This window comes from Cibotium barometz, chromosome 25 (genome assembly GCF_041138505.1).
Source record: "Cibotium barometz isolate CiBa-2024 chromosome 25, ASM4113850v1, whole genome shotgun sequence".
In the NCBI taxonomy this organism is placed as follows: domain Eukaryota; kingdom Viridiplantae; phylum Streptophyta; class Polypodiopsida; order Cyatheales; family Cibotiaceae; genus Cibotium; species Cibotium barometz.
In genome coordinates, this window is record NC_141070.1 from 14862201 (window position 1) to 15006379 (window position 144179).

The following is a 144179-nucleotide window of genomic DNA, read 5'->3' on the forward strand; positions in this document are numbered from 1 at the left end:
CATTGAGATGGCTCATCTCAATGCTATTGAGGCAGTGTGTATGATCGAGGACAATTTTCCTAGAACAATGCCACTAGCCAATTGCATCTTGTGGTGCATTTGGTTGATGAAGTGGCATTGTGTGGTGTTATTCATGTTTGATGGATGTTTTATCTTGAAAGGTTAATGAAAACCTTAAAGGACTTTATGAGACAAAGAGCAAGACCAGAATCAAGCATGGCAAAGGGATGGTTGACTCAAGAGTCTCTTGTGTATATCTCAAAACATCTATCTCGCATAGATCCTTCCATGCCACGATTGTGGAGCAATGAGGAGGATGACCGACTAATCACTAATGTGCCTCAGGGAAAAGGAAGGCAACAAAGACTGGATGAAGAATTATGCCACAAGGTGAATACATTCAGCATTCTAAATATTCCCATCATGGAGAAGTGGATTGGGAGATATAAAGATGCAATCAATAGATGAAAGGATGAGAGAAGAGCTTTCAGAAGAGCAAATAGACGCTTGTCATTCCCGCCTATCTTGGAACCTCTACCAAATGTGATCAATATAGAATGGCTTTGTATGGCAATATCGATGGCATCATAAAATGGAGAGATGATCACAAGAGAAGAGCATGAGTACGCAAGAGGATGTGACCCTCAAGTAAGTACATTCTTCATGTATATACCTTGTTTAATGCACTATACTAAATGTCATGCTTTTGTTTAATGTTAGTACAAACTATATAATGCAATATGGTCAGAGAGAGAAGGCACTTTCGCACGGAGCATGTGGATTCTAAAATAAACACATTTGATTGTGGTGTGATGGCAACTTTTGAGCAAGAAAGTCAAGCCAGTAGACATGATACCAATGTCATAGAGGACAATCTTGAGTATTGTGGAACTATTCAAGATATTCTTGAGGTTGGATTTAGAGCATTTAGCCTATTCATCTTTGATGTCAAATGGTTCAAGGTGATATATAGAGGTGCTCAAGCAACCGTGAATGGGTTCTTTCAAATTGATTCCACCAAGTTTTGGAATGATGAGAAAGATACCTTCGTACTACCTCAACACCAACAGGTTAGTAACCCAACTAATCCCAAATTAAATCTTGATGTAGTATAATAAAAGTGTAACCCCTTTGCTTTGTGATATTTGGTTGTGGTTCACGTTGATCGAATTGATTCAGAGTGGTGATATGTTATACAAGTTTCCCCTCGCTCAAAACCTAAATCTCTGGAGATGAGGTGTAAGTACTACCACAAATCGGCTCATTGGAAGAAGATGATGAAGAAAACATTTTGGATGGGGCCAATGAAGAGCATGAGGAACATCAATCGGAAGAAGATGACAAGTCACCTATCAATCATGACAATGCTTCATTGAATCATGATAGTGATATTGATATTGATATAGAACCCTATCTTTTCATTGAGCTTCCATTAGATATAGACATTGATGAAGCACACATATGGATTTATTACAAGATGGGATAGATTCATGATCTTGACATTGTTTCGCTTCTCAAAAGTTTTCAACTATTTTTTTTTTTTGCTCGAAACATGGCTCCAAGGGTTTTAATGGATGTTTTTTTGAAACTATATATCATTTTTTGTGTGTATGTGACATGTATTTTCAGAATTTAGCATCTAACAACTCTATGGAATTTCATGCAGTGAAAATAGCAACGTAATTTCACTGTTCTACAGTGAAATCACAGTATAGCAGCAAAATTTTGCTGCTAAAGACATTGCTCCGTAGGGAAAGTTTGTTGCGGAGCAATGAACGGAATCCCTGACATCCCAACCAAAAAAACACTGTTGAAACGTTGTTAGAAAATGCTGTTGTGCTCTCGACATGTTGTAGTGCTCTGGCCCACAAAATATTCAGATGTGCATTACAAAATAGATTATAATTAATGCAATGATAAGAAATGTTAATGAATTACAAATACTAATAAGCCACAAAGAGTTGGATGTATCCACTGGTCCAATCAAATAAGTATCAAAACAAACCTTCATCTATTAGGTTTATATATCTTTTGTATTTTGGGCCACAACTGATTATTTAATGTGTAACTAAATGTGTAACTAAAAGTTTCTAACCAATGGTGAGGACAACAAGGAAAGATGGATGCGCACAAGGGCCAGAGTTGTTGAAGTAGCAATGTGCACATGAGTTCTTTCTTGTATTTGTTTTCTAGGGCAAGCAACTGAAGAGCATGAACAACGCTTTGTGTTTAAAATGTCAACAACTGGGCCTACTTCTAGAGTAAGTTTCGTCAATTGGATGTGTCATACAAGAAATGGAGATTTGAAGAGGGCATGGGTTTGTTTTTATCATGTGTGTAGAGTGTTGGACTACTATGGCCACTCACGTGTACAATCCCAAGTGAGGAAAACTAATACTTGCCACACAAGGTCTACTAAAGGAAACCAATAACGTTTGAAGATATAATGTGCAGGAGCTTATGGGTCATGACATTGACAAACGTGCAAGATGGAGGGGGATGACACGGATGCTCAAGTACTATTTTGGAGAATGTTGTAGAGAAGTAGGGATTCCCCACACTCAATTTATTTGGGTTCATCTCACAAACAAGGCAAGTGTTAATCGGAGAGCTATTCGAATAGTGTACAACAATGGTCCCGGTCAAGAAGATGGAGGGGAGAGAAAGGTCATGCTTATTTCATTGGGAGAAGAGCCTACATATACACACAACCCAATATGTAGTCAAGGGGTTTCAGGATGAGCACGAAATGTAAGATTTCCACATTAGAAGTATCACCTAGATGCCATTTGTTTTTACATGGAGAATAAATGCAATTAATTAAGGATTTCATTGATATAATGACGTAAATAATAACATGTTAATAACTCTTGTTAGTAACTCTCACACATTATGTTAATGACTAAGCAATACAACCAAGTGCCGGACAACTTAACACGTAAGATTTTAAAAATAATATGCGACACCAGTGGTGCCCAAGCAATATGACTAGGTCTCACATAGTAGAAACATGCAAAAACTAACAAATGACACTATTCAAATGAATAGTATGCCTAAGTTCCAATTTAATCTAACGTCTCTTATTAATGGCTAGATGAAAGGAAATTATATGGCCAAATAATACTACTAGATTCCCAAACATTTCCTAAGGGAGAGGAGAGGGGACGATGTCACTATCAAAACAACACTATCTAGCCACCAATATATGAACATCTGCCATACTTATCTAAAGACACTCGCTTGCCATGCAATACGACGGAGTGCCTAGAGATAAGAACCATAATAATATGGCCCAAAACTCACACATTTATGGCTAGTGAGTGACACACACTTGCGAAATGCACGATAATGTCCCTAAACTTACTATAGTTTACCTTAGCTTACTATAGTCGAAACTCGGACCAAAGTAGAAAAATTACATAAGCTTGCTGCATACACAACAATGTGCTGAATCCTACAATGGTCACGCACACATGCACACACGCTACAAGCCTCACATGAATGTTACAAGGCTATTGCTCTCTCTACTCCTAGTGTGCTCTACTATGCCGCTCTGCTCTAGGTGGAATGAATCCTACTCGGCGTATATTAAAAAAATATAGCCCGTAGTAGGGCTTTTGATTATCCATATTGGGCCCATTGGGCTTCTTCAAAACCCTTGTGATCCCACTAGGTAAATTCAAAAGCTCGGCTTCTGTCAGGCTTCTTCAAAACCTTGGTGAAATTTTGTAGGTTTACCCCATGCTAGCCGACTCTTTGTATAAGAGTGATCATAAAGAACATGTTAACATGTTATTCTTGCTTGATATTAACACAAAAATTTTGCATAATTACGTAAATAGAAAATCCGTGGCAATGATCGACACATTGATACATTTGTTTTACATTGGTAGGTGGACAAGAATTCATTAGATGTAATGCCACAAAGCAATCTACTGGAGTCCAATCATGCGAGCTAGCTGGCTACTGCTAGCGATGAATTCAAGGACACAATAAGTTTCCACAATCTAGAAATGACTGGTCTTTCTAATGTACTATTGAAAAGAACAAAAAAGCATGCATTCTAGGAGGGAAAGCACTCGGATAGAATTTCAAAGGTCATTGGGTGGAGAGTGAGCAAAAATGTTATAGCTCCCAATCTAACTGCTACAAGCAAACTGGTCAAAGAAATAGTTACAAGAACCCCAATGTATCATGTTCCCAATGTCATAGGTGACAACAAGACTGTGCAAAGAAGACGGTGTCCAATAATACATGATGATAATAGTTCCCATTGGCCACAATACATGGTAGAGAATCAACCACAAATTGTTTGCAGATGCCAGTTACAATTCCTCAGCAAGTAGATAAAGATGGAAAATCCACCTGTGGACCTCACAAAAATCATCTGAAGGGTTAGGGAGGTTGAGATTCATGATAGGATATGGGCAATCCGCCGCACAGGTGTTAATAGTAGGGTGGCATGCCAAGCATGGTTAGGCGGTCAAGCACGTAAATGCAAAAAACCCCATCAAGAAGTCAAGAATAGGAGTTCAAGCACCGAGATTCTTTGGCTTTTGGGAATAGAGTGGTGGACAAAGAAGGTAGTTCATGTGGTTCTATATAATACAAGCAAGGACCACACTTGCAGAATTTGTTCAATAATCATAAATGGTCAAGTAAGGCCACTGTCCATTTGACCAGTTCAAAAGGAAACAAATCTAACATCAATAGAGGTAGCCATGTGGAGAGCTATGCAATCTTATAAGCTAAAATAGAATGCTCTCTCTCACAAAAAAACATGAAGTTGTGAGGTATTTTTGTTTGATAACCTAAAATGTATGATATACTATTGTTCATGCCTAACAATTTGCACTTGTAAGATCCTCTGTGCAGTAAGGACACATTGCTCATGGAGATAGACATTGCTACCACTAGCATGATCCAACAAGCCACTAGGACTAGCACCACACACACGCTCATGTGCGGTGAGCCTACTCTCCTAAAGGTTGCACTGGTGGTAGGCATCAAACTTGTGTACAATCCACTTAAGCTCTAGAGGCACCTTAGCATCAAGAACTGTTTGCGTCTACTCTACAATATCCTCAACTCCTCGTGAGTTATAATCGAGTGGTGTGCCAGTCCTAACATCAACACAAGTAGCACCAGGGTGGAGGTCATCAATATGTATCTCATGTTTTGTAAGAGGGTCATGATGCAAAACGCACTACTCTTAAGTGATGCAAGAGAAATGGAAAAAATCTATGCAACCAAGAACATAACTGCCATTGGCATCCATGTCATCTAAGCACAAAAATTGCAACAAGCCTCGCTTAAAAATGGTGGTGCATTAACAAGAAGATGTTGTCACTTAAGAACCTCTATAATAGGCCGTGTATATAAAGGTATTTCAATTGACATGTTCGAGGGTCTATGGAACTCTCTAACATGTAGAATGAACTGCTCTATTGTGTACTATACAATATGCTCCATAAGGTTTTCATATTCAATGCATTTGGGAAGAGCTGGTTTGAATACAAGATCACTCATCTCATTGTCTTCTAGATAGGGAGATAACTTTGGAGATATCGTTTGAACTACTTTCAATGATCACGATGCCATTACCCTTAAAAACTGATCGTGCATTACATTTTTGCATGCTCTTTGAGATCTTCTTTTGGACCTTTGGTTTTGGTTAATTAGCCTTTTAGAGGTTATTGGTAGCCTTTCGGGCTTGCACCTCTAGCTCTTAGGCTATTGGCTTAAAGGTCATAGCTTGAGCTTGCTGCTTCTTCACTGCTTTGGTGGATATATCCTTGGCAACTTCCTCAACTTGGCTTAGAGCCTTGTGATGACATTAAGTCCACCTTGTACACTCTGTGGCCAGTCTCACATCCACTATCACCAAGTGCCTTAATGCTAGTGTGATGAGTGGAACAAAAGCAGGCTGTCTATGGATAGGGAATGTTGGAGGTCCCCTAGTGTGCTCCTGCATCATGCACCCCCTACCGCCACTATAACGAGGCCGAGCATCTATGTAATTGACTTCGTACCCCAACACTAACTTTGCGTAAAACATTTTTGCAAATTACAAATGGGATCTGATGGTGGTGAGGCATTGCCAAACTAGCAACATATCAGCTATATACATGTGCTACCATGCCATGGTGTGTACACTTGAATATGTATAGGGTTTTTGATCTAGACAAAACTCCATCACGATACCCAAAAGCCTCTAGCATTTCCTCTCTAATCCCAAGGGTCCTAGAAATTTGTTGGTATGTCATGCCATGTGAGACACTCCATGTCTGTTATCTCTCTAGCCAACTTGAAATACGTCAAGGCTCCTACAAAAAGTGATGCAAGCATGGACTCTAGATAAGCAACAATGTGCATCTTGAAATTTGTCAAAGCTATTACACTGTGATGCAAGCATGGACTAAGACCAATTTAGGAATTTTGGTACTTATTCAAGTGTCATTTTTTCATAAGGAATGAAAAACTCTACCATATTTGCATAAAAAATGGACAAATGATGCTTTTTTAAGCTATAACATGTGTGCTTTTGTTTTTTCTCACTGCTAGGTCTCATTGCTTTAAAAATCAAGGAAAAAAGAGAGGAAAGAATATCTTGATTTTTTGTCATAAAGTTTCAATATTTTTAGTTTTTATAACTAAAATTATAAAATATGATAAATTTTCTTCAAAGGAAGCTTAAATTTTATTTGACATTTTTGAGTTCTAATCATTAAAAATACACTAAAGGCCAAATTTTTGTGACCAATGATGCCCGCATCTGATGAAAATAAAGGACGTGCTAGAAATATTTTAGTAAAATGTGTAGAAATAAAATTTGGCTTCATGTCATAAGTAGATTTTTAAGTGGTGTCGAACTATCCATTAGGTGGTGAAAATCTTTCTAATTGGTGGAAATGGCAATCTTGCTCGATGACATTTCTTTTTGAGTTAATAAAATAGGTATATTAAGAGACTACACTAGAGACTCAAAAAAGGTTGAGCCTACACTAGAGTCTCAAACCTAAGTTTGAGCCTTTAGGCCCCTTTGGATCTAGAGAGGATTAAAAAAAACTTAAGTTTGAGCCTACACTAGAGGCTCAAATTTATGTTTGAGCCTACATTACACTACAAGCTCAAACTTAAGTTTCAGCCTAAGGCATGCAACAACCTGCTAATAAAGTTCTTGGGGGGTTCACTATATGTAAACTCTCTATATCACGTGTGTTCAAGGCCTAAATTAAAAACCGCTTATATGTAAATTTTTCATGAAGAAAATACACCCTTTTTCTATTTAATCTATAAATATCCCCTTTAAATGTTACCCTTCTATATGTAAAAAATGTGTAAAAAAGGGATTAAAAAACCCCTTTTGTTAAACCCATGTGCTAAGCTTACACATTTATGAGTAACCCCCTCGAGATAAAGTGATGCATCAAATGTTTGATCTACATCTTGGAAACTAAGCCTAGCACCTGTCTCTATTGGTGTAGCATAGGCTTACAATCTTCAAGACCAAACCATGTAAGCAGTCTCTATATTTACTTTGACTACAGCGGCATAATGCCATATGCTGCATAAACTGTATGCCCCAAATAATAATACAATTAGCTCAAATCTGTCATCTCAAATGACACATATAATTCAGCCTTGAAGGTTGAAATCTTCTCTTCATCATTAGGGCTTGTGAGCAACATGTAATCAACATATAAAATGATGACCAAAAAGTAATCTTTACTCCTACTCTTAGTTGGACTATTAGAAAAAACATTTGCAACCAAATATGTGTTTATCTTCTCATACCATGCTCTAGGAGCCTAATTAAGGCCATAAAAAGGCTTTTCTTACTTTAGATTCCTACCCCTTCTCAAAAATACCATGAGGCTAAGATACACAAAACTTCTCATGCAAGTCACCATTCAAGAAGGTAGTCATGATATCCAATTAATGTGCATTCGAGGTACATTCTAACCATGATGTACAATCAAGGTACATTCTAACCATGATATTCTAACCATGATGTGCTGCCAATAATGCAATAATACACCTGATTGCTGTAAAGGTCTCATTATAATCTATGTCCTTCTCTTGAGGATAACCCTTTACAATAAGCCTTACCTTATAACGATCTCTACCATCAGCTTTATGCTTAATCTTAGAAATCCACTTCATACTAATTGCCTTTTTACCATAAGGAAAATTTGCTAAATACCGTGTCATTTTTTAGGATTGAGTCGTAATCTTGCATGGCCTACATCATCCAATGATCATTTTTCCTATGCTTCCTTTAAAAAAAAGGTTCCTCTTCATTGCATATATTGGCCAATGAGCATGATCCACAAAAGGATAAGATGCATGATGAGAACGTACACGTGTTCTACTAGGTAAAGGAGTAGCTAATTTTATATCCCACAAAGGTGTGCTTGGAGTAGTCATGAGTAAAATTCACTAAGTAGAAATATCCCTCAATCGTCAATGGTGACATGATGTCCTCATGGAACCACATACATCACTATGTATAAGCTATAATCATCCCTAACTCATCCATCTTTCAAGAATGATGCCTATTGCATCTTGCCCAAAATGCACCCCTCACATACATGTTTAATAAGGGTCTCAAACTTTTGCAACTCTGACACCATCTCTTACCTTTTAAGGCACAACAAAAACTACCAAAATTCAAGTGACCAAAGCAAGTATGTCATAGCTATGTGTCACTCATAGCACGTGGAAGTAGCTGAACAAGCATTATGTGCCGATCTCCCATACATGTCCAACTTGTGCCCTCTCTTTTCCTCACTCTTCTTCACCCATACATCTCAATGTTATGCCTACCTCTAGTAAGAGACCAAGTGATTCCATCTTTGAATACCTTCTCTACAACACTACAAATGATGAAGGTGAGTGGATCGGGCATCCATTTATGGGTTTATATGCAACCAAGTGCCACAGGCCCACATCGAGTTCTTAACCGCCGTGGTGTTTTTGGAACACCATTGGAAGGAAAGGATTCTTCATTTCAAGAAGGATAAGAATGGAGAAATCAAGGGAATAATACAACATGTCTACATGGCTGTAGACATGTATCTTCCTCCTTCCATGGAGAGGAATAGGCTCCCTTGCAACTGTAAGTATGTGGTTGTATTTTTTTTTGGAATGGCTTGTTTTGTTTTACTAATTATGGTATGTGGGTTGTAGACATTTTATCGTCAAGCTATATTGAAGAACAACCTTTGAGAAGCCTCACTGGTGTGTTTAGTGCTTTTCATAGTACAATAGGTGAGCTTATGTTTCCAAGTGAGAATCATAGAGCCCTCTTCAACAAAAATATATTCTTTTACACAGACTCTTACAAAGTCCCTTCTCGGCCTACATAATATGGTAGCCTTGAGGGATCCCTATGGACTCTTTACATAGTGTAGAGTGGCCAGTTCCAGATAGGTGGGGTGTTAATGCTTTCAAAAACAAGATGTATTCTCACATACACTCCTCCTTAAAATTCTCTAAGGCTTCTAACTCTGTGGGACTTGGATGGTTTGCCCCAATCCATCTATTTGTATTTATGTTCTCTAAGCTTTCTCCACAACCCACCCCAACAATGTTCATTTGCAATAAGAAATTGAAAATTGAACAAATTAACAATGTCTTGGGAATTGGATGGAATATTGTGGAGGGATTTCACAAAGGGGACATCTACTCGTGTAAAATGGTGTCTTCAAGTGTGACCTTTCGATACTTGAAAACTCGTCAGAGCTTATCCATTTGTTTTTTCTATGAACGATGGATGAAGAAGAATGGGGAGTCGATTCCCTTGCAATCAAGAGAGTGACGAATGCTAGAAATGGAGAGATGACGTGGTGAAAGAGAGAGGAACTTCAAAACAAAGTGTTAGAAAATGAGAGAGATCCTATATATCCACACCCTCACTTGATCTGTTATGGCCGAAGATCTCCTCCTTGAAATTGAGGCACCTCAATTTGGTGAAGCATCCTCGTCAAAGGCATTGGTGCCATACTCTGGAGAGACAAGTGCCTCAGCCCAACAGAGGGTAGAGAAGAGGTGGGGGAGGGTCCTATAGAGGGTACCCTAGATGTACTAGATGTGGGCAAGGGAAAGGAGGCTACACATGAGATGTCAGAGCTTGAGCTTAGTAAGCTCAAGTCTGTGGTGATTAAAGGGGAGGAATTCCTCTTTTTACATGACCTAGAAAAGGTCTCCAAGATCAACCAAGCCGAGTGCCCCTCCTTGTTGGTTGTGAATGATGAATTTCCCATCGACAACATGGGCTTGGAGGCTTTGCAACAAAGGCTTGTTCTGGTGCAGGGTGGTGCGCATGAGTCAGTGATGATCCGGAAATCAGTAATTACAGAGGGTTGATCAAAGCCTTGTGGAGACTGAGGAGGAGTTTAGAAAAGCTCAGGAATAAGATTGATGTTACCTCTTTGTTCTTCATGCAGGCTTTGAAAACGTGCATAGTATCTCCCACACCAGATGCATTAGCTAAGAAATTCCTAGGACATAACGAAACCACCATTAAATCTATCAGGAAAAAACTTTAAAAACCACCATTAAATCTATCAGGAAAAAACTTTAAATTAACACATACATAAAAAATACAAACAAAAAATTCCATGGAAACATACCTTGTTGCCATGACCCTCCGTTTCCTTGCGCACCGCCTTGCACTAAAATATTTTGAATATTAGAAAGCTTTCGTTTACGCTCATGTGCATCAATTGGTGTGTGCTTCAACCTCCTTATTTTTCTTTGTAACCTATATAATTTATCTCTTTGATTATTTATGAGTGTTTCTTGTTCCTTATTTTTCATGTCTAGGTCATGTGAATGTTTTTTCAAATCTTCAATACTTGATTGAAGCCTTGAATTAACTGAGTGTAAGTATTGGTTATGAAGACCAGCACTAACAGAAAGTCTTTTACAATAACCTAAGAGCCCATTTTTCCTATCACCTACATATCGAACAAAACTAGTCAAATCACAAAATGGTGGACTATACAAGGTCAAAGGATCATAGGGGAAGAGATTTCCATCCACCCAAAGATCAACATTCTTCTTCCCCTCATTTCTTAATGTGGACATGGTTGAATTAGGTAATGGTTGCCTTATATATGGACGTCTTTTGCTAGTGCATAATCTTCATCTATACAAATGTGAATGTCTACTTTACGCTTTCTACCATTCGTAATATCATCTAAAGGCATGTCTAATTCAAGATGATAGAAAAATAAGATTAATAGAAGATTAGAAAAGAGATTTATATTAGATAATAATATTCTAACATTTGGAATGATCCTAGAGAAATATATATTAAGAATATATCTCTCTAAAAAAGCCATTTTTGATATTCCAAAAATAAAGATTCCAGTCATCATGATTAGGAGAGATGATAAGAATGAAAGGGGTGGGGTGGCATTAAATAACATTAAAAAACTACATTAAATGAGATAAGGATTTGAAAATAATATTAAAAAATAAACGTTTCAATATATATATATATATTTGGGAGGAAAGTTTTAAATGAAAATACACTAAAATGTTAAAAGTATAAAAATTTATTATTTTAGTGGCCTCAAAAAATTCCCTTCTATTTTGGGATATAAAATATTTTAATGCATCTTGTAATTATTAGATAGCATAGCAGTTAGGAAGGTATGACTAGAGTGAAGATTTTGAGGAAGTTATGAAGATATGACAAGATTATTATGAGGTGGTTATGACTAAGAAATGATATAAAAATTTTACTTTTTGGATTTATATGTATAAGGAAAGTTTTTTTGATGGAAAAACTCAAAAAAAAAAATCAAATTTTGGGCTCCCCTTATGGGTGTGGTGATGCAACTTACATTCTATTTTTGGTATAAAATATTAGAATGTACCTTGCAATCATTAGATATCATAGAAGTTATAAAGATATGACAAGATTGTTATGAGGTAGTTATGACTAAGAAATGATATAAAAATTTTACTTTTTGGGTTTATATATGTATAAGGAAAGTTTTTTGATGGAAAAACTCAAAAAAATAAAAAATTTTAAAAAGTCAATTTTTGGGCCCCCCTTATGGCCGAAAAGTGAAACCTTGGGAATGGTGATGCAACTTGCATCTAAAAGTAATGGGTTAAAATATTCTAAAACTATAGACTATAAAAGTACTAAAATCAGAATTTCTTACAAGGCCCATTTCATAGTCCAAATTTCCCCTAATGAGATGATAAGGGGGTGAGAGGCAAGAGAACCTGCTCTCATATACCAATTGTTGGATTGGAGATCAATGTAGTAATGTACACATCAATGCATCAAGGAGAGATTGACATGGAAGCATAGCACTCAAAGTAGATTAATGAGAATGCAAGTGAAATGACATGATAAGGTCACTTACACACACTTATATATGCTCAAAGGAAAAAACCTCCTGAAGAGAGAAAAAGTGCCTTGGCCCATTATTAGCCTACGTCTATACATTAGCTATACACCTACATCCATATAGCATAATTACCATATAAATGGCTACATCCATACAACATAATTACCATATAAATGGCTACAGTTATCTTATATGATCCATCAATTAAGCTGGCATTTGTGCTTTATACATGTGATGCATGAATGGGCCTCGATCAAGGTTCGGGATGTCCATGCGTCACGAACCTAGATTGAGGTGTGATGTGGATAGTCTATGCATGAATGGGCCATACATGGACCTACATCGAGGTTTGGGATGGTATCACCGTATCATTGAGGTGGCATGTCCATGTGTCACCAAACCTATTGAGGTGTGATGTGGATAGTCGAGGTGGCATGCCCGCATATCCCTGGACCTTGGTCAGGGCCCCCTGACCCCTTAGGTCCAGTGCAATCGTCCCCTATTGGACAGTTGCACTAGCATACCGACTCCTCGATGAAGGTAGAACATGGATGCGACAGATAGCAGGATGCAGGCTCGAGAAGAGGCCTTTCAAGAAGTTATGAGATGGATGGTGAGAGGTAGAGAGAGCAATGTTGATGGAGGTGTGATGACTGGCCAGGATGGAAGGTCATCAAGGAGGGGGGAGATGTTTGAGGCGATGGAGTGGGCATGAGGGAGAGGAGGTCGTGGTGTGAGGTGGAAGGAGCAAGAGATGGAGGGTCGTGAGGTGGTCTTGCTGACAAGGTAGCACAACAGCTGTGGAAGGTGGAAAGTGGATAAGGCTCCACACGTTTGGTGTGAGGTGAAGAGTGATGTTTGAAGTGGTGGAGACAAAGCTGGTCAGCTGCATAACTCGTGCTGTCAGGGCATCAAGTGGAAGAGAACTGCTTGCATTCAAGGCTTCCCACGACCTTGTTTTGCAGGACAGAGAGGCGTGGATGAAGAATCTAATTGATAGCCAACAAGATGCTAAGCATACTCAACATAATTTACAAGCAATTAAGCAAATTAATCTTATCTTAATTCAAAATTCAGCTATTAAATAATTTTTTTTGGGAACAATAAAATGTTTAAATTAACTATTCAAAGTCGAGCAAACATCGTATAACACCCTAACACCCGACTATCCAGCTCTGTCATGTATCACCCCCACATCCATATTACTCTACTTCTTTTTTATCTCATTTAAAATTTTTACAAAGAAAATCCCATCTTTCATCTTCACATAAAAAACTGGACTGATCCCATGAGATCTTATATCCCAACAATAAGCAGGGCTCCATCATGGCCTCAGTAGTACGACCCCGGGGAGATTGTTTTTCCAGCAGTCCTCCATGTTTTGACCACACCTTCACAATAGATCTTGTGCCAACAGGGTTCTCAATAAAAGCCACAAAAGTATGATCCACTTACTTTTCCTTGCGGTACCATCTTTGAGTTTTGGGCCCAAATCTAGGAGGCCTTTTCTTCTCAATCCAGCACCTCACTTGCATCATCCAGCGAATCCACATTAGGGAAAAACCCCTAGTATGCATGAAGCTCTGCCAAGATAATGGGGACATAATCATGGAATATTCCTCTGTAAAATTTGAATCAACAAATCCAACTCCACAGACCAGATTTTATTTACATTACAAATAGACGAACACATGCAAATACATTTATACATCAACTCAGAATCCTTCAATCCTATACAAGTAGTCTTAAGGAACACAATTTCATTTCTACTGTTCCAAATTTCCCATAAAATTCAAGCTCTGACAATGTTAAAAACCAATCCACTGAATTCATCGCTGATTGCCTATTTCCCAAGTAGCCAGTCCTCCCAAAAGGTTTGCATATTTAAGCCTTTCTATATCCACCTAGTGATTTTACCCCAGGTGTTCCTTAAGGCAGAGAAGTCCTAGAACAAATTCTTACCACTTTCCATAGAAGACTTACATCTAGGGCAAACACCACTAGCCATGTTTTTTTTATGTAGTTTATACCCAATGGGTAGTGCCCACATACAAACCTTCCACAAAAAGACCTGAAATTTCTTGGGCACCTGACAGTTCCATATCAATTGCCATCTCTTTTTCTAGCTAGCAACACTCCACTTTACATTCCATATTTTGTTACAATACATAACATTAGCAGATTCTCCCTTCCTCATAAGTGCATAGATATCTTTAGTTTTACCATCCTTCAATTTGACCCCATTTATCCAAGCCCAGTCCTGAATCCAGACTGAGATATATGTGGATGTGGAGCATAACTCACTCTGCAGCAACTCCAGCACCTACATCATCAAGTCTTTCTCTTTTCTGGTTAGCTTTTTCTGGTTAGCTGAAACTCCAAAGATAATAGATTTAAGTCTTTCCATCCAGTAGCATCACTGTCCCAACAATCAGATAGATGTCTAATGCCTTTGTTATTAAGGCTCAGCCACTTCAGTATCCAAAGCAGCAAAGGGGGGGTCAAACTTGTGAGTCCACCATAACCCAAGTGAGAGCATGGATGGAGTTCCCAGTTACCCTCCCTCCACCATCCCAAACCATAAGGCTCAGACATTAGGAATTTTTTGGACCCAAAGAGGGCCTCTTGGATTAACTTTTGATTAGGAATGGACCAATAGGAAGAGGGCTAGGTGCACACTTTTTTGACTTCTTTGACCCTAGGGGGCCTAGGCTTTGGTTTGCTAATGGGGCCTAATTACTACTCTTGTCCCCCTACCTCCTGGGCCCAAACTTAGAGGTCCCTCCACCTAGAATCGCATAGATTAAAAACCCTAAAAATTGAAAATTTTTATTTTTTTTCCCAAAAGTGTGTTTTCCCTCTCAAACTTCCCCCCAATATACTCTAGGTTTGGAAATCTCATTTTGAACCTCTTTCTTCCTCTTCAAAAGCTCTCCATTGCTGTAGAAACTCCATACCTCTCAAGCTCTCCCTCCTTGTCAAGCTCCCTCAGTCTCAAGCTCCCTCTCCCTCTTTCTTCCTTTTCTAAGCTCTCCATTGCTGCAGAAACTCCATCCCTCTCAAGCTCTCCCTCCTTCTCAAGCTCCCTCCCTCTCAATCTCCCTCTCTCCCTCTCTCTCTCTCTCTCTCTCAAGCTCCCTCCCTCTTCATTGCTCCAGAAACTCTATCCCTCTTTAGTTTACTCTAGGTTCAGGAAGCCTATTCTCAAGCTCTAACCCTCTTTTAAGCTTTCCATTGCTACACTGAAAACCCTGAACTTTCTCTCCTCTCCACTCCTCTGTTGTAAAACAAGCTTTTCTTTTCCCTTCTTCTCTTTTCTTACCACCATGGCCTCTTCCAGTAATGTGAGAAGACCTAGGGAGAAGGTGGAAGAGCTTGTGCTGCATAAAACAAGAGATGAGAATGGAGTTTGGGCTCCAACAAGATTCAGGGTTGGGGCTTGGGTCTACATGCAGCCAAGCTCTAAGGGACCACATCGAGTGCGTCACTCTTTTCTTACCTACATCATTTCTCCATAAGAAATCCCTCATAGGATATCAATTCTGATATGAAAGAGTACTTTCAAAGCTTCCCACTTCTTCAATTTCTCCACAAACCTATTTATAGCCCACATGACCAACTGTTTATTAGTAAGTCCCACCCCAAAGGGTACCCCAAGAATTCTAACAATGTGACCCTTTTGTACTACCTCACAATGTCCCCATCTGTGAAGATCAAAATCATTATCCCCTGTCAAGATTATGATCCTAGATTTTAGAATATTGCATTTAGAACCTGAGGCATTAGCAAACTCCTGAACAATCTCCAAGTCCATTCTCACATTACTTTTCTTAGCTTTTAAGAATAATAGAGAATCATCAGCAAAGCATTGAATGATCAGTTGCTCACTATGTTTGAGTTTTAGGCAAGTAATCTTCCCTTCCTTACAGGCCAGTTCTACCGATATAATTAGAGGATGAGAAGCAATAGCAAACAGTAAGGGGGCTAATGGGCACCCTTGTCTGACTGACCTGTTGATTTCAAAGCCCCCTACTATTCTTCCATTTAGGAGTACTCTAGAGTATCCACCCAAGGAGAGAGTATAGATACAAGTGGCCATTCTGGTACCAAACCCCATTCTTTCCATCACTCTTACAATAAATGACCACTGTATCCTATCATAGGCTTTCTCAAGGTCTAATTGCATCATAATACGTTTTTGTTGAGTTTTAATGGCCATGTCTCTACCCAATATAGTAGCAAAGATGTTATCATATATGGACATGCATTTAATAAAACCATGTTGTTTTTTTGAGATTATCTCTTGCAACACAGGAGTGATTCTGAGAGCAATCACCTTGGCTAAAATTTTATACATCATAGTCAGTAGAGTGATAGGCCTCCAATGGCCAAACCTGTTGCTTTGCAAGCAGACTGTTTAGGAGTGAGTTTTACTAATCCTTCTTCAAAGGCCTTGTCCCAGAGACCCATTCTTACAAATGTCAACCACCACCTCTTTTAATGAGGGCCAAAAGGTTATAAAAAACTCAATTGAAAGACCATCCCACCCACGAGCCTTCTCCCTACCTAGATTTACTAAAGCACACCAACACTCATCCATCTCAATATCTCTTTCTAACCAATTACCTTTATCAAAATCCATTTTCTGATTAAGACGACCAAGCAACCTGTTTTCAGCTTGGAACCTCCTCAAGGAAGAATCTTCTTTCAGACTCAATGTAGATCCCAAGAACTTGACCCATTTCAGAGCAAGTGATTTGGAGTCATGTATAGGAGTGCCATCCTCATCCAGAATGCACCCCCCATCACTCTGTCACCTTTATTCTTGGACAATTTAAAGAACTTATTGTCAGGCTTCTTTTTATTGCTGAAAAGAATCTTTCTAGTCCAATACTCATGTTCTCTAAAGCATTTGTCTTCCTTCATTTTGATATTAGCTTGACACTTAAGATAGAGCTCAGTGTCACCAAAATCCAGCCCAACAGTCTATCTCTTCAACAGTAGATCCTCTAGTAAAGCAAAGCATATTTTTTTCTTGCCTCTCCTTTCCTCAGCTCTTTGTTTACCCATAGCCCTAATGACACCTTGCATCTCATTGGCAAATTGTTTCCAAGAACCCTAAGCTCCCTTTCTCCTTTTTAAGTTATTGATGTGGCTACTTCCGTATATTCCACAAAAAGAGGGTCTTTCAAAAATAAATTATTCACTCTCAATTTCCTAGTGGGGAAATGAGATAGGTCCAAATCAGACCCATCAGGATGAGACCAACCCCACTGTAAAGGGAGATGGTCAGATAAAGTAGAGTAGCAGTCCATATTCACCCTCAATGTGTGAGGCACCCAAGAAGCCTGTTGACTAAAAAAAACTCTGTCAATTCTTGATGAGGAGGAAAGATATTGAAGACTAAAGTATGTATGCCCTGGTTTATCTCTCCAGTCCCCAAGGTACCAACAATCCTTAAGTCCCAAACCCCTTCTAAGGTCTTCCCACTTCCTTTTTCTTTCCCTAATAAAATAGTGCTACCACCACATCAATCAACCGCTCTTTCTACCATATTAAAGTCTCCTAAAATAACAAGGCACTGGAACATTCACCCCAGCAATCCAATCCCACATGCAACTCCTAACCTTGTGATTGTGAGCCCCATAAACATTGACGATCCATATTCTCTCACCATTTATAATAATCTCTAATATCAAAATTCTTCCCTCTGGATGATAAGCTATAATGATAGGGCTAAGATATCTCTTAACTATAGTCATAATCGCACTAAAGCCTGAATTAATGCTACCATAAAAAATATCCCATTCCCTAAAGCAATTAATCCTTGAAATTCTGCCAAATAGATTATGTTCCTAAACAGCTAAAACAGATAGGTCCCAAGACTTCACTAGATCCCAAAAAATGGTATTTTTCTTTTTTCCTTTGATCCCTTTCACGTTCCATGTGCATCCTTTGAACTCTTTAAGATTCATCATGTTAATGGAGTTTCCAGAACCATTTCCACTTCCTCACAATCCTTCTGACTATTCTGAGCCAAATTAATCTCCTTTCTGGCTTCATTGAGAACTTTATCAGAACATTGTTCTATCAGCAAAAGGAGTTATCTCTCTCAAGTAGTGGACTATAAGGGTTAGAGAAGATAATAGAGTTATGGTTCTCCCCCATCCCATTCCTCCTAGTCTCATAACTTCTACTGCTCTAAGCTTTCCTAGCTTCAGCTTTACTCTTCCTAACATTGACTCTAGTCTTAACTTTATCCCAACCTCCTTCTTTCTCCTTCTCCCCAATATCAAGCATCACTTCCTTTCCCTTGGATGCTATTAAAGATTTTTGACAATGGTGCTGGATGCTTCCTGCCACACCATCTTTCTCTCTCGTAGTTGGAAGCCTCTAACAGACACTCTCTCTCAATTCAAAATCACCATATCTCTCTCTCTCTTCATTGAAGATCAAAATCTTTCTCTCTCTTTTTCCTTCCATTTCCCTTTCTTTTTGTGTTATTAATGGTTTTTTTAACTTTTAATTAATCCTAATACCATAGTGAATTCCACTAGCCTACTCTAGACTAGTAATAATAATAACCTAATGTAATCAAGTTACCAATTTACTAACTAATCGATCCTAATACTAATTATAACTTAAACTAAAGCTCTACGATTAAACTCTAACCTAACCTAACCTAGACTAATGCTAACCTAATGCACTTTATTGAATTAGTTAATATAGTCCTATAATTAGGTTAATGCTAACTAATGCGAAGGTAAGCTAACTAATAAAGAACTACTACTAATTGACACTAGACTAAAAACACTAATTAGTACTAGAAAATTTAATACAATTAGCTTAATAATGCACTAACTTCAACAATTAATCAAACATTAATGCACTACCTAACTAATAGACTAACTTACTCTCAAACACACATAATTAATCACAAACATACACTAATTAATACTAAAACAATAAAGAAAAAACCATAACAAAAATACCAAATCTAACAAATATCCTTTCGAATGCTTGTTTTCCCCCAAAGCATGCTGACACATGGGTCTTTCACCTTGTGGCAGCCTAACATAGGAATCTAATCAAGAACTAAGGCAAAGAAACTGTGCTCCCGTGATAGAGATGCCAATGGAAGCCCAAATACACCACATTCACTAGCGTAAGACTAACCAAGTGGAGTGCACTTAACTTTCTCTTGTGTGGGGAACTTGGATGCTTACCCGCTACGCCCTCTTGTAAAAGAGGCAACAACCGTGTTATAGCAAGCTAGCACTTGAGAAGACCTTCTCAAGCTAGCACTTGAGAAGACCTACTCCCATTGTCACCATGTAAGTTGTCTATGTTGAGCTTAGGACTCTGATGGCTTAAATAGCTCCAAGGTAGCTTCAAGGTAGCTTCAATACAATAGCCCTCTCCTCTCACACACCCTTTCACTCTCACTAGCATCATCAATGGAAAGGAATGTGGGAGAGAAGAAGAGACATACACAATCTCACACCCACGCACACAAGCATAGCACTACCAAACAAGAGGTAAGAGAGCGTACAACTAGAGACAAAGAGCACCAAGAGGAAACAAATTAGTTCTCAATCTAGCCCAAGGGAGTTTCCTTTTCTCATTAGAAAAGTTCACCTATATACAAGTCATGTATTAGTCTTGGGCATCCAAACTATATACAAGTCATGTATTAGTCTTGGGCATCCAAACTTCACGGAGTTTTGGGTGTCCAAGTAGACCTTAGTCTAATTTTTGTTTAATGTAGATACAAGAATGTGGGTGCATGGGATGCTGACTTCACATAAGGCCTAGCCATCCCATAGGTTACAACTTGAGTGAAATTTATACAAGATCACACCATAGTATAGTTAATCCTATCTTACTTAGTCAAGCATGTACACATGGGGTATACCACCTTGAGTCCATAGCATCCATGATCTTGATTCCTTAGGCTTGTTTTGGTTTCATTCATTTTTTGTTTCTTGATGTGGGATCTTGCACTCCCTTCACTTAGTGTTGATGTGGCCCAAGAGTGTGGAAGTGATGTTGGGTGCCCATGAGAGATATATATATATATATATATATATATATATATATATATATAGAGAGAGAGAGAGAGAGAGAGAGAGAGAGAGAGAGAGAGAGAGAGAGAGAGAGAGAGAGAGAGAGAGAGAGAGAGAGAGAGATGACTAAGATTAGGGCTGGTTTTTGTTTATATCTTAATTCAACCAAAAAACAAGATGATTGTACTTGGATTTTATTATTACGATTCTATGAAAGAAACAAAAACATGCCCAAGGAGAATCACTCTCTATAAATGATACATCATATGTTCTGTTTTCACTCAGTAGACCTATTTCTACCAAATCATTGAATGCATTAAGTTTTTTTATGTAAAGTGTATCCTTGCATTCATGATGCAAGGGTTTTTTCATAACTTCGCACTCAATAAGTGTACATGGTATTAGAAAAGAAAAATAGAAAAATTATCTTTTGAAAAAGGTTTATTTTTGCAAGAAATTTGATACATTTGTTGAAAAGTCTAGGTTTAATATAGAATAGTCAAACTCAGCATATTACTTACAAGTTACATTTGGATGTGTGTGTATATATAGTTAGCCCCTTGAGGACTCAAATGTGGGTTTAAGCTAGAATAGTCAAACTAAACACACCACTCACAAGTTACATATGGATGTGTGTGCAAAGAGTTAGCTCTTGAGGAGTTGAATGAAATTTAATTCTTTAAGTAGTTTCAAATGATTGAACAATTAATTATTTTTGAATATCTTCATGTACCATGTTCTAATTTATCACTCTTCAAGCAACTTTCATTTCATTTGATGAATATATTCATGTACCATGTTCTAATCTCACTTTTCACTCTTCAAACAACTTTCATTTCTTTTTATGAATATCTTCATATACCATGTTCTAGTCTTACTTATCACTCTTCAAGTAACTTTCATTTCATTTGATGAAGTAGAACTACTTTCATTTGATGATGTTCATTGGATGAAGTGGAACTAATGGATCTTGTAAATGAGAGGGAAGGCTTTTCGAGAAACTTGACATTGACTTAACAAACAACAAAGATAGGTAATTTTCCATGGCATGCCTACTGGAAAGACTTTTGGGTGATATTGACTTAACAAATGACAAAGATAGGTAATTTGGGTGGTTACTACTTTCTAGAAGAAGTTGTTTATGCCATCATGTCCATATTCATTTTGCCATATGAAGTTTTTTAAAAGAAACTTGAAGGAGAAAGTCAAAGACATGTATTTTTGACATTGCATGCCTATTTGGGCGGTGATTTTTTTTTCTAGAAGATGTTGTGTATGCCATCATGTTTGTATCACGTCCATATTCATTACCATCATATGAAGTTTCTCAAAAGAAAATTGAAGGACAAAGAAAAAGTCAAGTTTTGATAGAGATCTTGAATTGAGTGAGCTATGGCAAGCTCCACCATTATCCTACTACATGGTTGAAATTCAAAATAGGACAAATTCATTGACAGCTAACATTTTCTTTTTTAATATAAAATTGCAATAATTTCAAATTATAATATTTATCCATTTGTATCATCTAGAATTCTAATTCTAAACTAGATTAAGGGGGGCATTTCAAATTATACTAGAGAAGAAAGCATAGTATTGTTATTCTTTTCTAAAGCTCTTCATCACACACACGTTGGGAGATTGTAGTTTTGTCATCGTTTATGTTTTGAAAATTCATACTCTTTTATTAATATATACCTTTGCACCACATTCAAGATGAACAATGTACTGTTTGATACATCACAACACAGCTTTGATTAGCCTACTACATAATGCATTACCTATTGGGTACCATCGATGGTAGATAGGGCCATGTGAATAATGCATTACCGCCATGTGTACCATTAATGGATTACCTACAATTGCGTATCATTGATGGTGAGATAAAAGATTGATTAATCATTTAATCTTTTTATAATTTAGCCACATGAAGTTAAAGATAAGTAAAAACGCCACAAACCAACATGCGTTGAAAGTTATAAAAGGGTAGAAGTTGGTGAACGCAATACGACTTTTTCTTTGTTGAAGCATCACACACACGTACCCATTTTTGTGGGTGTCTTTTGACATTTTCATTTAGGTACACTATATAAGGAGGAGCTGTGTAGCGCAGGTTATTCAGCGTCGTTCGCTTCTTTCCAAAACAGCGGCTAGTTGACTTTATCATGGATCGCATCACGCTCCCAGCAATTGTTGGGCTCTCACTCCTGCTTCTGCTTGGGGTAGCTTCCGCATTTGACCCCTCCGCTGAGGTGTACATTTTGTGCAACACGGAGACCTATCCCAATGGCAGTGTGTTCAGCACAGACCTGAGCACAGTGCTGGCGGCTCTAAAACGAGAGTCCTCCTCTGCGAGATACTATCGCAGCAGCTATGGCAACGGGGTGGACAAGGTGTACGGGTTCTACCAGTGTAGAGGGGACGTGTCGCCGGACGTCTGCTCGCAGTGTGTTGGCGACGCTGTCCAAACAGCCCTTAACAGCTGCCCGAACGCGATTGGCTCGAGGGTTCAGCTGGACGGCTGCTTTCTGAGGTACGAGAACTATTCTTTCTTCACAGAAGACTCGAGCATAGTGGTGGAGCTGTGCAACACGCAGAAGGACAACAGCTCCGCTTTCCAGAGCGACATCAAGCAGCTGTTGAGCAAAGTGACCACTTCCGCTCCCAACAGCGACGGCTATGCCAGCGCAAGCGCGAGTGCAAACGTATCAGGCGGTCGCATCTACGCCCTGGCCCAGTGCCTGGGCTACCTGTCGGAGGCCGAGTGCCACGACTGCCTCTCCGCGCACCCTAACTCTTGGCAAGACTGCGGCGACGCCGTAGGTGCTCAAGTCCACTCCGTCAGTTGCTACTACCGCTTCGAGATCTACTCCTTTTACAGCACTGGTTGAAACGTTGGGAGTGTGTGCATGCTCGTCCTGTTTGAATAAATCTAATAACACTCGCAGGACCATACCTGCACCACTTGTTTACTTAAAAGAATGAAGGTTTGAAGAAATATAATAACAGCGGCAGGACCATACCTGCACCACTTGTTTACTTAAAAGAAGTGAAGGTTTGAAGAAATATAATAACCTACATCTGCACCACTTGTTTTAATAGGGGCCAAAATTTTGTTTTCATATTAATTAATAAGTTTGCCGTTTTAACCTTAGGTTTTGAAAATGAAAGGAATTATTAAAACCTTAGCATGGGAAGGCATGGCAGGTGTGCAGGTAAATTTTTTTTTCACATAATGCTTCAAGAAGATTCGTGATGCCAGTTTCTCTCAATGCTTCGATGAAGCCTTTAATGAATTAATCAAGCCCATGCCAGTTTCTCTCAATGCTTCGATGAAGCCTTTAATGAATTAATCAAGCCCTATCGGGCTTGATTAATTAACTAATGTCAATAGTCTGAATATGTCAATTACCACATCTACATCTACAACACTTTACGTTCTATGCAAAATGCAATGAAAAAAAATCCATGCAAGGAGTGTTTTCTGTCTTTAAATTTATTTAGTTTGTAATTGTTGCATTGGAGGAGAGGGCACTAAAAGACATTTTTAGGCTTGCACCTCGTGTGGTGGTGGGTAGGGATTGAACCCAAGACTTATGTCTTCTTGGGGGTCTCCCTTAATCAACCTACCACAACACATATCAACCCACCACCACACATATGGGTCCATGCAAGGAGACTTGTTATAGCCCTCTTTTTAAATCCACATAATATTCTTGTATTTATGTTTGTTATTGAACTTTAAAGTTACTATAGAAATAAATTGATACTTTTCCTTTCAGTGATGACAGATTCTCTCTCTCTCCCTCTCTCTCTATTACCCCCCCAATAGAAGACCACAATCGAGGAGTTATAATCTAGCTGAAAGGATCTAATGAAAAGACCCAATATAAATGCCATAAAACTTTAGATTCTGAGATTGCTGAAGTGCTAGCCCATGACTAGTATAATACGGTTTCAATGGACCCCAAAATGGCTTCCAAGTCTAGAAGGAGAAGATAAAACAAGGCTATAAGAGGAAGGGAGAGTCAAGAAGAAGTCTAAGCCTTTAAGCTTAGTACAACTACTAATATAGAAGAAGATTATAAATAAGTCCCTTCTTTATTGAAGAAGTATAAAGTGGATAAAACAAGGCTATAAAAGGAAGGGAGAGTCAAGAAGAAGTCTAAGCCTTTAAGCTCGGTATAACTACTAATATAGGAGAAGATTATAAATAAGTCCCTTCTTTTTTGAAGAAGTATAAAGTGGAAAAAAAAAGGTATGTGCTGTTAAAACCCTAAGATCTCTCTAGATAATTGTTATGCATAAACATGCATAAATCAGGCATAAACTCAACCACCCAACCACCCCCGAGCCCAAGGGATGTACACATGAATAATAATGAAATACATCATACAAGACCGTATCAGGTAAAGTGGGAAAAATCCCATTCCCACATTGAAAAATTTAATGCATTTAATCTAGAATCTACCTTCTTCAACCTAGTATAAAAAATTTAAAAATGGTTTGCTTTATCAAGTGATTCTAGATCGAACCTAGCTTGATCTTAGAAATAGAAAGGTTTCAAGATTTTTCAGATCCACCACTTGTATATTTTACAATTGAAGAGGATTTTTAGATCCACCACTTGGCCATTCTATAGTCCATAAGAACCCAAGATCAGATTCTACCATTTGGTCAACCTAGACCCCCAATTAAAAACAATGGTATAAGAGATTGTATATTGAGAGTCCCCTTAGAGTAGGATGCACTCTTCAATTTAAGACTTCATTGTAATGAACAAGACTAAATGAACAAGAATTTTAAAAATTGACATGGTGAAGGTATCCTTATATACACAACCACTACAAATTAACATTGTTAAGGATAGAAAGAGTCTCCTTGGAGTAGGATGCACTTTGTCAAAATTACGATTATAAATTTTCATTTTGATGAAGCTAATTCTACTAAAGAAATAATAAAACTTTTGCATTAACAACCAAAAGGTAAAAGGATAAAAGGAGTCCCCTTAAAGTAGGATGGACATTGTGGATGCATAAGAGGAGTCTCCTTAGACTAGGATGCACTCCATCTATGAATTTATTTATTGTGTTAAAAATTGTTCAATGCATTGCAAAGATACACAATTGAACAGTCTGCTCCCAAAGTTGGCCAAATTACAAAGATCCTCTATATTTTGTTATAATAGAGACCATATTCAAAGACCATTTACATTCAATTATAAAAGGAAGTAACAAAATGTGCTAGTATCATGGGGGTGTAATTTTGATTTTAAGGGGTTCTAGCTCCACCACATGGTAGAGCTAGAATTTTGAGCTAGCTCTACCATGTGGAGCTACAACACATTGAGGAGGATTTAAAGATTTTTAGATCCACCACTTGGCCATTCTACAGTCCATAAGAAACCAAGATATAACATTTGATTGATCTAGACCCCCAATTACAAACATTGATACAAGAGATTGTATATTGCGAGTCCCCTTAGAGTAGGATGCACTCTCCAATTTTAAAGCTTCATTGTAATGAACAAGACAAAATGAACAAGATTTTATAAATTGAGGTGGTATTATACTTATATATACAATCGCTACAGATTAACATTATTAAAGATAGAAAGAGTCTCCTTGAGTAGGATGCACTTTGTCAAAATTACGGTTAAAAGATTTCATTTTGATGAAGCTTATTCTACTAAAGAGTCCCCTTAAAGTATGATGCACTTTGTCAATAGATAAAAGGAGTCTCCTTAGAGTAGGATGCACTCCATCTACGACTCCATTATAATAAAACATTGTAAATGAAAATGAATTTATTTTTTTGTGTTAAAATATGTTCAATGCCTTGCAAAAAGCACACAATTGAACAGCACGCTCGCGAAAATGGCCAGATTACAAAGACCCTTTATATTTTATTATAATAGAGACCATTTACAAAGACCATTTACATTCAATTACAAAAGGGAGTAACAAAATGTACTAGTGTCATGGGGGTGTATTGGTTGAATGAGGTATTGAGCTTCTTTTTAAGCATGTTCATTTTGTGTACTCACAAGATTACACACTTAGATTGTTCTCTCAATTATTATCTTGATTATCATCTTGATTGTTGAACACATTGTAGTAGCTATCATCGAGTTTCAATGTATTCTTGTTGTTGTACAAAACATGGAGACCCTAAAAGAAATGAACTTTTTTGAAGAAAACTCGTGTAGTTATTTGTCTAAAATGGACAATGTAGCGAGATATTTGCCTTGTTGCTCATATTGAGGTGTTTAACATGGCTAGCAGTCCAACATCAATCACTTTATCTCTTCACTTTAGATCTAGCACTTGTTTATTATAGAGCTGAAAAGGATTTCTTGATCCATGACTTATCCATTCTAGATCCTGTTCCACCACTTGGACATTATAGAGCTAGACTTCAGTGGATGCAAGCTCCACCAAATGGTAGATCTAGACTCAAAATTCTAGTCGTATTGTATGACTTCCAAAGGTTTAGGTCTACCACACATGGATACTAGCTCCACCATGTGGTAAGGCCAAAATTCCATGAAGAGACCATGGCTGCTACCTCCACCACATGGTGGAGCTAGAGCTCAATAAGATACCACATGGTGGAGCTAGCTAGCTCCATGAAATTATACAGCTAGACTTCAATGGATGGTAGCTCCACCACATGGTAGATATAGACATAGAATGCTAGCTCTACCACGTGGAGCAAGAACGCATTGAAAGAACCAAGATCTACCATTTGTTCAATCTAGACCCCCAAGTAAAAACATTGATACAAGAGATTGTATATTGAGAGTCCCCTTAGAGTAGGATGCACTCTCCAATTTTAAGACTGCATTGTAATGAACAAGACTAAATAATTTGAAACAAGAATTTATAATTTGACATGGTGAAAGTTTCCTTATATACACAACTACTACAAATTAACATTACTAAAGATAGAAAGAGTCTCCTTACAGTAGGATGACCTTTGTCAAAATGATAGTTAAAAGTCTTCACCTACTCTTACTAAAAAAATAATAATTTGCAAAGTTTGACCAAAAGATAAAAGGATAAAAGGAGTCCCCTTAGAGAACGATGCACTCCATTTACGACTCAATTATAATAAGACATTGTAAATGAACATGAATTTATTGCTTGTGCTAGAATTTGTTCAATGCTTTGCAAAAGCAAACATTTGAACAGCATGCTCCATAAGAGGCCTGATTACAATATCATATTTCAATATATGGTTTTTTATTATATTAAAAAAAGGCCAAATTACTTGCATCCTCTACATTTGATTATATTAGGGACAAACAAAATGAGCTTCATGGTGGTGTATTACTTTCATGATGCCTCCTCTTGTTGCTTTGCTTGATTTTCACTCTCTGCTTGCCTCTCTGCCTCAGCTTCAGCCTCCTCTCGTTGCTTTCTTTGAATTTCAAGTTGTTCCTGCCTCTCTCTGCCTCAGCATCAGCCTCCTGCTATTGCTTCCACACCTCTGCCTTTTTCCTATTCTCTACTTCCAATTTCTCTTCTTCAAGCCATTTCTTCATCACATCATCTGAGAATTGGTTAGGTTTTTCTTCAAAGGCATTATCCCATGTATACTCCTGTCGATCTTCATTCTGTAGCCATAAAAATAACCAATTTCTTAAATCTTCTATCAAAAAACTATACCTTTCCTTGGAAGGTTGATGGTATAATTCTGGGACTATTAAACCAGGTTCCTCGCTCATTCTTAAACACCTTATAGTAGCTATCATCAATTATCAATGTATTTTTCTTGTTGTACAAAGGATGGAGACCCCAAAAGGTCTCAAGCTTTTTAAAGAAAACTTGTCTATTCTGCACAACCCATGTGGATTTTGGACAATGCTCTTGTGAGAAAACACCTGCAAACTTGGGCTTTTGTTGTGGAAATACTTTGTCAATTATTCCAGAGAGCTTAGTTCTCCTACATGCGCTCCAAATAAAAACATAAAAGAATTGAATACACCAATCTAAGAACTCATGTGCATCCTTGTGACATAGGACATAATGATATTGGTGAATTGGGTATTTTACCAACTCATTGCTATAAGGAGGATCCTTCTCATCATATTGGGTTTCGACAACATGGCACAACAAACCATTAAGGTTTAGAATAATAGCCCTCCTATCATCCTCTTTGTGTAGGGGTACGCATATTGGGTGGTCTGACAGAATACCATGTCAGTATGATAACCCCCTCAGAGGCACAAAGCGCAACCTTGCATCAATTTCCTGTAAACGATCAAGACGGCGTTGAACCAATTGTCTTCGTATCCTCTGGATTTTCTTGGACATGTGACGTACTAATGCTCTTTGATGAAGAAGTCGCCTCTGCCAATTAGAATCAATCACATGACCTAGAAAAAAATGAGCATGCTTAATGATAAAGGTGGGCATGTGGGGGAAGGCATGTTACAACTACTTTTATGCAAAGATAGATTTTAAACAATTACAAAACAAATGTGACTATGCACGCTAACATTAAACTATATACTGTTCTAAAATGTTGACTTTAGTTGCATTACAAAATGACCCAAGATGCAGACTCTTTCCATTTGATTCTAAAAAGACGCGACAAAATGTGCTAGCAGGTATCAGAATGTGGTGAAATTAGAATGCATTGATCTAGATCAACCACGTGGTAGAGCTAGAATGCACTGTTCTAGCTCAACCATGTGGTAGGGCTAGAATATTTTTAAATCTAGTTCTACCATGTGATAGAGCTATATCAAAGTATTCTAGCTCGATCCCATGGCAAAATTAGAAATAATATTTGAAGTCCAGCTCTAGCACATGGTAGAGCTGTATCAAAATATTTTAGATATACCCCATGGTAGAACTAGAATGGTTTGAAGTCCAACTCAACCATGTGGTGACATGGAAGAGCTAGAATGCATTGATCTAGCTCTACCATATGGTAGAGCTAGAACGCTTTCAAGTCTAGCTCTACCATGTCGTGGAGCTAGAATGCTTTGAAGTCTAGCTCTACCATGAGGTGGAGCTAGAAGGCATTGATCTAGCTCTACCATAGTCCATATATGTAGGAATTAAAATCATAAGACAAAGATCAAGCTTCCATACATTTTCAAATTAGGAGGCCCCTTATAGTAGAGTGCACTCCAACATTTATAAAATTATTTGAAGAGTAATACATTTGCCACTACTTTAAAAACATGACAAAATTTCTTGTCAATTCATGATTACAAAAAGATAAAATTCCTCCAAAAAAATACAATCCTTGGTGACAAATGGCTTCTTTAAGTGAATACTCCTTGGAACAATATCCTTGCAATAAATCTGCAAGAAACCATCATAAATTAAGTTTCTTCATTGTGAATATACAATTGTTGTATAAAATCATGTATTTAGTTATAATTATCATTTATGTTGGGTAGTACCTTAGTTATTTCTATCCCGTTGGAGAAGATTGTACTCATTTAACACCTTGTTTATGAAAGCCCTTGCATTGGCTGCCTTCAACTGCGTTGTGGTGAACCCAATTTTCTAGCTAGAGAAATCACTTGTGGTCCCCTCATGCTAGCAATACTGACTCCTTCTTTTGCCATAATTTCTATTATCTCTTCTCTTTTGTTTTCATATTGTCTCGCTAATACCGCTTGATTGTCGACATACTTTTGTATAATCTCTGATAGTGGTAGCCTATTAGTGTAGATTGTCTTCTGTGACCAATTTAAATTGCGTTTTCTCCAAAAATCTACCACACCTCTGTATTCATTTTCATTGGATACTAGAGGTTGTCCGTAGTGGTTAGAGCCAATGATCTCATGCACATCTTCACTCTCATCAAGCTGCAATAAGTAAGGGAGCAGCTCATCAATGAGAATATTATCGACTATCTTTTCTTCATCAAACTTTGCAGGATATATACAATTATTATCAAGAGAAGCACATCCCTTGTATGGAGAGTCATCAATAAGAACCGTTCTATGAGCATCACAATCAAAACATGAAGCGATTTTTGACAATGGCTTGAACATTGCCTGAACTGTTGGATTATCAGGTCTAGCTATTTTACCACTTTTATCCTTCTCACAAGCCTCTTGAGCCCAAACTACAAAAAAAAGGCAATATCTCTCCTGCTCTGTCTTGTAATATTCTCAATATTTGAAGAACATTACTCTCTGTCGCTATTGACCAGATCCCAACATTAATATTTTTTAATAAAATCTTCAAGAATTGGATACATCCTGGCCTTCGTACAATATATCGTTTTGAATCCATTTGAATAGTTTCATGTATTGAAGATGGTTGTTGTTGACAACGTTTCAGTAGTAGACCATTCAGGTCCAGCACAATTGTCAATATTGATTTCTTGGAGATAGCAGTGTCGGTACTTCTTGGTACTTCTTCTTCGGGCTAGAAACTCTCACCCATTGCTTCATTTGTTGGAGATTTAGGTACCCCAATTTCATTGTCAGCATTTGTCTTTAAACCTTCTAGATGGACATCACTGAATGTGTGGGAGAAGCTCTCATCCACAGTTTGATTGTGGCATTCCGTAGCTACTTCACTTGGTGCTACTATCTCAATTTCGGGATCTAAAAGAAAAAAAAGTAACATTGACTCAACAATCTTTCAAACTAAAAGAATTTACAATTGTAACACTCACTCTTAACACATGTTTATTGGTGTAATCTAAAAGGAAATCATGTTTGGATACCAATTATCAATTCTACTTGCTCACTCTAGAATTAGAGGGTTTAAAATGGATTTCCAAATACACCCATTATTCTAGCTCTACCGTTTGGTAGAGCCAGTTTACAAGGGAGCTCTTGTTGGAAGTAGGCCTTGAGGAGATCCACCCTTGAGCTCCAAGAGTAGGTGGAGGTGAGAAACACAAAACCACTCAACTATATGGTAAAGCTAAAATTTTAGATGTTTTAGATTTTCCATATGGTAGAGCTGAAATTTATAAGTCTTGCTTTACCACGTGGTTGAGTTGGGGATCAAGATAGCTTCTTTATGGGTGGAGCCAGTAGACTTCCATAGGTTCTAGGTCTAGACTTCAATGGGTTCTAGCTCATCGCACGTGACAAGAACCAAGGAGCTAGAATTGCATTTGAACTAGCTGTACCATGTGGTGGAGCTAGAAATGCATTGGCCTAGCTCTACCATATGGTAGAGCTAGACTTAGATGGATGATTTGCAAAAACTATCTTTGGGGGGGTGCATTGGCCTAGCTCCACCACTTTGAACTTTAATGGATTCTTGGTCCACCACTTTGAAGAGGTAGCTAGCTCCACCAAATTGTAGATCTATTGAAATCTATCTCTACCATGTGGTGGAGCTAGAATTGCATTTGAGGTCTAGCTCTACCATGTGGTGGAGCTAGAATTGCATTTGAGGTCTAAAGCTTTAAGGTCTAGATCTACCATGTGGTAGACTCAAGAATGCATCGATCTAGCTGTGTTCCATACACATCAATAAAACCAATTACTCCAAGGAGAGACCTACTTCACATGAAAAGAACCAAGGAGCTAGAATTGCATTTGATCTAGCTCTACCACGTGGTAGAGCTGTATTCTACCTAGACCACATCGTAGAGCTAGAATGCTTTGAGGTTGAGCTTTGGTGGAGCTAGAATGCATTCTTCTAGCTCTACCATGTGGTAGAGCTAGACTTCAATGAATGTAATCGGCTGAGGTTGAATGTGACATTGGTAGAGCTGTATTCTACCTAAACCACATTGTAAAGATAGAATGCTTTGAGGTCTAGCTTTACCATGTGGTGGAGCTAGAATCGCATTTCAGGTCTAGCTCTACCATGCGGTGGAGCTAGAATCATAGAGGTAGAAAGCTTTGAGGTCTAGCTCTACCATGTGGTAGAGCAAGAATGCATCGATCTAGCTGTGTTCCATACACATCAACAAAACCAATTACTCCAAGAAGAGACCTACTTCACATGACAAGAACCCAGGAGCTAGAATTGCATTTGATCTAGCTCTACCACGAGGTAGAGTTGTATTCTACCTAGACCACATCGTAGAACTGAGTGCTTTGAGGTCCAGCTCTACCATGTGGTGGAGCTAGAATTGCATTTGAGGTCTAGCTCTACCATGTGGTAGAGCTGTATTCTATCTAGACTACATCGTAGAGCTAGAATGCTTTGAGGTCTAGCTCTACCATGTGGTAGAGCAAGAATGCATCGATCTAGCTGTGTTCCATACACATCAACAAAACCAATTACTCCAAGAAGAGACCTACTTCACATGACAAGAACCCAGGAGCTAGAATTGCATTTGATCTAGCTCTACCACGAGGTAGAGTTGTATTCTACCTAGACCACATCGTAGAACTGAGTGCTTTGAGGTCCAGCTCTACCATGTGGTGGAGCTAGAATTGCATTTGAGGTCTAGCTCTACCATGTGGTAGAGCTGTATTCTATCTAGACTACATCGTAGAGCTAGAATGCTTTGAGGTCCAGCTCTACCATGTGGTGGAGCTAGAATGCATTCTTCTAGCTCTACCATGTGGTAGAGCTAGACTTCAATGAATGTAACCGGCTGAGGTTGAATGTAACTGTGGTAGAGCTAGACCTCAAAGCTTTCTACCTCTACGATTCTAGCTCCACCACATGGTAGAGCTAGACCTCAAATGCAATTCTAGCTCCACCACATGGTAAAGCTAGACCTCAAAGCATTCTATCTTAATTACTCCATCTTAGAGCTCTCAATACATTTATTAGTCTTGCTCTACCACATGGTAGAGCTAGATAAATGCATTCTAGCTGGACTTCAAAGTATTCTAGTGTTGGTTTTTTAATGGATATTATCTCTACCAGGTGGCAGAGCAAGATTAATAAATGTATTGACCAGAATGCTTTGAAATCTAGCTCTACCATGTGGTGGAGCTAGAATGCATTCTTCTAGCTCTACCATGTGGTAGAGCTAGACTTCAATGAATGTAACTGGCTGAGGTTGAATGTAACTGTGGTAGAGCTGTATTCTACCTAAACCACATTGTAGCGATAGAATGCTTTGAGGTCTAGCTCTACCATGTGGTGGAGCTAGAATTGCATGTAACTGACTGAGGTTGAATGTAACTATGGTAGAGCTATATTCTACCTAAACCACATTGTAGAGATAGAATCCTTTGAGGTCTAGCTCTACCATGTGGTGGAGCTAGAGTCGTAGAGGTAGAAAGCTTTGAGGTCTAGCTCTACCATGTGGTAGAGCAAGAATGTATCGATCTAGCTGTGTTCCATACACATCAACAAAACCAATTACTCCAAGAAGAGACCTACTTCACATGACAAGAACCAAGGAGCTAGAATTGAATTTGATCTAGCTCTACCACACCTGGTAGAGCTGTATTCTACCTAGACCACATCGTAGAACTAAATGCTTTGAGGTCCAGCTCTACCATGTGGTGGAGCTAGAATTGCACTTGAGGTCTAGCTCTACCATGTGGTAGAGCTATATTCTATCTAGACTACATCGTAGAGCTAGAATGCTTTGAGGTCTAGCTCTACCATGTGGTGAATCTAGAATGCATTCTTCTAGCTCTACCATCATGTGGTAGAGCTAGACTTCAATGAATGTAACCGGCTGAGGTTGAATGTAACTGTGGTAGAGCTAGACCTCAAAGCTTTCTACCTCTACGAGTCTAGCTCCACCACATGGTAGAGCTAAACCTCAAATGCAATTCTAGCCCCACCACATGGTAAAGCTAGACCTCAAAGCATTCTATCTCAATTACTCCATCTTGAAGCTCTCAATACATTAATTAGTCTTGCTCTACCACATGGTACAGCTAGATAAATGCATTCTATCTGGACTTCAAAGTATTCTAGTGCTGGTTTTTCAATCGATATTATCTCTACCAGGTGGCAGAGCAAGATTAATAAATGTATTGACCAAAATGCTTTGAAATCTAGCTCTACCATGTGGTGGAGCTAGAATGCATTCTTCTAGCTCTACCATGTGGTAGAGCTAGACTTCAATGAATGTAACCGGCTGAGGTTGAATGTAACTGTGGTAGAGCTATATTCTACCTAAACCACATTGTAGAGATAGAATGCTTTGAGGTCTAGCTCTACCATGTGGTGGTGGAGCTAGAATTGCATCTAAGCGGCTGAGGTTGAATGTAACTGTGGTAGAGCTGTATTCTACCTAAACCACATTGTAGAGATAGAATGCTTTGAGGTCTAGCTCTACCATGTGGTGGAGCTAGAGTCATAGAGGTAAAAAGCTTTGAGGTCTAGCTCTACCATGTGGTAGAGCAAGAATGCATCGATCTAGCTGTGTTCCATACACATCAACAAAACCAATTACTCCAAGAAGAGACCTACTTCACATGACAATAACCAAGCAGCTAGAATTACATTTGATCTAGCTCTACCACGTGGTAGAGCTGTATTCTACCTAGACCACATCCTAGAGCTAGAATGCTTTGAGGTCCAGCTCTACCATGTGGTGGAGCTAGAATTGCATTCTTCTGGCTCTACCATGTGGTAGAGCTAGACTTCAACGAATGTAATCGGCTGAGGTTGAATGTAACTGTGGTAGAGCTGTATTCTACCTAAACCACATTGTAGAGATAGAATGCTTTGAGGTCTAGCTCTACCATGTGGTGGAGCTAGAATTGCATTTGAGGTCTAGCTCTACCATGTGGTGGAGCTAGAGTCGTAGAGGTAGAAAGCTTTGAGGTCTAGCTCTACCATGTGGTAGAGCAAGAATGCATCGATCTAGCTGTGTTCCATACCCATCAACAAAATCAATTACTCCAAGAAGAGACCTACTTCACATGACAAGATCCAAGGAGCTAGAATTGCATTTGATCTAGCTCTACCACGAGGTAGAGTTGTATTCTACCTAGGCCACACCGTAGAGCTAGAATGCTTTGAGGTCTAGCTCTACCATGTGGTGGATCTAGAATTGCATTTGAGGTCTAGCAACCATGTGGTAGAGCTAGAATGCATTGATCTAGCTGTGTACCATGCAAATCAACAAAACCAATTACTCTAAGAAGAGACCATGACGAGTACCAAGGAGCTAGAATTGCATTTGATCTAGCTCTACCATGCGGTAGAGCTGTATTCAACCTAGACTAAATTTTAGAGCAAGAATGCTTTAAGGTCTAGCTCTACCATGTGGTGGGGCTAGAATTAATTTGAGGTCTAGCTCTTTCATGTGGTGAAGCTAGAATGCATCGATCTAGTTGTGTACCATGCGGATCAACAAAATCAATTACTCCAAGAAGAGATCTACTTAACATGACAAGAACCAAGAAGCTAGAATTGCATTTGATCTAGCTCTACCACCACGTGGTAGAGCTGTATCCAACCTAGACCACATCGTAGAGCTAGACTGCTTTGAGGTCTAGCTCTACCATGTGGTGGAGCTAGAATTGCATTTGAGGTCTAGCCTTATGATGTGGTCTAAACAAGTGTGTTGAATGGTGCTGGGACCCAACCTTGACGCGCTGGGAGAAGTGATTGTGATGCCCAAATCTGTGCACAGAGAGATGTGGACATAGAGCAACTTCCCTAGCACAGGTCCGTGTGGTCCGTTCTCTGATAGGGTCTCGGTTCCTCAACTTCTAACTGTCCGAATCCGGGTTCTCGAAAAAGATGCACGAGCGTGCCAAATGGCAGAAATTTCCAACTGTGGCCCAAATAGCGCCGAAGAGGCATGAAATTCGAATCATGCATGGACAAATGTGTGGCAACCAACCCAGGTCTTTCTTGTTGTGTTCAGATGCGATTCGGACTCATTTTGGATCCGAAACTCTATTATGGCGATTTTGCACTATCTTCACCGAGACCCAACTTTGACGCGCTGGGAGAAGTGATTGCAATGCCCAAATCCGTGCACGGAGTGATGTGGACATAGAGCAACTTCCCTAGCACAACTCTGTGTAGTCCGTTCTCTCGAGGTTCTCTCATGGGGTCCCAGATCCATTTTGCATCTTTCTATGCAAAGAAATTAATTTTAATAATTAATATCGGTGATATCCATGCATATTCATAGGTGAATATGTACATGGAGTAAATTAAATTTTTTCTATAGAATGCACAAACAGGGGGAATTACTCTTTTGGAATAACATAAAAACAAACTGTCTTTTCCACAAAATATGAAGAATTTTGCCATAACCTCCTTTGTATGGCTGACCAGTCCTCATTTATATCATTCTAATTCTAACTTAAACTAACCCCAATTAGATGTATAGTACTCTAATCTACACAATTTTTAATTTCCAAGAGAATAAACAAAAAAAAAGTTTAATTAATTTTTTTGTTAATCATTCTAGGATAAAGAAAGGCTGGAATGTAAAGAAGAGAAGGAGGTGGCCTATTCATCAAGGCATAGCATTAGAATTTACTTTAATCAACTATAAAACAAGAAAATTAAGAAAACCATAGATTTAAAATTTAAAAAAAAGAAAAATTTGGCTTACAAGGAGTTGTAAGCTTTCCTTTGTCTTGAGGGATTGAGGGTTCTACTCTTGTTTTAAGCAAGAGTGGCCACCAATTACTTTGGACATAGAGCAACTTCCCTAGCACAAGTCCGTGTGGTCTGTTCTCTCTGATGGGGTCCCCGATCCTCAACTTCTAACTGTCCGAATCTGGGTTCTCAAAATAGATGCATGAGCGTGCCAAATGGCGAAAATTTTCAACCGTGGCCCAAACGACGTCGAAGAGGCATGAAATTCGAATCATGCATGGAAAAATGTGTGGCAAGCAACTCGGATCTTTCTTGTTGTGTTCAGATGTGATTCGGACTCATTTCGGATCCGAAACTTTGTTATGGCGATTTTGCACTATCTTTGCTGGGACCCAACTTTGACGCGCTGGGAGAACTAATTGTGATGCCCAAATCCATGCACGGAGTGATGTGGACATAGAGTAACTTCCCTAGCACAAGTTCACGTGGTCCGTTCTCTCATGGGGTCCCAGATCCTCAACTTTTAACTGTCCGAAATCCGGGTTCTCCAAAAAGATGCACAAGCCTGCCAAATGGCGGGAATTTCCAACCGTGGCCCAAATGGCACCGAAGAGGCATGAAATTCGGATCATGCATGGACAAATGTGTGGCAAGCAACCCGGATCTTTCTTGTTGGGTTCAGATGTGATGCGGACTCATTTCGGATCCGAAACTCTGTCATGGCAATTTTGCACTATCTTCGTCGGGACCCAACTTTGACGCGCTGGGAGAAGTGATTGCGATGCCCAAATCCCTGCACGGAGTGATGTGGACATAGAGAAACTTCCCTAGCACAAGTCCGTGTGGTCCGTTCTCTGATGGGATCCTGGATCCTCAACTTCTAACTGTCCGAATCTAGGTTCTCGACGAAAAAGATGCAGGGGCATGGTAAATGGCGAAAATTTCCAACAATGGTCCAAACGGCACTGAAGAGGCATGAAATTCTAATCATGCATGGACAAATGTGTGGCAAGCAACCCGGATCTTTCTTGTTGTGTTCAGATGCGATTCGGACTCATTTCGGATCCGAAACTCTGTTATGGCGATTTTACACTATCTTCACCCCGGGACCCAACTTTGACGCGCTGGGAGAAGTGATTGCGATGCCCAAATCCGTGCACAGAGTGATGTGGACATAGAGCAAATTCCCTAGCACAAGTTCGTGTGGTCTGTTCTCTCATGGGGTCCCAGATCCATTTTGCATCTTTCTATGCAAAGAAATTAATTTTAATAATTAATATCAGTGATATCCATGCATATTCATAGGTGAATATGTACATGGAGTAAATTAAATTTTTTCTATAGAATGCACAAACAGGGGGAATAACTCTTTTGGAATAACATAAAAACAAACTTTCTTTTCCACAAAAATATAAAAAATTTTGCCATAACCTCCTTTGTATGGCTGACCATTTCTCATTTTTATCATTCTAATTCTAACTTAAATTAACCCTAATTAGATATATAGTACTCTAATCTACACACTTTTTAATTTCCAAGAGAATAAACAAAAAAAAGTTTAATTATTTTTTTTGGTAATCATTCTAGTATAAAGAAAGGCTGGAATGTAAAGAAGAGAAGGAGGTGGCATATTCATCAAGTCATAGCATTAGAATTTACTTTAATCAACTATAAAACAAGAAAATCAAGAAACCCATAGATTTAAAATTAAAAAAAAAGAAGAATTTAGCTTACATGGAGTTGTAAGCTTTCCTTTGTCTTGAGGGATTGAGGGTTCTACTCTTGTTTTAAGCAAGAGTGGCCACCAATTACTTTGGACATAGAGCAACTTCCCTAGCACAAGTCCGTGTGGTCCGTTCTCTGATGGTGTCCTGGATCCTCAACTTCTAACTTTCCAAATCCGGGTTCTCAAAATAGATGCATGAGCATGCTAAATGGCAAAAATTTCCAACCGTGGCCCAAACGGCACCGAAGAGGCATGAAATTCGAATCATGCATGGACAAATGTGTGGCAAGCAACCCGGATCTTTCTTGTTGTGTTCAGATGCGATTCGGACTCATTTCGGATCCGAAACTCTGTTATGGCGATTTTGCACTATCTTTGCCAGGACCCAACTTTGACGCGCTCGGAGAACTGATTGCGATGCCCAAATCCATGCACGGAGTGATGTGGACATAGAGCAACTTCCCTAGCACAAGTCCGTGTGGTCCGTTCTCTGATGGGATCCCAGATCCTCAACTTCTAACTATCCGAATTTGGGTTCTCCAAAAAGATGCATGAGCCTGCCAAATGGCAAAAATTTCCAACCGTGGCCCAAACGGCGCTGAAGAGGCATGAAATTCGAATCATGCATGGAAAAATGTGTGGCAAGCGACCCGGATCTTTCTTGTTGTATTCAGATGCGATTCGGACTCATTTCGGATCCAAAACTCTAGCATGGTAAATGGCAAAAATTTCCAACAGTGGCCCAAACGGCACTGAAGAGGCATGAAATTCAAATCATGCATGGACAAATGTGTGGCAAGCAACTTGGATCTTTGTTGTTGTGTTCAGATGCAATTCGGACTCATTTCGGATCCGAAACTCTGTTATGGCGATTTTGCACTATTTTCGCTGGGAGCCAACTTTGACGCGCTGGGAGAGGTGATTGCGATCTCCAAATGCGTGCACGGAGTGATGTGGACATAGAGCAACTTCCCTAGCACAAGTCCATGTGGTCCGTTCTCTGATGGGGTCGCAGATCCTCAACTTCTAAAACTATCCGAATCCGGGTTCTCGAAAAAGATGCACGAGCGTGCCAAATGGTGGAAATTTCCAACCGTGGCCCAAACGGCACCGAAGAGGCATGAAAATGGAATCATGCATGGAAAAATGTGTGGCAAGAAACCCGGATCTAGTAGTGTACCATGCAGATCAACAAAACCAATTACTCTAAGAAGAGACCTACTTCACATATGACGAGAACCAAGGAGCTACAATTGCATCAGATCTAGCTCTACCATGTGGTGGACCTAGAATGCATCGATCTAGCTGTGTACCATGCAGATCAACAAAATCAATTACTCCAAGATGAGATCTACTTCACATGACAAGAACCAAGAAGCTAGAGTTGCATTTGATCTAGCTCTACCACGTGGTAGAGCTGTATCCAACCTAGACCACATCGTAGAGCTAGACTGCTTTGAGGTCTAGCTCTACCATGTGGTGGAGCTAGAATTGCATTTGAGGTCTAGCTCTACCATAAGCTAGAGCTAGAATGAATTGATCAAGCTGTGTACCATGCAAATCAACAAAACCAATTACTGCAAGAAGAGACCATGACGAGAACCAAGGAGATAAACAAGTGTGTTGAATGGCGCTAGGACCCAACTTTGACGCGCTGGGAGAAGTGATTGCGATGCCCAAATCGGTGCAGAGAGTGTTGTGGACATAGAGCAACTTCCCTAGCATAAGTCCATGTGGTCCGTTCTCTGATGGGGTCTCGGATCCATAACTTCTATAACTGTCCGAATCCGGGTTCTCGAAAAAGATGCACGAGCGTGCCAAATGGCGAAAATTTCCAACCGTGGCCCAAACGATGCTGAAAAGGCATGAAAATCAAATCATGAATGGACAAATGTGTGGCAACCAACCCGGATCATTCTTGTTGTGTTCAGATGCGATTCGGACTCATTTCGGATCCAAAACTCTGTTATGGCAATTTTGCACTATCTTCGTCGGGACCCAACTTGGAGAACTAATTGCGATGCCCAAATCCGTGCACGGAGTGATGTGGACATAGAGCAACTTCCCTAGCACAAGTCCGTGTGGTCCATTCTCTAATGGGGTCCCGGATCCTCAACTTCTAACTGTCTGAATCCGGGTTCTCGAAAAAGATGCACGAGCGTGCCAAATGGCGAAAATTTCCAACCGTGGCCCAAACGGTGCCGAAGAGGCATGAAAATCGAATCATGCATGGAAAAATGTGTGGCAAGCAACCCGGATCTTTCTTGTTGTATTTAGATGCGATTCCGACTCATTTCGCATCATCCGAAACTCTGTTATGGCGATTTTGCACTATCTTGGCCGGGACCTAACTTTGACGCGCTGGGAGAAGTGATTGCGATGCCCAAATCCATGCACGGAGTGATGTGGACATAGAGCAACTTCCCTAGCACAAGTCCGTGTGGTCAGCTCTTTGATAGAGTCCCGGATCCTCAACTTCTAACTATCCGAATCCGGGTGCTTGAAGAAGATTCACGGGCATGGTAAATGGCAGAAATTTTCAACAGTGGCTCAAACGACGCCGAAGAGGCATGAAATTCGAATCATGCATGGACAAATTTGTGGCAAGCAACCCGAATCTTTCTTGTTGTGTTCAAATGCGATTCGGACTCATTTCGGTTCGAAACTCTGTTATAGCGATTTTGCACTATCTTCGCCAGGACCCAACTTTGACGCGTTGGGAGAAGTGATTGCGATGCCCAAATGCATGCACGGAGTGATGTGGACATAGAGCAACTTCCCTAGCACAAGACCGTGTGGTCCGTTCTCTGATAGGGTCCCGGATCCTCAACTTCTAACTGTCCGAATCCGGGTTCTCGAAAAAGATGCATGAGCGTGCCAAATAGCGGAAATTTTCAACCGTGGCCCAAACGGCGCCGAAGAGACATGAAAATTGAATCTTGCATGGAAAAATGTGTGGCAACCAACCCGGATCTTTCTTGTTGTGTTCAGATGCGATTCGGACTCATGTCGGTTTCGAAACTCTATTATGGCGATTTTACAGTATCTTCGTCGGGACCCAACTTTGACGCGCTGGGAGAAGTGATTGCGATGCCCAACTCCGTGCACGGAGTGATGTGGCCATAAAGCAACTTCACTAGCACAAGTCCGTGTGGTCCGTTCTCTGATGGGGTCCCGGATCCTCAACTTCTAACTGTCCAAATCTGGGTTCTCGAAAAAGATGCACGAGCATGCCAAATGGCAGAAATTTCCAACAGGGGCCCAAACGGCGCCGAAGAGGCATGAAATTCGAATCATGCATGGAGAAATGTGTGGCAAGCAACCCCGATCTTTCTCGTTATGTAGATGCGATTCGGACTCATTTCGGATCCGAAACTCTATTATGGCGATTTTGCACTATCTTCGCCGAGACCCAACTTTGACACGCTGGGAGAAGTGATTGCGATCTCCAAATGCATGCACAGAGTGATGTGGACATAGAGCAACTTCCCTAGCATAAGTCCGTGTGGTCCACTCTCTGATGAGGTCCCGGATCCTCAACTTCTAATTGTCCGAATCCGGGTTCTCGAAAAAGATGTACGAGCGTGCCAAATGGCAGAAATTTCCAACAGGGACCCAAACAGCGCCGAAGAGGCATGAAATTCGAATCATGCATGGACAAATGTGTGGCAAAAAACCCGGATCTTTCTCGTTGTGTTCAGATGCGATTGGGACTCATTTCGGATATCCGAAACTCTGTTATGGCGATTTTGCACTATCTTCACCGTCGAGACCCAACTTTGACGCGCTGGGAGAAGTGATTGCGATCTCCAAATGCATGCACGGAGTGATGTGGACATAGAGCAACTTCCCTAGCACATGTCCGTGTTGTCCGTTCTCTGCTGAGGTCTTGGATTCTCAACTTCTAACTGTCCCAATCCGGGTTCTCGAAAAAGATGCACGAGCGTGCCAAATGGCAGAAATTTCCAACTGTGGCCCAAACGGTGCCGAAGAGGCATGAAAATTAAATCATGCATGGACAAATGTGTGGCAAGCAACCCGGATCTTTCTTGTTGTGTTCAGATGCGATTTGGACTCATTTCGGATCCGAAACTCTGTTATGGCGATTTTGCACTATCTTTGCCGGGACCCAACTTTGACGCACTGGGAGAACTGATTGCGATGCCCAAATCCATGCACGGAATGATGTGGACTTAGAGGACCTTCCCTACCACAACTCCGTGTGGTCCGTTCTCTCATGGGGTCCCAGATCCTCAACTTCTAACTGTCCGAACTCGGGTTCTCCAAAAAGATGCACGAGCGTGCCAAATGGCGGAAATTTCGAAACGGAGCCGAAGAGGCATGAAATTCGAATCATGCATGGAAAAATGTGTGGCAAGCAACCCGGATCTTTCGTGTTGTGTTCAGATGCGATTCGCTCATTTCGGATCCAAAACTCTATCATGGCGATTTTGCACTCATTTCGGATCCGAAACTCTATCATGGCGATTTTGCACTATCTTTGTCGGGACCCAACTTTGACGCGCTGGGAGAAGTGATTGCGATGCCCAAATCCGTGCACGGAGTGATGTGGACATAGAGCAACTTCCCTAGCATAAGTCCATGTGGTCCGTTCTCTGATGGGGTCCCCGATCCTCAACTTCTAACTGTCTGAATCCGGGTTCTCGAAAAAGATGCAGGAGCATGGTAAATGGCGGAAATTTCCAACAGTGGCCCAAACGGCGCCGAAGAGGGATGAAATTCGAATCATGCATGGACAAATGTGTGGCAAAGCAACCCGGATCTTTCTTGTTATGTTCGGATGGATTCGGACTCATTTCAGATCCAAAACTCTGTTATGGCGATTTTGTACTATCTTCACCGGGACCCAACTTTGACGCGCTGGGAGAAGTGATTGCGATCTCCAACAAATGCGTGCACGGAGTGATGTGGACATAGAGCAACTTCCCTAGCACAAGTTCATGTGGTCCGTTCTCTGATGGGGTCCCGGATCCTCAACTTCTAACTGTCCGAATCCGGGTTCTCGAAAAAGATGCACGAGCATGTGAAACGGCAAAAATTTCCAACCGTGGCCCAAACGACGCCGAAGAGGCATGAAAATGGAATCATGCATGAAACAATGTGTGGCAAGAAACCCGGATCTAGCTATGTACCATGCAGATAACCAAAACCAATTACTCTAAGAAGAAACCTACTTCACATGACGAGAACCAAAGAGCTACAATTGCATCAGATCTAGCTCTACCATGTGGTGGAGCTAGAATGCATCGATCTAGCTGTGTACCATGCAGATCAACAAAATCAATTACTCCAAGATGAGATCTACTTCACACGACAAGAACCAAGAAGCTAGAATTGCATTTGATCTAGCTCTACCACGTGGTAGAGCTGTATCCAACCTAGACCACATCGTAACTGCTTTGAGGTTTAGCTCTACCATGTGGTGGAGCTAGAATTGCATTTGAGGTCTAGCTCTTCCATGTGGTAGAGCTAGCATGCATTGATCTAGCTGTGTGCCATGCAAATCAACAAAACCAATTACTCCAAGAAGAGACCATGACGAGAACCAAGGAGATAAACAAGTGTGTTGAATGGCGCTGGGACCCAACTTTGATGCGCTGGGAGAAGTGATTGCGATGCCCAAATCCGTGCACGAAGTGATGTGGACATAGAGCAACTTCCCTAGCACAAGTCCGTGTGGTCCATTCTCTGATGGGATCCCGGATCCTCAACTTCTAACTGTTCTAATCCGGGTTCTCGAAAAAGATGCACGAGCGTGCCAAATGGCGGAAATTTCCAATAGGGACCCAAACGGCACCGAAGAGGAATGAAAATCGAATCATGCATGGAGAAATGTGTGGCAACCAACCCGGATCATTCTTGTTGTGTTCAGATGCGATTCGGACTCTTTTCGGATACGAAACTCTGTTATGGCGATTTTGCACTATCTTCGCCAGAACCCAACTTTGACACGCTGGGAGAAGTGATTGTGATCTCCAAATGCATGCACGGAGTGATGTGGACAAAGAGCACTTCCCTAGCACAATTCCGTGTGGTCCATTCTCTGATGAGGTCCCGGATCCTCAACTTCTAACTGTCCGAATCTGAGTTCTCGAAAAAGATGCACGAGCATGCCAAATGGCGAAAATTTCCAACCGTGGCCCAAACACAATGAAGAGGCATGAAAATTGAATCATGCATGGACAAATGTGTGGCAACAAGCAACCCGGATCTTTCTTGTTGTGTTCAGATGCGATTCGGACTCATTTCGGATCCGAAACTCTGTTATGGCGATTTTGCACTATCTTTGCCGGGACCCAAATTTGACGTGCTGGGAGAACTGATTGCGATGCGCAAATCCATGCACAGAGTGATGCGGACATAGAGCAACTTCCCTAGCACAAGTCCGTGTGGTCCGTTCTCTCATGGGGTCCCAGATCCTCAACTTCTAACTGTCTGAATCTGGGTTCTCCAAAAAGATGCACGAGCGTGCCAAATGGCGGACATTTCCAACCGTGGCCCAAACGGCACCGAAGAGGCATGAAATTCGAATCATGCATGGAAAAATGTGTGGCAACCAACCTGGATCTTTTTTGTTGTGAGCGGACTCATTTCGGATCCGAAACTCTGTTATGGCGATTTTGCACTATCTTCGCGAGACCCAACTTTGACGCGCTGGGAGAACGAATTGCGATGCTCAAATCCATGCAGGGAGTGATGTGGACATAGAGCAACTTCCCTAACACAAGTCCGTGTGGTTCGTTTTCTTATGGGGTCCCGGATCCTCAACTTCTAACTGTCCGAATCCGAGTTCTCGAAAAAGATGCACGAGCATGGTAAATGGTGGAAATTTCCAACAGTGGCCCAAACGGCATCGAAGAGGCATGAAATTCGAATCATGCATGGATAAATGTGTGGCAAACAACCGGATCTTTCTTGTTGTGTTCAGATGTGATTCGGACTCATTTCGGATCCGAAACTCTATTATGGCAATTTTACACTATCTTCGTCGGGACCCAAATTTGACGCGCTGGGAGAATTGATTGCGATCTCCAAATGCGTGCATGGAGTGATGTGGACATAGAGCAACTTCCCTAGCACAAGTCCGTGCAGTCCATTCCCTGATGTGGACATAGAGCAACTTCCCTAGCACAAGTCCGTGCGGTCCATTCCCTGATGGGGTCCCGGATCCTCAACTTCTAATTGTCCGAATCCGAGTTCTCGAAAAAGATGCACGAGCGTGCCAAATGGCGAAAATTTCCAACCGTGGCCCAAATGGCGCTAAAGAGGCATGAAAATTGAATCATGCATGGACAAATGTGTGGCAAGCAACCCGGATCTTTCTTGTTGTGTTTAAATGCGATTCGGACTCTTTTCGGATCCGAAACTCTGTTATGGCGATTTTGCACTATCTTTGTCGGGACCCAACTTTGACGCGCTGGGAGAACTGATTGCGATGCCCAAATCCATGCAACGGAGTGATGTGGACATAGAGCAACTTCCCTAGCACAAGTCCGTGTGGTCCGTTCTCTCATGAGGTCCCAGATCCTCAACTTCTAACTGTCCGAATCCAGGTTCTCGAAAAAGATGGACGAGCGAGCCAAATGGCGGAAATTTCCAACCATGGCCAAAAAGGCGCCGAAGAGGCATGAAATTCAAATCATGCATGGAAAAATGTGTGGCAACCAACCCGGATCTTTCTTGTTGTGTTCAGATGCGATTCGGACTCATTTCGGATCCGAAACTGTGTTATGGCAATTTTGCACTATCTTTGCGGGGGACCCAACTTTGATGCGCTGGGAGAACTGATTGCGATGCCCAAATCTATGCACGGAGTGATGTGGACATAGAGTTACTTCCCTAGCACAAGTTCGTGTGGTCCGTTCTCTGATGGGGTCCCAGATCCTCAAATTCCAACTATCCGAATCCGGGTTCTCGAAAAAGATGCGAGCGTGCCAAATGGCGAAAATTTCCAACCATAGCAAACGGCGCCGAAGAGGCATGAAAATCAAATCATGCATGGACAAATGTGTGGCAAGTAACCCGGATCTTTGTTGTTGTGTTCAGATGCCATTCGGACGCATTTCGGATCCGAAACTCTGTTATGGCGATCTTGCATTATCTTCGCTGGGACCCAACTTTGACGCGTTGGGAGAAGTGATTGCGATGCCCAAACCCATGCACGGAGTGATGTGGACATAGAGCGACTTCCCTAGCACAAGTCCGTGTGGTCCATTCTCTGATGGGGTCCCGGATCCTCAACTTCTAACTGTTTGAATCCGGGTTCTCGAAAAAGATGAACGAGCGTGCCAAATGGTAGAAATTTTCAACCGTGGCCCAAACGGTGCCGAAGAGGCATGAAATTCGAATCATGCATGGAAAAATCTGTGGCAAGCAACCCGGAACTAGCTGTGTATTATGCAGATCAACAAAACCAATTACTCCAAGAAGAGACCTACTTCACATGATGAGAACCAAGGAGCTACAATTGCATCCGATCTAGCTCTACCATGTGGTGGAGCTAGAATGCATCGATCTAGCTGTGTACCATGCAGATCAACAAAATCAATTACTCCAAGATGAGATCTACTTCACATGATAAGAACCAAGAAGCTAGAATTTTATTTGATCTAGCTCTACCACATGGTAGAGCTGTATCCAACCTAGACCACATCGTAGAGCTAGACTTCTTTGAGGTTTAGCTCTACCATGTGGTGGAGCTAGAATTGCATTTGAGGTCTAGCTCTACCATGTGGTAGAGCTAGAATGCATTGATCTAGCTGTGTACCATGCAAATCAACAAAACCAATTACTCCAAGAAGAGACCATGACGAGAACCAAGGAGATAAACAAGTGTGTTGAATGGCACTGGGACCCAACTTTGACGCGCTGGGAGAAGTGATTGCGATGCCCAAATCCGTGCACGGAGTGATGTGGACATAGAGCAACTTCCCTCGCCCAAGTCCGTGTGGTCCGTTCTCTGATGGGGTCCCGGATCCTCAACTTCTAACTGTCCAAATCCGGGTTCTCGACAAAAAAGATGCAAATGAGAGCTCTCATGCAAAAAGAGCTCTTAATAAATGCAAGCTCTCATGGATAGAGAACTCACATGCATATAGAGATATCATGCAGCGCACGAGAGCTCATACACTCAATGCAAATAAATGAAAATAAGAGATCTTATGCATAGAGATCTCTTGCAGCCATGAGATCTCTAATGCTCTTATAAAAAACTCCCATAGCACCCTTATGGGTTGCAACATAAAAAAGAGAGCATTGGGTTTAGAGCTTACCACAACTCGGTAGGTGGTGAGGACCTAACACCAAAGCATGGTCAAGACGTGAGGTCAAGAGAATAACACAATAGAGAATTATTTACATACTTTTATTTACTATGATGCATGTGTTATCGATTATGCATAGAGGGCTCTCATGCATAGAGGGCTCTCATGCATATAGATCTAGGATATATCTTTGCAAGGTGTGAGAACTCTCATGCATAGAGAGTTTTCATGCATTGTGAGAGATCTTACATAAAACTCTCAAGCGTGGATCTCTTCCATGAGAGATCCATGCATATAGATCTCATAAATATAGAGCTATCATTGTGTGTAATTCATTTTGAGATCTCCCATAGATCGCAAATCTCATGCATAGAGAGCTCTCATGCATATAGATCAGCTATTATCAAGTGCGAGTCATTGTGAGAGCTCCTATGCATAGAGGGCTGTCATGCATATATATCTCATGCATGAGAGCTCTTATGCATATCGATGAGCTCTCATGCATATAGAGTTATCATACATGAGATCTTATGCATGGAGCTGTCTTGTATTCTAAGAGGTCTCATGCATGAGATCCCTCTTGCATTGTAACAGCTCTCATGCATTAATAGCTCTCATATGCATAGATCTCTCATATCATGCATGAGAGCTATAGAGATTTTGGTCTTGCACTAGAGCTCTCATGCAAAGGTCTTACATTAAGAGCTCTCATACATAGAGCTCCCATGCATAGAGCTTGGTCTTGCATTAGAGCGCTCATTCATAGAGCTAGGTCTTACATTAAGATCTCTCATACATAGATCTCGCATGCATAGAGCTATATCTTGCATTATTATAAGAGTTCCCATGGATAGATCTCATGTATAGAGTGAAAGAGCTCTCATGCATAGAGCTAGGTCTTGCATTCAAAGCTCTCATACATTGATCTCACATGCATAGAGTTAGATCTTGCATTATTATGAGAGCTCTCTTACATACATCTCATGCATAGAGCTATAATATCTTGCATTATTATAAGAGCTGTAAGATTCCTCTCCCAACCCCTTTTTGATGTCTAGTATCTTCCCCTGTAATCAACCCCTCTTCAGAAATATAAAGACCTTGTTTCTAACTATTTTAGCCTAGAGAGAGAAAATATTCTAGAGAGAGAATATTCAGATTTTGAATATTTTTGGATAGAAAAATATCTCTTATAATTCAGATGAGTTTCCCTGAAACAAAAATTCAAAAAGAATTTTCCAATGTGCAATTGGAATTAATTGGAAATAGGTATAAAGAACCTTAGTCTAAGGGTCTAGATTTTCAGAAATCTTTAGACTATGGTCCAATTAAGGTTCCTATGGGCCAATAGCATCAATCCATGTGTAGGGAGTAGATAAATCCAATTTGTAAAAAAGAAGATACCCAAAAATGAGTAAATGCTCACATAAGGTGAAGAGTTGAAAATGTACAAGGTTTATTAGTAAAAAACTATGAGCAATATTAAAAATATGAGATATTTTGGGAATAATGATTTTATTATGACACATATGTAAGGAAGGGGAGTCCCTTAAATGCTCACATAAGATGAAGAGTTGAAAATGTACAAGGTTTATTAGTAAAAAACTATGAGCAATATTAAAATGATTCCATTATGACACATATGTAAGGAAGGGGAGTTCTTTAAAGGATGTGCATATTTCACATAAGATGAAGAGTTGAAAATGTACAAGGTTTATTAGTAAAAAACTATGAGCAATATTAAAATGATTCCATTATGACACATATGTAAGGAAAGAGAGTTCTTTAAAGGAGGTGCATATTTCACATGCTTGAATGAGTTTTAAACTCATAAAAGTTGAGATATTTCATCTCTCCTCTCTCCTCATTTAAGTCTAGTTCCAAAAAGTTAGCTTAACTGACCTAAAAATGGTCAAATATTGACCAAACTGATTTAGAAAATTCTAGAATCAGTTTGTTTGGTTAGGAGCTCAATTTTTCCTATAAATAGAAGCCTCCCCCTTGTTGAAAAATATATAGTGTTTATGCATCGTTACTCTACTCCACCTAAGCCAAGAACTGTGAATTCATTTAATAATTCACTAGTTTTTGGAGCTTCCCTCTTTCTTCAATCCCCATTAGTGGCTCCATCAACATACTTAACCAATTGATTGGTTGGGGGCCTCTACCGTGAACAAAGAATCAAGCAATTTGTAAGGTAAATTGTGAATATTGATCTTTCTATAATTTCTCAATGTTTCTCTCTTCTCAACCCCTCTCAAGCTTGAGAAGTTTAATTGGTATGGTTTTTTTTAAATGCTATTGAAGTTTGAATAGTAGTGAAGAGTTACATAATGCTATTGAAGTCAATTTTCATTTATGTTTAAATTCTAATGATTTTTATGTAAATTCTCTCTCTCACTCAAGAAATGGTCATACTCATGACCCATTCTCAATCCAAATCAAGCTTTTCATAAAGCTTTTCCTTAACCCAAGATTAAGCTATGCTTGAGGCCAAATTAATGGCTTTTTTCTATGCTTTTAGTTTATGTATATTAATGATTCAATCCATTATGGATTAATAATCCAATTAGAGATTATTTTAATTATTTCCTTAATGATAAGCATTATCCCTTAGAAAAATTGAGATTTATCAGTCATAGCAGCGGAGCTATGGCAAAATTTTTATAAAAATTATGCATAAAATAATCTCATTCAAAGCATAAAAAGAGGACTTCCTACCATATTCTAGGAATTATCATCCTAGATTAATTGAAAGAATTTCATTACAATCATGGAGAAATTGAATTTTAATATCATGCATAAAGGATAAGTTTTTATATCAAAAGTGTTATTTTTACCATTTTTATTTCATGCATAGAAGTATGCATAATGGATAAATTTTTATATCAAAAGTGTTATTTTTACCATTTTTATTTCATGCATAGAAGTATGCATAATGGATAAATTTTTATATCAAAAGTGTTATTTTTACCATTTTTATTTCATGCATAGAAGTATGCATAATGGATAAATTTTTATATCAAAAGTGTTATTTTTATCATTTTTAATTTTCATGCATAGAAGTATGCATAAAAGAAATTTTTTTTATATCAAAAGTGTTACTTTTATCATTTTTAATTTTCATGCATAGAAGTATGCATAAAAGAAATTTTTTTATATCAAAAGTGTTACTTTTATCATTTTTAATTTTCATGCATAGAAGTATGCATAAGAGTTGATTATTTTATTATAAAAGTGTGACTTTTATCATAATTGAATTTCATGCATAGAGGTATGCATAAAAGTTGATTATTTTATTGTAAGAGTGTTACTTTTATCATATTGGATTTCATGCATATAGGTATGCATAAAAGATATTCTTTTTATACTAAAAGTGTGATTTTTCTCATAAATGGATTTTATGCTTAACTTAGATGCATAAGAGAAATTCTTTTATTCTAAAAGTGTAATTTCCTACCAAACTGAATTTATGCATAAGAAGATGCATAAAAGATTAATTTTAATCTCGAAAGTGTTAGTCTCCTTAAATGAAATTTATGTATAAATAAATGTGTAGAGAAATCTTATATCAAATATAAGAATTCTCTTTTTTTTTTTTTTAAAGATATGAAATGTGATAAGATGTGATAAGAGGTGTATGAGATGTGATAAGAATTGATAAGATGCGTATGGAAAGTGATAGGATGTGATAAGATGTGTATGGGATGAGGTAAGAAGTGTATGTGATAGAATAGGATGTATATGGGTTGTGATAGGGCGAGAATGGATGTGATGTAAAAGATTAGATGTGAAGACATATGGGGTTACATGAATGGGAATGTGGAAATGGATGTATGTATGTGGATGTGTGGATGTGGAGATGGGAGTATGGATGTATGAATGTGAAAGTGGATGTATGAATGTGAAAATGGATGTATGCATGAAGATGTATATGCATAGATGTGAATGTGGATGTAGATGTGAATGGGAATGTGGATGTGGATGTATGTATGTATGTGGATGTAGATGTGAATGTATAGATGTGAATGGGAATGTGGATGTGGATGTATATGAATGTGGATGTAGATGTGGAGGTATAGATGTGAATGGGAATGTGGATGTGGATGTATGTATGTATGTGGATGTAGATGTGGATGTATAGATGTGAATGGGAATGTGGATGTGGATGTATGTATGTATGTGGATGTGGATGTATGTATGTATGTGGATGTGGATGTATGAATGAGGACGTGATAATGGATGTATGCATGTAGATGTGGATATATGGATGTAAATATGAATGTGGATGTGGATGTGGATGTATGGATGTGGATATGGATGTGTATGTATGAATGTAGATAAGGGATGTGGATGTGAAAATGGAGGTATGCATGTAGATGTGGATGTATGGATGTGAATATGGATGTGGATGTGGATGTATAAATGAGGATGTGAATGTGGATGTGAATGTGAATGTGGATGTGAATGTGGATGTATGGATGTGGATATGGATGTGTATGTATGAATGTGGATATGGGATGTGGATGTATAAATGAGGATGTGAAAATGGATGTATCCATGTAAATGTGGATGTATGAATGTGAATGTGAATTAATGTGTCGTCGATATGAGGAAATGGATGAGAATGAGTACACATTGAATGGAATGTGGAATAAGTAATGCGGACTAAGGAGGGATAATGTGGAAAGACGAGAGTTTGATTTAGAAACTGTATTTTGTGACTGTTTGTAAATGACTGTTTTATGTCAAGAATGCTGGGGAAGCATTTTGACCATCTTGTGGATTAAGGTCATGAAGACCTAACTGTTAAAGTTGCAACTGCTGACGGAGAGTCAATGGAGGACGTCTCGCGTAGCAAGGTCGACCGAGGTCTTGACCAGCCTCGGTTCGATTTAAATGGTGAGCTTCCGGTACGGTGGATGAGGGACCAAGGAAGCGGCCTATGAGTGAAGCGCTAGGTCACCTGCGAAGGATCCTAGAGGGTGCTGACCATACGGTGCTCGGGCTCTGGGTCGCCCAGGATACCCACGCGTGCGTCGAGGAAGATATTGGAACAAGAAGTAAGAGTTGTTTTGTGAAACCGGGCATGGATCTGGTTGATTGACCTTGCTGGTCTTCAATGGATGAGTCCATGGCTCTTTATATGGATCTGTTGGTTGATCTTGCTGATCTTCAACGAGAGTCCATCTTGATTTTTATAAGTGATTATATTGCCGAGTATTATGGGCTAGGAACTATTGAAAAGGCCCCTGTGTGGACAGGTGGTGAGCGTTCTAGTTGCCAATGATGCCATAGATACTCTGATGAAGGAATGATGGGAAATTATGAATCAACCAGATAAATTGGAAGATTATGATCAGTGGTACTATGGTTTCATTAAAGGATTGTTTTAAAGTTAGTTGATGCTAAGAAAAAGGCAATTTCATATTGGGTGTGTAAGTGGTGTGGCTAGTTCTATGTTTGCATGAACTTCCGGCTAGGGGGCCTTGGAACTCTTTTCCTTGGTACCCGGGACAAAACCTAACCAAATTCCAAAATTGGATCCCATCACTACAGTGGTTGGGCGGTTGGCTAACCCATGGGATCGGATGGGGTTAGGCTGGACTGATGGATCCGTAAATCGAGATTTAATTTCTATTATTACGATAGATGAAGTAAATCCCGGATAGAAATTGTTCTATGGATAGGAATCAACGGCTGTGCCTCTTGATGGGGAAAAAAGCGTTGATCCCAATGATCCAAGTGCAAGTTTCTTCCTTGATTTGACCAAGTACCGTTAGAGGTGCAGTCAGATCAGTTGATCCGTAATGATCTTGACTACGTTAGAGTAAAGAGTTATCCTGGTGGAATCGCCCATGCTTTCCGGGTAAAGGAAGTTTTTCCGATTTCGGTTTTGGACAAACCGACGGATTAGTCTCTTGTCCGGATATTCGTGGGCGAGGCCCCGAGTGTGAGACCCCTACCCGCGCATGATGTGTTACTTCCGCTGCCAGTATCCTGAATCCGTTGCTCAGTGGGAACAGGGATCTCACAAGAGCTCCCATGGATAGATCTCATGTATAGAGTGCAAGAGCTCTCATGCATAGAGCTAAGTCTTGCATTAAGAGCTCTCATACATAGAGATCGCATGCATAGAGTTAGATTTTGGATTAATTATTATAAGAGCTCTCATACATAGAGCTATATCTTGCATTATTATAAGAGCTCCCATGGATAGATCTCATGTAAAAAGTGAAAGAGTTCTCATGCATAGAGCTAGGTCTTGCATTAGGAGCTACATCTTGCATTATTATGAGAGCTCTCTTGCATAGATCTCATGCTTAGAGTGTAAGAGCAAGAAAGTACAATTTCAAGCAAGGAGAGAGGGGAGAAACTATGCTATGAATAGAGGTACGATACTAGATGGATGGTTTTTCATTTCAAGTAATCTTGCACTAGTTTAAGTCATTTCAACTCCAACTCTACCATGTGGTAGAGCTAAATGCATTTCTCCAGCTCTAGCATGTGGTAGAGCATTCAAATTATCCTGCCCAATTTTAAATTCAAATTATCCCGCCCTTTAAGAATTTAAAATGGTCTTGCTATTTTTCAAATTTTCCTTGACGTCCATGTCACTTATGTAATACAAACCTACTTTCCCATCTTGTCTCATTGACAACTAGCACTTGGACATCACCGCATCCATTATCAAATTCAACGATACAACAAGGTACACATATTTTTGTCTCATGTTAAATCATTATCTATGATTAGATTTAAAGTTTTGAACATGTCAATTAAAAATCAAATCAAACACATTGACATAGAGTAGAAAATAAAAGCATGCAAGAATTCAAAAACTCAGGAATGGTTGAAGAGAAAAAACCTGAAGAGAAAATCAGGAATGGACCTACGTAGACAAGTTTATGCTGGCTGCTCTCTCTGCGGTGCTGTAGAAGATGTGGCCTGCAACTATGCAATGTCTTGTATATGCTGCGTAGGAGAGTGGGCCTGCTCAGCAAATAAGAGACGCCTAAAGAAAACCAAGCATGAGAGATGGCTCTTTGCCTGCAAGCAGAGAGCATATGCTGCGTAGGAGAGCAAGGCACCTAGTGCTAACTGACCACAGGTAGGGGTACCTACAGGCTTCCAACTGGTTGCCTTTGGTCCCCTATGGCCTGTTTATTTCCCTTTATGACCTACAATGCTCTACATGGTTGCTAATGAAACTACAACTACTACATACTCTGTCTTTTTTATCGCCTGAAGAGAAAATGAGAAAATTAGAGTTTAAGAGATGCCCTTATACCTGCTAGAATCCAGATTGCATGGCTGTGGAGGGACGGATAAGCTTAGATAAATAACCCCAGCAGGTGTACATAATGCTAGGCATCCAGCGGATAGAGCTGCTAAAGGGGGTGGAACTTTGGTATGCCTGCGAGGTGGGGTAGAAGATGCGCATAAGGGGGGCTACAAAGAGAGAGCCACCCACAGAACCTGCAGAGAGAAGCAGGCCACGCAAGCCTACAACAACCACGCAAACGTGCACCCTACAGAAGAGTTGTAGGTAGCCGAGGAGAGAAGAGTTGTAGCCAATGTTGTGGGAGGCGAACGTGCGCCCCACAGAACCTGCAGAGAGAGAGAGCCGCCCACAAACGTGCGCCCTGCAGAGAGAGAGAGCCGCCCACAAACGTGCGCCGAATAAGGTTGCATATAAGGTTCATAGTATAAATTTGAGATTTTAATAAAATTACCATTGGTAACATATACCAAATTTTGAGTTACAATTTGGTAATTTTCTAGATCTTAAAGTTTCCAAAGATCTCTTCATTTCTTTCATACATGCTAGATGTTGTATGAGTTTCAAAAAATTAAAGCTATTTCTATCAGCTATTGAGAGAACTGAGAAAACTTGGAAAAAATAGCAAGATATTAAGCATGCATCATATAGGCTTATAGAAAAACCCTAATGGTAATTTTTCTTAAAAGGTGAGTTATCATTTGGTAATTTTTTACTAGTGCAAAGTTACCAAATGGTAATCATCAATCTAAATTAGATTACAATTTGTAACTTTTTAGTCATTTGGTTCCAAGATGGTTACCAAATTTATACTATCATAAGGTTGCAGCGATTCAGTTTAAAATTGAAACTTTAATTTTGTTAAAATTAGAGTTTCTAAAAGGTGATCCATGGCTTGGATCACCTTGCCTTAAGTGTCAATGTAAAGAGGGTTTCTAAAAGTTATCAAACAACTCTAAATGTTGAAATTTGTTTCTTGTTCCATCAAATTTGTTCATGCATGTGGCAATATGTGTTAGTTTTGCATGTGGGTTTCTAATTGTGTGGACTACCTACATGCCCAACCCCTTCCTATGGGTTTAATATTTGAAGCATACCTTCAGTGTAATCCCCGAGAGGTGTTATATATGGGTGGAAAATTACCATGCCAATTTGGAGGGAGGGTCTACAGATGTTGAACAATGATTCTGTTGGTATTGGCTGCGTGTGTAGAATTGATCCAAATTCCACTTGTAGTGGAACAAAGATTGGTCAAGGAAATGTGTCATTACTTGTGGAGGAATGCTTGAAGGATGTGGAACTACCATTCCCTACAATGGATACCATTTATCTAAAAAATGCATTATGGAGTAATGTTCATTGGCCAAAAATGCTTTTAAGGCCTTTCACAAGGGAGCTGGAATTTGGAGAGTGGAGTGAAAGATGCAGTGATGCAGATCAAGAAGAGCCTGTGGAACCTCCAATTATAGATGCAATACCGATAACATCTCCAAAACTTGACATGCAAATCCGACAATCTTGGAAGAATGAGATGGTTCTTCTAAAGGATGAGAGCATGATGCAAACTATCAATCAAGGGACTATCTTATATGTGTTTCCGTTTGAATGTGTCAACTTTCAACAACTTGGTGATGATTGTGTGGGTGTGGCTATTGAAAGTGCAAATGAATTTCAAACTATGCCGCAAGTGGATAGTATCACCCTAGTTAAATGGCCTATTAAACAGCTGACAATGCTAGATGGGAGCCCATTGCAACGCTATGTTCCGCTTAATGGCATGCATGTTGAACATGATGATGTATGTAATAAGGATAATGATGGAGATGTAACTAATGAGGTTATTGTTGCCCAAACCTCTGCAAAAAGACGCTACACTTTCATAAACAGGATTCCAAAGCAAAGACCACAACCAGCTTCTGCATTATATATGTCACGTGAATCAGTTCAAAGGATTTCATCCATTGATTGTTGTGCAAAAAAATGTTGTTAGCTAATCGATCGCTCGTGATGTACTAATGAGGATACGACAAGACTTTTGGGGACAATCTCAGGAGTCTCGTACAAATTATGTATATGATGTGCTTTCTACAGCTTGGCATCATGATTCAGCTCAAAAAATTAAATATGAATTTATGTTAAATGGGGTGATTGTTTGTTGCAGAGCATGGTATGAGATGCATGGTATACCAAAGACATCCTTTTACCATTACAGGGAAAAGTTTGAGTCCGCCGGTGTGTGTCAATATTTGCATGGAAACATAGGGGTATTGAGGAGAGGCCTACAACATGCTAGTGAGGCAAGAGCACTACTTGATGAATTTGTGAACATGAACTCCAAGCCTGCGCCACACAAAAGTAGAACAATGCTAGATGGCTCAAGGGAAACCAGGTTGTCGATTCCATCAATATTCAAGCAAGTTGACATTTTAAATGAAATCAACGCAATACTTGAGCAGTTGGGACATGAGAAGAGGCTATCAAAGTCATCGTTTAGTAGAATTTGGAATATAGAGTACCCACAAGTGTCCCTAACAAAGGCAAGTGAGTTCTCCAAGTACACCTTGTGTAGTGGTCTCAAGGCAAAACTAGAAGCCAAACCTAGTCTAGAAGAAAGAGCAAGGCTCTTCAGTGAATTAGGTATTCACATGCAACAACAACAAAGTTGCAGGAGCTTATACTATGCATGGCGCATATTTTCCAAAACCCAACCACAAAAGTATGTATGCATCATCCATGACAAGATGGATCAAAAGAAAACAGCCATTCCCAGACTATGGGTCCTTCCCAAGGGTGTGTATTCGGGATATAATTTACCAATTGCATTGATTGGTATGATCACTCATGGCCATGCAGAAGGTCATTATGGACACTTTATTTTGAATGGTTTATGGCCATCTGATCCCAATCTAACAATTGGCTCAATTGCAAGTTGTTTACATAACTTAGAGAGGATGGATAAGCATCCTCTTGGTAACAAATGGGCTTCCAAGGAGCAATGTTTCACTTCTACATGCTTTAAATTCAAGGACAGCTTTAGACAACCACAATATGAGTGATGGTAAAGATCCCATTGTTGAACCATGTATAAATCAGGGAGACACAATGAATTGGGTTTCCTCGTTTTGCAAGTTGCCAGAAAACTTGTTGCTACAACTAGATAATTGTGCTGGAGAAAATAAAAATCAGTACTTATTTGCCTATTTGTCATTGCTTGTTGCACAGGGTGCTTTTTTCAAAACTGTACAGTTGGGATTTCTAATGGTCGGACATACACATGAGGATATAGATGCCATGTTTAGCAGGTTCTCAGAGAAATTAAGAGTGGGGCAAACCTTTACTTTACCACATTTGATGGATACTTTAAGAACCAGCTCAACTTCTTCTCTAGCTTCCTTCTTGCTTACAGAGGTCCCTGACTTCAAGGCATATTGTGATGGCTACATTTGTGATGGGAAAGAAGCACTTATAGGTCACTCCAAACCACTTCTATTCAGGTTCTTCATGGAAGGAGACACAACGGTAATGCAATTTAAGGCACATGTAGCTATTCGTAATTGGAGTGGAAGTATCCGTCTTTGGAAGACATACAGTGAAGGTAAACCAAGGTTACCAAAAGGAGATCCACCTCTACTACTAATGGCCGAGCATATAAAGATGCATGCAGAAGTAATATCAGGATTGAAGGGTTACATAAAATTTTGGCAGAATCTAAGTAATGGTTCATTTGTGCCAAGATATTATAGGCCCGTGTGATAGATTATTGGAGTAATGTAATCGAAGAGCTTGGAAAACCAATACAATCAGAGGCAAGAAAGTACACAGATTTTTGGCCAAAATCTGAAGGGTCCCATAAATTAGATCATATGAATGTTGAACAATTGCAGGCACAAAGATTCTTAGGTATTGAAGAACATAATGATCATTATTGTGGGCCTCCACGGGATAAACCAAGGGAGGCATTTAACCCTATGCTACATGTTCAGCAAGGACACTTTGTTATGCTGCACCCAGATGACACAAACATCTATCCAGTTTGGCTTGCTATGGCTGAATCGGATATTGATGATGAGCCTACATCACCAAATTACAAGAAACTCTTGATTCAATATTGGGGACCTTGTGCAAGGAAGAAAGGTTTGACAGATACTCAAGCTTATGCTGATTGTTGGAAGGGATATTGGCTGTAAGATTCCTCCCCAGCCTCTCAAAATGTCCAGCATATTCCCCTGTAATCAATTCTCTTTTTTGAAATATAAGAGACCTTGTCTATGCTTGTTTTGGCATAGAGAGAGAAAATATTCTAGAGAGAGAATATTCAGATTATGAATATTTTTGGATAGAAAAATAACTCATCTTATTAAAATAAGTTCCCCTGAAACAGAAATTCAAAAAGAACTTTCCAATGTGTAATTAGAATTAATTGAAAATGGATATGAAGGACCTTAGCCTAAGGATCTAGATTTTCAAAAAAAATTAGATTATGGTCCAATTAAGGTTCCTATGGGCCAATAGCATCAATCCATGTGTAGGGAGGAGATAAATCCTATTTGTAAAAGAAGATACCCAAAAATGAGTAAATGCTCACATAAGATAAAGAGTTGAATATGTACAAGGTTCATTAGTAAAAAACTATGAGTAATATCAAAAAAATAAGATAAATTGAGTATCCAAAAATGAGTAAATGCTCACATAAGATGAAGAGTTGAATATGTACAAGGTTTATTAGTAAAAAACTATGAGTAATATCAAAAAAATGAGATAAATTGAGTATCCAAAAATGAGTAAATGCTCACATAAGATGAAGAGTTGAAAATGTACAAGGTTTATTAGTAAAAAAAACTATGAGCAATATTAAAAATATGAGATATTTTGGGTATAATCATTCCATTTTGACACATATGTAAGGAAGGGGAGTCCATTAAAGGAGGTGCATATTTCACATGCTTGAATGAGTTTTAAACTCAAAAATAATGTGATATTTTTATCTCTCCTCTCTCTTGAACCAAACCAAATCAAAAGGGAACCAAACCGAATCAAAAAGGAACCAAACTAGGTCCAAATCTAGTCCAAATTCAACCAAACTAAAATTGAAAAATTCTAGAAATCAGTTAGCTTTGGTTAGAGCCTCCCTCTCCTATAAATAGAACATGAATCCTTTAAAAAAAAGGAGGAGAATTTTACTATTCTAGAACTATGCTAAAATAATGCTAATATTTACTATTCTCTAAAATTCTCTCTAATTTGTAAGAAATTGGAGCTTCCCTCTTTCTTCAATCTCCATTGGTGGCTTCTTCAACATACTAAACCAATTTATTGGTTGGGGGCCTCTACCGTGAACAAAGAATCAAGCAATTTGTAAGGTAAGTGGTGAATTTTGATCTTTTCTATAATTTCTCAATGTTTCTCTCTTCTCAACCCCTCTCAAGCTTGAGAAGCTTAATTGGAATGGTTTTTGAATGCTATTGAAGTTAATTGATGAATGGTAGTGAAGAGTTACATAATTTGATGAATGCTATTGAAGTTAATCGATTAATGATAGTTAAGAGTTACATAAATTTTCATTTATGTTTAATTCAAATGGTTTTTATGTAATTTCTCTCTCTCACTCAAGAAATGGTCATACTCATGACCCATTCTCAATCCAAATGAAGCTTTTCATAAAGTTTTTTCTTAATCCAAGATTAATCTATACTTGAGGTCAAATTAATAGCTTTTTTCTATGCTTTTAGTTTATGTATTTTATGAATATTAATGATTCAATCCATTGTGGATTAATGATCCAATTAGGGATCATTCTAATTATTTTCTTAATGATAAGCTTTATCCCTTAGAAAAATTGAGATTTATCAGTCATAGCAGCGGAGCTATGGCAAAATTTTTATAAAAATTACGCATAAAATAATTTCATTCAAATCATGAAAAGAGGACTTCCTACCATATTCTAGGAATTATCATCCTAGATTAATTGAAAGATATTCATTGTAAGCCTAGAGAAATTGATTTTTATATTATGCATAATTGATTTTCATGCATAGAGGTATGCATAAAAGATTATTATTTTAACATAAAAGTGTTACTTTTATCATAATTAGATTTCATGCATAGAGGTATGCATAAAAGATTATTATTTTAATATAAAAGTGTTACTTTTATCATATTTGAAATTCATGCATAGAGGTATGCATAAAAGATGAATATTTTATTATAAAAGAGTTACTTTTAGCATAATTGAATTTCATGCATAGAGGTATGCATAAGAGATGAATATTTTATTATAAAAGAGTTACTTTTATCATATTTGAATTTCATGCATAGAGGTATGCATAAGAGATGAATATTTTATTATAAAAGTGTTACTTTTAGCATAATTGAATTTCATGCATAGAGGTATGCATAAAAGATATGGGAAGTGATAAGATGCATATGAGATGAGTTAGGATGTGATAAGATGAGTTAAGAAGTGATAGGATGTGTATGGGATGAGGTAAGAAATGTATGTGATGGGATAAGATGTATATGGATTGTGATAGGATGAGATTATGGATGTGAATGTGGAGGTGGATGTATGCATGTAGATGTGAATGTGAATGGGGATGTATAGATGTGAATGAGGATGTGGATGTAGATGCATGGATGTAGATGTGGATATATGCATGTAGATGTAGATGTATGAATGTGAATGTGAATGTTGATGTGGATGTATGCATGTAGATGTAGATGTATAGATGTGGATGTGAAGGTGGAGGTGGATGTATGCATGTAGATGTAGATGTATAGATGTGGATGTGAATGTGGAGGTGGATGTATGCATGTAGATGTAGATGTATGAATGTGAATGTAAATGTGGATGTGGATGTATGCATGGAGATGTGGATGTATGCATGTAGATGTAGATGTATGAATGTGGATGTGGATGTATGCATGTAGATGTGAATGTACACATATAGATATGGATGTATGGATGTGAATGTGCATGTAGATTTGGATGTGAAAATAGATGCATGGATGTAGATGTGGATGTATGGATGTGAATGTGGATGTGGATGTGGATATATGTATGGATGTGAATATATGATATGTGATGTGAAGGAATCTGAAGTGATGAGATGGAAAATGATGGGATGGGATGAGTACACATATAAATGGAATGTGGAATAAGCAATGTGGATTGATGAGGGATAATGTGGAAAAATGAGAGTTAATATAGAAACTGTATTTATAAACTGTTTGTAAATACTGTTTGTAAATGGCTATTTTATGTCAAGAATGCTAGGGAAGCATTTTGACTGTCTTGTGATTAAGGTCGTGGAGACCTAACTGATAAAGTTGCAACTGCTGACAGAGAGTCAATGGAGGACGTCTCGCGTAGCAAGGTCATCCGAGGTCTTGACCAACCTCGGTTCGATTAAAATGGTGAGCTTCCGATACGGTGGATGAGGGACCAAGGAAGCGGCCTATGAGTGAAGCGCTAGGTCACCTGCGAAGGATCCTAGAGGGTGCTGACCATACGATGCTTGGGCTCTGGGTCGCCTAGGATACCCACGCGTGCGTCGAGGAAGATATTGGAACAAGGAGTAAGAGTTGTTTTGTGAAACCGGGCATGGATCTGGTTGATTGACCTTGCTGGTCTTCAATGGATGAGTCTATGGCTCTTTATATGGATGTGTTGGTTGATCTTGCTGATCTTCAACGAGAGTCCATCTGGATTTTTATAAGTGATTATATTGCCGAGTATTATGGGCTAGGAACTATTGAAAAGGCCCCTGAGTGGACAGGTGGTGAGCGTCCTAGTTGCCAATGATGCCATAGATACTCTGATGAAGGAATGATGGGAAATTAAGAATCAACCGGATAATTTGGAAGATTGTGATCAGTGATACTATGGTTTCATTAAAGGATTATTTTAAAACTAATTAAATCTGTGAAAAAGGTAATTTCATATTGGGTGTGTAAGTGGTGTGACTAGTTTTATTTTTGCATGAATATCCGGCTAGGGGGCTTGGGAAATCTTTTCCTTGGTACCCAGGACAAAACCTAACCAAATTCCTAATTGGATCCCATCACTACAGTGGTTGGGCGGTTGGCTCTAACCCATGGGACTGGATGGGGTTAGGCTGGACTGATGGATCCGTAAATCGAGACTCAATTTCTGTTATTACGATAGATAAAGTAAATCCCGGATAATAATTGTTCTATGGATAGGAATCAACGGCTGTGCCTCTTTGATGGGGAAAAAAAGCGTTGATCCCAATGATCCAAGTGCAAGTTGTTTCCTTGATCTGACCGAGTATCTTTATAGGTACAATCGGATCAGCTTGATCAGTAAAGGTCTTGACTACGTTAGAGTAAAAAGTTATCCTGGTGGAATCGCTCGTGCTTTCCGGGTAAGAGAAGTTTTTCCGAGTCCAGTTTTGGAAAAATCGACGGATTAGTCTCTTATCCGGGTATCCGTGGACGAGGCCCCGAATGTGGGACCCCTGTCCCGTGCGAGAAGTGCTACTTCCGCTGCTAGGACCCCGAATCTGTTGCTCGGTGGGAACAGGGATCTCACAGTTGGTATCAGAGCAAATTGACTAATAAAGATCAACTGAGAAGTCAAAGATGTCAAAAATTTATCAAGAAGCACAAAAAGGTTGTAATTGTGTGATCTGTTTAAAAAAGGAAGACCCTTTTCCTAGAATACTTCTCAGGAGTCATGCCTGTTTTAAGGATTCAGAACAATAAGTTCAGAAGTGAAAATTGGTGTTTTGGATACTAAGGTTTTGGTTTTCATTCGAGTATGGCCCAAAAGAAGTTCTTTATCTCTTGGGGAGTATAAGAAGTTATCCCCCAGATATTGTGAGCCTTATATCTGAATTCAATGAAAGTAGGTGACTTAGCCTACAAGCTTCTTTTACCTCCTCATCTCAAAGTTCTTAATGTATTTCATAGAAATATGTGCCAAACCCAAATCATAGAAAGACGGTAAAACTTCAGTGACAAGATACCATTGGCTTCTAAGTTATGCTAGCTCCTTCCTTTATATAAGTCGTAACTTTTACCTGTCGCTCACAGTAATCTTACTTCCATCGATCTCCCTTCTTCTTAATCTCCTTCATGGCTTGGCAACAGGAATTAGTTTTATCCATGATGATTTCTCACCTTCAAGACGCAAGCGAGTCTGTGAAGAAAGATTTTATAGAACAGTATGAGCGCTCACTTTTTCCTCACTTGGGAACTTCTATAGCTCAGACCAAATGGCGGACCTATCAAGACATAACTAGGGTAACACCCTGGGGTCAGCAGCACTTTCGTAACAATGTCCGCTTGGCCATGGTTATTGAAGCTTTGGGTTTGGGTCCCCGATACTACTGCGTCATGAGATCAAGGCATCTTGGGTTTTCTGAGCGGGTCTTCTTACTGGCGTGTTTTCTTCCTCATCAGAAGATATGCCTTTACCCCATTTTTGGCTTACCTCTCAGAGGTCCTTTTGTTAGATCACCTCATACCACTGAGATAGGTGTGGCAATAACCAACAGAATTATTCCCATAGATGAGTTACCTTATACGTGCGCAGCTTGTGAGTGCTCCTTTTGTGATCATATGATGGATGGGCTTATGGAAGTGTAAAGAGTTCTTCTATCTTTACTGTATATGTTTCAAGAATGAATAAAGTTTAAATCTTGTTCTTATCTCGAATCTTACTCTCTTTGAGACTTTTTTTTTTGTTAATCTTAATTAATTTTTCTCTAAGTCTCATATTCGTGCATCTTGCGAAATTATCCCAAGTTTGCGAGATGAGGACATCTCGCGTTTTTCAAGTGGGAGTGAATGTAAGATTCCTCCCCAGCCTCTCAAAATGTCTAGCATATTCCCCTGTAATCAATTCTCTTTTTTGAAATATAAGAGATCTTGTCTCTGCCTGTTTTGGCATAGAGAGAGAAAATATTCTAGAGAGAGAATATTCAGATTATGAATATTTTTGGATAGAAAAATAACTCATCTTATTAAAATAAGTTCCCCTGAAACAGAAATTCAAAAAGAACTTTCCAATGTGCAATTAGAATTAATTGAAAATGGATATGAAGGACCTTAGCCTAAGGGTCTAGATTTTCAAAAAAATTTGGATTATGGTCCAATTAAGGTTCCTATGGACCAATAGCATCAATCCGTGTGTAGGGAGGAGATAAATCCTATTTGTAAAAGAAGATACCCAAAAATGAGTAAATGCTCACATAAGATAAAGAGTTGAATATGTACAAGGTTTATTAGTAAAAAACTATGAGTAATATCAAAAAAATGAGATAAATTGAGTATCCAAAAATGAGTAAATGCTCACATAAGATGAAGAGTTGAATATGTACAAGGTTTATTAGTAAAAAACTATGAGTAATATCAAAAAAATGAGATAAATTGAGTATCCAAAAATGAGTAAATGCTCACATAAGATGAAGAGTTGAAAATGTACAAGGTTTATTAGTAAAAAACTATGAGCAATATTAAAAATATGAGATATTTTGGGTATAATCATTCCATTTTGACACATATGTAAGGAAGGGGAGTCCATTAAAGGAGGTGCATATTTCACATGCTTGAATGAGTTTTAAACTCAAAAATAATGTGATATTTTTATCTCTCCTCTCTCTTGAACCAAACCAAATCAAAAGGGAACCAAACCGAATCAAAAAGGAACCAAACTAGGTCCAAATCTAGTCCAAATTCAACCAAACTGAAATTGAAAAATTCTAGAAATCAGTTAGCTTTGGTTAGAGCCTCCCTCTCCTATAAATAGAACATGGATCCTTTGAAAAAAAGGAGGAGAATTTTACTATTCTAGAACTATGCTGAAATAATGCTAATATTTACTATTCTCTAAAATTCTCTCCAATTTGTAAGAAATTGGAGCTTCCCTCTTACTTCAATCTCCATTGGTGGCTCCTTCAACATACTAAACCAATTCATTGGTTGGGGGCCTCTACCGTGAACAAAGAATCAAGCAATTTGTAAGGTAAGTGGTGAATTTTGATCTTTTCTATAATTTCTCAATGTTTCTCTCTTCTCAACCCCTCTCAAGCTTGAGAAGCTTAATTGGAATGGTTTTTGAATGCTATTGAAGTTAATTGATGAATGGTAGTGAAGAGTTACATAATTTGATGAATGCTATTGAAGTTAATTGATTAATGATAGTTAAGAGTTACATAAATTTTCATTTATGTTTAATTCAAATGGTTTTTATGTAATTTCTCTCTCTCACTCAAGAAATGGTTATACTCATGACCCATTCTCAATCCAAATGAAGCTTTTCATAAAGTTTTTCCTTAATCCAAGATTAATCTATACTTGAGGTCAAATTAATAGCTTTTTTCTATGCTTTTAGTTTATGTATTTCATGAATATTGATGATTCAATCCATTGTGGATTAATGATCCAATTAGGGATCATTCTAATTATTTTCTTAATGATAAGCTTTATCCCTTAGAAAAATTGAGATTTATCAGTCATAGCAGCGGAGCTATGGCAAAATTTTTATAAAAATTACGCATAAAATAATTTCATTCAAATCATGAAAAGAGGACTTCCTACCATATTCTAGGAATTATCATCCTAGATTAATTGAAAGATATTCATTGTAAGCCTAGAGAAATGGATTTTTATATTATGCATAATTGATTTTCATGCATAGAGGTATGCATAAAAGATTATTATTTTAACATAAAAGTGTTACTTTTATCATAATTAGATTTCATGCATAGAGGTATGCATAAAAGATTATTATTTTAATATAAAAGTATTACTTTTATCATATTTGAAATTCATGCATAGAGGTATGCATAAAAGATGAATATTTTATTATAAAAGAGTTACTTTTAGCATAATTGAATTTCATGCATAGAGGTATGCATAAGAAATGAATATTTTATTATAAAAGAGTTACTTTTAGCATATTTGAATTTCATGCATAGAGGTATGCATAAGAGATGAATATTTTATTATAAAAGTGTTACTTTTAGCATAATTGAATTTCATGCATAGAGGTATGCATAAAAGATATGGGAAGTGATAAGATGTGATAAGATGCATATGAGATGAGTTAGGATGTGATAAGATGAGTTAAGAAGTGATAGGATGTGTATGGGATGAGGTAAGAAATGTATGTGATGGGATAAGATGTATATGGATTGTGATAGGGTGAGATTATGGATGTGAATGTGGAGGTGGATGTATGCATGCAGATGTGAATGTGAATGGGGATGTATAGATGTGAATGAGGATGTGGATGTGAATGAGGATGTGGATGAGGATGTGGATGTGGATGTGAATGCATGGATGTAGATGTGGATGTATGCATGTAGATGTAGATGTATGAATGTGAATATGGATGTATGCATGGAGATGTGGATGTATGCATGTAGATGTAGATGTATAGATGTGGATGTGAAGGTGGAGGTGGATGTATGCATGTAGATGTAGATGTATAGATGTGGATGTGAATGTGGAGGTGGATGTATGCATGTAGATGTAGATGTATGAATGTGAATGTGGATGTGGATGTATGCATGGAGATATGGATGTATGCATGGAGATGTGGATGTATGCATGTAGATGTAGATGTACGAATGTGGATGTGGATGTATGCATGTAGATGTGAATGTATGCATATAGATGTGGATGTATGGATGTGAATGTGCATGTAGATGTGGATGTGAAAATAGATGCATGGATATAGATGTGGATGTATGGATGTGAATGTGGATGTGAATGTGGATATATGTATGGATGTGAATATATGATATGTGATGTGAAGGAATCTGAAGTGATGAGATGGAAAATGATGGGATGGGATGAGTACACATATAAATGGAATGTGGAATAAGCAATGTGGATTGATGAGGGATAATGTGGAAAAATGAGAGTTAATATAGAAACTGTATTTGTAAATGCTCTTTGTAAATGGATGTTTTATGTCAAGAATGTTGGGGAAGCATTTTGACCGTCTTGTGATTAAGGTCGTGGAGACCTAACTGATAAAGTTGCAACTGCTGTGACGGAGAGTCAATGGAGGACGTCTCGCGTAGCAAGGTCGGCCGAGGTCTTGACCAGCCTCGGTTCGATTAAAATGGCGAGCTTCCGGTACGGTGGATGAGGGACCAAGGAAGCGGCCTATGAGTGAAGCGCTAGGTCACCTATGAAGGATCCTAGAGGGTGCTGACCATACGGTGCTCGGGCTCTGGGTCACCTAGGACACCCACGCGTGCGTCGAGGAAGATATTGGAACAAGGAGTAAGAGTTGTTTTGTGAAACCGGGCATGGATCTGGTTGATTGACCTTGCTGGTCTTCAATGGATGAGTCCATGGCTCTTTATATGGATCTGTTGGTTGATCTTGCTGATCTTCAACGAGAGTCCATCTGGATTTTTATAAGTGATTATATTGCCGAGTATTATGGGCTAGGAACTATTAAAAAGGCCCCTGAGTGGACAGGTGGGTGGTGAGCGTTCTAGTTGCCAATGATGCCATAGATACTCTGATGAAGGAATGATGGGAAATTAAGAATCAACCAGATAATTTGGAAGATTGTGATCAGTGATATTAATCTAGTTGAAACAGCAGAGAGGAGAGATGAAACAGTTTAGCTTACTTTTTGGATCTAGTTGAAACAGCAGAGAGGAGAGATGAAAATATCTCATTATTTATGAGTTTAAAACTCCTCCACACATGTGAAATAGGCACCTCCTTCATGAGGGGAGATCCCCACATTGAGGTGTCAAAAATGCATCATTTCCTCTAAATATCTCTTAATTTTTAACTAATAAACCTTGTACTCAGTCAACTCTTCATCTTATGTGAGCATTTACTCATTTTTGGGGTTTTTTCTTTTATTCTTCAATTTATCTCCTCCCTACATTTGGATTAATCTTATTGGTCCATAGGAACCTTAATTGGACCATAATCTAATTTTTTTTGAAAATCTCGACCCTTAGGCTTAGGTCCTTTATACCTATTTTCAATTAATTCCAATTGCACATTGGAAAGTTCTTTTTGAATTTTTGTTTCACGGGAAACCATTTTAGACACTAGGAGGATTTTATATCCAAAAATATCTTAATTTTGAATTACCTCTCTCTAGATATTTTCTCTCTCTCTCTCTCTCTCTCTCTAGGATAAAACACGATCTTTCTTTTATTTTAGGAAGGATAATAATTATAAGATTAGAAGGGAAGGTTCTTACACTTGCACACCTCAAAATCTGGAGGGAGGAATCTTACATCCTACTCTACTTAAAAGATGCGAGATGTCCTCATCTCGCAGGTGGAGTATGATCTCTTTCATCTTCTTCTTCTTCAATCACTTCCAGCATTACTGCCTTGAAAGTGGATGGCCAAATTGGGAACATCTCTCTTTGACTTCCTCTATGCTAAGGCGGAGGTCTAGCATTACTTTGGATTGAAACTGCAGGTTGGTTGGAGGGTCTACCTCTAGGATTTCCTTGATTTTGGCAAAAAGAAACCTGATTCCTCTAGAAGGAAGGAGCTGGAGTCTAGAATCTTGATCCTTGATTTCCCTGTCCCGAAAACTTTGATCCAAAAGGAGTTGGGCAATCCATACTGTGATGTCTAAATCCTTGATAGTTATAGCATTTCACTCCCTTATTCAAGGGTGAAACTTCTGAAGTTGAATTCCATGGGATTGAGTTTCAGGAAAAGGACATTTCTTCCATTCTGGAGCTTCCCATATCCTGGGCTTGACCCTGATATCGTTTAGGCGGTGGAAGGTTGGAATCACCTTCTAGAATAAAAAAACTTTTGAAAGGTGATGGTGCTGGCTTCGACGGAACTTTGACATCAAAGGCCTTGGCAAAATCCTTCGCCATCCGCACTACTTCAGCCATGGAAACTGGCTTGGATTCTTCACCAGGATATTCAAAGGTTCGTTCAGTCCCCGAATGAACCTAGCCCAACAGTTGTTCTTCATCCAGTGGTGGGGAGTATTTGAGGAGGAGAGAGAGCGCTTATTGATATATTTCATCAATAGTTTTGCTCCCATAGGTTAACTCTAAGAATTCATTCATCTTTGTTTCCAAAAAGCCAAGGAGGACAGAACCTCGTCCTTAGGTAAATATTGAGATCATTCCATGTGTGGGTATTCGGATCCAGACGGTTTGTCTCACAGTGCTTTCTCCATGCCAGTCTGGCTGTTTCTACTATCTTCAGCCTTGCGAGAGCCATTTTGCTCTTCTCATTGAACCTGATGACATCCATTGCTTCGATCCACTTCTCCACAGCCTCGCCCAAGTTTTCCCCTTCACCCTTGAAAGGTCCAAGCTGCGATCTATGAAGAGTTTTACAATCATCCAAGTCGAGCTCTTCCTCATCGAGTTGGGGGTTATCATTTCTACCACGACGACCTTGATCCATGTTCCTATCAATACGAGAATTCTTGTTAAGTCCCTTTATTTATGATTCAAATCCGATTTTAGATTCAACTGATTTTGGGATTCTTTAGATTGGTCAGTTCCTCACAGAATCATGGGATAAAGATATTCATATAGAACTCATTATCAGATAACAATTCATTGAGAACATATCATTCATATCTTTAACACAATAATGGTCCATTAGACGAAAATTTTCATCTAAACAGCCCTCCATGGGGATTTTAATTATACAGATTTTTAATTTGTCATCTCTTAACTTGATCCACTGGGTCAAGTGTTAACAGTAGCAATTTGTCAGCACAAGCCACTAATCTCATAGTGATTTGCTGAAGTCATTATCGTCATTCCAATTACAAATATCATCACAGGGACTCATCCCATTCATCCTTATTGTGGTTTTGCTCAGCTTATCGCTTTTCAACCAAAATTCAGGAATCATCATTTTTCAATCAGAATCCAAATCAACTCATCAGTTCTCAACCAGAGTTTTAAAATCATATCAACCACATTCAAATTCATTATATGGATAGTATTTTGCTTAGAATTTCAAGGTCTTAGATTTACTCGTATATACTGCTAGTAAAAGAGTTGCAGTTATATCCTCAGTATATACGGGTAGTCACGGTCCTTGGAACAATAAATTAAATACCATCATGGCTAGGCCTCAAGCAAGTCAGGGATTCCATATAATTGCGGTACTTCCATCTGAAGACCCAATTACCAATTTATGAATTTCAATCTGAATAACAATTTGTATGATATTTATCACACAATTTCAACCTTTTATTGTTACTTCATAAATTTATGATGTTTTTGGCTTCACGGTTAATTTACTTTAGCCAATTCGCTCTGATACCCGCTGTGAGAGATCCCTGTCCCCACGGCATAACAAATTCATGGGTGCTAGCAACGGAAGTAGCACTTCTTGCGTGGGGCACGGTCCCTCACTCGAGGCCTCGCCCACCACGGATATCCGAACAAGAGACTAATCCCTTGGTTCCAAAACCGAACCCACAAAAACCTCCCTCGTCCGAAAAGCACGGTTGATTCCTCCAGGATATTTTTACTCTAATGTAGTCAAGAGTCTTAACTAACTAAGCTAATTTGATCGAACCTGTAAGTATCATAGTCAGATCAAGGAAAAGACTTGCACTTGGATCATAGAGACCAACGCTTTTTTCCTCATTGAGAGCACAGCCATTGATTCCTCTCCATAGAACAATTTTTATCCGGGATTTACTTCATCTATCGTACCATAACAAAATTGAGTCTCATTTTAGGGATCCATAAGTCCAGCCTAGTCTCGTGGATTAGCCAACCACCCAACCACTGTAGTGATGGGATCCAATTAGGAATTTGGTTAGGTTTTGTCCCGGGTACCAGGGAGGAAAAGAGTTTCCAGGTCCCCTAGCCGGATATTCATACAAACTTAAAACTAGTCACACCACTTACACACCCAATATGAAATTGCCTTTTTCATATAACAATGAAATCATAGTGTCACTAATCATAATCCTCAAAATTTCTGGTTGAATCCTAATTTCTAATCATTCCTTCATCGGTGTACCTATGGCATCATTGGCAACCATAACGCTCACCACATGTCCACTCATAGTACTCGGTAATATATTCACATATCAAAATGGAATCTCCATTGAAGATCAGCAAGATCAACCAACAGATCCGTTATAAAAGAGCCATGGACTCATCCGTTAAGGGCCAGCAAGGTCAATCGACCAGATCCATGCCCAAATTCAGAAAACAACTCTTACTCCTTGTTCCAATATCTTCCACGACGCACGTGTGGGTATCTTTGGCAACCAAGAGCCCGAGCACCGTATGGTCAGCACCCTCTAGGATCCTTCGTAGGTCACTTAGCGCTTCACTCATAGGCCGCTTCCTTGGTCCCTCATCCACTGTACCTGGAAGCTCACCATTTAAATCAAACCAAGGCTGGTCAAGACCTTGGCCAACTTTGCTACACGATATGTCCCCCGTTGACTCTCCGTCAGCTATTGCAACTTTATCAGTTAGGTCTCCACGACTTCATTCACAAGACGATCAAAATGCTTCCCCAGTATTCTTGACATAAAACAGTAATTTAAAAATAGGTTATAAATACATTTTCTATAAAACGAACTCGTCTTTCCACATTGTTCCACATCAATCCACATTATTTAATTCGACATCCATTTCATATTTACTCCTATTCTCATCCAATCACATCATTTTCATATTTACTCCTATTCTCATCCAATCACATCATTTTCATATTTACTCCTATTCTCATCCAATCACATCTTTCCTCAAATTATCCTATTTTCATATTTACTCCAATCACATCATTTTCATCTCATCACATCTTTCCTCAAATTATCCTCATCAGATCTCATCCACTCGTGTCTACTCATATCCACCTCTCACCATATCACATTCATTCACATCTCATCCATTCAGACCACATCACATTCACTCACATCACATCTCATTCATTTTATCTCAGATCTCATTCATTCACATCTATCTCGCTTCACATCTCATCACAGCACATTCATTCATATCCATCACATTCACATTCATTCATATCCATCACATTCAATTCCCATCATCATCCCATCACATACATTCTATCCACATAACATCACATCACATCTATCCACATCAAATCTCATTCATACACATCTCATCTCATTCATCCACATCCATCCAATCGTTCACATGTGTACGACTACCCATACATTTATATCTATCACTTCACATCCACATATATTCATGTCACATCACATCTCTTTCCATCACATCACATGCTTTCACATACACATACACATCCATTCTTCACATACACATTCTCATCCATTCTTCACATACACATTCACATCCATTCTTCACATACACATCCACATCCATTCTTTCACATACACATTCACATCTATTTTCGTCACATATCATCCACTCACATCCCATATGATTCATTTACATCTTGATTCACATGACTTCACATCCCATCCATCCATTCATTTCCCACCTATCTGATTCACATCACATCTCATCACATCTATTCACATCACATCCCATCCATCCATTCATTCCCATCTATCTGATTCACATCATATCTATTCACATCACATCCCATCCATCTATTCATTCACATCTATTTGATTCACATCACATCCATCCATCCATTCATTCCCATCTATTTGATTCACATGACATCCATCCATTCATTCATTCCCATCTATCGCATTCACATCACATCCATCCATTCGTTCATTCCCATCTATCTAATTCACATGACATCTCATCACATCTATTCAAAGAATTTAAACATAGATTTTAACAAAATTATTATTTTTATATAAAATTCTTTATGCATCTATTTATGCATTAAAGTCAACTTCAATGGGAATAACACTTTCATATATATATAAAAATCCTTTTATGCATCTAGTTATGCATAAAAATCAATTTTAATGAGAATAACACTTTTGAAATAAAAATAAGTCCTTTATGCATCTTTCTATGTATAAAATCAATTTTAATGAGAATAACACTTTTAAAATAAAAATAAATTCTTTATGCATCTTTCTATGCATAAAATCAATTTTAATGAGAATAACACTTTCGAAATAAAAATAAATCCTTTATGCACCTTTCTATGCATAAGATCAATTTTAATGAGAATAACACTTGTGTAATAAAAAAATTTCCATTATGCATCTTTCTATGCATAGAAATTAAATTTAATGAAAATAACACTTTTATAATAAAACAATTTTCATTTTGCATCTTTCTATGCATATAAATCAACTTTAATTAATATCAGTGATATCCATGCATATTCATAGGTGATTATGTACATGGAGTAATTAGAATATTTCTTTTAGCATGCACAAATGGTGGGAAATACTCTTTTGGAATAACATAAAAACAAACTTTCTTTTCCACAAAATTTTGGAAAATTTTGCCATAACCTCCTTTGTATGGCTAACCATTTCTCATTTTATCATTCTAATTTCAACTTAAATTAACCCTCTCTAGATGTATAGGACTCTAATCGACTCAATTTTCATAATTCAAGAGAGTAAACAATAAGAAAAGTTTAATTAATCATTTAACTAATCTTTTTAGGATTAAGAAAGCCTAAATTGTAAATAAGAGAAGGGGGTGGCCTTTTCCTCAAAGGCATAGCATTTGAATTTAATTCAAGCAACAGTAAAACAAGAAAATCAAGAAAACCATAGATTTAAAAATTAAACAAGTTAGAAAAATTAGCTTACATGGATTTGTAAGCTTTCCTTTGGCTTGAGGGATTGAGGGTTCTACTCTTGTTTGAAGCAAGAGTGGCCACCAATTCTCTTTGCAGAGAATTAGGCCAAAAACAATGGAATTATCAAGAAATTCAATGTAAATGGCTCAGGACGACACAGGAGCAGAGTAACAGTGCATAAACACCATTAAGCTTTTACAAAGGGGGAGGCTTCTATTTTTAGGAAAAAGTGAGCCTCTAACCAAGCAAACTGATTCTAGAATTTTCCAGATCAGTTTGGTCAATTTTTGACCATTTTTTGTTTAGTTTAGCTTACTTTTTGCATCTAGTTGAAACAGGAGAGAGGAGAGATGAAAATACTCATTATTTATGAGTTTAAAACTCCTCCACACATGTGAAATAGGTGCCTCCTTTATGAGGGGAGATCCCCACACTGAGGTGTCAAAAATGCATTATTTCCTCTAAATATCTCTTAATTTTTAACTAATAAACCTTGTACTAGTCAGTCAACTCTTCAACTTATGTGAGCAGTTACTCATTTTTGGGGGTTTTTTTTTTATTCTTCAATTTATCTCCTCCCTACATTTTGATTAATCTTATTGGTCCATCGGAACCTTAATTGGACCATAATCCAAATTTTTTGAAAATCCAGACCCTTAGGCTAAGGTTCTTTATACCTATTTCAATTAATTTCAATTGTACTTTTTGAATTTTTGTTTCACGGGAAACCATTTTAGACACTAGGAGGATTTTATATCCAAAAATATCTTAATTTTGAATTATCTCTCTCTAGACATTTTCTCTCTCTAGGCCAAAACAGGGTAATACATGATCTTTCTTTTATTATAGAAAGTGGATTAATTATAGGATTAGAAGGGGAGGTTCTTACACCTGCACACCTCAAAAGCTGGAGGGAGGAATCTTACATCCTACCCTACTTAAAAAACGCGATATGTCCTCATCTCGCAGGTGGAGTATGGTCTCTTTCATCTTCTTCTTCTTCTTCAATCACTTCCAGCGTTACTGCCTTGGAAGTGGACGACCGATTTGGGAACATCTCTCTTTGACTTCCCCTATGCTAAGGTGGAGGTCTAGCATTACTTTGGATTGAAACTGCGGGTTGGTTAGAGGGCCTACCTCTCGGATTTTCTTGATTTTGGTGGAAAGAAACCTGATTACTCTGGAAGGAAGGAGCTGGACTATGGAATCTTGATCCCTGATTTCCCTTCCCTAAAAACCTTGATCCAAAAGGAGTTGGGCAATCCATACTCTGATGTCCAAATCCTTGACAATTATAGCATTTCACTCCCTTGTTCAAGGATGGAACTTCTGAAGTCGAATTCCAAGGGATTGAGTTTCGAAAAAAGGACATTTCTTCCGTTTTGGAACTTCCCATATCCTGGGCTTGACCCTGGTATCTTTTAGGCGGTGGAAGGTTGGAATCACCTTTTGAAATTAAAAACCTTGATGCTGGCTTCGGCAGAACTTTGTCATCAAAGGCCTTGGCGAAATCCTTCGCCACCCGCACTGCTTCAAAAATGGAAACTGGCTTGGCAATCTTCACCACGATATTCAAAGGTTCGTTCAATCCCCGACGAATGAACCTAGCCATCAGCTGTTCTTCATCCAATGATGGTGAGTATTTGAGGAGGAGAGCGAAATTTCAATAGTTATGCTCCCCTCGGTCAACTCTAAGAATTCATTCATCTTTGTTTCCCAAAAATCCGAGAGGACAGAACCTCGTCCTTAGGTAAATTTTGAGATCAATATATGTTTGGGTATTCCGATCCTGCAGTGGTTTGTCTCACAGTGGTTTCTCCATGCCACTCTGGCTGTTTCTACTATCTTCAGCCTTGCAAGAGCCATTTTGCTCTTCTCATTGAACCCGGTGACATCAAAGTACTCTTCCATTGCTTCGATCCACTTTTCCACAGCCTCGCCTAAGTTTTCCCCTTCATCCTTGAAAGGTCCAGGCTGCGATCTATGAAGAGTTTAATGAACATCCAAGTCAAGCTCTTCCTCATCGAGTTGAGGGTTATCATTTCTACCACGATGACCTTGATCCATGTTCCTATCAATACGAGAATTCTTGTTAAGTCCCTTTATTTATGATTCAAATCCGATTTTAGATTCAACTGATGCTGGGGTTCTTTAGATTGGTCAGCTTCTCACAAAATCATGGGATAAAGATATTCATATAGAACTCATTATCAGATAACAATTCATTCAGAACATATCATTTATATCTTTAACACAATAATGGTCCATTAGACTGAAATTTCCATCTGAACAGTCCTCCATGGGAATTTCAATTATACAGATTTTTAATTTGTCATCCCTTAACTTGATCCATTGGGTCAAGTGTTAACAGTAGCAATTTGTCAGCACAATCTACTAATCTCATAGTGATTTGCTGAAGTCATTATCGTCATTCCAGTTACAAATATCATCACAAGGACTCATTCCATTCATCCTCATTGTGGTTTTGCTCAACTTATCGTTTTTCAACCAAAATTCAGGAATCATCATTTCTCAATCAGAATCTAAATCAACTCATCAGTTCTCAACCGGAATTTAAAAATCATATCAACCACATTCGAATTCATCTCATTTGGATAGCATTTTGCTTATAATTTCAAGGTCTTAGATTTACTTGTATATACTACCAGTAAAGAGCTGCAGTTATACCCTCGGTATATACAGGTAGTCACGGTCCTTGGAACTATAAGGTAAATACCATCATGTCTAGGCCTCAAGCAAGTCAGGGATTCCATATAATTACGGTACTTCCATTTGAAGACCCAATTACCAATTTATGAATTTAAGACTAAATAACAATTTGTATGATATTTATCACACAATTCCAACCTTTTAATATTACTTCATAAATTTATAGCGTTTTTGGCTTCACGGGTTAATCAACTTTAGCCAATTTGCTCTGATACCACGAGCTGAGAGATCCCTGTCCCCATCGCACAAGGAATTCACGGGTGCTAGCAGTAGCGAAAGTAGCACGTCTTGCATAGGGCAAGGTCCCTCACTCGGGGCCTCGCCCACGGATATCCAGACAAGAGACTAATCCCTCAATTCTTCCAAAACCGAATCCAAAAAAACTTCCCTCGCTCGAAAAGCACGGGCTATTCTTCCAGTATATTTTTACTCTAACGTAGTCAAGAGAGCCATAAGTAAACTAAACTAATCTGATCAAACCCGTAAGTATCATAGTCATATCAAGGAAAAGACTTGCACTTGGATCATAGAGACCAATGCTTTTTTCCTCATTGAGAGGCACAGCCATTGATTCTTCTCCATAGAATAATTTTTATCCAGGATTTGCTTCATCTATCGTACCATAACAGAATTGAGTCTCATTTTAGGGATCCATAAGTCCAGCCTACAGTCCCGTGGGGGTTAGCCAACCGCCTAACCACTATAGTGATAGGATCCAATTAGGAATTGGTTAGGTTTTGTCCTGGGTATCACAGAAAGAGTTCCCAGGTCCCCTATCTAGATATTCATGCAAGCTTAAAACTAGTCACACCACTTACACACCCAATATGAAATTGCCTTTTTCATAGAATCAGCTGTCTTGAAAACAACCATTTAATGAAATCATAGTGTCACTGATCATAATCCTCAAAATCTCGGGTTGAATCCTAATTTCCAATCATTCCTTCATCGATGTACCTATGGCATCATCGGCAACCAAAACGCTCACCACTTGTCCTCTCAGGGGCCTTTTCGATGGTTCCTAGCTCATAGTACTCGGTAATATATTCACATATCAGAATAGAATCTCTGTTGAAGATTAGCAAGATCAACCACAACGGATCCATATAAAAGAGCCATGGACTCATCCATTGAGGACCAGCAGGGTCAATTAACCAGATCCGTGCCCAAATTCAGAAAACAACTCTTACTCCTTGTTCCAATATCTTCCACGACGCACGTGTGGGTATCTTCGGCGACCTAGAGCTCAAGCACCATATGGTCAGCACCCTCTAGGATCCTTCGCTCGCAAGTCACTTAGCACTTCACTCATATAGACCGCTTCCTTGGTCCCTCATCCACTGTATCGGAAGCTCACCATTTAAATCGAACCGAGGCTGGTCAAGACCTCGGCCAACTTTACTAGGTGAGATGTCCTCCGTTGACTCTCCGTCAGCTGTTTTGCAACTTTATCAGTTAAGGTCTCCATGACTTCATTCATAAGACGGGTCAAAATGCTTCCCCACTAGCATTCTTGACATAAAACAGTCATTTAAAAACAGGTAATAAATACAGTTTCTATAACGAACTCTCATCTTTCCACATTTTTCCACATCAATCCACATTATTTAATTCCACATCCATGTCATATGTATTCCTATTCTCATCCAATCACATCATTTTCATCTCATCACATCTTTCCTCAATTTATCCTCATCAGATCTCATCCACTCACATCTACTCATATCCACCTCTCATCACATCACATTCATTCACATCTCATCCATTGAGACCACATCACATTCACTCACATCTCATTCATTTTACCTCACATCTCATTCATTCACATCTATCCCAATTCACATCCCATCACATCACATTCATTCATATCCATCACATTCAATTCCCATCACATACATTCTATCCACATAACATCACATCATATCACATCTATCCACATCAAATCTCATTCATACACATCTCATCTCATTCATCCACATCCATCCAATCGTTCACATGAACGACTACCCACATCTATCCATACATTTATATCTATTACTTCACATCCACATATATTCATGTCACATCACATCTCTTTACATCACATCACGTTCTTTCACGTACACATACACATACACATCCATTCTTCACATACACATTCTCATCCATTCTTCACATACACATTCACATCCATTCTTCACATACACATCCACATTCTTCACATACACATCCATTCTTCACATACACATTCACATCCATTCTTCACATACACATCCACATTGTAAGATTCCTCCCTCAGGCTTTTGAGGTGTGCAGGTCTAAAAACATTCCCTTCTGATCTTATAATTATTTTCCTCTCTGAAATAAAAGAACGATCATGTTTTACCCTGTTTTAGCCTAGAGAGAGAAAATATCTAGAGGGAGGTAATTCAAAATTGAGATATTTTTGGATATAAAAATCCTTCTAGTGTCTAAAATGGTTTCCCTTGAAACAGATATTCAAAAAGACATTTCCACTGTGCAACTGGAATAAATTGAAATCAGGTAAAAAGGACCTTAGCCTAAGGGTCTGGATTTTTTGAAATTTTTGAATTAAGGTTCCTATGGACCAATTAGATTAATACAAATGTAGGGAGGAGATAAATTGAAGAATAAAAGAAAATCCCCCCAAAAATGAGTAAATACTCACAGAAGATGAAGAGTTGACTAAGGACAAGGTTATTAGTTAAAAAAGAAGAGATATTTAGAAGAAATAATGCATTTTTGACCCCTCAGTGTGGGGGAATTTTCCTCATGAAGGAGGTGCCTATTTCACATGTGTGGTTGGGTTTTAAACTCACAAATAATGAGATATTTTCATCTCTCCTCTCTCTCCTGCTTCAACTAGATCCAAAAAGTAAGCTAAACTGACCTAAAAATGGTCAAAAATTGACCAAACTGATCTGGAAAATTCTAGAATCAGTTTGCTTGGTTAGAGGCTCACTTTTTCCTATAAATGAAGTCTCCCCCTTTGTAAATGGTTAATAGTGTTTTATGCATTGATACTCTACTCCTCCCCCAAGCCAAAAACACTGAATTTATTGATAATTCATTACTTTTTGACCATTTCCTCTTCAAAAGAATTGGTGGCCACTCTTGTTGCAAACAAGAGTAGATCCCTCAAACCATCAAGCCGAAGGAAAGCTCACAAAAATTCATGTACGCTAGAAATCCTACTTTTTCTTTATTCCATTTAATGGTTTTCTAATTTTTGTTTTCTTTAAAATGAAAAATGATGCTATGCCTTGTTGGAAAGGCTTTCCCCCTCTCTTCATTCTTGACAACCTTTCTTTATCCTAGATGTGTAATCAAATTGTTAGAATTAAACTTTTCATATTGTTTCTCTTTAAAAAGTGGAATTTGATTAGTTTAGAATGCTTTAAACCATTTGGGATAATTTCTAACTAACTTGAGAATGAAAAAAATTGAAAAATGGTCAGCCATACAAAGGAGGTTATGGCAAAGTTTTCTTAAATTTTGTGAAATAAGTTTTATCTTTATTATTCAAAAAGAGTAATCCCCACTCCTTGTGTATTCTAAAAGTGTTATTTTTATTCTATGCATAGAAAAATGCATATTAGAAATATTTTTATAATAAAAGTGTTATTTTCATTAGACTTAATTTCTATGCATAGAAAGATGCATATTGGGAATATTTTGATTATAAAAGTGTTACTTTCATCAAAATTGATTTTTATGCATAAATAAATTTTTTATTATAAAAGTGTTACTTTCATTAAAATTGAATTTATGCATAAATATATGCATAAAAGATTTTTTTTAAAGCGTTACTTTCATCAAATTCTGATTTTATGCATAGATATTTATTTTTATTTCAAAAGAGTTATTCTCATTAAAATTGAATTTATGCACAGAAAGATGCATAAAAGATTTATTCTTATTTCGAAAGTGTTATTCTCCTTAAAATTGAATTTATGCATAAATAGATGCATAAACGGATTTTTATAAAAGTGTTCTTTCCCACTGAAGTTGTTCTTATGCATAAATAGAAGTGTAAAGAATCTTTATATCAAAAATAAGAAGTCTCTTACATTCTATAAATAGATGTGATAACATGTGATATGAATCAGATAGATGAGAATGAATAGAGGATGGATGTGATGAGAATAGAAGTGATGAGAATGAAAGGTAAATAGATGTGATGATATGTGATGCGAATCAGATAGATGGGAATGAATGGATAGATGGGAAAGAATGGATGGATGGATGTGATGAGAATTGTGATAATATGTGATGCGAATCAGATAAATGTAAATGAATAGAAGAGATGTGATGTCATGGGAATCAGGATGTAAATGAATGATATAGGATGTAAATGAATATGATAACATGGGAATCAGGATGTGAATGAACGATAAGGGACGTGAATGAATGTGTTAGCATGTGAATCGGGATGTGAATGAATGAGATGTGATTTGAAATGGATGTGATAAGATGCGATGTAAACTGGATAGATGTTAATGTATGTGAAGTGATGAGATGTATGGGTAGATGCAAGTAGATGTGATTTGATGTATGGGTAGATGCAAGTAGATGTGATTTGATGAGAATAAATGAGGAAATAAGTAATGAGATAGAAAAAGATGTGATTAGATGAGAATGGGAATACTTATGAAATGAATGTGGATTGATGTGTGGGTAATGTGGATTCATGTGGATGGATGAGTGGGTAATGTGGATTGATGTGGATGATGTGGATGGATGTATGGATGATGTGGATTGATGTGTGGGTAATGTGGATTGATGTATGGATTGATGAGGATGGATGTATGGAAGATGTGGTTGGATGTGTGGATAATGTGGATTGATGTGGATGGATGAGTGGATAATGTGGATTGATGTGGTTGGATGTATGGATGATATGGATTGATGTGTGAGTAATGTGGATTGATGTGAATGGATTGATGTGTGAGTAATGTGGATTGACGTGAATGGATGTATGGATGATGTGGATTGATGTGTGGATAATGTGGATTGATGTGGATGGATGTATGGATGATGCGGATTGACATGTGGATTGATATGGATGGATGTATGGAAGATGTGGATGGATGTGTGGATAATGTGGATTGATGTGAATGGATGTCTGGATGATCTGGATTGATGTGTAAGTAATGTGGATTGATGTGAATGGATGTATGGATGATGTGGATTGATGTGTGGATAATGTGGATTGATGTGGATGGATGTATGGATGATATGATTGACATGTGCATTGTTGTGGATGGATGTATGGAAGATGTGGATGGATGTGTGGATAATGTGGATTGATGTGGATGGATGTATGGATGATGTGGTTTGGTGTGGATGATGTGGATTATGGATGATGTGGATTATGGATGATGTGGATTGATGTGTGGATGATGCGATTGGATGTGATTTGATGTGGGAATGATGTGATGTGATAGGATCGATGAAGAAAAAAGAAATTGTGGAAAGATGAGAAAAGATGGGGACTAATGTGAAAGGATGTGGAGTGCTTTTGACTATGTTAGAGAAAAGTTATCCTAGAGTAATCGCCCGTGCTTTTCGGGCAAGGGAAGTTTTTTCGAGATCGGTTTTGGAAGAACCGATGGATTAGTCTCTTGTCCGGATATTTGTGGGTGAGGCCCCGAGTGTGAGACCGTGCCTCGCGCAAGAAGTGCTACTTCCGTTGTGCTAGAACCCCTGAATTTGTTGCACGGTGGGGATAGGGACCTCACACACATCCATTCTTTTACATACACATTCACATCCATTTTCGTCACATATCATCCACTCACATCCCATATCATTCATTTACATCCTGATTCACATGACATCACATCTCATCTATCCATTCATTCCCATCTATCTGATTCGCATCACATCTCATCACATCTATTCACATCACATCCATTCATTCACATCTATTTGATTCACATCACATCCATCCATTCATTCATTCCCATCTATCTGATTCACATCACATTATTCACATCACACATCCATCCATTCATTCATTTCCATCTATCTGATTCACATAGCATCTATTTATAGAATTTAAACATAGATTTTAAGAGAATTCTAATTTTGATATAAAAATTCTTTATGCATCTATTTATGCATAAACATCAACTTCAATGGGAATAACACTTTCATATATATATAAAAATCCTTTTATGCATCTAGTTATGCATGAAAATCAATTTTAATGAGAATAACACTTTTGAAATAAAAATAAATCATTTATGCATCTTTCTATGCATAAAATCAATTTTAATGAGAATAAAACTTTTGAAATAAAAATAAATCCTTTATGCATCTTTCTATGCATAAAATCAATTTTAATGAGAATAACACTTTTGAAATAAAAATAAACCTTTATGCATCTTTCTATGCATAAAATCAATTTTAATGAAAATAACACTTTTGTAATAATTTTTTTTTCCATTATGCATCTTTCTATGCATAGAAATTAAATTTAATGAAAATAACACTTTTATAATAAAACAATTTCCATTATGCATCTTTCTATGCATATAAATCAATTTTAATAATTAATATGAGTGATATCCATGCATATTCATAGGTGAATATGTACATGGAGTAATTAGAATATTTCTTTTAGAATGCACAAACGGTGGGAATTACTCTTTTGGAATAACATAAAAACAAACTTTTTTTCCATAAAATTCTGGAAAATTTTGCCATAACCTCCTTTTTATGCCTGACCATTTCTCATTTTATCATTCTAATTTCAACTTAAATTAATCCACTCTAGATGTATAGGACTCTAATCTACTCAATTTTCAAAATTCAAGAGAGTAAATAATAAGAAAAGTTTAATTAATCATTTAACTAATCTTTCTAGGATTAAGAAATCCTGAATTGTAAAAAAGTGAAGGGGGTGGCCTTTTCCTCAAAGGCATAGAATTTGAATTTAATTCAAGAAACTGTAAAACAAAAAATCAAGAAAACCATAGATTTAAAAATTAAACAAGTTAGAAAAACTAGCTTACATGGAGTTGTAAGCTTTCCTTTGGCTTGAAGGATTGAGGGTTCTACTCTTGTTTGAAGCAAGAGTGGCCACCAATTCTCTTTGGAGAGGATTATGCCAAAAATAATTGAATTATCAAGAAATTCAATGTAAATGGCTTAGGGCAGGAGAGCAGAGTAACAGTGCATAAACACCATTAAGCTTTTACAAAGGGGGAGGCTTCTATTTATAGGAAAAAGTGATCCTCTAACCAATCAAACTAACTCTAGAATTTTCCAGATCAGGAGGAGAGATGAAAATATCTCATTATTTATGAGTTTAAAACTCCTCCACACATGTGAAATAGGTGCCTCCTTCATGAGGGGAGATCCCCACATTGAGGTGTCAAAAATGTATCATTTCCTTTAAATATCTCTTAATTTTTAACTAATAAACCTTGTACTCAGTCAACTCTTCATCTTATGTGAGCATTTACTCATTTTTGGGGGGTTTTTCTTTTATTATTCAATTTATCTCCTCCCTACATTTGAAATAATCTTATTGGTCCATAGGAACCTTAATTGGACCATAATCCAAAAATTTCTGAAAATCTGGACCCTTAGGCTAAGGTCCTTACCTATTTTCAATTAACTCCAATTGCACATTGGAAAGTTATTTTTGAACTTCTCTTTCAAGGGAAACCATTTTAGACACTAGGAGGATTTTTATATCCAAAAATATCTTAATTTTGAATTACCTCCCTTTAGACATTTTCTCTCTCTAGGCCAAAACAGGGTAAAAAAGGATCTTTCTCTTATTTGAGAAAGGGGAATAATTATAAGATCAGAAGGGGAGGTTCTTACACCTGCACACCTCAAAAGCTGGAGGGAGGAATCTTACATGCAGTATATGAGTGAGGACATCATAGGAGGCGTCAGAGTGTTCAGCCATGCTGTTAGAGGTAGGAGGCTGGTTGGGAAGGGTGAGAGCTCGAGGGGAAAAACTATAAGAGTTGGGCTAGGGAGAGAGAAAAGAGTGAGGGAAATTGAAGTGGTGGGCCCCTTTTATAGATTTCCAAGAAGGCCCATCAGACCATGCCTTTGTGTGAGGGTACGTCCATGGCTAAAGAAGGGTATGGCTTGATCTGTTGTGAGAGGGGTACGACCGTGGCTAAAGAAGGGTACGGCCAAGGCTTGAGCTGCACTAGAAGGGTACATTACGAAACATTTGGACTAAACTTGTGCCCTTTAAGGATTTGCACACATTCTCTCTCTATAAAAATGGGCTCATGGTAAAATGTTTGCAAATAAACTCAAGCATGAGTAGAGTTTAGACATTTGGAATTTACTCTCGAGACCTTTCCAATGATATATAACATGATGGAAAATTTTTCATATTCAAGAATTCCCTAAATTTGGTGATGATCTGGCATGTTATGTGCCACATAACGTGCCAGATAGAACTGAGGCAAGTCAAGACCTCGGCTGACTTCGCTATGCTAAATGTCCTCCGTTGACTCTCCGTCGGCTGTTGCAACTTTATTAGATTAGGTCTCCACGACCTCATTGAACAAGACGGTCAAAATTCTTCCCCAACATTCTTGACATAAAACAATCATCATTCAATAAGACGGTCAAAATTCTTCCCCAACATTTTGGCATAAAACAATCATTTTAAAATAGGTCATAAATACAGTTTCTATAACGAACTCTCGTCTTTCCATATTGTTCCACATAAATTCTCATTTATTTCATATGTATTTCCATTCTCATCACATCTTTTCTCATTTATCCGCATCAGATCTCATCCACTCGCATCTACCCATATCCACATCTCATCACATCATAATCATTCACATCACACATCACATCTATCTCCATTTACATCACATCACATTCATTCATATCCATCACATTCATTCGTTTATATCCACCACATACATTCGTTTATATCCACCACATACATTCTCATAACCATCCCATCGCATATATTCATGTCTATCACTTCATGTATGAATTCTCACATCTATCCATACATTTATATCTATCACTTCACATCCACATATATTCATGTCACATCACATCACATTCTTTCACATACACATCTATATCCATTCTTTCACATACATCTATATCCATTCTTTCACATACATCCGCATTCATTCTTTCACATACTCATTCACATCCATTTTCATCACATACATTCACATCTATTCTTTCACATACTCATTCACATCCATTCTTCATGTATATACATTCACATCCATTCTTTTACATACATCCACTCACATCCCATATCATTCATTTACATCCTGATTCACATGACATCACATCTCATCCATTCATTCACATCATCTATCTGATTCACATCACATCTATTCACCTCACATCTCATCACCTCTATTCACATCACATCCATCCATCCATTCATTCACATATCCATCTGATTCACATCACATCTATTCACCTCATATCTCATCACCTCTATTCACATCACATCCATCCATCCATTCATTCACACCCATCTGATTCACATCACATCTCATCACATCTATTCACCTCACATCTCATCACCTCTATTCACATCACATCCATCCATCCATTCATTCACATCCATCAGATTCACATCACATCTATTCACCTCATATACCATCACCTCTATTCTCATCACATTCATCCATCCATTCATTCACATCACATCTATTCACCTCACATCTCATCACCTCACATCCATCCATCCATTCATTCACATCTACCTGATTCACATCACATCTCATCACATCTATTCACCTCACATCTCATCACCTCTTATTCTCATCACATCCATCTATTCATTCACACCTATCTGATTCTCATCACATCTCATTACATCTATTCACCTTGCATCTCATCACCTCTATTCACATCACATCCATCCATCCATTCATTCACATCTATCTGATTCACATCACATCTCATCACATCTATTCATAGAATTTAAACATAGAATTTAAGAGAGCTATATTTTTGATGTAAAGATTCTTTATGCATCTATTTATGCATAAAAATCAACTCTAGTGGGAATAACACTTTTATAAAAATCCTTTTATGCATCTATTTATGCATAAAAATCAACTTAAGTGGGAATAACACTTTTATAAAAATCCTTTTATGCATCTATTTATGCATAAAAAACAACTTTAATGAGAATAACACTTTTGAAATAAAAATAAATCCTTTATGCATCTTTCTATGCATAAAATCCATTTTAATGAGAATAACACATTTAAAATTAAAAAAAAACCTTTATGCATTAAATCAATTTTAATGAGAATGCTAATGAATGATATGGGATGTGAGTGGATGTATGTAAATAAAAATAAATCCTTTATGCATCTTTCTATGCATAGAAATTAAATGTAATGGAAATAACACTTTTATAAGAAAACATTTTTCATTATGGATCTTTCTATGCATAGAAATCAATTTTAATAATTAATATGAGTGATATCCATGCATATTCATAGGTGAATATGTACATGGAGTAATTAGAATATTTCTTTTAGAATGTACAAACGGTGGGAATTACTCTTTTGGGATAACATAAAAAGAAACTTTCTTTTCCACAAAATTCTAGAAAATTTTACCATAACCTCCTTTGTATGGCTGACCATTTCTCATTTTTCTCATTCTAATTTCAACTTTTCATCAAGGCATAGCATTAGAATTTACTTCAATCACTATAAAACAAGAAAATCAAGAAAAACCATAGATTTAAATTTAAAAAGTAAGAAAATTTAGCTTACATGGAGTTGTAAGCTTTCCTTTGGTTTGAGAGATTGAGGGTTCTACTCTTGTTTGAAGCAAGAGTGGCCACCAATTACTAAGGAGAGGATTAAGCGAAAAACAATTGAATTATCAAGAACTTCAATGTAAATGGCTCAGGATAGGAGCAAAGTAGCAGTGCATAAACACCATTCAGCTTTTACAAAGGGGAGGCTTCCTTTTATAGGAAGAAGTGAGCCTCTAACCAAGCAAAGTGATTCTAGAATTTTCCAGATCAGTTTGGTCAATTTTTGACCATTTTTGGTTCAGTTTAGCTTTCTTTTTGGATCTAGTTGAAATAGGAGAGAGGAGAGATGAAAATATCTCATTATTTTTTAGTTTAGAACTCCTCCACACATGTGAAATAGGTGCCTCCTTCATGAGAGGAGATCCCCACACTGAGGTGTCAAAACTGCATCATTTCCTCTAAATACCTCTTAATTTTTAACTAATAAACCTTGTACTCAATCAACTCTTCATCTTATGTGAGCATTTACTTATTTTTGGGGGTTTTTCTTTTATTCTTCAATTTATCTCCTCCCTACATTTGGATTAATCTTATTGGTCCATAGGAACCTTAATTGGACCATAATCTAAATTGTTTTGAAAATCTAGACCCTTAGGCTAAGGTCCTTTTTACCTATTTTCAATTAATTCTAATTGCACATTGAAAAGTTCTTTTTGAATTTCTATTTAAGGGGAAACCATTTTAGACACTAGGAGGATTTTATATCCAAAAATATCTCAATTTTGAATTACCTCCCTCTGACATTTTCTCTCTCCAGGGCAAAATAGGGTAAAATAGGATCTTTCTTTTATTTCAGAGAGGGGAATAATTATAAGATCATAAGGGGAGGGTCTTACACCTGCACACCTCAAAAGTTGAGGGAGGAATCTTACAGGATTGACCAACTCGATCCCATCATTGACTCGTGTTGGGTCATTTGCTGCATTAATGTAGTGGCCAGCTATTCGACTTATTGTCCCAAGGTGGACTCCTTGCTTTTTCCCTCAAATGTGGTGTTGGTTGTTTTGAAGGAGGCCCTCGTGAAGTTTTCAGGAACATGTTCACTTGAAGTTATCCTCGAAGTCCATAGCACTCTTGTAGCATTGTTAGAAGGAGGTTGTTAGAAGGAGGTATAAGCCAGGGTATACAAAGAATTATGTAAGGGTACGTCATCTAGGCCTTCTAGAAATCTCCCAATTAGCATTTTGTCAGAGAAAAATTCTCTGCCACTACAACAAGAGTGGATATACCTCACCCTATTGATGTAGTCCTAGATGGTTTTTCCATCCTTTTGTTTGACATTGTGTAACTGCTCACAATGGGACTTCATCGGGTTCCTTAATGGGAGTATCCAACCTTGAACGCCTCTTTCAAGGCTTCGAAGGTGGCCTTATCTTCTATCTTTAAGGAACTAAACCATTGGCCAGCTTTCCCATCTAGGGTGAGGCTAAAGGCACTCACCTTGACTTGATCGTCCACATGGCCGAATGCTTCACAGATCTAATTAAACATCTCTAAGTGTGGTATGGGGTCTCTTGTCTCATCAAACTTGGGGATCAGTTTAGAGATGTTAGCAAGTTTGTTCTACTCTTGTCTGGGCCCTTGTGCAGGCTGAGCTGGTGTTAGGGTGATGATGCTAGTAGCTATCCCCTCCCTATTTCCATGGCTATCCTTAACAGATTGCGGTAGGGAAGAAGGAATGGGTGTGGCAAAGAAGACACAAGCGTACGCTTCCCAGCAAGATAATGGAATGGGCTTGGCTTGAGGGAAGGAATAGGCATATGCTTTTAATGGTATGGCCGTACGCTTTCAGTTTAGAGAGATCTTTAATTGTGTAGGTGCTGACATCCACCCATTGAAATTCCATGATAGTACAACTGTACCCCTTGTTTAATGCTCTTTATGCTTAATTAATACAGTTTACTCCTTTAAAATGCCCTCTGATTAATTTAATGTAGGAGATACCAGAAGATGTGCTTGAGGGAAAGGAACAGGCATGGCAAAAAGACACGGCCATGGCACTTAGAAGGTTACGGGCGTACGCTTCTCAGAAACCAGACCAGAGTGAAAATTTTTCCTCTTCTCCTCGTCAGATTTTTTTATCATTCAGATACTTCCTAGATGTTTTTTTGAGTTTTTCTTTTTGTAGGAGGCTAGAGCTAGTATCTAGTTACCCCAATAATGCCTAGAATGCCTAAGAAAACATAATTACTTGAGATTAATTAGAGGATTAAGCTAATTATGCAAAAAATAATAAATATTAAACGAAACAAAAAATTACAGGAATGTCAAGAGCAAAGTTCAAGCACCTACTTGTGTCTCCCACATCTGATGAAGACTTCGACGCTCCTCATGCTCCATTTATCTCATTTGCTCCTAGCAAAATTAAACAAAATTAAACAACAAGCAAACAAACACATCCAACATGCAACCACCAGTGGATTTGCACCCCAACTGGGGAATGTGATGGCTCTAGCAACTAAAATGTATGGAGGACCCTATACTAAATGCTCATCCTTGGCACGGCACCAAAGATGTTAACCAAAACATACTACCTTGCACAAGAGAGGGAGAGAAGAAGAGAATAATGCCATGCAAGGGTCTATTTGGAGACTTGCATTTAGCCAACCCTAATGAGGGTTGGCTCCCCTATGTGAGGCCGCTAGGGGCTTACTCCACCTCCACTTGTGTCACTCAAATGGAGATTCACAAGCTAGGTAATGAGAAAGGAAGAAGGGAGCTATGGAAAGTTCTACCTCCACTCAATGCCAATGTGCATGCAAAAGGGATCTTGAGAGGAAGACAAGAGAAGGGAGAAGAGAAGAGAAGCTAGACTAACACCATCCACTCCATGCATACACCACAATCAAGCAAGCAAAGCATTCACAAACACAAGCCTGCAACCATAAACACAAGAGAGTGAGAGAGAGATAGAGAGAGCAAGACTCATTTGTGACAAATGGGATTGTCCCTTTTCATATTTCACAAAATCATTTATATACATGAGCTCAGTTTTTACAATGGCCAGCTGCCCATTTACAATTGGGGGCTCTAAATTGGCTTCCTAGCTCTATGTACATCTAGCTCATTCCTACGACGGGCATTACACAAGCCATAAGCTCCGTCATCCCATATATCTTTTCTTAATAAGCGCTTTGTGTGCGGTTACATAATGATAGATTATAAGAATAATAACCATGCTTGAAAATGATATTAACCAAAGTGGTTAACAAGGCTTGTGTTGAGTGTGGCCTTTGTTTTCATAATCCTCTCACTAGTTAAATTGAAAATTCTACTCACCTATTCTAGTGCAAGGCTCAAACCAAGAACCATACCTTAGTGACATTCATTGGCTCATTCCAATGCAAGATTCAAATCGAGGACCATAGCTTAGTGACATCATCGATCACACAAACTTTCCAGTGCCCCTCACTTTCTACTTCGTGAAAGAGAATAACATTTCACAAATCTTGATTGCGAAAAAATGAGTTTGGGGCTCCCCTTCTTAGAGGCTTGACCTCAAGGTGGAGCCTAATGTATTGTCTCAACCTCAAGTTTGAGGTTTGACCCAAAGTCTTAGGGCCACTTCTTAATGTCAAGGTTTAGGTTTCTACTTTGGCTCAAACCTCAAGTTTTAGCCTCCCTTCTAAATATGAGGCTCAACCCCAAATTTGAACCTCATGCTATGGTTCACCCTCAAGTTTGAGGGTCCCATATAAGTCGGAGGCTCAACCCCAAGGTTAGTCTTCATGCTTTGGCTCAACCTCAAGTTTGAGGCTTCCTTCTAAGTCAAAGGCTCAACCCCAAGATTGAGGCTCATCCTTTAGCTAAACCTTAAGTTTGAACTCAAGCTTTGATTGAGGTTCATGCTTTTGACAATCCTCAAGTTTCATGTTTCCTTCTAAGTTTGAGGCTCAACCTCAAGGTTGAGGCTCTTGTCTGCCTCTTAGGCTCAAATTCAAGATTGAGGCTCATGATTTAGCTCAACATGGGGATTTAGGACCCCTTTATGTCTCAAGAGTAATCAACCTGAGGTTAAGGTTCTTGCTTTAGCTCAAACCTTAGGTTTCATGCTCGATTCTAAATTTGAGACTCAACCCCAAGTTTGAGCCTCAGGTTGTGGTTCACCGGTCAATTTTGAGGGTCCCTTCTAAGTTTGAGGCTCAACCCCAAGGCTAACCTTCGTGCTTTGGCTCAACCTTAACTTTGACGCTTCCTTCTAACTCTAGAATGAAAGCTTTGATTGAGGTTTGTGCTTTTTAAAGAGAAAGTGGGAGAGAGAGAGAGAACTTGAGTTCCTTGCAAGAAAACACACACACACACACACACACACACACACACACATACAAAAGAAAGTGCAAGACATAAGAGAGAGAGATGGATGGCTGATTTTTCTTCTATCTTATTCTCTTCTGTATATCCATATAACTAAAAGATAAGAGTACATACATAAAGGGAAAGTACTCTCCTACAGTAACATACATAAAGGGAAAGTACTCTCCTACAATAACATACAAATGGTTGGTGGTCCATAGTGTGAACGAGACTATATAAGCTAGGGCTATAACTATGCCATAACTCTAGTACTACAATGTGGCTATCACACAGCCTATCATCCACTGGTAGCATATCAACCATAATCTCACCAACCATGCTAGTGGCATAAGTGTGGAAGCTATCACCCAGAGGTCATAAATGTCCACCATAGTACTAGTCGAGCTTGATATCGTAATACTCCCCCTCAAGCTAAACTCCTTACACTACACTCCACGTAAGCTCTTAAACCTGTGGAGCTTCTATGTGCCCAATGCCTTCATGAAGATGTTAGCCACCACTTGATCCTCTATGCTAACATATACCATATCTACATCACTTGTTAGAACCTTTTCCCTCACAAAGTGATAGTGCACCTCAATGTGCTTCATTTTAGCATGGTATACGGGGGTATTGGTATGATGCTCATGTTGTCAAAATAAATGACAACTACCCTATCCATGGGCTCACCCCTATCACCACTAGCTTATGAAACCAAGCTACCTCACAAGCTACCACATAGTAATGGTCAATCTACCCAACCACTATGCGTCTCTACGTAGTGGGATCCTCCAAAAGCTCATCTGCATTTGTTAAAAGCTTTGTGTTCTGCTCCAATGGCATTGAAATAGGCTTACAATTTGTCATACCATACTTGGACAGCATGTCCAAGCCATAGTGCCTCTGCCAGCAATAAAATGTCATGAGGTGATTTCACCACTTCTATGCCCAATAAATACCGTAGCTCACCCAAATTCATAGAGGTGATCTCACCACCTCTATGTCCAAGAAATACTGTAGCTCACCCAAATCCTTTATCTCAAACTTTTGCTTCAAAAGCCTCCTAACATCATGTATGTTAGCATCACTACCACCTCATCCACATAAATGACTAATAGCATGATCCCTCTATTTGTCTTTTTCACATAAAGTGAAAAATATGCATTGGATATCTGAAACCCAATGATAACAAGATACTCCTCGATCTTGTTTGACCATGCTCTGGGTGCATGCTTCAAGCCATACAAGGCTTTGTGTAACCTACACACAAATTCTAGGTGTGCATCACACAAATAACCTGGTGGCTACATCATGTACCCTTCTTCTTGCAAATCACCATTCAAAAAGGAATTGTTTACATACATATGATGTAAAGATCAACCCAGTCTAAATGTCTCCTCATGGTCAATGCCATAAATTTGCATATAGCCCTTGGCAACCAATCTTGCCTTATACCTACTGACTGAACCATCAACATTATGCTTGACTCTATACACCCACTTAAATCCAATTGCCTTATTTTTCTTAGGTAAAGCACTAACTCCCATGTTGCATTTGCATGGAATGCTGCCATCTTTGTTGAAATATACAAGTGAATAGGGTGTGTGCAGGAACAAGCCCTTGGCAAGATGCTGTAAAAGAGAATCTGTAAATGTGAGAGAACGTGTGAAAAGGTGAGAAGAACCTACTGGGAGAGAATAAGGGGTAGCATGAGAAGATTTAGGAAGTGTGGAGATATTCTGGGAGAGAGGTGGAGAGAATCAAGCAAAAGAGGTGGAGTGAATCAAGGAGAAATCAGTGGGATTAGATGCTTGGATGTAAACTCTATAAATTAAGGCATTGGCCTAATGAGAATTTGCTGGTTTTTGATTATCCATGCCTACATTAAGCTATTAGTTAATTACTCACTAATCATGTCTTAATTATCATGTAATCACTTTACTGATTTTTGATTATCCATGCCTACATTAAGCTATTAGTTAATTTCTCACTAATCACATCTTAATTATCATCTAATCACTTTGTTAATGATGTTGATTCTAGCATTTGATCCACCATAGCTCATCACATTGCTCTAATTTCAACATGGTATCAGAGCCAAGCCTAGAATCCATCAATTTGTGAGCCCATTATCTTGCTAATCACTTTGCTAATTAGGATTAGTAGCTAATTAATATTTTTCCCTCTTTTTCAACTAACCTCTGCACCCCCAGCCAATGGAGGAGCTCTCTCTCCCTTTACACATAACCATTGCCCAAGCCTTTTAAGGTACTCATGCTAGACTCAAGGGCCTACACACAACCCAAAGGAATTGAAGAATCTCAGCGCAAAATGCCGTTGGCAGTACGATTTACAGGTGTATTTATTGTCCAAAATAAGTGTGTGCAGGAACAAGCCCTTGGCAAGAGGCTATAAAAGAGAATCTGTAAATGTGAGAGAACCTGTGAAAAGGTGAGAAGAATCTACTGGGAGAGAATAAAGGGTAGCATGAGAAGATTTAGGAAGTGTGGAGATATTCTGGGAGAGCTGGAGAGAATCAAGCAAAAGAGGTGGAGTGAATCAAGGAGAAATCGATGGGATTAGATGCTTGGATGTAAACTCTATAAATTGAGGCATTGGCCTAATGAGAATTTGCTGGTTTTTTGATTATCCATGCCTACATTAAGCTATTAGTTAATTACTCACTAATCACATCTTAATTATCATCTAATCACTTTGTTAATGATGTTGATTCTAGCATTTGATCCACCATAGCTCATCACATTGCTGTAATTTCAACAATCTCCTCATTCATGGTATCTTCTCGTTTCTTATTTCCAAGTGCCTTTTCAAAAAAAGTGGGTTCCAACTTCTCTATTGCTTTATTGATGTAAGCATACTGATGGGTTGTATATCCATCATATCTCTTAGCAGGGTACTTAACCCTCATAGACCTGCATACACCTAGATCACACTACTAGGTGTCCTAAAAATAGCCCTCGAGGGGTTCACGTAAAATTATGTAAGTATAGCATGTGAGTTTAAATGAAGAGGTTTTTTGATTCAAAATTTTAAAGTGAATTTACATAAATACATTTATAAAAGGGATTTTTTAATCGATTTTAAAAAATTCCCTTTAAGTCCATAAAGAAAAAGGGTTCATTTTATTCATGAAAAATTCACGGGTATTTTAAATATCGCTAGAATGCACGTGATACATAGGGTTTCTTAGTAGTGTACCCCTAAGAAATAGCTGTGGTTCTCCTTACACTAGGCACAGACGGAATGCTAAGCTCCTCATCAAGGCTCTGATAATATGAGTGACCTGTTGATAGATTAGGCACAAAAGGTTGTTACCTTTTCCTTCCCTTTGCGTGATACGTGTGTGTCCTCAACCCGCCTGACCATGGACGAGAATTGGATAAGAGGTCCAGTAAGCACTTATGATTACTACTCTACATGTGGTGCAACATCATCACTTCTTACATTATAAAACTGTTACTTTCATCAAAATGGATTTTTATGCATAAAAGATTTTTTTTAAATTATAAAAGTGTTACTTTCATCATAATAAATTTTTATGCATAAATAGATGCATAAAAGAATTTTTTTATTATAAAAGTGTTACTTTCATCAAAATTGATTTTTATGCATAAAAGAATTTTTTTATATAAAAGTGTTACTTTCATCATAATTGATTTTTATGCATAAAAGGATTTTCTTTTATATAAAAGTGTTATTTCCATAGAAGTTGGATTTTATGCATAAATAGATGCATACAAAATTTATATATCAAAATAAGAGTTCTCTTTAATCCTATGTTTAAATCCCATGAATATTGGTAAATGAATAAGTAAATACTCTGTGAGAGAAAACTCTATAGTTTCATATTCTCTAGGATGGTAATGAGAAAATTCAGAAAAACTATCGAAGTCAGAATTTTAGATAAATGATTAATTTATTTCTCATAGAAATTTGTAATTAGTTTTAAAATACTCAATGAATAAAATTCAGTAAAGGTGTAATTGAAATATTACCCTTCAAGAAAGATAGTTTAGGGAGAACTTTTCCAGACTCAAACCCTGAATCAGTCTATGATCAAGACATAACTCCTTCGTCAGTTTCAAGAAAAGACGATGTGACCAATTTAAAAAAATTCACTCAAATCACCCACCGAATCTGAAATCAAGTTAAGACCCTTTGATTCTGATGTGAGGATCAAGGTTACGGAATTCAGGAGATTCTGTTGGAATTCAGACCTGCGATCTAGAAGTATTGGGATACGAATTTAAGATATACTCATTATATTCAAAAGAAAATCAAAATTGAAAACTTGCATAGAAACCCTATTTTCTTAAAGGACTGTCTTACGCCAGAATGCTGGAGGGAGCATTTGGTATATGTGTTTTTCTAAGGGAAGTTTGGCGCTGTAACAGTTGGCGACGAGGAGTGTTCAAAGGATGGCTCGTGCGGTAAAAAACCTTTGACCAGCCTTCGTATGGTGAAAAATGGTGTGCTTTCGGTACGATGGGCGAGGGCCGACGAAGCGGTCCCCTGAGTGAAGTGCCACGACACCTAAGGAGGATCCTGGAGGGTTCTGACCAGGCGATGCACGGGCTCGCGGTGCTTAGGACACCCATGCGTATGTCGTGGAAGATATATACTTTATGATGGACCAATGTTTATCGTAATCTATTACTGGATCTCGTTGCTCACCAGCTCGTCTCAATGGAGAGTCCAGATTGATACTGTTTTTTTCGTGAGAAAGAAGGATTGAATGGAAATTTTGAGTTATGACATCTGTAACCAATAATTATTTGTCAATGGATTGTTTTATAAGTTAAAGTTTAAAGAGGAGTGTGTGCGTATCTGTATTCTAAAGCAAAAGTTAAGAAAGACATTCAATTATGGGTGGGTGAGTACTTGTCTGGTTCTACCGATTCCAGTGGTTGGGCGGTGGGTAACCCATGGGCCGGATGGGGTAGGCTGGAATCAATAGAGTTTTAATAAATAAAATTGATTAATAGGAATACGTTTAGAACTCGAGTAGTTAAATAAAAGTTTGAAGACTTCTCTAATAAATAGATCAACGGCTGTGCCTGATTCAATTAGGAAAAAAGCGTTGATCCCTTCAAGTTAAGTCTGTAATAGTTTCTCTTCTATCTGGTTTATTCAGATGAAGGTTAGTTCAGTATCTTGACTTCATTAGAAAAATTCATTATAGAAAAATAAAAATGGTGGAATCATCCCCGTTTTTCGGGCATGGGAAATTTTCTCGGTTTCAGCTTTCGGAATGACCACCAGCTTAGTCTCGTGCCCAGACATTCATTAGGAAGTGAATGGGGTCTTCCTGGGCCCTTTAATTTGCCCAAGCCTAATCAAGGTGGTTAAGGAATAGCCAAATGGGGGGTTGCCATGTGGACTGAAATGTTGGGTTTGTAAGAGAGGTGTAAGAGTGTTCAAAGGGTGCACTTTTTTTCCCAAAAAGGGGGGGAGGCAATTTTACAATTTTCGGACCTCCATAACTTCTACATACAAGCTCCGATTTGAGCGGAGATTATAGATCCGTGATCTACGCATCAAGAGCTTTCCATAGATATGTTACATAATATGGTTTTGTCTGCTAGATTTTAAATTTCATTTTCCCTCCAAAATTCAAATTCGAATAAAGTAGCCGTTTTGAAGCTTCTAATTAGAAAACGTTTCTTCTTAAGAGAAAAGGTTTGACTCCTTAAACTGCCAAATAAAAGGGCCCAAGAAGCCTTCCATTGAGGTCCTAATGCGAGGCGAGGCCCCGAGTGGGAAACCGTGCCCCGCGCATGAGGGAGTTGCTTCTCCTGTGCCAGCTACTACTACAGGGAATTCGGTGTGCGGAGGGGGTAGCGGAATCTCAAAGTTGGTATCAGAGCGCTATTATAAATTTACGTAACAACAACAAAAACTGCTTAAAATTTTAAAGTAAATCTAGGAAATAATGTTTTCGCTTGTTAATATTATGTTGAATGAACTTCAAAAATTAAAAACTCATAAATTGAATTGGAAATTTATTAATGGATACCCCGAATCTATCTGGCATTCCTGAACTCTCCCAGAGTCAGGATATGATAGCCTTTGCATTCGAGCACCTTATCAACTCTACTACAACCCGAGTAAGCAGAGTGAGACTCACACGTTATTTTGAGAGTCTTTACTTTCCTCATCCTGTAGAGCGACGTCGGTATATGTGGTTCTTTGGAGGACGATGTATTAATATTAGTACCAATCAGCATCAGAGGCTCATGCAAAATATTTCCTTTGCCATGATTATGATAAGGCTAGGGTTGTTCATGCTAAGTTTTTAGGCTTCTTAGCCGCTTTATCCCTAGAAGTAGAATTACAGCACCTCTTTTTGTAATGAATCGTGTGTACCATGGCATGTCTCCTTCGTAGTTTTGCATCTTTATGCATACGCGATTGAGGCAGTGACTTTGGAGTTGTGATGCTCTATGTATATATCTCAAACTTTTGATAATAAACGATGTTTTGCAAAAAAAAAATTCCAAATTATTTTCATGATTGTGAATATGGTTAATAAAATTATCAGAGTAAATCTTGTTTTAAGAAGTATGATGAAATAATTATCTGTTTAAAGATAAATCTCAAAAATTAAATAATCATAAATCTATTGTCAAAGTTAAGCTGACAAAAATCTCGTTTTGTGAGAGTACTCATGAGGCACGCGGACCGTGCAAGGCAGCCGGATCCTCTAATCGATGACAAAGAGTTAGATCCAGATGTTCGTAAAGCCCTGCACAGATCCCAACCTGGTCCCTTCAAGGGTGAAGGGGAGCAATTAGGTGAAGTAGTGGAAAAGTGGATTGAGGCTATGGAAGAATACTTTGATGTAACTGGATACAATGAGAGAAGCAAGATGGCTCTCACCAGGTTAAAGATTGTGGAAACAGCCAGGGTCGCTTGGAGGAATCACTGCAAGACTAACCGTCTCGTCCGGAATACCCAGACCTAGACCGATCTTAAAGCTTACCTCACAAAGAGGTTTTGTCCTCTGGGCTTTCTTGAAACTAAAATGAATGAGTTATTGGAACTAAAGCAGGATAGCTAGACAATTGAAGAGTACCATCAGGCCTTTGCCCTTCTCCTCAAATATTCTCCACAATTGGATGAAGAGCAGCTGATGGTGACAAGATTCATTCGAGCAATGAACGAGCCATTGGACACCTTAGTGAAGAATGCCAAACTTGTCTCAAACATTGGCCGAAGCTGTAAGAATGGCAAAGGACTTTGCCAAAGTCTTTATTATTAACATCCCGTGCCAAAGCTTGCACCCTCTAACTTTAAAAGATTTCAAACCCCGAGAAGTACTTCAAACTTTCCTCCCCCAAAGAGGCAGCAAGGCCCAAATCAGAATCAGGATACTGAGAGATTCAGAAGTGAAGGAAGTACCTTCCCACAAAACACTTTCTCAAGAGCCCCACCTCTTAAGGATTCAGAGAGAGATGAGCTCAGAAGTGAGAACCGGTGTTTTGGATGTCAGGGTTTTGAACACCAGCTGAAAGACTGCCCGACTCCTGCCATGTCAAGGGGACAGGGAAGTCAAGGATCGAGAGTGCAGAGACCAACCCCTTCCTATCAGTCAAATCAAGAAAATCCTAAGAGAACTCCAGCTCAGCCATCTGCCTCTGTCCAGAGTAGCCTGAGAACTCCTTCCTAGAACTGGGGCAACCAAAGAGAAAGAGTTCTGCTTCAGACTGCAGTAGCCAGAGCAGTCACAATAGCAGAAGTAATGGAAGAGGAAAGAGGACAAATTTATGCAGCAATTGAAAACCAAGGGCTAAACTCTCAATTCTCCGTCATCCATACTCTAGCTGAGTATCAGGGTAAGCCTTTTAAGCTTTTGATTGATTCAGGCAGTACTCATTCTTTCATTTCCCTAGGATGCTTGCATAAGCTAGTCTTAGAACAGAAATAGGAAACCTATGCAAGTTGAATTGGCCAGTGGAAAGATTCTTTTCACTCACCTTGAGATAGATCGTATTCAGTTCAATCTAGATGGGAGTTTAAGTGAATGTCAGTTCAGAGTTATACCTTTGGGAGTTTTCGACGGGATCCTTGGAATGGATTGGCTCCACAAAAATCAAGCTGACATTCACTCTCATAATGGAACCATTTCCTTCCGTGAACTTCACAGAAATAAAGTTCAAGGAACCAGAATTTCAGGATCCCCAAGTCTGCAGTTAGTAAAAGTTTCTAAGTTACTAAAAGGACTTAGAAAGAAGCAGCTCATTTATGTTGTCAAAATGAATACAGTAGACACAAAGTGAAAAGCTAAAGAACCTGAATGGTTAAGTGATTATGATTCCCAGCAGAATTAACTGAGATGCCTCTGATTCGGGAAGTAGATCATGAGATAGAATTGACCCCCAGAGCTCAGCCACAGTAGCCCTATGTGCATGTACAAAATGCCAATTCTTGAAGCCATCAAACTCAAGGAACATCTTAGACAGCTGTTAGAACAAGGGTTTATAAGACGTAGTGTTTCACCTTGGGGTGGGCCAGTTCTATTTCAAAAAAAGAAAGATGGAACGCTAAGACTCTGTGTGGACTACAGAGGTCTCAATCAGCTAACAACAATTAAGAATAAGTATCCTATCCCCAGAATTGATGAGTTTCTGGACAGGCTAAGTGGAGCCCAGATCTTCACAAAGATAGATCTCAAATCAGGGTATTATCAGATCAGGATTAATGAGCAAGATATCCCAAAGACAACCATCAATACTCGATATGGGCATTATGAATTCACTATCATGCCGTTTGGATTGACAAATGCCCCAGCTACATTCAATCACCTAATGCAAGACATTCTCAGAGAATACTTGGATAATTTTGTTCTTGTTTTCTTTGATGATATTTTGATTTACTCAAAGAATGCAGCTGACCATGAAGCTTATGTCAGAAAATTTATTGAGATTCTAAGGAAGCACCAACTCTTTGCAAAAAAGAGCAAATGCACTTTCTCTGCTGACCATGTTGAATACTTGGGCTTTCTGGTATCCAAAGATGGAATTTCTCTAGATTTCGCAAAAGTCCAAATAGTCATAGATTGGCCTGAACCAAAAACAGTGAAAGAAGTCAAGGGATTCATGGGATTGACTGGCTGGTAGCTTCCCCCCTGACTAATCTTCTCAAGAAGAATACCCTGTTTCAATGGTCTGCCAAGTGCTAGAGTGCTTTTGATAAGCTAAAGACCACCTTGGTAACCAATCCTATTCTGAAGTTGCCAGATTTCTCTCTACCCTTTGAGGTAGTAACTTATGCCAGTGGTATTTTCCTGGGAGGTGCACTCATGCATGAAGGTCATGTAGTGGCCTATGAATCCCGAAAACTCAGAACGCATGAGAGGAATTATACTGTCCATGAGCTGGAACAACTTTCAGTAGTATATGCCCTAAAGTTGTGGAGACATTACCTATTGGGTCAAAGATTCACTTTGATGTACAGATCATCAGAGCTTAAAGTGGATCTTCACTCAAAAGGATCTTAACATGCGCCAAAGAAGGTGGATGCACACCTGCAGGAATTTGATTTTGAAATCAAGTACCGCCCAGGCAAAGAAAATGTGGTAGCAGATGCCGTTAGCAAAAAAGCCTCCTTGCTTGCAATTACTGTAGTGTCAAATCCTTTGATTATTGAAGCAAGAGAGAAGATCATGTAGGATAGATTCTCTGGCCCTATTGCTACCCTACTTATGCAGGAAAGCAAAACTCCACAAGAGTTGAACCGAGTTCAAGGGTACAACCTGGATGATGGAATTATGCATTATAATCACAAGCTATGCATTAAGGGTAAAATTATGAATGAAGCCCATGACAGCCTTATTGCAGGACATCCAGGTTTCATCAAGACCTACATGTCTCTGTAAAGAAAAGCTTCTTTTGGCCTGGTCTAAAAAGGGATGTGCTTAATCATGTACATCAATGTCTAACCTGTCAGAAAGTCAAAGTCGAGAGAGTAAAAATGCCTGGGAAGTTACATCCATTAGACATCCCCCAGATGAAGTGGAAATGCATCAGTATGGATTTTATTACTGGATTACCTTCAGTGCAATCAGGTTACAACTCCATCTTCGTGGTAGTTGATAGACTAACCAAAGTTGCCCATCTGATTCCAGTAAAAGAAACCTACACTGTAGTGGATGTGGCCAGAGTGTTCCTCAAGGAAATCTTCAAATTGCATGGCCTACCTAGAAGAATAGTAAGTGATCGAGACCCCAAATTCACGTCAAGATTCTAGACTGCATTTTTCGAAGCAGTAGGAACTTTCTTGGATCTCAGCACAGCTTACCACCCCAAAACCGGCGGTCAAACAGAAAGGCTAAACCAATAATTGAAGATATACTTCGGTCATACTGTGGTGGCAGGGAACCCAAGAAGTGCTAAGTTATCTACACCTAGTCGAGTTCGCCTACAATGCTTCTTATCATTGAAGTATTGGGATGAGCCCTTTCAAAGCTCTGTAAACGGACAAGGTTGCTTAACTCCATTAACTTGGTCTGACCCATTGATTAGGGTCGAGATGTCCAGACATATGCTTGACGACATGGAGCAGCAGATGCAGTCAATTCGCAAAGATATAAAAGCTGCCCAGGATAGATAGAAACAGTGTGCAGATAAGAAGAGGACAAACAGAAAATTCAAGGAAGCAGATATGGTCTTCATTCGAGTACGCCACAAAAAAAGTTCTCTATCTCTTGGGTAGTACAAGAAGTTATTCCCCAGATATTGTGGGCCATATATGATTACAAAGAAAGTAGGTGACTTAGCCTACGAACTTCTTCTACCTCCTCATCTCAAAGTACATAATGTATTTCATGTCAGCCTACTTAAAAAGTATGTACCAAGCCCAAATCATGTGCTTGATGATGATGAAATCCTTGATATTCGAGAGAAGGTTCTTAGGAATAAAATTCTGAGATGGTTAAATGGAAGTTCTATCCTTTTGAAGATGCCACTTGGGAGAAAGAAGCTGAACTATTGTAGGATTACCCCAGTTTGGCGAGATGAGGACATCTCGCGTTTTTCAAGTGGGAGAGAATGTAAGATTCCTCCCCAGCCTCTCAAGAAGTCCAGTATCTTCCCCTTTAATCAAATCCCTCTTCAGAAATATAAAAGATCTTGTTTCTACTTGTTTTGGCCTAGAGAGAGAAAATCTTCTAAAGAGAGGTGATTCAATTTTTAAATATTTTTGGATGGAAAAATATCTCATCTTATTAAAATAAATTCCCCTGAAACAGAAGTTCAGAAATAATTTCAGAAGGTGCATTAGAAATAAATTATAATCTGTTCAAAAGGCCTTATCTTAAGGCTCCAAATTTCTAAAAATTTTAAATTAAGGTTCCTATGGACCAATAAGATTAATCCAAATGTAGGGAGGAGAATGTAGGGAGGAGGTAAATTGAAGAAATAAAGAAAATCCCCCAAAAATGAGTAAATACTCACATAAGATGAAGAGTGGACTAAGGACCAAAGGAAATACTAAAAAAATGAACTTTTAACACCTCAGAGTGGGGATTCCCCCTCATGAAGTAGGCACCTTTTTTCCATCATTGCTTTTGAATTTAAGTCAATAAAATTAGATATTTTATCTCTCCTCTCTCCTAATTCAAAACTGGATCCAAAAAGTGAACTAAATTAACCCAAAAATGGTCAAAAATTGACCAAACTGATCTGGAAAATTCTAGAATCAACTCACTTTTTCCTATAAGTAGAAACCTCCCCCTTTGTAGAAGCTTAATAGTGTTTTATGCACTGTTACTCTACTCCTCCCCAGAGCAAAAAACAATGAATTTATTGATAATTCATTAGTTTTTGGCCATTTCCTCTTCAAAAGAATTGGTGGCCACTCTTGTTGCAAACAAGAGTAGATCCCTCAAACCAACAAGCCAAAGGAAAGCTCACAAAAATTCATGTAAGCTAGAAATCCTACTTTTTCTTTATTCCATTTAATGTTTTTCTAATTTTTATTTTCTTTAAAATGAAAAATGATGTTATGCCTTGTTGGAAAGGCTTTCCCCCTCTCTTCATTCTTGAACTCAGCTTTTCTTTATCCTAGATATGTAATCAAATTGTTAGAATTAAACTTTTCATATTGTTTCTCTTTAAAAAGTGGAATTTGATTAGTTTAGAATGCTTTAAACCATTTGGGATAATTTCTAAGTAACTTGAGAATGAAAAAAATTGAAAAATGGTCAGCCATACAAAGGAGGTTATGGCAAAATTTCCTTAAATTTTGTGAAATAAGTTTTATCTTTTATTATTCAAAAAGAGTAATCCCCACTGTTTGTGTATTCTAAAAGTGTTATTTTCATTCTATGCATAGAAAAATGCATATTAGAAGTATTTTTATTATAAAAGTGTTATTTCCATTAGAATAAATTTCTATGCATAGAAAGATGCATATTGGATAATTTTTTTTAATTCTAAAAGTGTTACTTTCATCAAAATGATTTTTATGCATAAGTAGATGCATAAAAGATTTTTTTTAAATTATAAAAGTGTTACTTTCATCAAAATTGATTTTTATGCATAAATAGATGCATAAAAGATATTTTTTATTATAAAAGTGTCACTTTGATCAAAATTGATTTTTATGCATAAATAGATGCATAAAAGATTTTTTTTATTATAAAAGTGTTACTTTCATCAAAAATGATTTTTATGCATAAATAGATGCATAAAAGAATTTTTTATTATAAAAGTGTTGCTTTCATCAAAATTAATTTTTATGCATAAATAGATGCATAAAAGAGTTTTTTTAATTATTAAAGTGTTACTTTTATCAAAATGGATTTTTATGCAAAAATAGATGCATAAAAGATTTTTTTTAAATAATACAAGTGTTACTTTCATTAAAATTGATTTTTATGCATAAATAGATGCATAAAAGTTTTTTTATTATAAAAGTGTTACTTTCATCAAAATTTATTTTTATACATAAATAGATGCATAAAAGAAATTTTTTTATTTTATAAAAGTGTTACTTTCATCAAAATTGATTTTTATGCATAAATAGATGCATAAAAGGATTTTCTTTTATATAAAAGTGTTATTTCCATAGAAGTTAGATTTTATGCATAAATAGATGCATACAGATTTTTTATATCAAAATAAGAGTTATCTTTAATCTTATGTTTAAATCCCATGAATATTGGTAAATGAATAAGTAAATACTCTATGAGAGAAAATTCTACCGTTTCATATTCTCTAGGATGGTAATGAGAAAATTCAGAAAAAACTATCAAAGTCAGAATTTTAGATAAATGATTAAATTATTCTTCATAAATTAGTTTTGAATTCAGTTAAGCAAATACTCAATGAATGAAATTCAATAAAGTAGTAATTGAAATATTACCCTTCGATACAGATAGTTCAGGGAGAACCTTTCCTGACTCAAACCCTGAATCAGTCTATGATGACCAAGACATAACTCCTTCATTAGTTTCAAGAAAAGACGATATGACCAGTTCAGGAAAATTCACTCAAATCACCCACCGAATCTGAAATTTAGTTAAGACCCTTTGATTCTGATCTGAGGATCAAGGTTACAGAATTCAAAAAATTCTGTTGGAATTCAGACTTGCGATCTAGAAGTATTGGGATACGGATTAAAGATATACTCATTATATTCAAAAGAAAATCAAAACTGAAAACTTGCATAGAAACCCTGTTTTCTTAAAGGACTGTCTTACGCGCCAGAATACTGGAGGGAGCATTTGGTATATGTGTTTTTCTAAGGGAAGTTCGGTTGCAACAGCTGGCGCGGAGTGTTCAAAGGACGACTCACGCGGCAAGAACCTGCCCAGGTCTTGACTAGCCTTGGTATGGTGAAAAATGGTGTGCTTCCGGTACGATGGGCGAGGGCCAACGAAGCGATTCCTGAGTGAAGTGCCAGGACACCTAAGGAGGATCCAGGAGGGTTCTGACTAGGCAATGCATAGGCTCGCGGTGCTTAGGACACCCATGTGTATGTCATGGAAGATATAATATGATGGACCAATGTTTATTGTAATCTGTTATTACTGGACCAATGTTTATTGTAATCTATTACTGGACCAATGTTTATTGTAATCTGTTACTCGATCTCGTTGGTCTCAACGGAGAGTCCAGAGTGATACTATTTTTTTTGTGAGAAACAAGGATTGAATGGAAATTTTGAGTTATGACATCTGTAAAACCAATAATTGCTTGTCAATGGATTGTTTTATAAGTTAAAGTTTAAAGAGGAGTGTGTGCGTATCTGTATTCTAAAGCAAAAGTTAAGAAAGGCATTCAATTATGGGTGGGTGAGTACTTGTCTGGTTTTACCAATTCCAGTGGTTAGGCGGTGGGTAACCCATGGGCTTAGGCTAGAATCAATAGAGTTTTAATAAATAAAATTGATTTATAGGAATACGTTTAGAACTCGAGTAGTTAAATAAAGAAGCTTGAAGACTTCTTTAATGAACAACAGTTGTGCCTGATTCAATCAGAAAAAAAGCGTTGATCCCTTCAAGTTAAGTCTGTAATAGTTTCCCTTATATATGGTTTATTCACATGAAGGTTAGTTCAGTATCTTGACTTCGTTATAAAAATTCGTTAAGAAAATAAAAATGGTGGAATCGTCCCCGTTTTTCGAGCATGGAAAATTTTCTCGGTTTCGATTTTCGGAATGACCACCAGCTTAGTCTTGTGCCCAGACATTCGAGGGCGAGGCCCCAAGTGGGAAACCCTGCCCCGCGCATGAGGGAGCTGCTTTCGTTTTGCCAACTACCGAGAATCCGGTGTGCGGAGGGGGCAGTGGGATCTCACAGATGGGGTTAGGCTCGATTAACGGATCCCTAAAATGAGACTCAATTCTGTTATGTTACTATATATGAAGTAAATCGATAATCTTTGTTGAAAAGAGTCAACGATGATTGTGCCTCTTGATTGAGGAAAAAAGTGTTGGTCTCTATGATCCAAGTGCAAGTCTCTTCCTTGATCTGACCATGTGACTTACGGGTTTGGTCGGATCAATTTGGTTACTTAAGGCGCTTGACTACGTTAGAATAAAAAAAACCGTGGAGGAATTGCCTATGTCTGTTGGGCAAGGGGAGTCTTTCCGGGTTCGATTTTGGAAGAACCGAGGGATTAGTCTCTTGTTCGGATATCCGTGGGGGCGAGGCCCCAAGGGAGAGGTTCTACCCTGCGCAAGAAGTGCTACTTCCGCTGCTAGCATCCCGGAATTCGTTGCATGGAGGGGAGGGGGTAGGGATCCTTCAAGAAGCAAAATGACACGAGAAGTGGAAAAGTGCAGAAAAATAATTATGTGTCCTCTAGCCGATGTAAAGAGGATAATGAAAGGTTGTTTGTTGCTATGCAACATTTGTGTAATGCTGTGTAAAAAAATGATGTATCCGCATGCATTGATCATGTATGGTATGTGAATTCAGGTGCTTCAAACCACATTAACACTCATGGTGGTAAGTGGCGCAAGGATATGAAAAATCTTGAAAAGCTAGGTTTTATTGAAACAGGGGATGATACTACTCATCCAATTACCCATGTTAGAAATGTGCCATTGTCTATGCATAATGGTAAGGTGAAGTATCTTGCAAATACACTTCACGTTCTAAATATTACAAAGAATCTGGTTTCAGTTGTGGCCAGATAATTGAGCAGGGTTTGTAGGTGTGCTTTAACCCTGATGGTTGTTATGTCAAAGACTTTAAAGATAAGTGTAGGTTGGCTGCAAAAGGCAACAGAGTGGGCAAAATGTTTATAGTAGATGTAAATATGCCTGAAGTGAAAGATGCAATGTTTACAGAGGGTTCAGGAGTTGTTGCGCATATGCAAACATTTGGCATAAGAGAATTGGGCATGTAAATGTGCATGAAGTCTATGTAGACTAAATAAATCGTGCCAGGGATGCCTAAGTTTAAAGTTGATGGTATGTAGAAAGTATGTGAAGGATGTCAATTTGGAAAGTAGACAAAGCATGTGTTTCCAAATGATAGAAATGTGAGCAGGAATGTAGGCTAGATGTGGTGCATTCAGATGTATGGGGTCCTGCAAAAACTACGTCTATGGGTGGCTGCAGGTTTTATGTAACATTCATTGATGGTCACATGAGGAAAGTGTGGGTGTATTTCATGAAGAACAAGAGTGAAGTTTTCACTCATTTTCAAAATTTCAAAGTGATGACGACTGAAAAGCAGATAGTTTCAAGCATGTGAAGTGCCTAAGGTTAGATGGAGGGGGAGAGTACTTCTCCAATGAGTTCCTTGATATTTTGCAGAGGACTTAAGGTCCACTAGCTCATCTAATTAAAGGTGGAGCTAGAAGGCATTTTGTATGGAGCAAGAAGCCTAGTTGTATTTTGAGCAACTTAATAAGCAAGATATTTTCTTGTATTTTGTGAGTCTCTCTCCTCCACATAGTTGATCTAGCATGAGCACCACGAAATTCTATCATATATAGTTGACAAGGAGCCAAATTTTTCATGCATGAACCAAACACATAGAGGTCTACTGTCACTTCATCAGAGGGAGGGTCTTAGCAAGAGAGGTTGATCTCATGTATTTCAGCACCAAGGAGCAGGGCTGATATTTCATGAAAAACCTGGGAGAAGAGAAGCTTCATAGATTTCGTACTATGCTTGGCGTCCTAGAGATGGAATTGAGCTTGAGAGGGAGTGTTGAGATGTCAAGCGCAGCACGAGCTGACACTTATGATGTGCCTAGGTGACTGTTTTTGCCACTTACATCAGTGGAGTGTTTGGTAGGATGCTAACATGATAGATCTTTTCGAGTGATTCTATAGCTCGACTACACCAGCTACTAGTCCACCACTGAGTTATGGCCTCGGGGGGTGCACTATATGGAAGCCCCTCCTACGACGTGCGTTCAAGGGGTATTTAAAAAACCCCTTATCTGTGAATTTTGAGCTAATAAAACTACCCCTTTTTCTTTATAGACTTACGGGTTTTTTTCCAAAGTACAATTAAAATACCCCTCTTGTAATTGTATTTTTGTAAATTTACCCAATATTTTGGATTAAAAAAACCCCACCTAATGATCGCACGTGGTAGACTTACATTTTTTGAGGTGCACCCCCCGAGGTTATGGCATACTTATCTTTTGAGCTCACTCACTTAGTGTGTTCACATTATGGACCGCATGTACATAGTACTTTAGTACTTATGTTGTATTTCCCTTATCTTTTCATAGAACCCTTTTGTTGAGAAGAAGAAGAAGAATAATTTTCAGTCTCTCATCTTGTGTGTTCTCTTCTAGGGTTTGTGTGAGTGTGTGTGTGCTTGCAAGACCTCAAGCTCTCTTCTTGCATTGCTTCATAGAAAAAGAAGAAAGAAAGTGAAGAGTGTCTATGAAGCGGCTATAGTGAGAAGAACCTACAGACAAAGGTCTTATAGTTTTCGAAGGGTGAATAAGTGAAATTCAGTGCAGCACATGTGAAATTGGATAATCCAAAGAAGAGGATGCATTGTGGACAAGAGAGTCAAATAAGATGTCTTTGGGATGAACTCTTGTGTGGTTTGAGTGTTCAGCCTACAAACCGAACCGTATGACTATTGACCAATGCATCCTTGGGTTTATAATCAGCTGAATGTCTTTAGGATGAACTCTTGTGTGGTTTGAGTGTTCAGAGGGTCTAGAGGTGTTAGAGGACTCAAAGCTAAGTAATTCTGATCCAGTTGGGTCAGCTATCATCTTTGTTACAAATCATTTTATTGAGTCTACTATGAGTCGATTGCGGTCAGTAAAGAGTCTTTGGTGTCATATCTCTGTGACTCTACTATGAGTCAATTGCGGTCAGTAAAGAGTCTTTGGTGTCATATCTCTATGAGTCTACTATGAGTCAATTGCGGTCAGTAAAGAGTCTTTGGTGTCATATCTCTATGAAAGCAAATCAGCCTAAGGGTCAAGGAGAGTTGGTGGAAAAGCAAGAAACCTTACCTGATTGAGATAAGGCATCTAAGCTGGTTGGTTATGTCTCAGTTAAGCGAATCAGTATCCTGCAAGAGTAGTCAAATTGATGTAAGGCAGAAGATCCACGAAGAATAAGAAGTGTTTATTAACATGGATTTGGGGTTGAGAGATTGAGGTTTGCTAGACCTAGAGGAGAGACTAGTGTCAGTTGTTAGCAAAGGAGAACTGAAAGGTTCTAAGAAGTTTTGGGTCAAGTATTTGAATTTGGCCTTGGAAGACATTTTGGGAGTTATGCAGACACATTTCTGACTGGGATTAGTAGCACGAAACTATCTAGAATACAATCAAAATTTGATCAATTCTGTGTTAGTTGGGGGAAATTCATGTCATCTACTTCTATCTCCAAAAATGTAGGATCTAAGGAGATGTCTAGATCAAATGCAAGAGAGCAAAGATTATGAGAGCAACCAAGTCTAACTCAGAGAAGCCTAGTGATTACTCACTAGAGGAGTAAAGGCACACACTACAACACATCGAGAGCACAACAACATTTTCAGAAGGAAAATATCAAGGGTTTACACGATGCTGAGCAACGATTTGTCACTACTCCGTAGCATTTTCCTACTGCTCAAGCAGCAAAAAATCAATGCTCACAGCAGCGTCTAGCAACAAAAAAACGTTGCTATACTATAAAAATATCCCACTTTTTTGTCGCTTCTTTTATTTCCGCATAGTTTTATCTTCTTATGCATATACCTCATAGGCTCATATAGGCTCCTGTATAAGGCTTTTGCATAAGCTCTTAAGCATAAGGCTTGTGCATATACATAGCCTAAACCATAGTCTTTTCATTGATCTCATGTATTTTACGTTTCACCTTTTTTGAGCCTAGCTCTTCTCAACCACTCGAGGTAAATCTCCTACACATGAACACGATCTTTTGATATTTATGCTTTTCTTGTTTTTATACTTGGGTGTTGGGGTTTATAGTTAGTATGCATGCTCTATGTATGCATAAAGAGAGCTCTTATACATATATAGAACCCTTTTATGCATGAGATTCTATGCATAGAAGCCTTTTATTGATGCGCATGCATAAATAGATATTGCATGAGGCTCCTATGCATAAGGATATTTTCTATAGCCTTATGTATAGTATGAAGCTCTTTGCATAAGGCTTCTATGCATGAAGCTCTCATGTTTACTCTAATCATGCCTCATATACATAATTGTATGTGTTGTGTTGGCTTCTCCTCCTAAAACTTTAATTTTGAGGGACCCTCTTCACACGACCTAGACATCGAAAACCTCCTCACCATTATCAATCAATGTTATGGGCAGCAAGCATGGACATAATTTTTGTATATAGAAGTATGTTTTTTTCCATTATATGTTTTATGCCTATTTATGTGTTTGTGCATTGAGTTAGTCTCTTCATGCATCCTTAGCGAACATACCATCTTGCAAGTCTACTCCATTTGGCTAGAAGTGATGCAAGCCCATCATGCTATGGATGTGATGAGTCTACATTGTAATATAGTATACCCACACCAACCCCCCTCCGCTCCCTAACATCCATCTTCACCACATCGATGTAGAGAGTGTGGGTGTCTACTAGATGTAGTAGTGGCGGGGGAGCAGGGCTCTTTTGTTTTGGCAGAGCAATGCTGCCATATGATCCATGTGAGCTACCATATGGCAGAGATGTGGATGGATCACTCGTCATAGATATTATAGGGAAGCAGGTCATGAACCAAATACATGTACTTTTGTGAACCTAGAGATCACAAACTCTTTTAAAAACTAGAAATCCCAAGATGAATTGTAAAAATAATATGTTATTGATGTGCCTAAAACTAAGTTTCCAATTCACATTCGAACCTTGACTTCTTGTATATGAAGCTCTCTAATAAGAGAGCAAAGATTATGAGAGCAGCCAAGTCTAACTCAGAGAAGCCTAGTGATTACTCACTAGAGGAGTGGAGGCACACACTACAACACATCCGGAGCACAGCAACGTTTTTAGAAGGAAAATATCGAGGGTTTACATGATGCTGAGCAACGATTTGTCGCTACTCCGCAGCATTTTCCTGCTGCTGCTCAGCAGCAGATGCTCAACAGCGTCTATAGCAACAAAAAAACGCTGCTATACTAAAAAACTATCGCGCTTTTTTGCCGCTTCTTTTTGAGTTTTTTGCAGGTTTATGCCTTATCTATCACTTCCCTCTCCTACCCTATCCTCCTCAAGATCAAGCAATATGTCTACTCTTTTCCTTTATCTCCTATGCAAACAAGCTTTCCACCATGAAAGCTTTCTTACGAGTATTTTCTTTCTCTTTCCTCTCTTTTAAGTTTTTATTTTCTTCTTTTTTCCTTCTTATTGAAGCTTAACCATTACGAGTATTTTTCCTTCTTCTTCCTCCCGAATTAAGATCTATCCATTATTAAAGCTTCATATGGTAAGAGATCTTGAATTTTTTTAATACTTTTTTTTCTTAACTTGGTTTAATTTTTTAGGTTTTCACACTTACAAGCCTCACAAGAGATCGCTTTCTTGTATGTTTCTTCTTTCATGCTTTTACATGTTTATAGGGCTTATAAGTTTTAGGGCTTTTAAGATTAGGGTTTGTTAATACTTTTTTTTCTTAATTTGGTTTGATTTTGTAGGTTGGCCGGTCTGTAAGTTTAGGGTTTTAAGATTGGGGTTTGTTATTTTTTCCATACTCTATGGATAGCCTTTAGAGAACTATACTTCTCTCAAGAGATGGCCATATGCCTTAGCCTATGCACGCCGGTAGCTTCCAATGCATGCCGGTAGCTTCCAATGCATGCCGGTAGCTACCTAGGCATACCGATAGCAACCTAGGCATGCCAGTAGTTTCCAATGCATTCCAGTAGCCTACGTATGCCAGTAGCTTCTAATGCATGCCGGTAGCTACCTAGGCATGCCAATAGCTTCCAATGCATGCCGATAGCTACCTAGGCATGCCGGTAGCTTCCAATGCATGCCAGTAGCTACCCACGCATACTGGTAGTGGCCTAGGCATGTCGATGGCTTCCTATGCATGCCAGTAGCTACCTATGCATGCCGGAATCTTCCAATGCATGCGGTATGCTTCTTAGGCATGACAGTAGCTTCTAATGCATGCCGATAGCTTCCTATGCATGCCAGTAGCTACCAATACATGCTGGTATCTACATAATCATGCCGATAGATTCCAATGCATGTCGGTAGCAACCTAGGCATGCGGGTAGCTACCTAGGCATGCCAGTAGCTTCCAATGCATGGTGAAAGCTACCTAGGCATGCCGATAGCTTCCAATGCATGCCAGTAGTAACCTAGGCATACCGGTAGCTTCCAATGCATGTCAGTAGCTACCTAGACATGCTGGTAGCTACCTAGGTAGCTACCTAGGCATGCCAATAGCTTCCAATGCATGCTGGTACTACCTAGGCATGCCGATAGCAACCTGGGCATGCCAATAGCTTCCAATGCATGCCGGTAGCAACCTAGGTATGCCAGTAGCTTCCAATGCATGCCGATAGCTACCTAGGCAAGCCGGTAGCCTTATGCATTAGCCATATGCATAAGGTTATATGCATAAGGCCATATGTGTAAGCCTCATGCATTGGAGTATGCATAAGAGTTTTAAGTATTTATGTTTTTTCTTGCATAGATGGTTATCTTAAAGAAGGTTATCTTAAATAACAACATACTTGTAATGTTTATTTGTTTGTATGTCTATAGCTTGAAGCATTGGACCCCCTACATGAGATGAATACGATTTTGCATTACAAAACGAGGTTTGAAAGCTCTATTTGAAAGGGTGCAAGACAAAGGATATATTGTTATTACTCGAGGACATGCTTGGCAAGCATGGCAAGTAGGTACATTTCTAAACATTAAACCTCTTTGTTTTTGCAAAACTGATTTTCACTTGTACTAGTTTTATTGTGTTTTAGGATCATGTTACTAGAAACGGTGGTTTAAATGTCCAAGCAGCAAGAAGCAATGGAAATGTGAGAAGCAAAGGGGGTGGAGCTGCAAGGAATAATAATAATCACAATGCATGGAATGTAGACCCCCTCAATGTAGTCCTTAGCTCCATAGATTTTCATTACGCTTTATCTTGTATATGAGCTTTTTGGAATCATACACTTATGTGATTCCGCCAAGTATTGTAATTGAATTTCAACACTCCTAAAACCATGAATTGAAATTGTCCTTTTTTTTAATATTTGTCAAGTTTTACATTACACTTGTCCATGAGACAATAAGTAGGACATGAAGTTGTGTTAGTTTTATTGTGTCTACATTAGAAAAAAAGAGCTAGGGTAGACTGGGGAGTTCTGTGTAGACTCCCTAGTCTGTCCCAACTTTTTTTACTATGCAATTCATTCGCTACTCAACAACATAAATAGCAGCTTTTTTAGCAGCAAAATGGGACCGACATCTCCGTACCCTTCTAGTTATAAAAGCACTCCTATTTTCACTGCTAAACCCTCATTCTGTTGTAGTGACACACTGAGCTTTCTGAGGAAGCATCCACGTGCATATTAATAAGAAGCATCAACAAGTGCTTCAAGACTACACAAGTGAGGAGCTTCTCACTTTGCATTGGGAGGGAAATCCTCCTTTATTACACTCTTTATAAGTGTATATTCAGCTCTTCTCTTTAATTTAATCTAATTTGGTCTTCAAATTCACTCTTCTCTTTAATGTAATTTGATCTATTATTTAATTATTTTTAAAGAGTGGGTGTGACCCAACAAAAGAAGAATATGATTATGGGTATAGAGTCCCCTGGAAAAAAAAATATGGACTTTGAAGCATATGTGTGAGGTGTTAACTTGAACAAATCTATTTTGGGAACTTAAGTTGATGAGGTAAGTAATACATAAGCTCTTTTCTTGTCTATATGGGTATAGAAAAGAAAATAATTGTGGCCTGGATGGGTTTAGAGTCTCTCGAACATAATTGTGGGCTTGGATGCATAAGCTATTTGAAAAGATAATCCTCTTAATATTTGTTGTTATTTGATAGGGTACTCTATCTTCTTTCGCCTACCATATTGGACGAGCCTCAAAATCAACCATCTTCTTGATCCAATGCACATCTTCAAGAATGCCGGCTCTAACATTTGGGAGCACTTGAGAGGAACACGGGACTCCTTGCTTGTAAGAGAGGATCTACAAAGCATAGAGAGGATGCAAAGAGCTTGGCCATGAGAGGGACCAAATGGGAAGACAATTCTACCTCGAGGACCTTGGATATTGATAAAGAAGGAGGAGAAGTTAGTGAAAGATGCCATTACTACATTCTGTACTCCAACCGGGTGCATGAGGTGTTTAAAAGGTGCCTTCACAAAGACAAAGAAGAGAGGTGTTGAGCAATTATATGGCTTGAAGTCCCACGATTGGCACAAGATGCTTTAAGTAAAGTGAAACATTGATATTGTATATATTTAACTTGTTCAATCATGATGTATCTAATCATGGTATATACATGTTTATACTTTATTTCTTCCTACAAGCATTTCCAATTGTGCATCCTACAATGTGCGAGAGACAATTTATAGGGGAGCTTGTGAGGTTTGTATCCCAAACCCTCATAGCCAATTTTCTATACGCGTTTTCCTCGAAATGATTTGTTTATTGTTTCTCATTGTAGATATGTGAGCTCAAAGGAAATCAATCCATGTACACTTGACTATGCAAGGGTCATGGAGGTGGAGGTGGTTTGTTTGGTGGAGGAGACATTCCCACGGTCAATTCCCACGAAAAATTCTCAAAAGCCAACTACATCTTATGGTTCATTTAATTGTTCAGATTGCCATATGTGGCACTATGCATGCTCGATGGATGTTCTTTCTTGCGCGTTTCACGAAGACCTTGATGAAGGATTTTGTAAGGCAAAATGCAAAGCCAGAAGGTAGTATGGCTGAGGGTTGGTTGGTACAAGAATCACTTGTTTATATCTCAGAATAACTTGCCGAAGTGAATCCCTCTCTCCCTCACCTACAGAGCAATGAAGAAGACTTGAGGATGATCTCTCATGTTCCTCAAGGAAAGGGAAAGACCAAAGTCATGGATATAGAGATGCATAGTAAGCTTAATACCTTTGGTGTGCTTAATAGTGATGTGATGAGAAGGTGGGTGGCAAAGTATGAGGATAAAAAGGCAAGAAGACAAAGTGAAAGGTCAGCATTCCGTAAGTGCCATGGACGTAGTGTGCCATACCCCGCGCACCTATACGATCACTTCCCAACAAGGATCTTGATGTAGATTGGCTATATGGAGAGAGTGACACAAGACGAAAACATGCATATCACATTGGAGGAGTGGGAGTATACTTGAGGATGCTTCAAAAAGGTAAACAAACTTATGTTCTCAATCATATTTTAGTATGTTAAACTTGCAAAAATTTATTTTGAGGTATTTATAATTTTTTTTGTCTTGGTGTATAGTGCACAATGTTTAATGCTTTGTGGTCGGAGGGTAAACATTTTCGCACACAAAGGATTGATGAGAAGTGGAACACCCAAGATTGTGGGGTAATTGCAAGCTTTGAGGGAGCCAATGGAGCCATGCATTATTATTGTGGATTAATCCAAAATATCATTAAACTTGACTTTCCAAGCTTCTTTGTATATATTTTGGATGTCAAGTGGTTTAAGGATGTGGTGGAAATAAGTTCTAATGCAACAATCAAGGGTCATGCAAGTGGCTTTGTGACCATTGACTCTACAAAGTTTTGGCAAGGAAAGGATGTGACTCTAGTGTTACCACAACATTGTGAATAGGTACATATAATTATTGGTAATTACAATATCTGCATTTACAGATAGTAGAGATGTAATTTTTTTGTATGATGTATCTTTGTGCTTGAATAGGTTGTGTATCAACCAATAATTGACAATAAGAGATGGTGGCATATAATCCCAATCTCACCATGTTCAGGTTGTGTATCAACCAATAATTGACAATAAGAGATGGTGGCATATAATCCTAATCTCACCATGTTCAAGAGCCATTTATAGTACATTCACCCACATTGAGCATATGGAGGAGCATGTCAACTCAACTATGGAGGGAGATAGCTTGGAAAACATTGATGATGATCATGCCATTGGAGATGATGATCATGCTATTGGAGATGATGATATTGCCTCTCATAGTGATGATTCTAGTAGTGGGAATATTGATCTCTTTGTAGATTTGGATATAGGCATGGACATTGAGATAGATACTTTAGCAAGGGTTGACCTCATTGAAGATGAGGTTGAACTCTAGTTCTTTCATTGTACTTTTAAGCAAGGTAATTTGCCCTATCATACTTAGGTGGCATATACTTTTTATATGACATTGATATACTCATGACTCCATGTTTATCATACTTAGGTGGCATATATTTTTTATATGACATTGATATACTCATGATTCCATGTTTGTCAATCAACTTCATCAACTTAAGAAAAGATAAAGGAAGGTAGTTTGCCATGGCATGCCTAAATATTTTTTATGTAACATTGATATGCTCATGATTCCATGTTTTTCATCATATCCAAACTCATTTCCATATGAAATTCTTTAAAATAAAGTTAAAGTAAAAGATAATTTCTTGATAGACACCTTAAGTCGAGTCAACTATGGAAAGTGGCAGCACTAAACCATTACATGGTTATACTAAAAGGTTAGACCGAAAGTGGACAAGCTCATTAACTAATAACATTTTCCTTTTTACAATGTGGTTATTGCTTCAAATTACTATATGACGTTTTCCTTTTTAAAATTACAATGTCATTATTGATTCAAAATACTATATTACACATTTTTATTATCCAGCCTTTTAATTCTATATTATATTAGGTGAATCATTTGAACTTAGATTATCATTTTGTGTTTGTTTATGTTTTGAAAAGTTTTAACTTTTTTTTATTAATGTCAACGGAGTCATTTAGAAGCTTACAATAGTGTAAAAAACTTTATTAAAATGATAATTTTTGCACCACATACAAACGGAGCCATTTAGAGGCCTACAATGGTGCATGACGTCACACTTATGATTATTTTTGCACCACATGCGAATGGAGCCATTTAGAAGCCTACAATGGTGCATGATGTCACACTTACGATTATCTTATTATGTTATGCTGATGCACCATTTTAATTAGCCTACTACAAATACATTATAAATTGTTTTACCATTCATTGTAGATAAGAACTCAAGAGCTTGAAAGCTGAATGCTCGACTCTCTCTCTCTCTCCCTCTCTCTCTCTCTCTCTCTCTCTCTCTCAACTTCTTTTTCCACGTTGCACAATTTCTTGAGATCAAATGTTTAATATGAGCAAAAGTCTCCACAAGCCACCATGTAGCAGTGACATTTAGTGTGCAAATTATAAAAGGTTAAAACTTAGTAAAAGCATTATGACTTTTATTTGGACTAGATTATGGACCACATCCTAGAAATTATGGACTAGTGACATTTAGAGTACAAATTATAAAAGGTTACAATTTAGTAAAAGCATTATGACTTTTTTTGGAGTAAATTATGGAGCACTTTCTAGAAACTATGGCACACTTTATTGGTGTGCTATTCACACTTTTCATCTTGGCATTAATGAACTAATGCCCACTATCATGGGCATTATTTAAGTAATGCCTATATTCCTAAGCTAACCTTACAAGGCCTCACAAAGGTTGCCCCCTCTAAGGTGTAGGGCCCTGCCTGCAGAGAGAGAGAGAGAGAGAGATCAGTGGCATCCATATTTCATCAAGCACTACCACCAGAAAGACCCTGAGCACCCTGTCCAAGCACTACCAGCAGAGAGACCCAGAGCATTGCCAATAGAAAGACCCCAAGCACTCCTCTTGCATATACAAGCTCACTGCTGAGAGAGAAAACGACATAATAAAAGGCATGTGCCATGCAAGCCACATTTGGAATTCGCCGTACAAGGATGATCCGTCAAGATAATTGAACGTTGCAATTAAAAAATCACTAAGCTTGAACCCTTAGTGCAGAACTTAAAATAAAGGTAGAACATGCACGCTTAATTAAATAATGAAAAATAGCACTTTGGGTGCTTGTTTGTCGCTTTTTGTTTATCACATATACTATATAAGAAGGAGTTGTGTAGCGCAGGTTATTCAGCATTGCTAGCTTAGGTTATTCAGCACTGTTCGCTTCTTTCCAAAGGAATCGTCCTAGTGGACCTCATCATGGATCACATAACGCTCGGAACAATTGTTGGGCTTTCACTCCTGCTTCTGCTTGGGGTAGGTTCCGCATTTGACCCCTCCGCTGAGGTGTACATTTTGTGCAACACAGAGAACTATTCCAATGGCAGTGTGTTCAGCACAGACTTGAGTACAGTGCTGGCTGCTCTAAAACAAGAGGCCTCCTCTGCGAAATACTATAGCAGCAGCTATGGCACCGGGGTGGACAAGGTGAACGGGGTGTACCAGTGTAGAGGGGACGTGTCGCCGGACGTCTGCTCGCAGTGTGTAGGCGACGCTGTCCAAACAGCCCTCGACAGCTGCCCGAACGCAATTGGCTCGAGAGTTCAGCTGGACGGCTGCTTTCTGAGGTACGAGAACTATTCTTTCGTCACAGAAGAGTCGAGCATAGTAGTGGAGCTGTGCAACACGCAAAAGGACAACAGCTCCGCCTTCCAGAGCAACATCAAGCAGCTGTTGAGCAAAGTGACCACTTCCGCTCCCAAGAGCGACGGCTATGCCAGCGCAAGCGTGAGTGCGAACGTATCAGGCGGTCGCATCTACGCCCTGGCCCAGTGTCTGGGCTACCTGTCGGAGGCCGAGTGTTCCGACTGCCTCTTCGCGCACCCTAACTCGTGGCAAGACTGCGACGACGCCGTAGGTGCTCAAGTCCACTCCGTCAGTTGCTACTACCGCTTCGAGATCTACTCCTTTTACAACACTAGTTGATCTCTTATAGCCTCACACATTGGGAGTGTGTTCATGCTCATCCTGTTCCGCGGATTTGTTGCTCTTGCCATGACCTAGTGCTCCTCCTAGAATTCCGATGCATTTTAGATAATATAATGGTTTGAATAAATATAAAAACAGTCGCAGGACCATACCTGCACGACTTGTTTAATTAAAAGCAGTGCAGGCTTGAAGAAATATAATAACAGCGGCGTGACTACATCTATATCTGCACCACGTAATGTTTTCCTAAGTCAGACAACTGCGATGAAAAAAAAAACCAATCATCATCCATGCTGATGAGGTTTGAAGAAATATAATAACAGCGGCAGGACTACATCTACACCTGCACCACTTAATGTCTTCCTCAGTCAGACAAATGCAGCAATTTAAAAAAACCAGTCATCAATGCTGATGCAAGGAGTGTTGTCCTCTTTTTAAACCCACATAATATTCTTGTAATTATGCTTGTTATTGAAATGTAAGATCTAAACATTTCCAAGAAAAAATGTTGTTTTTGATTTAGAAGAAATTCTTTTCCTTTCGAGTTTGTCACACCTCTGTGACTCTCTCTCTCTCTCTCTTCCCTACAACATCACTCCTCTCCCTCAATCCTTGCTCCCCTCTCTATCTTAATACATTTGTGTAATTTGAAAAACTTAGGATTTTCCATGTCAAAGCAAGTGAGGTGAAGACAAGATGCTCACAATAGCCTAGAAAATGTAGATGCTCTATGTGTGTGCGTGTGTGTGCATGTGTGTATATGTGTGTTACTCCCCTTTTCCTCCATACATTTGTGTTAATTTGAAAATTTAGGATTTTGCATGTCAGAGAAAGTGAGGTGAGGACAAGATGCTAATATGTCACTACACAGAATAGGGGAGTATAGCCGCATTTCTATCCACAAAGAAATCAAAGGATCTAGAGAGTAAAAGAATCATGTTTCGCAATTACAAGGTTTGACAATGTGGCTATAGGTTTGTGGCTAGGCCGCGTTATAGGCGCGTTTTAGCTTTGTTCATAACTTCAAAGCAAAAGAAATCACATACCAAAAAAATTTGGGGCAGAATAACGGGGGTGATTAATCTCCCCCATTCTACCCCGATTTTTTCCATTAAATTTAAGTATACATCATTAAGAGTAAGGACATGTTAAAAAGATTAAGATCTCATAACATTTAAGAGCATAGAAAGACATTAAATTTAATATCCAAAATACCAAAAGGACATTTGTGATCTATATGATATATATAAAAAGAGGAACCATATCCTCAACCATGTATTCTAAACAAAAAAATATCCTAGAGTGCCCTATTCATCTTCATCGTGAAGCTCATCTTCATCATCATCATCATATACAAAATAGAAAATAAAGAAATTACATAGAGAACTATTGTGTTCTTAGAAAAGATAAAAGAGAATATGAAATAATGTTAATTTCACCTCAATAAGACCTTGAATTATTGCTCCCTTTTTAAAAGCCATTGCCATGTTTCTTTCTCATTATGTCTTTGTTAGCGCTCGCTTCGGTCTCTCCTAAAAACACACAAGAGATTTACCTTAGCAAGATACAACTTTTGTGGAGATCTTTCCAATGGCTGAGCCCAAGAACATCGCTTCAAGAGCTCCAATCACACCGTCGTGTTGGTGGACTATAGGTCCTCGTCCCTTCTCTCACCTCTCACCATTCACACACACTCACTACCATGTGTTAGACACCAGCTATGAGTGTTACCATACTGTCATGTTAGACTACATGTCCTCATTCTTCTTCTCACCTCACATCACTCACACATACTCACTACCATGAATTAAAGAAGAAGGTTAGAGAAGAGGACTAGCAAGATCAAGACTCAATTGCACAATGGGAGGGTATATTACATTCTGAGAGAAAATGATTTCTATGCAAGGCCATATAAAGTATTCACACACACTTAAACTGTGGTCGATTAGACGCCTAAGGTTCATAAGTGGTCTATTACTTTTATAATACTTAATCTTATAGTACATACATGACTTGTACATTCATAGGGAGTCCATTCTAGTAGGTTGCCACACACTCTTGGAGTAGGAAGAATCACCATAAATATTCTGTCGATGGACCATTTTTATGCACCTATCCAAGTTATAGATTCCAAGTACACTATTGCTTCATAGATTGATCGTACATGCTTTTGGTGTCTCCATCTTTGCCTTTTGATGTAGAACTATAGTGGCAACCCTTGCTAACCCCAAAATAGGTTAACAATCTCCATATTACTCTTTAGTCTCCATATTCTTAATTGCCTATTGATGTAGAATTATAATGGCAACTCTTGTTAACCACCCCAAAATAGATTAACAATTTCCATATATTCTTCTTTAACTTGTGCTTTCTAGGAAAAAAATCATCTTAAGTAATTATATGCATAAGATGGAAAGATGATTTAAAAAATGTGATAATACTTAAAAATTTTGCACAAAGGATGGCTTTGCGACTTGAACTGTAATATGAGAGGCCTATCCTAACCAATTTGTGCTAAGCTGCTGCTTTTCATTGTGTATGGTCGTGTGGGTTCTCTACAAACTGCTTCTCTATAATTTTTCACTCCTTCTTGAGCAATGCCTACGATAGGCATTCCTTCTCTATAATTTTTCTCTCCTTGCTTGAGCAATGCCTAGGATAGGCGGCCATCATGCTGTTGGCATATGGTAGACCTCTTACTGAAGAGATATAATTATATTTTCTCTTTGGCCCATCCTTCATTAACGTAGATTTGGAAACTTTGTATTTATTACATCTATTAGGTACTGCATGTCTCTACTATTTTCCTTGGTCCACTTGATAAATGAGTTCTTGGAAGTTGATTAACCAAAGTTTATAGGCAAGTTTTTTAAACGGTTTCCTTCGGCATCCATGAAAAAACTACAGTCAACATCCATTGTCATATAATCTCTCCATCACGCAATCATCCCTCTCATCACTACAAGAAAAGGAGGTGCTAAGTGTCACTCCAAACATCTCTCATAAGCATAAAGCTTGGGGGTCTCAAGTGACATTACGAGTGACGTATTAGACACATCGTTAAATGTCACTTTTTGTGATGTTAATATCATAAATTTTACCTTATAGAGTGATGTTAAGTTTCAAAAAATTGGAGTGACACTAAACATCACTTTTGTAACACTTGGAGTGACGTTTAAACATCACTTTTGTGACACTTGGAGTGACGTTTAGTGTCACAAAAGTGATGCTAAATCACATATTTGAGTTACTTGGAGTGATGTTTAGTGTTACTTGGAGTGATGTTTAGTGTCACTCCAAGTGTCATAAATGTGACATTTACTGTCACTCTAAGTGGCACTTTTGTGAATACTAAATGTTACATTTGTGTTGCTTGGAGTGGCATTTAATGTCACTCCAAGTAACACAAATGTGACATTTTTAGTGTCAGTTCAAGTATCACTTTTGGGACACTAAATGTTACAAAGTGACATTTAGTGTCACTTTTGTGATAATGTCACTCTTAGCATTATTTCTATGACACCAAACATCACTGATAATCATTATAAGTTTGAATGACGTTACATTTACCAATCATAAATGCTCTCTTTATGTATACGCACTTATTCATTGTATTCTCTCTCTCTCTCTCTCTCTCTCTCTCATTCTTTTATGGTTAGTTCATTTTGATGCATATCTTTGGTTCTCACACTTTGTGTATATCTTTGGGGCTCACATTTGGTGCATATCTTTGGTGTTTACACTTCATAATTCTTATATTATGATTTAAAAAGAGGATGTTGGCAACAGACATTGAGGTTAATCATGAATATATTACCAAATTTAAATTTAGAATGTTAATTAAAAATCTATTCAAGCATGCAATGATCTTGTATTAAAAAAGACTTAATATTGAGATAATCATCAATGTGTGTGTGTGTGTGTGTGTGTGTGTGTGTGTGTGCATGCGCGCTTTGAAAATGCATCATCATGATACAACTATAAAAGATATAAGTAGAGATAAATGTGTAGAAAATGCATCATCATGATTAAAGATACAAAATGTAGAGATCAACGAGTAAATTCTATATTGGTGATGTATCTCTACCAGATCTATCCGACTCCTCATCATCACCATCATGATCACGATCACAACATGATCACTCTCTCCATGGCTCATCGCATCCTCACCCGAGGATTCTTCTCTAGCTTCCTACAACAACTGTACAATGTGATATTTAGCATAACATATTTACAAGAAAAACAATAAGTATTAGAAAATAACTAAAAGAGTTAAAATATATAGTACCTTTAAGAGTAGATGGATGCCTACATTTGCTAAGTATTTCTTTAATGCTTCATATCACTACAACACAACCCCCCTTAGTGCCGCCCCTTTCTATTGCTACTACGGGCATCTTTACACATGTTGCTAATAAGCATCATGTGTGCGATGCTCGAAATGATGATAAGCCATTGCATAAGGGATGATTTTTCATCATTTAAGCGACGTTATCTTCATGGCATAAACGATGCCTACCATCTCATAAATATGGTTCATTTAAAAGAAATAATCCGTCGCTTGTGCGATGAAGAGCAATGCTTAAGCGATTCCCAACGTCACTTTTACCCGATTAAAAACTAGCATAATTTAGTGTGACTGTTCTCTCTTTCTCTCCCACATATAGTACTCCTCTCTCTATCTATCTCTCTCTCTCACACACACATACAATTTATCAAATTACTCCTTTCCTCTCTCTCTCTCTCTCTCTCTACCCCCAATTGGGTTGAGCACACATTAAAGAACTCTCTCTCTCTCTCTCAGGTCGAGCACACATACATACAATTTATCAAATTACTCCTTTCCTCTCTCTCTCTCTCTCTCTCTCTCTCTCTCTCTCTCTCTCTACCCCCAATTGGGTTGAGCACACATTAAAGAACTCTCTCTCTCTCTCAGGGGTCGAGCACACAAGTAAGCAAACATCAGTTCAACATGGCGCATTATAACATTGGTAAGCACATAATTATACTTCAACAATTTACATTTGTGCACAAAGTTGAACAAAAGTAAAAGCTTATGTAAATATATATAAGAGTACAAGAGTGCAAAGTATATAAAGTGATCAAATATCTACAAATGGTAAAATCTAATGATTACAAATGGTAGAATGCAGAGTCTACCTAATCCTATATGAATGCTATGGGTAATAGTATAACTATGTACAATGCCTCGAAATATGAAATGGGGCTCAAAACAAGCTAGGGATCTAGAGCAAGGAGGAGGAGGGCCATGTAGTCTGCATGATCTGTATCCTCATTGTCCTCCTGATCATCGTCCCCTAGTGTAAGCTACTCAATCATCGAGGTAGATTTATGTCCAATGACACTCTGTTGATCTACCTCTATCATGTCCTCATCGTCGTGCGCAACTCCTACACTTTGGAAAAGTTAATTAGCTAATGTTTGAATACTTTAATTAGAACTAGAATGACATTTAATAGATATTACTTACAAAAGTAGGTGGTAGAGGTAGCTGGGTCTCTTCACATGCCTATAATCCTAATAGGTGGCCGTCTCTATCTCCTGAGGAGTGGGCTCGTGACCATAGTCCTTCACCTATTATTTAAGAACATATGATACACACTTACATGCATGTATAAGACCAAATGTAAACATTCTAATAATTACTTACAAAAGTGGCAATAAAGCCCTTCTTGCCCATCCTACCAAGACGTGATGTATGCCTAGCTTATAGCCTAGCTCATAATGCATCCTGTTGACATACATTCAGAATTTAAAAAAATGTATAGATGGACCTAAAATTTAAGAAAGGCTCTAGCACACATAGCTAGCGAGTAAATATTACATACCTTTTATTGATCCCAATGTGTCTTGAGTAGCATCTCCTGTCAAAAGGCCCTTCACCACTCAAGATGTGGGGCGGGTAATCTCCTCCACTAAGAAATATCTCCTACACATTTCCAAGTCACACCCAAGAAGTGATAATAAAAAATTAATCCATGTGTCAACAACTGTAAGCTATGAAATCCTTGCCCATCAAGTCACCAAATTTCATGTCACTTAGACATAGATTGCCTGATGAGTTTAAATATAGATTACAACTACAAATAATACTTACTAGGTTTATATCCATGAAGAACTCCAAAAAACTTAAACATGCTATGAATACTTTCACTACAAACTCATACATAACCAAATTTTACAAGTAGTTGCAAGTAGTTGCTTTAAATTATCCATGAAGAACTCCAAAAAACTTAAACATGCTATGAATACTTTCACTACAAACTTATACATAACCAAATTTTACAAGTAGTTGCTTTAAATTTTACAAGTAGTTACAAGTAGTTGCTTTAAATTTTCTTTTTTTCCAATGGGAGACAAGTTCGGACTCATCCTGTGGTACATTTCCTCCTCCAACATGCCTACAAGCTCCTATGATAGGGTGAGGTGTGTCCTCACCTTCATCGACATCTTTTGCAACATCCTTTACATCTCGGGGGGGTCACTATATGTAGAATACCCCTATCGCGTGCGTTCAAGGCCTATATTTTAAATCCTTTATCTGTGAATTTTTTTATCCATATAATATCCCCTTTTCTTTATGAATCTGTAAATTTTTTTGAAAAAAATTTAAATCATACCCTTATGTAAATATATTTCTGTAAGTTTCATAAATTAAAAATATGCTTCTGTTGAACGCACGTGATATTTACATTTTTTGTGAGTGACCCCCCCAAGCTCTACATCCATACAGCTATAGAGATAAAACACTGTTGCAAGAAAAATAGGTAACTGACGAGGCATACCTAAAAAGATTCTCTCCCAAAATGCATGAAATCTCAAAAATGGCTTAAAAACATAGTTTTTTTTTCAAACACATCTAGATATCCATGTATAAATTTAAAAATTATATGAATGTTGCTATTTTTCAAGATTGAGAACACGTGTGACCTTTGTAGATCTATAAACTACTGTTGTTTGTGACATAAAAATAAACTTAACTTACAAAATGGCATAGGAGTCTACACAACTTAAAGAAATATCGATCTTTTTCAAATAAAAATTTACTTTATAAATTTCATGAATGTAAGACACTTTTTTTAATGGACTTTCTTGGGGAAAATTCTACCACTATGCATAAATATGTATGTTATTTGATAAGCACTCAAAAAACATTAGAATACATAACAATATAAGCTCCATAATTTATGAAAAATCCTAAAAACATCCTTGAGTCTATTTCTAGACCCAAATAGCAAAGCCTTTAGTATATACTTACCTTGACATAATTATTTGCTCTATTATTTATAAGCAGATAGTGGGTATGATATACAACCAATGCTAAGAGTTTAAAGAGGTCAGCATATAAGTGTGCAAAGGTAGACTTCTATTCATATATATGTAGAAGGCGGTAACTATGGAGGCTCTCAGCAGTAAACCTAAGCATGTTAAAAGAGTAGAAAATTGAAATATTTTTCAACACGACAATTTTAGAGACATACATCATATAGCCTATGGGCGTAAATTTTTACCCACGTAGGCATTTGGTTTTATGAAGGAAATTCTTGTTATGCAATATGGATAAGGGTGGCAGAAGAAATTATAACCTATATCATGTACATATGCGATGGTGGCAAAATTTTATGTATGCATATGTTGATGCTTGATCTAGATAGCCATTATCATGAATGTAGGTGATGGTGTGTCTAAGAGTAGTGTAGGAATGAGCTCTGGTTACAATGATTTAGAGTACATGTGAAGAATGTTGAGAGATGGTATGTCTAAGGATAGTGTAGAACGAGCTATGGTTATAATTATTTGGAGGACATGCGTGTACAAAGAGAAAAGAGAGGAGCTTAGGGCTTCTTGAATGGTGGTAGAGAGGAGCCTGGAGCTTTCACGATGACGGTAGATTCAAGATCCCCTATGCTCGAGAGCATACTACTACACATAGGCATGGAAAGTCCAGGCTCACATGCACCCCCTCCCCAACATAGATGGTCCCACCACGTGCATTTGCTTAAATTGAATTATAGAATAAAAATCAGGATTGGCAAATCAATCGACTCATGGTTTTCCAAATCAATGGAGCCTTGCATATCTGGATCAAAACCAATGGCTTACAAGTCATCATGGATTATCTCATCTAGCTCTTCTACTATCATGAATTTTTGGCATCTACTATGTAGTAGTGATATTATTTATTATGATACAAAGGTTACATGGATACATAGACAAGAAAATTTTTTTAATGACCTCCTCTCAAATTTATAGTCAAAAGTTGCGACCATATGTGTTTTTCAGGTCCTTAGCCCTAAACCTATGTTTTGCCTATATCACCTTATCCTAGGCATATTTTTTCTTTAATTATATGATTTGTAGGATTTTTTTTAAAATTTTTAAGGTTTTATTAGCTACTATCTACTATTTGGAATGAGTTTTTACAGATTCATTTTGGTGACAAAAATAAAAAAATCTCATAAAAATGTAAAAATATTTCAAAGTTAATAAAAATAGCCCATTAAAAGTTGATGTTTTACATCAAAGTTGGTGCAAAACATCAACTTATAGGCTAAGAGTTGATGTTTTGCATCACAGTTGATGCAAAACATCAACTCTAGCACAAAACTTAATGTTTTGCATCAAGTTTGAGATGCTCATTGAGAATAAAGTTGGAGGATCGGAGGTCCATTTTCACAAACCACCTGTTTTAGCGATTCCATTTACATTGCCATGCTCAGACTACCTATTCCACAAATTTTGAGTACCAACACGACTATGTTGGATGCAATATGTAGACGTCAAAGAGCAATTTGTTGTTGCATCAACAAATCGCTTTGTTACATTTTCGTATCCAATCCAAACATAGTCGTATTGGTACTCAAAATTTGTGGAATAGGTTGTTTGAGCATGTCTGCGTGAACATAATTGCAAAAATAGGCCATTTGTGAAAATCGACCGTCGATTCTTCAACTTTCTTCTCCCGAAACATTTGAAACTTAATGCAAAACATTAAGTTTTGTGGTACAATTGATGTTTTGCATCAACTTTGATGCAAACATCAACTTGTGTGGAAAAGTTGATGTTTTGCATCAACTTGATGCAAAACATCAAGTTTTGTGGAAAAGTTGATGTTTTGTATAAAATTGATGCAAAACATCAAGTTTTGTAAAAAAGTTGATCTTTTGTGTAGAAACTTGATGTTTTGCATATAAAGTTGATGTTTTACATCAACTTGATGTAAAATATCAAATTTTCATAAAAGTTAATGTTTTGTATCAAGTTGATGAAAAACATCAACTCTTAGCTGAGAAGTTCTTACTCTGCATTAAGTTGGTCACAAATGTTGTAGCTAAAACATCCTTACCACCATGTGTAGTAACCTATAGGATTTGAACCCAAGTTCTTGCTTGATATTTTACAAAAAAGTAATTTGGAAAGTATAAACTTTTGTTTCTTAAAGCGACCTTTTTAATGCTTTCTAATTTCATTTAAGAACAAAAATTTACCATTTTAACTCCTTTTTGTCACATCAAGGACACATCTTCTTTAAAAATGAGTGTAATTATTTATTAAAATTAGATAACTTTTAAATAGAAGCATTCATGATATTTTAAAATTCATATGTACATAACGAACTCTTTAAAAAAAAGTATATATTATCAATAAAGAAATTGTGATACTCAAGAGCTTCAAAATGGATTTTAATACTACTCTCATCTCAAGAGCTTCAAAATGGATTTTAATACTACTCTCATCTCAAGAGCCAAAATAGGGTTTTATAATTAAGGTAATTACTGTATCAAGATAAATCTTTTGTAATATATTTATAAATAGTTTTTTATAGTTGCACTCTGTAGCACATTTTTAATCATGCTAACATGGTAGATGACCTAAGGAGTCTACGCTTCAAGTGTACACATAGAAGAAAAAAATGTATTTATGGATAGTGAAGAAGAGGATGTCTCATCTACCTTCTCAAGGAAAGGCACATCAACTAGTGATGGTGTTGATATAGATAGCAATGATTATTAGGAACCGTAACTATGCCATAAGCTATATGTTTAGAAAATAGCTCCTTTATATAGTTGTATCATTTTTTTTCTCGATTGAAGATGGAAATAATAAACATTGTCCCTATCTTGGCATGTTTTTTGAAAACTTATTGTTAGATTCTCAATTATAATCTCAAAAAGTAAGCAAAACACGCATAGTCTTTAGAGCTATGCATCTCTCAAAAGGTGGCCATATTACTCTTAACCTGGTTGATTGTGGGACAAAAAATTCTGATAACTAGATCAAGAAAAGTTGATAATCAAACCTGATTCGCTCAAAGCGAAAAGAGACCATCTTGTTTGTGGAAATCTGAATAAGATGTGAAATAATGTGGAATGATGTTGAATGATGTGAAATAATGTGAAATGATGTTGAATGATGTGGAATGATGTGAAATAATGTGGAATGATGTGGAATGATGTGGAATGATGTGAAATAATGTGGAATGATGTTGAATGATGTGAAATAATGTGGAATGATGTGGAATCATGAGAAATGATGTGAAATGATGATGAGGAATGATGTGAAATGATGTTAAATGTGGAATGATATGGAAAGATAGGAATTTTGCTTGGAAATTGTATTTGCATATGAAACCTATTTTTTAAAGATTATTTTATGTCAAGAATGCTGGGGGAAGCATTTTGACTATCTTATAGAAAGAGGTTGTGGACCTAAGTTGAGAGTGTTGCAAACAGCCAGACGGAGAGACAAAGAAGGACGTCTCGCGTGGCAAGACTGGCCAAGGTCTTTACCAACCTCGGTTTGGTTAAAATGGTGAGCTTCGGGTACGGTGAATGAGGGGCCAAGGAAGCGGCCTATGGTTAAAGCACTAGGTCACCTCTGTGAAGGATCCTAGAGGGTGCTGACCATATGTTGCTCGCCCAGGATACCACGCGTGCATCAAGAAAGAAATGGAACATTGAGTTGGAGTTATTTTCTAAACACAGACCTAGATCTGGTTGGTTGACCTTGCTAGTCTTCAATGGATGAGTCCATGGCTCCGTTTTGGTAAATTGGATCTCGTTGGTTGATCTAGTTGATCTTCAACGGAGAATCCTTATGGATTTTATGGATAAAAGAGATTATACTCCTGGGTACTATGAGTTAGGAACCATGAAACGACCCCTGAGTGAAGTACTAGGTGAACCTAGAGGGATTGACCAGGTGGTGGACGCTCTGCTTGTGCCGATGATGCCATAGGTACGCTGAGGCAAGTATGAATGGAATTTCATTAACAGACATGTACCCATGGGTACTTCAGTCAACCACAAATCCATCTATGGAGTTCCTAGACTATCTTACAAGGTAGTTTTGGGTACCAAATTTACTAAAAAGTGCTTGGACTAAATAACAATGTATCCAAGGGTACTTTTTGTTGCAAACAAGATTTGTACTAATGGAGTTGAAGAACTACCTTAAAGGGTAGGTTTTGGTACTTAGTTGTACTTTAGTTAAAAATAAATCTACCTAGGAGTACCTAAACTACCTTACAGGGGAGTTTTGGGTAACAAACGTATTACAAAGCACCCTAGGCTTACTAACAATGTACCCAAGGGTACTTCACCCACCAAGAAATGTACTTATAGGGTACCTAGACTACCTTATAGGGTAGATTTTGGTACTTAGTTTACTACAAAGTACCTTGGACACCAGAATGGTGTACCCTTGGGTAGAAATATCTACCTATGGAGTCCTTAGACTATCTTACAGGGTAGTTTTGAGTACCAACTTTAATAAAGAGTACCTAGACTAAACAACAATGTACCTAAAGGTAATTTTGCCAACAAGAAATGTACTTATGGAGTTGAGGAACAACCGTATAGGGTAGGTTTTGGTACTTAGTTGTACTTAAGTCATAAAGAAATATACCTATGGAGTACTTAAACTACCTTACAAGGTAGTTCTGGGGTAACAAACTTACTACAAAGTACCCTGGGAAAAAGTACTCTGGGCTAAATAACAATGTACCCAAGGGTACTTTAGCCAACATGAAATGTACTTATAGAGTACCTAAACTACCTTACAGAGAAGATTTTGGTACTTAGTTTACTATAAAGTACTTTAAACTCCAGAAGGGTGTACCCATGGGTACTTAAGTCAACAAGAAATCTACCTATGGAGTACCTAGACTATCTTACACAGTAGTTCTGGGTACCAAATTTACTAAAAAGTACTTGGACTAAATAACAATGTACCCAAGTGTACTTTTGCTATACAAGAAATGTACTTACGGAGTTGAGGAACTACCTTACAAGGTATGTTTTGGTACATAGTTGTACTTTAGTAAAAAATAAATCTACCTATAGAGTACCTAAACTACCTTATAGGTTAGTTCTAGGTAATAAACTTACTACAAAGTAAATAACAATGTACCCAAGGGTACTTCAGCCAACAAGATATGTACTTATAGAGTACCTAAACTACCTTACAGGGAAGATTTTGGTACTTAGTTTACTACAAAGTACCTTGGACTCTAGAAGGGTGTACCCATGGGTACTTCAGTCAACAAGAAATCTACTTATTGAGTACCTAGACTATCTTATAGGGTAGTTTTGGTTACCAAATTTAATAAAACATACCTAGACTACATGACAATGTACCTAAGGGTACATTTGCCAACAAGAAATGTACTTATGGAGTTGAGGAACTACCTTAGAGGAGGGCAGGTTTTTGTACTTAGTTTACTACAAAGTACCTTAGACGACAGAACACTGAACTATAGGGTACCTGGAGTACATAACATTGAACTGTAGGGTACTTTAGCCAAGGAGAAATGTGCTTCTGGAGGAGTACCTAGACTACCTTTCAGGGTACTGTGGAGTACTTAAAAGGTACTAGTGTAAACATAAATTAGGAACTGTGGAGTACTTACAAGTGTAGTTACAAGGTACTGTAGTACTATGCCGTGCACTACAAAGTACTGTGTGTGACTACAAAATATTACAAGCTACATCATATGTTATACACAAGTTAATACACCTCAGCCCATATCTCCTAATATGGAAAACAAGTTAGATATTTGAAAAAGCTGGTTGTATACCTGAGACTCATCAAGAAGATGGACCGGATGTCAGATCACACTTTTTCTTCCTATTCTCTTCCGACGACAGACATCCTTTTTATTGGGTGAAACTCGAGTTTCAGAGTTCTAGAAGGCGTACACAAGATCTCTGATTTCACAGGTTATGATGATACTTCGAGGGAGTTGTATTTCACATGTACTAAATGGAAGTACTTCGTCATCATCTTTAGTCTGCAGAGACGAGAATGAGCTGAAATAACATTTCTCCAGTGTATACCTAGCACTTCTGCTACTTTAGAATGATTCATGTGATTTGTGCCATCGGAATAGTTCATGAGCATTGTCAAAGAAGCTTGTTTCAGAACTATGAACAAAGTGGGAGAAAAATGAGGACACGTTTTCATGGCATACAAACTCTTTTATAAACTCATAGGCTTAGCACGTGCTCTCCATATAGAGCAACAAGGCCTACACTTATGGGAGTGCTTACACTTATGGAACTATGAACAAAGTGGGAGCAAAAGGAGGATACGTTTTCATGGCATACAAACTCTTTTATATAAACTCATAGACTTAGCACATGCTCTCCATGTAGAGCCACAAATGTGATCATGCATTGAAGAAAGCATATGTCTCATAACGATAGAAGCAACCCACGGAGTGAACTTGAGCGCCCACTGCGTGGTTGCAGTCCAGCTGCCAAGCATTGGAATTGGCTGCAAGGCAGGTGGCACATTCAGAGGGAGAGAGGTAACCCAAGCATTGGGCAAGGGCATTGATGCCTGCTTGGGCGTTAGCGGAAGCGTAGTAGTTGGGATGGGCAGGGGCGGCAGTTATGACGGTTTTCAAGGCAGAAGCCACGTTCTGCTGAAATGCGCTGTCTGTGTTCTGGTTGACGTTGCAGAAGGTCACAATCCGGCTTGTGTCGAGCTTGAAAAAAGCGTATTGCTCATAACGTAGATAGCATCCCTCCAACTGAATCTTTTGGCCAATAGCATTCGGGCACTTGCTCTTCGCTTGCTTCACCGCTTCCGCCACGCAGTCTGCACAGTCTGCATTGCTGACTTGGATGTCGCCTCTGCACTGGTACATTGCGTAGAACTTGTTCTGATTAGCCGTGGCGAAGCCTGTTGATGAAGAGAGATCATCTAGAGCCTCCAACACGACGTTGAAGTCTTGGCTTGAGGCGCTGTTATTGGGAAATTTGCCAGGATTGCACTGGTTAAAAATCACACCTAAGGGATTGAATGCTGCACTCCCACTGATCATCATCATCATCATCGTAAACAGTAGAGATCCAAGCAAAACCTTGATTACCCTCCCCATCTTAGTTAATCACCCCTTTGATGGGCCTTCATCAGTAGCTATATATACGTCTGCAGCGCGCAGAACACACACGCAATTCAATTAGTGCGATATAGTGCGCAATATTGGCAGTGCTCACAACACTCGCATGCTTTCTTCTTTTCTTTTTTGAATCGAAATGCCCAACGAGATTAATGTGCGCCACTTCTGAACGTGGAATTCATCTTTCCTGACTAGGCCTATGGGGACATTAGTCTTCTCACCATTCAAGAGCTAACAGCTTACCTTCATTGAAAGGTTAAAGAAAGAGGAGAGGAAGGTTTATATAATGGGAAGAATGGGTGGTCTCATACCAAAATATAATAGCCTTCTCAAAAACCATTCATAAAAAGATAAAATAGACCTCATGGCCCAAGGCAACTATATCATGCGTGAGTGCCAAAGATAATCTAATGACAATAATATTCAAAAAAAAATTTACTTTTGCAATGCCTTATATCAATCGCTTTCGCAAGGGTTGAAGAGGGTACGTGAATTTTGAGCAAACATTTTCGTCACTATTTGCTCTTATCAGAACTACAAGTGGAGCCATGTGTATTTCAGAAAACATTAACACTAGTTTGGTAATAAGATAGAAAAGTGTATGTGGACATATTTATATCCTCTCTACTCACCAACTTTATGGAATTATTTAGAACACATGGATAGTGAAAATAAAAGGTTTCCTTTTTTCATATCATCATGGGTACACAGTGAAGGAAAATTGGGGGGATCACATTGGTTACCTCTAGAATTTTAATTTCATAAGAGTTCATAGGCCAAATTACAATCGTAATGCAGAGCTGTTTCGACTATATTTGGATCAAAGGCTTTAATTAGCTAATTTCTCATTGCTTTCGAATTTTTTTGGAAGTGCATTGCTTCACAAACATATATACAAGGTGTAATACAATCCATCTTAGGCTTTAAAAACAATTAGAAGTACATATTATGTACTTCTAAGGCATTTAACTATCTTAAAAAAATTAACTTTGAGGATTTTTATAGCTCATCAAACATTCATAGACTAGGACTAAATTTTACACACATATTATGTACAATGGTATGCTTTGCTGGTGTATTTTGTGAGAGCCAATCACATATACACCTATCCTTTTAGGCACTGTTGTTTTAGATGAAATTTTACAAATTTTGAGCCATATTATTAATATAGAATAAGAGACTACTTCACACATTTTTACACATCTTATCAGGCTTTAAATGGAATATCTACTCATACTATATAATAATAAACACTATTTTCATAAGATTCTCACTAGATGATCCAAATATCCAATCATGTTATATAATAATAAACACTATTTTTATAAGTTACTCACTAGATGATCCAAATATCCAATCATGTTATATAATAATAAACACTATTTTTATAAGTTACTCACTAGATCATCCAAATATAAGCAAGGGTTCATATACCTCTTTTGTTATCAATGTAGTTTTGATTTCTTCAACACTTATATAGGCATCTTGGGCTGCTCAACAGGCTGATTTTACATATCATTCTAAGGCGTATGCTATCCTATATCCTGTTGGCTAGAATTTTGAGCATGTGGATACGTCACATGATGATGATCTAAGATACAAGAAGTATAGTAGCTACGCAAGGAGGTGGTCTCCAAAATAGGTCTAAGATATGTTGGTGTCCAAAATGACTCTAAGATATTACACCTGTAAGTTAAGGAAATTATCAAGGAAGTGTAGGTTTGGATGAGAGGAGGGCCTTGTTAGGCCTAGATCACTTTGAGATGTGTGTGTTTGTATTTTAATTAGAACCATGATAAAAGGCATAGGTAATGATAAACGCCTCCTCCTCATGATTGCATAGTGCTTGATTCTCTTACTTGGACCTATGATGATTGCGTATTGATTAATTCACTACTAGCAAGAATACATCCAATTACACCTCTACCTCCTCATGGTGGTTACATAGTGCTTGATTATCTCACTAGGACTTATGGTGATGGGTATCCTCGTCTTGTGCCATACAACAATATCAATACAATTTTTCCACACATATTTCCTATGGGGAACACAATTATGTGCATCCTTTGGTGAGAAGTATGCTTGCAATATCAATAATGAAACCCTCTTTTATGGGACCCATGTACACTTCAGAAAGTAAAAAATTGATGGTAGGGCTACACCATCCGCCGACTCCCACCTACACTCACCCAGAAGTGCATGCAATTCTAGTAGTAGGAGGAGCAAACGTAGTGGTCCCAATCCCCTAGCACCTTTAAAAGGTCCCATTTTTAATGAACCTCCAATTCATCCTATACCACTAGAACCATTTTGATGATGATGCCATCAGAATGGTTGTTGAGGCCATCGCAAGTATCCCCTAACTATCTAGAAACCATTTTTTACCTTAAATTTCAAAAAAGACCCTAGAAACATCTAGCTATAGGGAGTTAAAAGCAATACACCTAAATTACCCCAATGTTGATAATGAAGTTAACCTTAACTCCCACCTAGAAACCCTAGCAAAATCTAGCTCTTGAGAGTTGAAGAAATACATCTAAACTACCTCAGTGTAGATGTGATAAAGAGTTACCTCTTTTGGAGTTGGAGTTGAGGAGTGAATGTTGACAAGGACAAGAAGACAAGAATCCTTGTCAATGAAACCTTTAAGAAGATTTTGAAATTCTTATTAAGAAGGAACCATTGCATTGGTGTAGATTTGAAGTGTGCCATGTGGGAGCATGTCAAATGCATACGCAATTGTTTATAAAGATAGGAATAAGATTACCAAGAGGGTTAGCAACTTGGGAGCATGCCAAATGCAGATGCAATTTTTTATAAAGATAGGAATAATATTACCAAGTGGGTTAATAAGTGTAAGAGCTAATCATACAATGGGAGAGTATTTTGCATTATGAGAGAAAGTGACTTACATACAAGGTTGTTAAGTGTTACCACACACACTTAAAATGTGGTCAATCGAGTGCCCACAATTGTTTGAAAAATGGCCTATTACTTATAAGTATTCACACACATGAAAATTGTGGCGAGCATTTCCAATACTCATAAGTGGCCTTTTGTTTATACAATGCTTAATCTCACACACATGGAAATTGTGGCTTGGCATGTTCAATACTCATAAGTGGCTTTTTGTTTATACAATGCTTAATCTTATATTACATACATGAAGTAAATTCACATGGGGATTTATTCTATCTTGCTTCCACATGCTCCTGGAGTAGGGAGAATTGCCCATAAGTATTTCGTCGGGCGATTATAGGCACCCTCCACAAGTGGTAGATATGGACATCACTACTTCATACATTAGGGAAAATTTGGGCTCATTTTTGGGCCCTCTAAGGAATGCCACATCGTAAAAAATGGGGGCATGGTAAATTTTTTGTAAATCAACTCCAATTTTTTCGGAGGTTGCATATATAGAATCTACTCTTCAAAATCTTTCCATTGATATATAACATGATGGGGTTTGTACATGATTGAGGAAAATGGTATATCTTGATTTTAGCAACTCCAAATGTTTCGAAGTTTGAAATTATAAGACCTACTTTTCATGATCTTTCCAATGATATGTCATATGATGGGGTTTTAACATAAGGTAAGAAATGTTTACCCAACCCCCATTTTCAAGGTAAAGATAGCAAACCATCCCTTAGAGGGCCCAAAAATGAGCCCAAATTTCCCCTAATGACTTGATCATGCATTTTTTTTTGTGTGTGTCTTTGCTCTTTGATGTAGAATATTCGTACCAACAAACGGGTGGTAAAAGTATTCAATCTAAGTGTCCTTCGAATCATTAGACGACATTTGCACTTTATGATTATTTAGTGCATTCATCAACATAGCACAAGAACCTAAGAATCTAGATAGTTGTTTTTATGCTAGTGCTCATGACTAGATGCAAGCCAATGGTCCCACTAATAGTTCCATGGTCTCCATATTATATATTGATATTGAAGGCACATAAAATAATACATTTTCACGTGGTATATTTGATAATAATGAAATAAAGAGTTAGAACGCAATTCCATATGTTTTGTACACTGCTCCGTCATGTGAAATATGTCTTAATTTATCATTTGACTCCATTCCCCTAGCTTGTGGTAGTGTAAGGCAACTCACTTCAAATATTCATCACCAGTCCCATTTTCTCTCCTTTTTCCATGGATTATATAAATTCCATGTTATGAAATACCATTCATTAGGGGAATTTTGGACTCAACTTTGGGCCCTCTAAGAAGTGCCAACTAAGATTAGAGAGAGATAATCCAAAAAGCCTTAAAAAATAAGGTGAAATTGATTTTGGCGTATTTTCTCTTGGCATTTTCTTCAGATATAGAAGATATATTTCTATTCTTAAATATACATAAAAATGATATAGTATTGCCTGTTCTCGAAGTCTTTAATCTGTTCATGTACTATATGTACTACGTGAACAATGAATTGGTCAATTCTCCAAGTTTAATAACTTATATCTAAAAATCTCTACGTACAAAAGCCGAAATAGAATATATCTTGAAATTTGAACCAAGGATCATCCAAAAATAGTTCGAGTTCCCTCCCTCAAGAAATTTCACCTCAAATTTTGAAGGTTTTCAGCTTCCCTCCCTACAAGAAACCTTACCTCAAATTTTGAAATTATTACATATCAAAGTTTGCAAGTATTGGTACCTTTAAAATCAAGGTGTTTCTTGCAAATTAGTTGGACTCTTTACTTTTTTTACTATTTTGGTACCTTTCTCTTTCCATTCAGATTTTTCTACTAATCAAGAGCAAGGAGGAACATAGAGAGAATCAAGAGGATGGCAGAGGGATCAAGAGCAAGGAGGAATACATAGAAAATAGACATTTACAACCTGCACATATAGCTTGAAGATGAATATGAACCTCTAATTAAGAGTGTAAGATTCCTCCTCAGCCTGAATATCAAATAAGCCTCTACTTCAATCCCTTGTAATCATTATATGTTTCTGAATACAAAAAAATATCATTTTTTCTTGTTTTGCCTAGTGAGATAAAAATTTCTAGAGAGTGGTAAATCAATATTGGGATATTTTTTATAAATAAATTCTACAAATATCAAAAAAAAATATTTCCCTGAAGCATAAAATCAAAATAGACTTTCCAAGGTGCAATTGGAATCAATTAAAATTGATTCAGAAGACCTTAGCCTAAGGGTCCAGATTTTTAAAATTTTTTTGATTATGGTCCAACTAAGGTTCCTATATGGACCAAAAAGATTAATCCAAGTTTTGGGACAAGATAAATCCAAAGAATAAAAGAAAATACCCAAAAATGAGTAAATGCTCACATAAGATGAGTTGACCAAGTACTAGGTTTATTAGTTAAAAATTATGAAGTATTAAAATAAAAAAATGAGATATTTTAGAGTAATCATTCATTTTTGACACATGTGTAAGGAAAAGGGAGACCTTCAAGGAGGTGCCTATTTCACATGCTTGGATGAGTTTAAAACTCAAAAATAATAGGTTATTTTTATCTCTCCTCTCTCCTGGATCAAACCAAATCAAAAAGGGAGCCAAATTGGTCCAAATCTTGTCCAAATTCAACCAAACTGAAGCTGGAAAATTCTAGAACTTAGTTGGACTCAGTTAGTGGCCTCCCTCTCCTATAAATATACCCTCATTCCTTTGTATTACTATCTGTGAATTAAACTATGCCAGTATTACTCTAAACTAATCTTAATTTCTATTATCCTCTAAAAACCTCTTCAAAATTGAAGAGATTGGAGCTTCTCTCTCTCTTCAATCTTCCTTGGTGACTCCTACAACATACCAAACCAATTGATTGGTTGGGGACCTCTACTGTGATCAAAGAATCATGTAAATTAGAAGGTAAAGTGTGGATTATTGTCTTTTTCTTATTAAAACTCCAAATGCTTCTCTTTTCAACCACTCTCAAGCTTGAGAAGCTTTAATTTGAATTGCTTTTGATTACTATTGAAGTTCTTTTATGAATTGTAATAAAGAAACACATAAATTTTCATTTATGCTTAATTTTAATGGTTTTTAAGCATTTCTCTCTCTCCCCCCAAAGAAAGGTCATTCCTATGACCTATTCTCAATCCAAATGAAGCTTCTGATGATGCATTTCTCTAATCCAAAAGTAGTTTCTATGCTTGTCTGATTGGAGGCCAAAATAATAGCTTTTTTATGCTTTTTTGTATTTATTTCATAGAGACATTATGAATCAATCCATAATTGGATAATGATCCAATTAGTGGTCATTCTAATCATATCAATAATATTAAACTTCATTCTTTCAATTAAATTGAGAATTATTAGTAATAGACGACAGAGCGATGATAAAATTTCTGTAAAATAAACACATAAAACATTTTCATTCATAATATGAAAAGAGGTCTTCCTACCATATTCTAGGAATTATCATCCTAGATTAATTGAATGATTCTCATTGTAATCATGGAGAAATTGATTTTTATGTTTATGCATAATTAGTAAATTAGGAAAAAGAGAAATTTCTAGTAATTTATTTTTATGTTAAAAGAGTAATCCCCATGACATTGAAAATTCATGTATTCCAATGATTTAGAGAAAAAAATTAGAATGCTAAAATAATGTATATTTTATGAAAGATTTTAGTTAAATTTATCTTTTTGTATAGATAAATTTTTATGATGAAAGAGGAATTTTCACCATATTGAAATTCAAATATTTAAATAAGAAAAGTATAATTCCTAGTGCAAGGAATTAATGAAGATTTTTTATTTAATTTTGAAGAGAAAATATAGTTAAATTTATCTTTTTGTATAGTTAAATTTTTATGATGAAAGAGGAATTCCCACCATATTGGAATCCAATTAATTAAATGAAAAAAGTGTAATTCCTAGTGCAAAGGAATTAATGGAGATTTTTATTTAAATTTTAAGAGAAAATTTTAGTTAAATTTATCTTTTTGCATAGATAAGTTTAAATGATAAAAAAGAAATTCCCACTATATTGGAATTCAAATGTTCAAATGAGAAAAGTGAAATTTTTAGCTTAAAGAAGTTAATGGTTATTTTTATGTAATTTTACGAAGAATTTTAATAGATTTAATTTATGGAAAAGAGGAATTCCCATGATAATTGGATTACACTCATTGGAATGAGAAAAAGAAGGATTTCAAGTTTATTTAAAAAAAAGGTATTGATATTTTAGTTAAAAGATGAATTTTCATGATATTTGAGAAAAGATGGATTTGAATTAAATTATAATGTCAAAAGATGAATTTCCATCATAATTCTACCTAATGAATTAAGGTTGAGAATTTATGTGGGAAAACGAATATCTTGGATATTTGAATTGGTAAAATCACTAAATGGATATCTACCCAAAAACTAAATGATTATCTAAAAGGAATCCTTGTAGAACTAAATTGAATGAATTTAGTTAGACTACATAAGGTCAGATAGTAAACCTAATTTTCCTTCTCTCGAACTAAATTAGACAAACTTCATAACCAATTCCAGTTACTAAATCCAAAGAATAGACTACCGGAACTAATCTAGTTTTTCCCTGACCAATCTCACCAAGAATCTAGTTCGATAAATGGATAAAATGATGGGTAGATTACCCTCATGAGAGATCAAGGATCCTCATTTATGAAACTGGGAGTTATTGGAAAAAGGTCTTTGGAACCGATCTCAAACTGGAATCTCACTTTCATTGAAAACTCTGTTTTTCATTCAAAGGACTGTTTTATGCGAGAATGCTGGAGGAAGCATTTGGCTTATGTTTTTCTAAGAGGAGGTTTGTTGGAACAGCTGCTCTGTTGGCGAGGACTCATCAACGGACATCGCCCGCGCGGCGGCGGCAAAGCCTGCCGAGGACTTGACCAACCCCGATACGGTTAAAATGGTGCGCTTTCGGTACGATGGGCGAGGACCGACAAAGAGGTTTTGAGTGAAGTGCTAGGACACCTAAGGAGGATCCTAGAGGGTTCTGACCAGGCAATGCACGGGCTCGCAGTTGCTAAGACACCCAGGTTTACGTCGAGGAAGATATCTGATGGACAAAAATGAAAGGTTTTGGGAACAAAAATTTGATACTGGATCTCGTTGTTGGTTGGCCAGCTAGTCTTCAACGAAGAGTTCAGAGGATGCATTTTTTTAATATAATGGACTTCGAATTTTGGAAAATGATGATCAGAAATATTATGATTTTATTCAAGGATTGTCTTAAAGCCAGTCGAATCTATTATAAATGGCAATTTCATATTGGGTGTGTACGTGGTATGCCTATTTGATTTTTACATGAATCACTGGCTAGGGGGCTTGGGAACTCTTTTCCTCGGTACCCGGAGCAAGCTGGCAGGGACTTCACAGCTACTATCAAAGCGTTGTTGAAAGCTAAAAAGGATAAACAAATTCTTATCAGATAATAATAAACTCAAAAAAATCATTTTTCATAATGTACTTTCATTGCGTATGCTTCTTTAATGAAGAATTTTTAATCAAAGAAATTATTTGTATAGATGAAAGTTCCATACGTATCTGGTATTCCCAACCTCACCGAGTCACAAGACACTCCATAAGTACATTTCTTGCTGGCAAATGTACCCTTAGGTACATTGTCATTTAGTCCAGGTATGTTTTATTAAATTTGGTATCCAAAACTATCCTGTAAGATAGTCTAGGTACTCATAGGTAGATTTCTTGTTGACTGAAGTACCCATGGGTACACCCTTCTAGATTACAAGGTACTTTGTAGTAAACTAAGTACCAAAATCTTCCCTGTAAGGTAGTTTAGGTACTCTATAAGTACATTTCTTGTTGGCTGAAGTACCCTTGGGTACATTGTTATTTACTTTGTAGTAAGTTTATTACCTAGAACTAAAAGTATACTTGTTGCTGTGTGTGTATATCATGTCGTCCAAATGATGTTTTTTAAGGAGACACTTAATCATATGCGCCAGAAAAGATTTGGGCATCATGGAATATCATGTACTTTGTAAATATTTAGTGTGTTGTCGTCGCAGAGGACAAGAAACATGTAAGTGTCTCATCACAAACCAATCAGTGTATCAAAGCAGCAACAATATATGGGAATCTATTTTATATGCTAAGGCTCTTGATTCATAATTTCATGCCAAAAAAGGTCTATTGGGGAAGTGTACTAAATGTGGTGTTAGCAGATTGTTAAGCAAATTGTTGATGTGCCCAGGT

At 37.9% G+C, this 144179-nt stretch overlaps 3 protein-coding genes across 3 annotated transcripts; 2 read left to right on the forward strand and 1 right to left on the reverse strand.

Annotated features, from left to right (window-relative positions):
- The first annotated feature begins 22572 nt into the window (after positions 1-22572).
- On the forward strand, positions 22573-121108 carry LOC147624285 (plasmodesmata-located protein 5-like). The gene is made up of 2 exons (XM_086819258.1): positions 22573-23495; positions 120869-121108. The coding sequence occupies exon 1, from the start codon at positions 22606-22608 to the stop codon at positions 23329-23331; it is 726 nt and encodes a 241-aa protein (XP_086675384.1). The 5' UTR covers positions 22573-22605; the 3' UTR covers positions 23332-23495; positions 120869-121108.
- LOC147624286 (antimicrobial ginkbilobin-2-like protein) lies at positions 119745-120848 on the forward strand. The gene has a single exon (XM_086819257.1). The coding sequence runs from the start codon at positions 119839-119841 to the stop codon at positions 120562-120564; it is 726 nt and encodes a 241-aa protein (XP_086675383.1). The 5' UTR covers positions 119745-119838; the 3' UTR covers positions 120565-120848.
- A 12778-nt stretch (positions 121109-133886) lies between the features above and the next one.
- On the reverse strand, positions 133887-135011 carry LOC147624287 (cysteine-rich repeat secretory protein 55-like). Its single transcript, XM_086819921.1, has one exon. It carries the CDS (start codon positions 134972-134974, stop codon positions 134258-134260), a length of 717 nt encoding a protein of 238 aa, XP_086676047.1. The 5' UTR covers positions 134975-135011; the 3' UTR covers positions 133887-134257.
- Positions 135012-144179: the final 9168 nt, after the last annotated feature.

Bases quoted from the DNA above. Each gene is read 5' to 3' on its own strand.
- LOC147624285 (XM_086819258.1), top strand. From the start codon at position 22,606: ATGGATCGCATCACGCTCCCAGCAATTGTTGGGCTCTCACTCCTGCTT.
- LOC147624286 (XM_086819257.1), top strand. From the start codon at position 119,839: ATGGATCACATAACGCTCGGAACAATTGTTGGGCTTTCACTCCTGCTT.
- LOC147624287 (XM_086819921.1), bottom strand. From the start codon at position 134,974: ATGGGGAGGGTAATCAAGGTTTTGCTTGGATCTCTACTGTTTACGATG.